The 133273-nt window shown below is 40.1% G+C and overlaps 10 protein-coding genes across 12 annotated transcripts; 4 read left to right on the top strand and 6 right to left on the bottom strand.

Annotated features, from left to right (window-relative positions):
• Positions 1–56091: 56091 nt before the first annotated feature.
• grcc10 (gene rich cluster, C10 gene) lies at positions 56092–58095 on the bottom strand. Its single transcript, XM_070849249.1, has 4 exons — positions 58032–58095; positions 57157–57210; positions 56887–57063; positions 56092–56540 (listed from the first exon to the last, which is right to left on the bottom strand). Exons 2-4 carry the CDS (start codon positions 57206–57208, stop codon positions 56401–56403), a joined length of 369 nt encoding a protein of 122 aa, XP_070705350.1. The 5' UTR covers positions 57209–57210; positions 58032–58095; the 3' UTR covers positions 56092–56400.
• Positions 58096–58161: 66 nt separating this feature from the next.
• Positions 58162–60341, top strand: saysd1 (SAYSVFN motif domain containing 1). The gene is made up of 2 exons (XM_070849248.1): positions 58162–58564; positions 59545–60341. Exons 1-2 carry the CDS (start codon positions 58355–58357, stop codon positions 59866–59868), a joined length of 534 nt encoding a protein of 177 aa, XP_070705349.1. The 5' UTR covers positions 58162–58354; the 3' UTR covers positions 59869–60341.
• Positions 60342–60828: 487 nt separating this feature from the next.
• bpnt1 (bisphosphate nucleotidase 1) lies at positions 60829–65065 on the top strand. Its single transcript, XM_070848897.1, has 9 exons — positions 60829–60965; positions 61434–61555; positions 61689–61793; positions 61936–62043; positions 62184–62232; positions 63913–64004; positions 64087–64284; positions 64606–64711; positions 64865–65065. The coding sequence occupies exons 2-9, from the start codon at positions 61436–61438 to the stop codon at positions 65014–65016; spliced, it is 930 nt and encodes a 309-aa protein (XP_070704998.1). The 5' UTR covers positions 60829–60965; positions 61434–61435; the 3' UTR covers positions 65017–65065.
• A 1933-nt stretch (positions 65066–66998) lies between these two features.
• LOC139217554 (serine/threonine-protein phosphatase PP1-beta catalytic subunit-like) lies at positions 66999–72210 on the bottom strand. Its single transcript, XM_070848896.1, has 8 exons — positions 72145–72210; positions 70013–70144; positions 69437–69667; positions 69145–69249; positions 68625–68696; positions 68223–68374; positions 67382–67516; positions 66999–67293 (listed from the first exon to the last, which is right to left on the bottom strand). Exons 1-8 carry the CDS (start codon positions 72194–72196, stop codon positions 67189–67191), a joined length of 984 nt encoding a protein of 327 aa, XP_070704997.1. The 5' UTR covers positions 72197–72210; the 3' UTR covers positions 66999–67188.
• An 834-nt stretch (positions 72211–73044) lies between these two features.
• On the bottom strand, positions 73045–87019 carry LOC139217804 (phospholipase B1, membrane-associated-like). Its single transcript, XM_070849261.1, has 42 exons — positions 86910–87019; positions 86603–86656; positions 86449–86509; positions 86306–86340; positions 85440–85524; positions 85284–85335; positions 85022–85102; positions 84489–84554; positions 84325–84386; positions 84138–84213; positions 83938–84045; positions 82997–83071; positions 82802–82873; positions 82540–82614; positions 82381–82441; positions 82133–82191; positions 81317–81390; positions 81172–81215; positions 80935–81043; positions 80575–80626; positions 80308–80388; positions 80154–80219; positions 79962–80062; positions 79688–79769; positions 79506–79610; positions 79039–79134; positions 78884–78955; positions 78662–78739; positions 78207–78267; positions 77922–77980; positions 77471–77538; positions 77333–77376; positions 76650–76749; positions 76500–76551; positions 76338–76418; positions 76174–76239; positions 75953–76047; positions 74899–74980; positions 74704–74808; positions 74518–74613; positions 74335–74409; positions 73045–73865 (listed from the first exon to the last, which is right to left on the bottom strand). Exons 1-42 carry the CDS (start codon positions 86971–86973, stop codon positions 73605–73607), a joined length of 3291 nt encoding a protein of 1096 aa, XP_070705362.1. The 5' UTR covers positions 86974–87019; the 3' UTR covers positions 73045–73604.
• Positions 87020–91887: 4868 nt separating this feature from the next.
• LOC139217946 (protein yippee-like 5) lies at positions 91888–94756 on the top strand. 2 transcript variants are annotated; one of them, XR_011585638.1, is made up of 4 exons: positions 91888–92083; positions 93091–93236; positions 93541–93857; positions 94024–94756. XR_011585638.1 is itself a non-coding variant. In XM_070849453.1 (3 exons), the coding sequence occupies exons 2-3, from the start codon at positions 93096–93098 to the stop codon at positions 93760–93762; spliced, it is 363 nt and encodes a 120-aa protein (XP_070705554.1). In that variant the 5' UTR covers positions 91888–92083; positions 93091–93095; the 3' UTR covers positions 93763–94756. The 2 variants fall into 2 exon arrangements, 1 of the variants encoding a protein (XP_070705554.1); XM_070849453.1 differs by having other exon boundaries at positions 93541–94756.
• Positions 94757–96184: 1428 nt separating this feature from the next.
• Positions 96185–102188, top strand: slc35a1 (solute carrier family 35 member A1). Its single transcript, XM_070849189.1, has 8 exons — positions 96185–96348; positions 96634–96814; positions 97403–97562; positions 98794–98946; positions 99097–99163; positions 99326–99502; positions 99593–99727; positions 100524–102188. The coding sequence occupies exons 1-8, from the start codon at positions 96339–96341 to the stop codon at positions 100655–100657; spliced, it is 1017 nt and encodes a 338-aa protein (XP_070705290.1). The 5' UTR covers positions 96185–96338; the 3' UTR covers positions 100658–102188.
• On the bottom strand, positions 102142–110885 carry rars2 (arginyl-tRNA synthetase 2, mitochondrial). Its single transcript, XM_070849188.1, has 20 exons — positions 110775–110885; positions 110458–110531; positions 110251–110353; positions 109616–109699; positions 109421–109521; positions 109273–109328; positions 108932–109015; positions 108740–108816; positions 107562–107720; positions 107301–107407; positions 106827–106922; positions 106447–106507; positions 105943–106019; positions 105200–105324; positions 104579–104646; positions 104348–104457; positions 103542–103637; positions 103318–103392; positions 103127–103190; positions 102142–102306 (listed from the first exon to the last, which is right to left on the bottom strand). The coding sequence occupies exons 1-20, from the start codon at positions 110808–110810 to the stop codon at positions 102220–102222; spliced, it is 1740 nt and encodes a 579-aa protein (XP_070705289.1). The 5' UTR covers positions 110811–110885; the 3' UTR covers positions 102142–102219.
• A 783-nt stretch (positions 110886–111668) lies between these two features.
• Positions 111669–115458, bottom strand: akirin2 (akirin 2). Its single transcript, XM_070849572.1, has 5 exons — positions 114954–115458; positions 114231–114365; positions 113218–113367; positions 113048–113119; positions 111669–112288 (listed from the first exon to the last, which is right to left on the bottom strand). The coding sequence occupies exons 1-5, from the start codon at positions 115123–115125 to the stop codon at positions 112278–112280; spliced, it is 540 nt and encodes a 179-aa protein (XP_070705673.1). The 5' UTR covers positions 115126–115458; the 3' UTR covers positions 111669–112277.
• A 2034-nt stretch (positions 115459–117492) lies between these two features.
• On the bottom strand, positions 117493–121474 carry cnr1 (cannabinoid receptor 1). Of its 2 annotated transcripts, none has more exons than XM_070849270.1 (2): positions 121285–121474; positions 117493–120565 (listed from the first exon to the last, which is right to left on the bottom strand). In XM_070849270.1, the coding sequence occupies exon 2, from the start codon at positions 120518–120520 to the stop codon at positions 119111–119113; it is 1410 nt and encodes a 469-aa protein (XP_070705371.1). In that variant the 5' UTR covers positions 120521–120565; positions 121285–121474; the 3' UTR covers positions 117493–119110. The 2 variants fall into 2 exon arrangements, with proteins under 2 accessions (XP_070705371.1, XP_070705372.1); XM_070849271.1 differs by having other exon boundaries at positions 121290–121474.
• Positions 121475–133273: the final 11799 nt, after the last annotated feature.

Below are 133273 nucleotides of genomic sequence, written 5' to 3'. Positions count from 1 at the left end.
ACATTCAATTTGCATCTACTTGTGAGTGTCTTTAAATGTTAACCCTGTATGCAGATTTCAGCATAGTACATAAAGACACATATAATGGTTAACATTCCTGCAATAGAGAGACTAAACGTTATGACAGTATTACAGTACACATGGAAGATTAATGATTTTTCTTAATTACAAACCTCCTACGTTGACTTAACTTGTTAACCTCTCTAATTAAGTCAGAATAGTCGTTAACCTGCAGTACAAAAAAGACGAACATGACAGCAATCACCATACTGCATTTAATATAGTATGGAGGCACAGATATTCCTCAAGAGTGATATTTCTCCTTTAAGTTAGGTAGAAGTCCTTTCTCCTCTTCTACAGGAAAAGAGTTTGTACTTGAACTTGATGGCACACTATGTGTCAAATCTCATCTCATCTAAAAAGAAGTAGTTCTTCTTCTGCCTTTAAAACAGCTCTGAGGGTTTTTAAGCTCAATGAAAAGGAACTCAGTTCTAATATATAATTTGTCTTAGATTACTGATTATCTCCTTCAAGCAATGATGACTTGAATAAACTATTTGGATATTTTTTACACACAGCTGATCTGATTATTTTCTGTGAGGGTAGATGTCTGTGGAAGAGTTTCACTTTAATATGGGTGAATAAAGAGAATACTACACAGGAGGAAAAATACAAAAAGACAACAGGTATACACTTGTTATTAGTGAGATAGATTAGTGATGAGCATGGATGATAAATGTAGTTAATATTAGCATAGTTGAGATAGATTGCTGATAACAAAAAGGAACAGGCATGAGTTGACAAAAAGGTTATCAAAATAGATGTAGGAGATGGAGAGTCAGTTGCTAACGATGGCTGTTGCTCAAAACAGTGTGACTGTTTGAAGTAATATGTAAAGACTGAAACACAGCTCCAAAATACAGTAACTCTGATGATGGAGACTGGATGAAATTTGCTTATCATCTTGTTTCAACCAGATTACGCTTGTGTCAGAGTACAGACGCAAGGCTGCATCAAAATGCTTTTACTTTGTGACTTTTCAATAATCAACTTTGCTTTCAGCAAAACACCAGTGGAGCCCGCAAACACTGTATCAAACAGTAGACAGTCACAATCATTAGGCTATGTCTTTAACAGAAACACTCCAGTTTTCTTCAATTCATCTAATATGTTTCTTCATGGGAAGAAACCTATCCTACAGCAATCTTGTAAGTGGGGAGCTGATTCTCTCAACAAATTGAGCTAACTCCTCTGGAATCTATGATAAAAGTATTATTTCTCAAGCCCTACGGCGTTGTACCAGTTGTTATTAGCTATATACCTAATTATTTTGAGAAGTGCTGTGTGCATCACTGGGTGGTGAGCACAAAGAGCAACAATTTTGTTCAACTTCAAAGAGACTTCAAGATGAGAGAATTTAGTAGAGCTTTTAAATAAGGGGTTAAAAAGTTCAGCATAACCTCTTAAACCTTTTTGCTCTACCATTCTTGGGAAGGTATTTGACAGTGAATGCTGCGCAGGCTTCCACTTGTTTTTCTATATTATATTCATACTAGGCTGAAATATTACACACGTGGTGAGCTCATAGTTTATTATACCCAATAATATGTTAGAAATGCATACATTTGCACACCAAGGCAACCCCCTTCTGTTTATTCCTTTCATCATAATATAATGATAACGTCTTCTCAGGTTGTGTTGCTGTATTTGTTCTAACAAATGGGGTTACAACTCTCCAATTTCTCTCATTAATACTGTGGGCACTATAATCTGTGGAAAATGAACAGACTTGCTCTCAAACGTATCAAACTTTGAGGACACAGCATTTGTATGCAACACAGGAGTTTCATTATTAGTATCTGAGAGATACTGGGAGTCAATATGATCGGTTCTTTTTGTCCGCTGTTGGGAAAACCTTGTTGATAAGGTTCTGAAATTTAGAAGCTACTAATGAATAAGTGCACTGTTTGGAATGCTCTGTTTGAATACAAGCAAAATGTCCAAAATCTGTCCTAAATTTTTATTTCCAGATTTATTGAAGTTTGCACAACAGATGCTATATTTATTAGAATAACCACAGAAAATCCTTTTCTTAGCGTTGTCGACATATTCTTTAAAATTGGAAGTTAAGAGGTTTCCAATTTGAAACGCCAAAGACAGATTATTTCCAAAAGGAAAATGCACATTTTGAAATAAAAAATTTGATTATGTTGAACTTGTATAATCATGTGTAAATTGTTATCTAATTTATTTAAATCCTAACTTCATTCTACAGTTGCCAGTTTATTCTGTTATCCCATTAACGTTCATCCTTTATTCCATATCCCTGATCATTACAAATTTACTATCGTCCACCTTTTATTACTTTCCATTTTACTCCCTCTCTGACAAATGCACAAATCTTTACCACCAATCTTTACTTCTGTTCTTTTGCGGCCTATCAAGAAGATACTTAAAACAGAAGGAAACTTTTCAACAAAGTGTGTCAAAAGGAGCAGCGTTATTGAAAGCATCTGTCATCATGCTTAGCTTCCTGCATAACAATTACAGCCTGCATCTTGCTAGTATGTGATGAAAGCTGTAAGGTAAACAGGGAGACAGTGTTGAAGCGCCTTGAGTGTCTGCCATTCCCCTGTAATTAATTACTTTAAGTTCTCTGCAGCAGGAAACCCCAGTCTGGAACAGTGCACATCGTCTTACATAACATTTGGGATCTCTGATCTCACACACCATTCCAAAGGAGCCAGAAATAAAATGCACAGTTGTCATGGCAACCACTGCTGAAAAACCCAGGAACTGTAATAGGATTTTCAAGGTTGTTTGGGGTGGATCCCGGACTCAAAAAAAGGAGAAAAAAATTACACATACAGTCCATAATGTGATACAGATCCTTGAGCTTGATGTGCCATATGCTGTGTTTTGTTGCACCATTATAAATGGCGCTGCATTTTAAGATGAATGATGAATTTAAGAACCAGCTTGGAGACACCAAACTAACCCAGACTTAACTGCATATTTAATTATAGATATAAATATGTCTTGTAATATGGCTTTCAGAATTTAAATGTCTCTCACTCAAACATACATGACATTCCTTTGAAATGAAATTAACAAATTGAGCAGCAAAACACTTTTGAACCACAACACTTAAAATCCATCATCAGTGGGATTTGTTGTGCTGCAGGTTTTTAGCAGCAGCTTTCTTCGAACATCACTGAAATTCACTTTGAATTTCGGTTTAACTACAGTAGCATTAAATCCCACCATTATTCATTAGCAGGTCTAATCAGCAGGATTGTCATGTTCATGTTCACATTTCATTTTTGTCTTTATTTTAGCAGACGTTCATTTTTGGTTGATATTAAAACCCTGTGTGTGAGATGTCGCGCTTCATTGTAATAATCACTGTACAATGAATATAGTACCATCCTTCTGTGTTGCTCTCTTTAACTCATTTTCACCATCAGAGCTCTCTGTTGTCTCCCAAAGTCCCCTCTCATCACTATCGCTCAAATTCACCACATTAAAGCAGATGACATCGACCGGTTGCTTAGGCAACAAAATGTGTCAAATTAAAGCTAACATTAGTAATGAATGCACAAAGAGATCGTGTGCGCGTGTGTATACATACATATACATGCACTGCTAACGTGCAGTGATTTGGTCATCAAACAATGACTCTTGTGGGAACATACGAGGCTGCATGCACCAAAGCAACTGAGCACCTCTTTACATATTGTTCAAATGCAGATTCTCTTATACTGTAAGGTCCAAATCAGTTAAAAAACTGAGGATTGTATATGGCTGCCATGTATATATATATATATATATATATATATATATATATATATATATATATATATATATATATATATATATATATATATATATATATATATATATATATATATATATATATATATATATACATGGCAGCATTTTATATTATCTCATTTGATCAAGCTGTTTAATTTGATAATTGACAATAGAGTAAAATAGACATCAGCGTTAAAACCCTTCCCCACACAGAGGATGGTCTTAATATGTCTGAGAACATGCCCTTTTTCACGCCCCTTTTTAACCTGTTTTTAAATGTTAATGATGTTGGTAGTACTACATGTTACTGGGTTGCAGATGATTTGAAATTGGTGGTTCAAGCAACTCTTCACACAAGTCCTCTACAGCATGTTCATCTGAATGCCATGGCCCACTCAGTAATCCAACTGCCATGCCTGCTCATCTGTCTCCACTTGTTATTACTAATAGTTATTTCAGGAACATTTCCACACCATTCTCTGCCCCTTTAAACTTTAATCTTATCCTCACCGTCAAAAGTATCTTGCCCAGTCTCTGCTTAGGCTAAACTACATTGGCTTGGCTGACCCTACTGGCTTCATAGGCAGTTTCATCTGAGTAACAATTACTCATAGCTCCTGATTAGCAACCCTGCTGATATGAGAAACCTTTCCATACATTAATCATGTCCCTTGATCTGTGTTACCAAAAAAAAAAAAAAATGAATGAAAGACCAAGGAAACCTACAGTGTATTGTACTTCAACTCAATAATCCTGAAATAAATACACACATGTACACATTTTGGAAACTATCAGAGGTGATGGTGTGGTACGTTTTGAGGCCATGTGCACTATACTGTGAAAATGCTCATGTTATAGTGTCAATCTCCTTTTTATACCACTTGTAATCAGAAGAATTCAGCAATCATGTGTCACTGCATGGCAACATGGATATTATGGTATTTGAAGCACACATTCGGGAAACACAACATCTGTTTGCTGTCATGGAGTAGTGTCTGTGTCACTGTCAGCCTAATCTGCATTTTCTCTCTACAATCACCCCAGCTTTCTGATTACATACACTCTCTTGAGGTGGTTTGATTACCCCATAATCAGCTGTTTAGAGACTAATCTTTCAACCCAGATTGGTCTTTTTAGCCATCAACCAATTCATTTCAAGTACAGTCAATTTGACTTAAATCATTTTTCCAAAGAAGAAGAAAATAAACTACCAAGAAGATGCTAAAATGTCACTTTATGAATCAGTCATGAGAAGCGGTAGATTATGGCTGCAGTATAATTATCTACATTTTATCAATGCCCGTCCATGAGTTTTTTTCAGATGGGGGTTTACATGTTACATAAGTAACTTGGCCATCCATATCCCTGTATACATGATTCAACAGTATCCTGGTTTCTGATGATCTGTGCGCAGTTGAGTCTTGATTTCCCACATCTCAGCCACTATGCTCTTTACCAACAATCTGCTCACAGAAACCGGCATACTGTTGAATCATGTATACAGGGATATGAATGACCAGGTTTCTCATGTTTCAAGTAAACATCATAAAACAGCTAAGATCAAAACCAGGATATGGCTCAAAACATCAGTATCAAGGTTAAGGTTTGATTTTATGTGTGCATTTAAATGACAAATGACAAGTTTGTCTGTGTTGTCACAAGGTGAATGCAAGGGGCAAGGCGAAGGGAGCTAAATATAGCAGAAGGTAAGCACTCCCAATACATTTAGAGCAACCTTTGAGATTCTTCAGGCTTCAAGCTTTGTCAAAACTTCGCAAATTGACAGAAGCTTTTTCCCTGGCAACATCGGTAACAATTGTGAATAACTTTATCCTGCGGGAGCTATTTCATCCCCAAGGTGAACGTGAATGAGCCTGAGTTGTGCTGACAGCTCAAATGTAGTTTTAAATCTCGTCACTGGAAAACAAAAATGTGCACCAAAGGTTGTTTTAACTCAGATATCAAACATACTCATGTCAAGCCACTTTAAACCTTACTGAACACCATTCTTCATATTGAATGTTTCTGAAATGAAGTAGCCTCCAGCAGTTTTGCCATTGGGAGCAGGAGGCCAGTGACACCTGTCACCAATCCATAGTAAGGATATGAAGGTGATGCAGCCAAGTTATGGGAGTTCATATCACATAACAACTTAGTCTAGTATGATTATACAAACACATACTGACTGTCTGCCTGAGGAGGCTTGTGTCATCCAATATTTCCAACACACTGCTCTGCAACTTCTACTAATACATAGTGGCCAGTGCAGTGTTCTCTGTGCGGGGGAGGTGACATCAAGGCAGGGGATGCCGGCAGGCTCAACAAACAGGTCAAATAAAAGCTGTGTCATAGGGCTGAGTCTGGATACCCTGCAGGCAGTAGGCAGTAGTGGAGGATGAGTTCCTCAGCTCTATCTTGGACAATACCACCCACTCTCCCTACGATGAGCTGATGCAACTGTGGAGCACCTTTAGCCTCCAGCTCATCCGCCTAAGGTGAGCCATGGAGTGTTTCAAGAGCTTATTCGAACAGACTTCTGTGTGGCTGCTCAGTTCTTAAATCACAATCCAACAATAGTGTCAATCAGCAGGAGAGTGCTGAAGTCTGGTTGCCAGCAAAACTCCACGAACTTACCTCGATTGGACTAGTCTGAAAAATAGAGATTATGCCATGTAGGGCAGATGTGCAAAGGACAAGCACCTGTTTTGAATTTCTTAATGTCTTCTCTATCTGTCAGACAGTAGTTTTGAACATATTCCTGCACTGATTTTATCTATAAATCTGCAAGAACGCCAGTTCAAGCCCTGGAAAAATGAAAAAAAGTCGGGGCAGGAGGTGTAAGAGCATTTGCTGCTCCGTCATTACCACCATTGGGGGTGCCTTTGAGCAACCGCTTAACTGCTAAGTGGCCAACAGATTGCTGTATTTGGCAGCTTCCTGGTGTGAGTGTGTGAATGCAAAGCTGAATGTTTGTGGAAAAGAGCAGTTGTACCTGGATAAGTATAGCTGGAAAAACGCTACTCATCACATCTGAATCTACATGTGCATTTACTGACAGTACAGGCAAGCAAGTTTATTTCCGATCTAGGGTGAAGGCAACATTTCCGAAGATTACATTTACAGTTGAGAAGATTACATGAAGCCATAGAGTAAATGTCAATCAAAGTGTAAGTTCATATACTGTAGGCAAAAATGATTTCATGAAGATTTCACACACACAACCTTTTTATCACGGTTACAATCGATGCTGTAGGTCACATGCTCAATAAAACTGCTTTTAGTTGTCAGGATTGATTTTTATTTTGCTTCAGTCGGACAATAGGCTATAAAAATGCAAATACTCCCTCTTGGCTCATTAAGACCTCACATTGGAAGTCCATGAAACATTGATGAGAGCTTTCATGTACCACAGCTTATGCAACAGCCATTGTGGAGCGTGATCAACAGGCTTCTCTACCTTAAATTTGCTTCTGTCAGCACCTAATACAGCCAGTAAAACCTTTTTTTTTTGCCTCACAAAGATGCCACACACTGAGCAGTGAGAGATTAGGGCCAGTACGAATGAGAAAAAGAGAGAGAGAGAGAGGGGAAAGCCTCTCTGCTTGCTCTGCTCTCTGGGAAACCAGCGTGCTGCTGGCTGCTAAGTTAAAGCTCTGCTGCTATGCTACAGTCAGCGCCTGGCCAGCATTTCCCAAGATGGTTGCATAACTTGGAATAAATGAGGCCTTCCTCCTCCACACCGATGCACAGCTAGCTAATGCCACGGGGAAGAACAGAGCAACAGGCAGCCAAACTGTAGAGCATGAATCACACTTGAAAAATAACATCCTTGTGATAATATATCGATCACCGTTGAGCAAAAACATCCGTTCTTAATCAATCATCATTAAGGCTCTAAATGAAAGACTGACCTCAGATGTTTGGTGAGAAAAACAAGCCACCATCTACTTGGAAACCAATCAAATCAGGTTAGCTGCAGAGTTGTCAGACGATCCACATTAAATTGTCTAAATGTTTACAATGTTACTGGAGGGCCAAAACAAGCACAGAGCTGATATGAATATCATGAGCAGACACTGCCAGCACTTATCAACCTCAAACTCTCACTGTCTTGCGCTGTAGAACTCAGCAAAAGTAATTTTGTGTTGAACATGTGTTAAGGTTTGAAATGTAAAGAGCCAAAGCTGTCCCAGATAAAAAAGTGTTACCGCAAGTGTGGTGGAGAAGTGGAACACAGATGCAGTGTAGTATTAATATAGTTTCCTACCGTTACAAGCACAGAGTAACACTGCAGCTGGCCACACTCCATTTAAGCTCTTATTCAACTAATGCTGCCTAAACGCATGTTTCATAGCCTGTGATTTGGTGTCCCTGCTGCCATAAATGACACAATCAACAGAATATTACTGTATACCTGAGGTGTCCTGCCCACGGCTGGAGCAACCTGCCAATGAAAAATCACAGAAGCATTCGGCACCCCTTCTGTTTTTGATAAAATAGTAGTGCTCAGTGATTTTCTGTGCCCACTGGTTGCAAATCAGGGTCATGGGAGTCCAGAGACCATCCCAGCACACATTGGATCGTAGGCAGGCAGACACTTTTTGACAGGTTGCCTGTGCTTTGACTGCTGGAATAAGTGTTGTCAATTTTAGAGTCTTTAGACTGCGGGGGGATACTGCCTGTCTCAAAGACTGAATGGATTAAGCCTCTCAGACAAGTGGTGGCATACAGTATCTTCTAAACTAAAGCAGAAAATCAAGTCGCCTTTGATGTAATCAATATGACTTCTAGACATGAGAAGGAACTGAAGATCCCTACAGGAATCCCATACTGAGTGTGCTGACATGAGGGTCCTGGTTACGATCAGGTTGTTGCACATGTAAAACGCCATATCCTGCCTTTCTCTCAAGTTTTTTTTTTACTCTTTGCACAACTACTTTCACCATCTGTTTTTCGACAATGAAATGCAAAAGTCAGCAATAATTTGATTCATATTGTTATGTAGAAAATGGTTACAGCGAACCAAAGCATCTTACTGTTAATAAAGATATTCTCACACTAGCTGTACTGCAGATGCAGCAGAAAGGAGACCATCCTTCAGTAGTAACATGTTTTCGCTCATACACAAGGACAGCAGTGAACATTATATAAGTGGAAAGAGTGTTAGACCTTGCAACTGAGACAAAATCATATTCGGTTGGATGTAGCTTTGCAGCAGAGGCTGCATTTCACCTTTTGATATATCCGCCCACTCCCTCCCACTGCTGCTGCTCTCTCCTCAGCAGGCAGACACTAGCCAATGTAGTGATGCCACACGCCCTGGACACAGCCTCAGTCTCTTCTCTACGCCCTTCAGTGGAAGAAAACGCCAAATAGGGAGCTTATAGTCCATCACTGCTCACTGTGCAGCAGTCTGTAAAGCCTCCCACACTGCATTGATTTAACACAAAAGATAAAGTCTTAAAGCTATATTGTAACATGCGATTCCCTCGGGGTTTACATGTATTTCTGAATGCATGTATAGATCTGTGATGTACTCTACATGCAGTGTGTAAAAAGAAGAGCAAAATTATAAACGTTGGTCCAAAATAAGTCATAAGGACCTCATGGTGCACTGACAGCACCTGTGAGTTCAAGTGTAAATCTAACCAAGTGCAACACATCAAGGCAGACATGTAAAATGACCAGATTAACGACGGCCCTTTTGATCAAGTACTAATCCTAACCTTTCTCTAGTTTCAGGCAGTACACCAAAATATATCAATGCTGCTGATACAACATGGAAAAAATAAACTAAAACCTAGGTGTAGGAGGCTTAGGTTTGGCACCTTGCCTCCACTCATTCACGTCTTGCAGCAAATGTTGACACATCTCCATGGAAACTGCTCTAATGTACAGTGTGTAGCCATTACAGAAGTCTCACTTTGCAGAGACTGTGTGAGTTTGAATATGGAGACATTTGGAACATTTTGGCCTTCTTAGTTGAGTAAGATGTTAAAGGCTCTGCTTACAAAACATTTATCTCAGCACATTGTTCTGAAATATATGACCACACAGATAATAGTGCTTTATTCCACAGTTGTGTTATACCAAGGCTACCATAAATTGTAAGAGACAGTACAATTACTGACCAAGGTGCTTGTCTGGCATTCAAAACATTAAACTGCAGGGAGCAACAGCTGTTTGTGTTGTACACATTTATTTTGGTTAAAAATTGTAAAATTTAGTTGCTTTGCAATATTCCTGCATTACTTTTAAATCTGTAAAATGCATCTATACAATTTCTCATTGAAATAGTAACTACATTGAATATATTTCTGCATTATCCATCTGTGTCTAAACTCCCCGGCTTGCATAAAATGGTTATTGCTTTCCGGACGTTTTGGAAAATGTGCCATCTGTTGTGGTTAGAGACGCTGAATAGCTAAGATGTGGATATCAAGTGCAGGGAAGTTGAACTGTGGCAACAACAACACGGACAGAAAAAAAGCACAAACAGTCGAGCTCGATGTGTGCCAGACAAGACACATTAATACCTGAAGTCGGGAAACAGCGTTGCCTTTTGCATTACAGATTAAATGTGTTGTGTTTTAAAATGTGTAGAAGCTAATTAATACTACTGACTAATACAATTCGGACAGACTGACTGTAATAGTGTTTTCCAGATGCACTGGGTCACACATTATGCCATTAATATTTAGTTATTACATTTAAGGTGGTGTGACATCTTTCTGGGCTTGGACACAGAAAAGAAATGATAAAAAAACGCCTTGATAACTGCACTAACTGCAATATTAAAGCACAAGCCAGGCCTTCATCCTTATCGTGTTTTAACTGATGTTTAATTCAGAACGCCCGCATGGACCAGATACTTTGTCAAGCTTCATTACCGTAGTAGAAAAGCAATGCTCTTGCAGCATATCTCATACATACACCTTGACTGAGAAGTATCTGTCTAAGTAATATATAGTATGTGGAAAGGCATCAGCAGGGTCCAGCTTGCTCTGGCCTGCAGTGAGTACCTCTGCATGAAAAACACACTACACCCTGTGTGTCATACATTTGGCCTTTATAGCCACACACTAAGATGAGAGTGAAACAACTCCTGTAACTCCGTTTAACGCTGTAACACTTATTCCAGCAGCAAAATCACCACTGCCAATGATTGCCATAATATTGTAATATGCTGAAATGCTGTGACGCTCTTTTCTTATAATATTCATAGATGTTATTACAGGATATAACAACAGTAATTTTAAGGATCTAAATGTATTATTAGATGCCCACAAGACGACTTACAAAACAGCTGCTTAGTGGTTGTTTCTAATGAACCATATTTTTCTTCACAATGAGGAAGTTTTTCTCATTGGCCACAGGCTTTAGTTGCTAATGCATACAGCAAATACAAGTTTCATACAGCATTGTAAAGACATGTCCGAAATTAGTGCTGTGAGAGTAAAACAGAAACTATGTGTACACTGGAATTGGGTGTTTCCTTCTAACTGGAGCCAACCTTTTAATTATAAACTTAGAAAATATTATTAGATTGTTGGAATCAAAGTGTCCTCCGGGTGGTTTAACATTTGTCTGTGTGAGTATTTCCGTAATTAAAACACAGACCTATTTAAAGCTTTTGAGCTGCTGACCTTTGGCATCAACATTGCAATGAAACATTAAAATGCTTGCTAGAGAGATACAAAATAACTGCATAGCAGAACAGCTCCAGATGGGACGTGTCACATCAAGTAACAATGAGAAATAGCTATACTAAGTATCATAAATAAAACTATTAATTTAAAATGTTTATTCATTGAACACTCGTGCAGGGCTGCAACTAATGTAAATGCAAAAAATGTCTAACTGTTTTCATCAACAATTACTTTTTTTAAATTTCTCTTTTCTTTTTTTTCAATTAATTGATTAATCATTTGGTCTAAAAATATCCAAAATATAAAATGCTTATCTCAATATTACAGAGTCTGGTTCGTTTGTCTGATGAAAAGCCCTGTCCCCAGTGAAATTCAATTTACTATAATGCAAGATGAGGAAAAGCAGCAAAACCTCACATTTGATGAAGCCGGGTGATCAATATTTGGCATTTTTGCCTGAGAACATACTTAAACGATTAATTACATTTTGAAATAGTTGCAGATTAATTTTTCTATTTCTGCTCTACAACAACACTTATACCTTATTTTAGTGAGCAGCTGTTAAATACATTAACTAAAGTTCCAGGAGCTACATTTTCATAACTAAGCAGTATATACCTCCATGTTAAGGACAGACTACAGCCCCTCTTGGTGTGCAGGTCTAACACTTTGCCATTTTTGATCCGTGTCTAAATCACCCTCAGCTCATAAATGCATTCAGCCGTGTAGCTCATTATTTTTCATTTATTTTCATGTTGTCAGTCTGTGTTGACTGCAGCTGATGTGCCATAGAAAGCGCACATTTTAATGGCCTATTTGTTACACGCTCTTTTGCAAGGCTTCCAGGTAGTAGTAAAAGCGTGGCACTTTGAGGACAAAGATGGATGATGCAAATTGAAAAATGTTTTTCTTCTTTCCTCGCTGCCAACGCGTTCTGTCACGGTTCTGGAGAGGGCTTCCACGTGTGGGAATTCAGAGGTGCGCCACTCTCTTAATTAGGCTGTTTTGTCATGTACCGCTCCATCTGTCTTGAGCCTACTGCAGCAGAGAGAGACAGCGAGATGGAGAGAGAGAGACAGAGAAAGGATGTAGGGTGGGGTGGGGATCAACTCCTCCCCCAATACCTGTACAGCCTGCGACACATCATTAATGATGGCTGACTAAAAGTGAAGCACATGAGGGGGACAGGCCCTTCTCCTGGTGACTATGCTGAAGACAGACAGACAGACAGATAGATAGATCCTACATGTTGCTCAAGTAGAAGCTTGAAAAGAGACAACCGCCATCAGAGGAGTCTTACAGTAAGCTACATAAAGAGGGTAATGCTTGGCAGCAAGCCTAAACAGCAATGCTTGTTAAGGTTAACAAAAGAAAAGGAGGCTACTGAAATACATAATCACTTCCCAAAAGGAAAGCCTGCTTACAAGAGAGTAAGATCAGCATGTACAGCTACTGTTCTTATAACTTCCAGCACTTAAACTAGCACACACAGAGGGATGGATTGTTAGAAGGAAAATACTTTGTTGTGGTAGTGTGCACCTGTGAGGCTTGTAGCACTTCACATGTATCATCAATCAAAACAAAAGTGTATATCCAAAGTGTATAATGAGTGCTCTCACATGAAGGCGTAATTTAGTTAAAACACGTTGTTATTAGTGTAAATTATTCAGAATCAAGAATTACAGCCACGCCGACGAGGTCGCAGCAGGGTGGTGTTGAGATGTCGAGGCCAGGTCAAGCCTTTACCCTACCATCTCAAGAGATGGTAGGGTAAAGGCTTGTTGCTGTGGCAACCACCTATCTCTTGACACATGGATGAAGGGCTGCTTTGTGAAGCCACACAGAATGACAAAAAAAGAAGTATTTTAACATTATGACAAACAAGTTAATTTTTAAGCCTCATCATAAGTGTAATCTTAGACTTTTTCAAGAGTTTCAAGAGTAAACACTGCTTGGGGGAATGATGCATGTCACTCAGCGTTGTAAGATGAACCTTTGGTGTCAGCTGTGGTGTGAGAGTTGTCTTATTTTCAAATCTGTAACTGCATTTTTGGCTTTTCTATTTTTGCGGATTTGGTTCGCTAAGCACACCGAGAGAAAAAAGGAATTAACTTGGAGTGTAAGAAAAGGAGGAGGTCATGTTTTAATGTGTGACAATTGATGTGCTTGTTGAAATAGAAACGGATCTGCTCCTTGATTCTGATTGCTCTCCACACGAGTTGATGCACGTGTGTACTGTTTGCAGTATGGCGGTCTGGATCTAGCTCTCAAAGCCCAGCTTTGAATAAAAGAGTAGTGATTAAAAAATGATGTAATCACTGTGCCAAAATAATTTCATGCAAGGCAGATCTGGCTTACAAGAAGATGCACCATGAGAATGCAGATTTGGTGATTCGGTGTCTGCTGTTGTGATGCTTCAAAATCAGCTAATGCTAGCGCGTCCAATACAAATTAAGTGTGAAACAGCGAACATCCAACTTATGCATGGCCAGATAAAGTATTTGTATTTTTCTTTTCATTTATATTTTTTCCCAAAACCATTTACAAAACACTTATGATAGATGACTCTCATAGCTTGTTTTATGTTTCAGGTGGTTTTCTCATGATATTCTGGCAATAATGGAAAAAAAATAATAAATGGAATGAGGATTTTACAAGAACAATAATTGTAACCAACTTCAAAAAAAAAAAAAAAAGGTAAAAGACACACATAACGCACAGACATAAACACACAAACGCTTCAACAGACACAACACATTTGTTTGGTTGTTGTTGCCCCAACAGATGAGGTGAGGAAGCCAACATTTGAACAACCACATAGGTTAAAGCTCACCTGGATCACAGACTACAGAGCATGGCCCAGCGGGGACACCATCTGCTCCTAAAAACACATGTATTCAACCTCAGCATGTGGCCATCAGATCTTTCTAAGCACTGTGAAATCCAAACTGTATAGAGGTCACTGTGAAAGACACCAAACTTATCTCTACGAATATGAACTCTATATTCATTTGCCACCAGTAAGAACTTTTAACTCTTAATTTTGAATCTTCATCTTGAAGTGTAATGTGTAGAGATTAAGGTTAGGTTATTTGGTTATTTTTAGAGTACATTACTTTCGGTAGATACTTAGGCTTTCAATTAATTGTTTCATATTAACTGCGTTGAAACACGAGCTCAGCTGAACAACCAAACAGTGATACTTCTTTTCTTGTTTTTTTTTTTTTTTTTACAGTACTCTTTCCCTGCTATTGTCAGTTTCTCCAGTGGTTAGCAACATTGCGCACAGCCTGCCAGGAGAGAATTTCATTTATTGATTACCAGTGGCGTCTTAAGAAAGACCGGGGTATATATATATATATATATGCATTCTTAGTAAAAGGGCAGAGCTTGTGCAATGATTGATCTGAATAAAATACAGGCAAGAGTCCAGAGCAACTTCAAAGAGGTGACTGAGTTCATGTCTATCTATGATGCAGAGTGATTTGTGATGCAGTATCACCTGACAATGACACAGTATTGTGCTGTATTAGTCAGTAATTAACAGTTGTGAAACTCATTCGACAAACTAATCTAAAATATATGTCTGTATGATATCAACTCTCATTAAACCTAAAACACAAGAAAAAAGAAAGTCCTGCAATCCAAAGACGTCCATGTGGCAGCGTCTCAAGTTTCTGCGTTCAAGTTCAGCCTCAAGTCTTTTAAGACTTAACAGTATTTCTGGAAAATTTCACTGCAGATTAATTACATACTATTTAGTAATTAATGAGGGTTAATGAGGATTTAGAAGAACTTTAATTATAACTACAAGTTACAAACCCCAGTGCCCATCTCTCTGGTTATGTAAGTGATAACATTTTTATAGCTGAAGTCTCAACCTACCATTGGCAAGAGACAAAATACTGAAATAATAGAAAATCCCCTCTGGATTTTCTTCCTTTGACTACAGCAACACCTGCATGACTGTCAGCACGGTGCCTTTAAATCTCCAGTATTGCCCATTCCACTTAAAGAAGCAGACAGCTGTTAACCACCCCGAGAGGCCCCTTGTGAGACTTACTGCATTAGACAATTAGATGGTATGTGTTGATGTTTACCACCCACATGTAAAAGGCTATGGCAAATGAGTCATACTGTAACTATAGGGTACTTTACCTTACATATTTTAATAAAAATGTCTCCCTTGTGACAGACACTGAAGTAGGAAAAGATCTTAAAAGATCATCTGAAGCCCTATTCACTATTCAGTTTTCATGTAACTGATGTATTATCCCTCAACGTCTGTGTTTAAACAAACACATTAGCGCTCAAATTATTAGTTCATTGATTGATTAGACAGAAACAATCTGCAATTATTTTGATAATCAAATGATTGTAAGCCATTTTTTCAAGCAAAAACATCTTTGGGTTATAGATTGTTATTCAGATACAACAAAGCATTTTGATGTGCCACCCTAGGCTCTGGACAAGCCAAGGAACAAATTTCTGACATTTTATTGACAAAATGATTAATTTTCAATAATTAAAATGATTATTAGCAATGAAATTAGAATCACTTTTATCATATCACTTTTTTTTTTTTCAAATTGAAGCTTGTAAAAATACTACTCCCTCTATTATACATGACCTCCATAAAAATGAAGAGGAAGAAAAAGAAATTGCATGCCAAATACAAATAGTCACTGCTACTACTAAGGATATGATTAGTGAGTTACTTTACAAATAAGATTTACTGTACAAAGGATTTAAATTGCCAACAATATATGGACTGTATGGTCACAAATTCCTCAGTTCCCAGGTTTATGTTGGTCCTGTCCAAATAGGGCATTAGTTACAGAGCAGTATGAGACTTATTTCCAAAAGCTTACCCTGCAACAAGGTACTTAGCTACTGCTTCACTCCAGAGTCCTGAAAGCTGCTAAAAAGTGTTTGCTTTCCATGTATGGTGCTGGTTTGCACTCAATTTCCCAGGGAAACTACAACCAGGAAGGAAGCCTGAAGCTCATCTGCTCATTAGATTCAGTTACAGCTAATCAGTCAAAGGAGTATATAGTCTGCTGAACTGTGTTACATATTCTTATGACAACCTTAGAGTGAACAAATGTGAATTCCCATTTTTTAATGGATTCGATTTGTGTGTGTTTTTTCTGTTTGGTCTGAGATACGTCCAAAATGATGCAATAGAAAACTAATCTGGAGGTAGCACAACATCAATTATTTTGTTTTTACTTTGCACCCTGTTTTTCTAGTAAGCTTACAAAGAAAGCTTGTAGATTATTTATTAGCATTGTCTGTTTGTCATGAAAGTACTTCCAGTTGTGCCTGAAATAAAAGCAGTGGGAATGCTGCATATGTCACAAATGCAAAAAAAAAAAGAAAGAAGCTTTTCACAGTTTTCTTTTTTGCCAGTGCCGACTTTTCAAAGCTGTAACTCAAGAAAAAAGCATTCCTTTGTTAGAGAGCGCGAGGGAAGGGCTGTGGTGTCCCGATGTTGCATTACAGGTGATGACAATGTGTTGCTGCAAAGTGCAATGCTGAGATGTCGGGGAATCCCCAGAATATCCCCTGTGGTGCAGTGGAGTCAACAAGAGCAGATCCTTTAGGATCTGGGGCAATGTTTTATCAGCAGACTACTGTGTGTGGCAGGTTCTCTTAATGTCTTCTGTCCCTTCTCGCTCATGCTTGCTGATAATCTGCACTGTGCTAGCCAATAACAGAAGGCGCTTGATTGTGATATTTTAAGTTAAAGCACTTGTGCAAATTTGTTATTAATTTATGGATTCATTAGCAAGTATTTCCGCCATCACGCTCATTGTCTTGTAACACATGGGCAGTAAAAGTACGAACTGTTTACAACTATCCTAAAAATAGAGTGAAGGAGTTATAGTAGAGTAGGGTTTTTAACTTGTAAATGTGCAAAAAACACATCTAATTGTCTTTAATTAAAGCACATGGGGAAAAATGCACAAATCCCAAGACACTAACATTTAGCATATCAAATAAGCACCCTGACTATAAATGTATTCGTCTCCACCACAGTTATGTAAGGAAATGGTGAGTAAAAAGGATCTCCTAAAGGTGTCCTTACACTGTGTGAATTTGGGCCTTCCAGCCAAAAGATCACAATCACAACACAGTTTGCCGTGCAATGAACCTGTAAGATTTTTGTTATCATGTTGTTGTTGTGTATAGACGCCATAAATGAGAGTCAGTGTTCTTGTCCAGCAAGGTTAGTTGTTGAAAGGCACTGACAAAAGCCCCTCCAAATATAAGACCTCACATATATGTCACTAAAAGCAATTAATGTCCCTCATTTAGTTTGGTACTTTTGATATGATATTGCAATCAGCAGATGTGCAGATGTGAAATAACTCTCTATAGTGCACTAGTGGTCTCACAGTCCTAGTAAAATACATTGTATGATCACAGAAGATCACAAAAAAAGCATTATCCCACATAATCCTAGTGATATTGAGCCATGTACGTTTTGAGGTTTTCATCAGCCAGTGGTTGAATGTAATTTGTGTAGATCAAAGCATAAAAAAAGAATTTAAAATACAGTTTTTTGGAACTATTTCCCACTGTTGAAATAGATTGAAAAACAGTAACTGAAGAAGAATGTCGCCTGTCCACACAAAGATCATACCTGCAGCTGTGTAGTTATACGTGGAAAAAAAAAAATTAAATAAATGAATGAAATAAAAAAAGACAGAGAACCACAGGCTGTCAGAGACACAATAGTGTAGCAGCAGATCTTACACTGCCAATTCTCACAGCTCATTCTTCAGTTCATCTGTTCTGTTGCTGTCCCACTTTTGATTTGCACTGCAGGCTGTCTTCTTTCTGATGTCTTTTGACATTAAAATCTTGTCAAGTGCAGCTTTAAACTGTTTCTCAGGTGTCATGGCATTTTCTTGTTCAATTACAACTGAAAATTGTTTTAAATCCCCTGATATTACCTTGTCCCTACAGCGTCACATGCTGAGCTAAGTTAGCCGGAATCCCATGTTCTGTTGAATGATTAATTGACGGCATAGTGTGAGGTTAGGGCTAACTTAATTATAGAAGTAAACAAACAACCTGTAACCTCTTATGCATTATTGATACTGTGCATATCAAGCATTGAGAGGGAAAACACAGCTTCCTTATGTGGGGTATTATCCAGGTTTGTTTAGGGTTGAAGTGTTTATGTGTGTGCCACGCATTGATCTCACTGTAGGGAAAGTGATTTATCAGAATTGCTCAAGGATGCTGGACACTATGTGCATAAAGAATGAGGCAGCGCAGCCTTCATTTAATTTGGTAGATCGCCTCCTCCTGCCTTTAAGACTGTAAATACACTCACTCATTAACAGACAAGCGTCGCTAAGTGATTTCTCTCATGTCCTCCCCACTCAACTCTTTCTTTCATACACACATACACACAGAAGCACACACACCTATATGTATGTGTATATATATATATATATATATATATATATATATATATATACATATATATATACACATTAGCTTCCACTCTAGAGATGAGTGTATTTGCTACAATCCGTTAGTGATAAAGAGCTTTGGAAAAGAAAAACAGAACGTAGAGAAGAACAAGATGGCAGAAAAATGACTAAGACAGATGCCATGCAGTACCTGCAGTATGCAAATAGTCCTTCACAGGAAACTGAATGTAGAAATGAAAAAGTGTAACAGACTGAACAGAAAATACCAACAAATGCACTTGGTACTTATCAGTTTCTGTCATTTTTTCAACACAAAGCCATTAATGGTTTTATAATTGAGACACGTTAGTTCCCAGCAGTGTCAAATCCAGGTACCTCAAGAGTCAGAAAGATTGTCAAACTTTTCCTCCACAATTACGTCACTGGATAAACAACACCTTTGCAAATGGTGAGTTTAACGGCTACGACGTGTAAAATAAATTAAAAAAATCACACACTGCAATAATGGTACCAACTTGAATTTAGTCCAACTTTTTTTCCTTTCACTCCCATTTAATTAAGCTGCGAACTGAGTAGGATGTTGAACACATGTTTCAATGGTATTTAGCTTGTTTCAAGTCCACGACAATGATTCACAATAAGGTCTTTCTATGCGTGGGCCAGGACAGAAATTAAATTGAATAAGCAACATGTGCTGCCATTATTTATTTTCTCATCTGACACTGGATCTAGTAACACACAGTATGAGGTTGTACTAAAAACATCAGATTAAAAGATTCACATATCTTGTCATTAAATATTCTCCTCCACACAACTCAGTTTTCACTATTGAAATGTTGTGCTTATATTTCAAAACTGTGCTTTTCCACAATAAGCTGGACATTTCTCTCCAAGAGAGTTGGGACAGTTCCAGAGTCTTATTAATTTGTTCTTGTTTGGCTGTCTCTCAGTTAGCACACTATGGAGGCAGGCTGCTAATGAAATTAAAAGCAGGATGTGGAGATAATTACAGTTACAGGCAGATCAGCTGCTGTTCTGAATCCATTAACATGTCATTTGGCTGTGATGGTGACTTCTTGCACATTTTTCTCATGACAGATAATTAAGTTATCAGTGTGGCAGCCATATGTTATCCACCATGAGGATACTATAGGTGTTCTCACTTTACATAAAATGCTTTTTAACAATGATCCTGAGTCAATGTGCCCTTGGTAGTGACCCAATATAAACAAATAGTAATTCAGCTGAATATGATAGAACTATGTATCCTAAAACACTAGGGTTAAACAGTTTGCTGTGATGTGATGTTGTATCTTCCATAAAACTAAAAGAATAAATAGGCTTTAAAAAAAGAATTTTAATTTGTAAAGTGTTTAACAGACTTAAATACAAGATAAACTTTTTATATAATGTCGTGTATAATGTTTCATCTCAATATCTCGATATTCTCGATATCTATGTTAAATGTTATTTAAAGGAGTTAGACTAAGAAGAATGGCAGGAGAGGGAGTGAGTCATACCTTAGTGATATAACAAAATAGCAAAAAACCAATATATGTCATTTATTTAGTCACAGCTAGGAGTCTGAATGTAACAACTACAGCACACAGAGAGAAAAGCACTTTTGTGCTACGTGCTTTCTGCATACTTTAGAGACAGAACATGCATCCTGTGTTTTATCCTGCAGCATATCCAACAGACTCTTTAAAAAACAACAATGCGAGCCAAGACAGCAAATGACCTTTTGGTTATACAGCTTCCATTTGATTCCATTTAACTATACACTCCATTCTTGAACCACCCTCAAGGCTTCACAGCCTATTGATCTCACACAAAGGTTGAACTATAACTGTAACTGCGTGTAATTTCTCGCTGTACTTTTACTTTTTCTCTGCAGCCAATGAGAAAAAAAAAGAAAAGTTTGTAGCCTTCTTGGAAAAGGGATGTTTACTCAAGAGTAGGACTGCGATGCTCCTCCTGGTGTTTGGCGAGAAGCATAATGTATTCAGTATTCAAACACCCACAGTTGGAGTTCAAGGAACTTAGCCTTCACTGTGCCTTTTTTTTGAATACGTGTATAAGGGTATCCTTCAAAAAAATGCTAAGTGGTTGCCAGGCAACACCAGATATGTCAGTGGGAGACGGTTTGCAAGGCAGGGCTCACTTACAACACGATACTTACCCTAAGAGGAGAACCAATCACCCATAAATTGAGTGAAAGTTATAGAGAGATCAATGTAGCTCAAAGTGTGTTAGAGCAATACATTAACTGCACATTTTACAGCTTGCAAATACCAAATATATCCAGCTAGAGGAGCACATGTCCGAATCAGTCATCTTGACAGATTATCCTGTTTCTCTTGATAATTAAACCACAAGCTGCTCTGGTGTTCACTGAGCCGTGTGGCACATTAATGAGCCATAAGAACATGCTAAATGCGCCATAAAGGGTGACACAGACATTTATGATCAAAAGCACCTCACTTTACATCACATCTTCATTCATTCTCAAAACTGCCTTTAACTTTTGACATCCACATTTCATGCATGCTCTCCGTCCTGGTATTAGGATTTGTTAGAAGAACTAAGCATTACATCTTTTCCCCCCCTAAAACATCAAACAGCATCTCTTTCAGATTTAAAGTTTGGGATTTGATTGCCAGTACCTCAAAGGACAACCCCGTTGTGTGTGTGTCTTTTTGCACTTGCTGTTACTCTACAGGCCTTGTCTTCAGGATTTTGAAAGTACAAGCCTGTCACAGCACCCGCCCAGATAAAAACAAGTGCAATGACCTCGGTCAGCTGAGCAGCCCGTCTCTCTCTCCGAGTAGGGAAAAATAGACACTGTAGAAGCTCACAGACAGCAGCGATGGACACTGGGTTTGTGCACAGCACTATCCAAACACTGTAGATGTACTGTAATGCAGCTGTTTGCTAAGGTGACAGCGGTTGCTTTTTAAGGTGTTTCTGCTTTATTAGACAGTACAGTCAGGAGGAACAATTGAGAGAAGATGTGGAAAGCAATGACATGTAACTGCGTGTGTGGGCTTGGAGTATCAATATAGCAGAGTGCCTAAAAAAACCTGAAGTGTTTCCGCTTCTACTGTAAAAAAAAAAAAAAAAAAAAAAAAAGAAGTGCCTTCAGGCACTGTGTCATGTGAGACTTTTACCCCAGGCAGTAAATAAATCAAAACACACACACAGTGCTACAGACAGAGAATCACACACACATACAAACTGTACATACAACCACAGGTCTTGTGCGCTGAATCATTAATGCGAGAATACACAACTGCACACACTCATAGTGAAGGAAATGTCATCTTTCGAGGTGACATTCAGCCGTCTCATGACACCATTTCTACCATTTGAGAGGGAAGCTAAAAAAAAATCTACGCCCTTTACCCCAATTCCCCTGTCTATTCTGGCTTTTTAGCTGCTCAACCATGTCTATGTGACCACTGTCGCAACACAGCTAGAAAAGGCTCATCATTCAAGCAGAAGCGACTGTCAAAGCAGTTTATTATTTCTGTATTTAGCATGGTGATGTATTACCTTTTCAGTGGTTGTTTCTGATGGATCTCTGCTGTAATTAGCTACCTTACTCACCTCTATTGTGCAGATGTGACTTGACTATATTGTTTGTGACAAGCGCAGGACACTGTAGCTAAAGAGAGTGGAAGCAGGGAGGGAGAGGCTTTAACAGAATCTAGTCCTGGAGGAGCAATGTTCTGCCAGCATTTACGGAATTCTCAATGGTCTAATTCAGGTAGCTAGATTAGTTAATGTCCCTCTACGCTATCCATCTTTGAGTAACATTCAAGATTTAATTGCACCTCCAGTGTGTCATGGATGAATGCGATCCTTGTGTGAGCAATCAGCTAAACCTGTGTAAACATAATGTGACATAAATCCATCAGTGCAGTGTTTTGTGGCATCTTAAGAGCCATACTGGCAGTAGGAAGGTACCTTCATTTAAAATGTAACATGGGACACCTCACACTACCCGTCTGCAGTGTAGCTTCTCCAACTACGGTGGCAGTTTGCAATGGTTTTTGGCTTTGGTGTGTGAGGAAAATGAAAAATGAATGCATGACAGGCTCTACTTATAGTTCAGAAACCAGCACAGCTCCTCCTGACATGACAGTGTGACAGACTTTACTGCCATCACATTGACAATGGCTAAATTTTAAAAGTCTACTGGAGACTCAGAGGACAGAGCCATCAGCCATGCCTTTTCAACATCATAGCTAATCTGCTCCATCCCATCCTCTGTGCCATACACTGCTTAATGAGGCAGAAGCCACTTGAAATGCTTTTTTAGCAATGAAAATGCATGATGATAGCCAATCTAGGAGCCAAATCTACAGTAGATGTAGAATAGGAACGGCATCACTGACTCATCTCACAGTGTTTTTTCAGAGCTAATGGACAGCTGGCAGCAAGAGCCCATGTCGCACAGACAGGCCCAGAGCCAGTCCAGCCTCCCCCCAAGGTCACAGCCAGTCTCTCGCAGAGCACTGGCTCCAGGATGGTGGCAAAATGATGGCCCATCGTTACTCATCCAACACACAAGATGGCTGTCCTTTGTCAAAACGGTCTCTGTGAGGATTGAGCTATTTGCTTGTACACATTTTTTAATGGAAATGTTTCCATGAGCAAATCGAGTTGTTGTTTTGGGTTGGGCCCTTAGTTAGTGTCAGGGTCCACTTCTGGTGAAGGTGTCTAAATGTCAGGGCCTTTCACATTACAGAGTATGCACGGCTAAGCTGCGTCCTTCATAGTTAAAAAGCAAGTTGAACCTGAGGGTCATGGCTGGGGTTGAAACTATTATTTTCATTATGAATTAATGACTGAATTCTTTAGTCTCTGCAACATCAGAATATTTAATCTTCAGATGTTTTCACTTTACAGTGATTTAAAAAACAGCAAATCCTCACATTTGAGAAGCTGGAACAAGAGAAACGTTAATCCAAACTCCAATAATTTTCTGTCAATTGACTTAGGTCCACTTCACTTTTTACTGTAAGATGCGGTCAAAAGACAAACTTCTTTGTTTCAGTTTTTACACCACTTTTTTTTTCATTTTGATAAGCATGGAAAGATCTGTACATAAAAAGAGGCAGTGCTATTGTACAACTACCCTTAAAAAACATTAACTTTTACTTTACCTTAACCCAAACCAGTTTAGCAGCAACAAATATTAGATTTTTAACCCCGAGACAAGAAGTATATCTTATATTTAAAATGCTATGCTGATGACCAAAATCTTGCAAAGTTCTCCCCACGGCTGCTGGTGGCTCGACTGGTTGATCTTGGCAGGCCACCAGCTCATCATGTTACATTACAGTTCATTTCCTATTTCCTAATGATCAAAAACTATTCAGACTCAATTTGGTGACACATCTGTAGAACAAAAGGTGTGACAGCTGTGAGTGACTAATCATGAATCATCACTAATCATCCGTCATCACTGCTTGTTGATTTGAAATGTGTCCTGGGATTCTTGTCTACCCCAAGTTCACACACGTCAGCTCCCAGAGCATCATTGATTAAATTGGCAGAGCGAGAACATTTCTGTTGAATCATACTTGGCTAAATGCAGACCGCGAATCAGAGCAGTTCAAGCCCACAAGAGCACAAGTACAGACAAGAACCCAGATTGAGAACCGTCCTCGGAGAACAAAGCGCTTTTTCTGTTGTCATCCATTTCGGATTACAACACTCCATCTTCATGCTACCAAAAACGAGGCGGTCAGACCACCTTCATGCAGTTTAAAGGCACAAAAACTTTCAGTGTTGAAGACTTTATTGCTATAGCAACCAGTGGATTGAATTTGGCTCTGCCGGACTAAAAACAGAATGGAGAAGCACTTAATGCAACACTGTTACAGAAGCAGAGGCTTAGTCACCACCTCCCTCCCTACTGCACACACACATACACTGAGACAAACATAGTGGCCTGCATCTCAGCAGGCTATTGGAGTTCCCTCCGTAGCTGTGGGACGTCTGTGCGCATGAAGGGCCGAAGGAGAACGAGAGGAAGCAGAAGTGGGGGTGTTGCTAGTAGATATTTTGCATCCTCGAAGCAATAATGTTATGTGCAAAGATGAGGCATAACAGGTTTCGGCAACAACACCCCAGGGTGCATTTAAGAAAATGATATAATGAGAAAATCTTTTTTTAAACAGACTACTCAGTGACCCGGTGTATGGAGGCATGAAATTTGTTCAGCTTTTAGATGGAATGCATTTGAGACACTTACAGAGATTACATTTTTAAAAAGTTAAGATTATTTCTTCTGCAGTTCATTTCACACAGGCTGTAAAAGTGAGCAGCAGCTAGCCTGCAACCCTTTCGTTCTGATTGAGTCAAACGGTCCTGAGGGTCTCAGTGACAGAGACAGCAAGACCTGGCTGAGTGTTTTCTCTCCTGTCTCCCTGTATCTAGGCAACAGCAAACCACCACGATTATTACATCATCTGGCAGAGTGGGCCTCCCATGTATTAATATCAAAGCAACACTTAGCTGAGCTTAGTGAGCGGTGAGCAAGAGCAAAGGGTGCTTCACATGTAGAGAGGGAGGGATGTAGGACAAGACAGAGGGGTGTGTGTGTGTGTGTGTGTGTGTGTGTTTGGTCCATCCGCATCTTCATCCGAGGCATTTCACACAGAATCCCACATATACAATCCTTCTGCTTTGAATGCTAGAATCACCAGAACACCAAATGTGTATTAGTCCGCAGCTGAAAATAGTCCCCAAACATGCACTAGTGACTCCAGTTTGAGATACGTTTGCCATATATATATATATATATAATAACCAGTTGTTTAAAGGAATTACTTGCTTTTTTTAAACTGAATAATATATTGTGACCTGTTTTTAGAGATTCATGTCTTCAACAGGAACAGATGTGCCACAGACATTGTAGGAAGTCTTTAAGTTCTGAGAGATGGAAAGAAAAGTAAAGTATCTGTATTTAAGGTAATAATATTGCTGTTTCTGTATAAGGGCCCATTCTACTGAATTTTTACCATCTGAGGTTTTGTATATTCATATCTTAGTCTGACCTAGAAATGCAAAATACCAGCCTGTTTTACCCCAACATTCCTAAACAATATTCATGTAAAACAAAAAAAATGAACTGCATCCAATTATATGAGGAACCATCTTCAAAAAAGCAACATAAAGTGTTTAGGGGGCTGATTTTGTAGCAAAATTGTCTGCAAACAAAGAGGATGCCATACTCCCTCCTCCTACTTGCTTGCACCCACCAACCACACTGTATGAATAAAACATTTAATGCATCAAACAGGTAATAACTAATGCAGTTTGGCATGCCACCAAATGACTATTAGCTCTATTTACTGACTTCACTGCTCAATTTTTTAATTGTCTGTATGCCCATATGTGTATTTATTCTTTAACCCTGCATGTAGTTTTATCTGTGCCCCACTGAAACCGATAACACAGACGATCATCAGGTATTACAAACGTGCTTTTGAGCTGCTGTGAGTCATTCACCTCAACTGCCGCATCAGTGGAAAGATGGTCACAGTCTACGATTCATGTAATACTTGTATGTTTGTAGGGGATGTGTGCATGTGTGCATTTAACTGAACCCTGACTGTCTTCACTTTTAATAAGACAATTATTAATTATACAGATTTGTGCTGCCCTTTATTTCACAAAATGACCTTAATATATCTATGGCTGTTTACTGGATTATTGATAATTACCAACGGCTCAGTGGTTACATGTCCAAGCGCTGAAATTTGTAGCTTTAAAAGCTCAACTTCTGGCTTGTACTCTGTATTGGAGGAAATCTTCCTTAATTGGCTCATATACAGTATTGTTACCTTTATTTACTGCAGTTTTTCTGTACATTTTGTTAAGCTTCTCAGAGTGTCCCCAAACGTTGGAAAGCAATCCGACAGAAGAAAATGCAGTTATATCGTACAATTGTTCCCAGTTAATTGCTGGCTGGATTATATTACCTGCAGCTGTACTTTCCAGCTGGAGGAAGCGCTACTGTTATGAAATGTTGACAAGTCACAGGGAGGTGGACAGGGTGGGTAGCACAGTCCCACAAGTCCAGAGTCCCTTAGTTTAGGCAACAAAAGCACCTTTATTAACACTGTGAAAATATTGAGGTTTTGGTGACATGGTTAAATGTTTAAATAAAAGTAAAAATATCGTCTTGCCTCAAGTCACTTTGCTGTATTGATAAGTTCAGCAGCGATATTTTGTGACTTTACAGATGTGGAAAATTTGTTGATATTTCCTCATCATATATATAGAAAACTGGACAGGATTATGTTTCGCTTAGAAGCTATTGAAAATTTGTAGTATATTAATGTAATTTCTTAGAGACGGGGTTTCTCAATGTCCTCTCACCAAACTTAAACTGAGAAACAAATTAAATGACTCCTCATCTGAAGATTGATAAGTTGCAAGACCAAATGTACAAATGCCCTATTATATACTGTGTGCTGTGGCACAGCTGGTATTAGAGACTCCTACCTACTAATAGTTTCTACTCAAAGTTTTCTAAAGGTTGTAGAGGACTGAATGTCTCTTTCCTCACAAGGCTACACTGAGTAAATGTGGTTTTACAGTCATGATTCTTCCCAAAAATACAGCCAAGAAATTCACAACACCATTGAAAAGCTTTTCCTTTTCTGTCAAATGTTTTACTGCACAGCCCCAGACTGCAGAGGCTGAATTCTGCAGCCAGGTGACGGACAGTCTGTTACCTGTTTTTTTTTTTCCAGCTTGGTATGGCTGCTGGCTACATCTCAGTACTTCAAAACTGTATGAGTGAATCTACCTACAGATTCCCAGGCAGGAACCTGGAACCAGGTGCTTTTTCACTCATGACTTAAGCCTTGAAATTCCCCCCTTGTGGTGTTTGCACTGGTCGTTTAAATCAATTTCTTCTTCTTTTTTTCTCTTGTTGATTGTTTGTAATATCAATATGATTGATGAATTGATTTTACAACACTCAAGCCATCATATCCTTAAAGGCCAGAACTTTGCTCATACAGATATAAACACTGAGATCTTCAAAATATGTTTCAAGTCTCCATTTCCATTTAGTTTGAAGTTTTTATGAGCTTGACCTCTTTTATTTTCTTTCACTTTCTTCTTTGATTGCGACCATTTTGATGTCATGCCGAGGTGTCTTCATCAGCCCTGGGGTTTTTTGTTTTTTTTTTGGTGCACAGAAGCAGCAGTGTGGCTCTCGTGGTGCTCGAATGTGGTTTGTCAAACCAGTCTGACATTCAGCAGAAGCTGTCAGACACCAAGAGTACACTGCGGTGACAGAATATTTTAATAAAGGTGCTGTTGAGGGAGATTACACAGGCGCAAACTGGGTATTTCAAGCAGCAATATTTCTTATTATGCCCATCTGCAGTCACAATAGCAAGCTTTTGTCCTGGTTTCATAGCACCTTGGGTGGTAACGTTGCTGTTGTGAAGGGTTTTGTGTGGGGATAACAGCCCGAATGTACAACGGATCCAGAGGCAAATGTGATAGAACTAAAATCTAATTCGAACCCTTCAGGGCATTACGTGATTCATGTAAATGATTTTTTTCGCAAGTAAAAGATACTAACTATTTGGTAATGTTATTTTCTGTAAAAGTGTGCAGGGTAAACCCACAGGGCTGGTTTCTTTTTTTCATGCAAACAAAATTCAACAGCAGCTCATATGACAAATCCAGATAAGATTTTATTAGGATCACCTGCTCAGGCATTTTCATTTCCCCTTTACAAATAAATACTACCACAGAAACTGATCTTGAAATGTAGAGCACAAGGACCAATGGACAGCAAAAGTATCTGACATCGATACAGCATGTCTACACACACAGTACTTTAAACAGCCCGTATTTTGCTAAACTTCTCAATGTCTTTTCAGCCTAGATGTGCGTCCCTGTTGTGCCTACAGACTACCAAACTGAGAAAAGACCATCCTTCTCTCTTTCTCTTGCTCCATCTTTCAGTAAAAGTGTGTGAAAATGCTCCATTCAGATTTGGCTCCCTTTACGATGTTATAAGGTGATCTGTTGATCATTTGACCTCATCCAGCCCTCCAGCTGGCCGACTGTCCCCGCCCACTGAAAAACTCCTGAAACCACCATGCTGTCTGCCATTGTTTTTTCATTCCTAACGCCAGCTACCAGTAACAACAAGATGTCGATTGTGAGAGCAAAGCTCGCAGATAGTTTTGTTCCTTTAAAACGGAGCGAGGCTGAAAACAGCTGCAGCAGCCATGTCTGACGTGTAAAAAATAATATGCATTTTTAACATTAAACTATGTAAACCTGTTCTAGTAGGACCTACAAAAGCAATTATGAACTTGAAATTGAGCGGAATATGGGATCTTTAGTTGTGTTTCTAGAAGAGCAAATCATTACTGATAAAATGTGATAAAACGTGCAGCATCACCTGGAGTCTATCTATGCATGTTTTGTCTAAATTTGGTTGCAGTTGCTTGAAAGGGTCTCGGAGGTGAAAAGAATAAAAAAAAAAAAAAAGCCACATTTTTCTTTTCAGGTTTGTCATAACATGTTTGTGTCAGATTTTTATAAAAACTGGATTGAATTCATTTAAGTGGTGAAAAATATCTTTTCCAAGCACATACATAATTTGCTTGTATGCCTCTCTGCCCAGGAGTGAGCCTGGAGCGCTTCATAAATGAAAGGTAGGCACCAATCCAACTTTTCCGATTCCAATATCTCATGTCGGGGGTCTGCAGATTCGTTCCAATCCGACACCAGTGTTCTCTTTTCCCAAATTTAAAAATCTATATATCTTATTTAAATATCTTGAATGCACTGTTAAGTAACATATGGCCGGGGATTGCTGTGAGGTTAAGTCCATCAGTACCAGCAAAAATATCAATCCGTCATATAGGTTCACTGTATAGCATTACATCACAGTGTCAGCCTCCACACCTAAAACAACACGTTGCTCCTTTTGTGATCATTTCTAATCAAACGAAGACAGACAGACAGACAGACAGACCAAAACATGGTTCATTCTAGGATGCTGACTGTGTGACACTTCCTGACTTGACACAATACACTTGAGACCCTTGAATGGGACCAAAACACCTGTAGTGCCTTGATTCACAAGAGCAGAGAGCTTTGATTTTTGGTTTTAATGGGCTGACAGAATAATGGCTTGGAGAGGAGGTGCGTGCTTTTACTTGTCTCTCCCTCTTCTCAGCACACAGCATGACACACAGCGCACACGGGCCCCCTCTCTAAAGCGGTCAATCTAAAAGCCCCGTAGACGGGCAGAAACTCTCAATGACTAAATCTGATGCTGTTTCCTCAGCATTATGTGAGAATTGATGTTATTGTACCATCAGAGTTGCCCTCTGGTGGTGGCTTTCTTACCTTTTACAGGAAAAAGGCTTCAAGTCTGTGTCTTTTTCTGTCTGGCTCCACTGCAATATTAAAGCAGTCATTTCTGTGTTAAAGTCTGGTCACTGACATGTGAATGAAGATTGTTTTACAGTACGGTCCTAACCACTTAAAGGCACATGTCAACACTTTTCACCCCATGCGGACACCTTTGAGGAAACCAAGCCAAGCTCCAGAATTAGTTTTGAATTAAACTGTCACCACCAGCGGAGAGCCAGACTGTTTTGTCACTGTTTTCACCTCTGTGTGCCATAACACAGTACAGGCCACAATCTTTAAGCCTCTGGTGTTTCCGTGGTGACAAACAGATCTATCTAATCCCACACAATCAAAATGATTAGTGAGTGCTGAGGCTGTTAAAAGGCTTCAAAATAAACAGTGAGATTTCATTCATGGGCCAGCACATATTTGGGATCTTGGGAATTTTAATTTGGGCATTTCATAAAATACAGAGAAATGTTGTCATAGCAGCAACAATGACCATGGAAAGGCAACCAGAGTCTTGTATTTATCAAAATTGTTAAATTGAAAATTAACCAAACTTCTAAATTGATTCAAAAGTGATCTCAGGGCCGTCCATGAGAGGCTTGATGGATCTCTAGTGAGTGGGATATCCAGCGTTATTAATATTCCACTTCCGTGCCCAAGTTGTGCTTATGAGCCAAGGGTTTGCTGTTCAGGCCAAGCTGAGGGTGCTGAATGCCAGTAGCCTGCTAGAGTCAAATAAAAACCTCTTACATATGCTGTTTCCAAGTGGACAGAGCCTTCTGATTAGAGGCTAGTTAGGGCTTTGCCAAAGTGATTTGAAAGTTGAAAGATTGGTTGAAGAGTAGAAAGTCAGCTTTTGTTTGAAATGAAGTTGAAAACACTGTTTATGCAGGGCTGTTATTTAAGAAAATAATCATTTTGGAGGAAGTGATTGTCACGCCTGTTGTTTCTTCTCAACAAACACCTCCATCTCACAGGTATTTTGACCGGACACCTGCAAAGTGTTTTTCTGATGACAACTTTCTGTCTGTCCCCGTATGTGTGGTCACATGTTTATGTACAGGATACAGAAACACAGCATGTGAGCTTCCAGCTGGGTAAACCAGCTAAGCAGTGCGCCCTGCCATGCTCTGCCGGTGTATTATCCTGTATGTGGCGCTCAGGTTCCCCCCTGCTTGCTTGACTTGATGCTGGTTTAGCACATTAGTATTAGCACTCAGCATTCCCTGTGTGGACATGTACCACCTGGCAGGCGTCGCTGCCCTGCGTGAGTCAGAACACCCTAGCCATTAACGCACGGCAGGTACCATGGCACTGGCAAAGGACCGAGCCCATGTGGTCATGTTAACCTCAGTGTTCACTCACACGCACACACACAAATACACAGCTTCTCTACTGCCCCTACTCGTTGTGATCCCATAAGTACCCCCCAGAGTGTGCTACACTGAGATGACTGCTGCCACCCAGCTTCTCCACAGGCTAATGCTGCACACAGTATATACTATCATCAGCTATGGAGATGTTCACTATGGATGCCGACAGCAAGAACACACACACTGAAATCAATTTCACGCTTGATGGCATGCTGATTAAAACTACATAGGTCACTAAAGGTGATTCTGATCTTTTTCTGTGGTATGAATTTCAAATGTAAAATTAACATCCAAATCAAAAACATATTGCTTTGTGTATGCATTCTCTTGTTTTTATCTAATAGCTGCTTTTTTATATGTTTGAGGATGTTTGTGTATTGTGTAATACTGAGACTGTAAGTCCAAAATTTACCCAGATGCTCATCCACCTAAAACAATTTTTAACTACTACCACCCAAACTCTGTCAGTATCTGTAAGTATCCGAATAATCATTAAGACATTCAATTTGTTCGTGTGAATCTGTTATAATCAATATTTTTATAATGACAACGTGAAACAATGTGGCAACATGAAAGTGGTCGCTCATAGTGATGAACCTAAGGAGCAGTGTTACTTTAGCCTGCAGACACACTCAGCTTTATGGAGCTCTATAGCATCTTTCAGCGCATTGTTTAAAGTTCTTTCCCACTCTCACCACTCTCATAGGCTCGTTTTTTGGCACAGCAGGCACTTGCTTTCTGCAGAATTGCTCTCTTCACCCACTGTGTGCTACCTGCTCAGCACCAAACGACAGACAGAGGTAGTGAGCATTTAGAAGGTAAAAAATCAGATATTTCCCTCAGAAGTTGGTTGAGACCAAAAGCAGAGATTAAAGGCGAGTGAATGTTGGACTAGCGTTCACCAGGTGGACACAAACATGGCTCCAAATGAATGCTAATGTTGCTCCAGAACTACTAGATGTGTAAATAGGAAACTGTTCACATGTAGAGCTGAAACAATCACAGAAATCACCGGCTCCTACTTCCACTAAGTGAAAATCTTAAATTCCCTTCGTCCTCTGTGATATTTAAATGAATTGCTGTTTGAACAAGCACTTTCAGTAAGTAACCAATTAAAGGTTGAAACGTCTACACAGGGCACAGCTTAATTACCATACTCTTCAGACAAAAGCAGGCAGTAACACCCAAAAAATCTACCACATACGGTCAATGAAATCAAAGGGCGGCTCTACCCTTCAAACAGATGCAGGCTGCATATTGACAAGGCACAGCTTCAGGATTAGAAATCCTGTTGCTACAGGGATTGCCCTGGCCTTCATACAGCAGGGACTCTCTGTTCAGGTCTGCACTGCATCATTCTGCCAAGACAGAAAGATCCTTTTCGCAGCTATTTTCGACACGCTCCGTCCCCGTGGTGGCCTCTTTGTCTGGCCAGGAATCACTTGTCACCTTTGTCACCTTGTAAGCAAGAACCACAGAAGCCTGAGTTTCTGGCCTTACTGCCTGAAGGGGACACATAAGCAGTAACTACACACATGTGGCTCACAGAATGCTGCAGGATTTTTTTCAATGAGATTAAATTGCTCATGGTTTTTAGTCAACCATCGTTTTCTGCCTTCATGATATCATCACGTCTTTTCACCTTCTGTTTCTCCATCTCCCTCACCCTATCATTCTCTGTCAGTCTGACTCACTATCTCACGTACACAACATGCACACGCACGCACACGCACACACACACACACACTCTGTCAGTGACCACTCAGAGTATCATGCTCGCCTGATAATTCAGCCTTCGTAACTCACGATGACATACACGTACACACTTCGCTACAGCAGAGCTTCAGGATTAGCAGCTACTACTAGAATGACACACAAGGCGAGAGAGTACAACACACACGCACACACGCTAACGCACTGTACAATCACACTACTGGAGATACTGAGCTGCAACACACACTTTCACATTCACTGCCATAGAGCTTAATACTACCACAATAGCATAAGCATATCCGTCAGTGGCACGATTCGTGTCTGCGTGCCTGTTAACACACCGTTATATCCCACACACACACACACACACACACACACATGAACACCCTGGCCCAGTTCCCGCTTATGAAGCATCACTGTTTGGTAGAACGTACAGCAGAAGGGGGGGCGCTACAGTTCCCGAGTATCTCCATGGAAACAGGCTGTAGAGCAGCATATTCCACTCGGCGTACTGTCAGAGACTGAGGATGCATCCAGTCCTCATTAGGGAGGCCAAACCACACCACACGCCAGGCAGTTGATTCCATTATTAATTGCAGCAGATTTTTCACCCAAAAAAAGAAAAGCACACACACCTGGATGAGGGGTTTCCTCATGCTCAAAGCAGTCAATACACTCCAGCTAGCGTATTGGACTTCGACAAGAGATTCTCTCCTCAGGCTAATCAATGCAAATTGTATGATTTTCCTGGACACTAATGCAGTGTCATCCCTGCTCATCATCGATCTTCCTGCAAACCCCTCACGTTTTCCTCCTGGATTTTGTACAGTAACTGGCAGCTGACACAGAAAGTGGAAACCATTCCTGAGCCAAAACGGTTGATGACTCACTGATAAAAATACACAGAAGCAGTGGACTGAATTTAAATAAACTCACTGAATTTGTAAGAACTTGCTCTTGACGCTGGCTCCAAATCCCACCAAGCTAAAAGGTTGAGAGTGGGCCACAGTGGCTCTTGCTGCAGGTCATGCGCTAGAGGATGTAGTGCAGTGCAGAGAAGCTTTTCACTGAGGGGTGTTTCAAACTGAGAGAGCTCCCCATGAAATTACTGATGCAGAGAGAAATTCAAGGATAGCACCCACAGTATATAGTACCAAACATTCAAGCCATCTCTACTTTTCTGTCATACCAACATCATGTCACAGTCTCGTGTCCTCCAAAACGCTCAACCATATCCAACCTTATCTACAATCATCTACTTTGGTCAAATGTGAACGGATGAGAACATGTTTCCATGTTTTTAGTACAAAACAATATTGTATCAATCATGCTCTCTGCTGCCAATAACCAGTTCACTCCTCAGAGTGCTCTCTATATTCAAACTCATATTCACTCTTCCACTCTTTCATACACCCACACAGTTTCTCTCACTACCTAACATGGTATTGTAACCAAGCACCACTAGGAAGGATTAAAACTGGGAATCAGGATTCTGGTTATTTCCATCTGGCTTCTCTTCGGTTTTTGCCACAGGACCAAACATCAGGTGCACAGGAAACAATTAAGATAACAGAGCTGAGATGAAACTTTAATGATCCCTGTGGGGGGGTCTTGGGTCACTATAGCAGCAGAAGAATAAGGGTATACTGTAGACAAGAATACAACAAATGAAACAGGTTTTTCACTTTTCAGGCAAAAATGCCAAATATCCAGTGGTTTTAGCCACTCAAATGTGAGGAGCTGCTGCTCCTCTCAGATGTCAGTTTACAGTGAGGGTAAGCACATGTATATAATGTGCAAAAAGTGTGTATACAGAGAAGATATGCTTGTATACATTTCTAACTGTTGATATGATTATATATATATTAATTTGTCAATTTTAACTTTTGTATTATAGTTTGAGATCTATGTAGGTAAGCTGCTACAAGAAACCAAGTCCTGAATCATTAAAATGTAAGTTAATTACAAGATCTCAGGAGACTATCATTCCCTGAGGTGGTTGTCATCAACAGGCTGAGTTCTCATGGTTGTAGAAAAACAGCTACTGATTTATTTCCATCATTGAAGTCAAGTAAAGGTCTGGGGCAAAGTCAGTAAATTCTTTCATTATGCTTGCTAGTAATATGAGGTTCTGTGTTTAACATGCACCATCACATGAATTAAGGAGGAAGAAAATGGTACGACCAACTGAAAACCAACCTTCCTCAACAGAAAATAGGAGTAAGAAATCATTCCAGCAGTGTGTCGGTTTGACTTTCAGGTGATGTCTTGATCGTCCAGAACAGATGGACCACAGTAATGATTGTTTAACACAATGGATACAACAGAAAGCTATATTAAAGATGATTCTGTGGATTACCACTTTAAAAGCAACACAACTCACTGGTATTTCTACTGTTGTCCTGCTCTGCACCCTGCAATGAATCAGCTTGCCAGTTAATGGCTGGTTAATCATTCCATCCTGACCTCCAAACCCCCGCAGCAAAACAAAGAGAAAAGATGTCATCAACAGCCAGATGTACTGCAGATTTAATCCTAAAAACAAACACACACACACATACACACACACACACACACACAAGCACACTCTGAGAGTAAAATGAAGAGAGTATATAAACAAATTAGCAATTTTATAAGCCGTGTCAACTCATTGATTTGCCCGTTCCTGAAATAGGACACAAAAAGCAAACTGTGAATGTGACATCTAAAATCTCAAGCATGCAGAGGATATGTCATCAGTCTGTCATCAACAATGAAAGAGGATATAAAGCTGTAACAGTATTCGATGAGTCCCGTCTCTTGGTTGAACCATTCGTCTGTCCACCTTTTTGGTCCAGATCTCAACAACACCTGGCCAGATTCATATTCATGATCCTCATAAGACAACTCCAAATGATTTTGGTAACTGCATTACCGTTGTTCTAGCACCACCACCAGGTCAAAAGTTACCAACACGTATTTTACAAGACATTACGAAGTATCTTAAAATGTATTTGCTAAATTTCCTTTAAATTTAAAGATGACTCTCAACCTTTGTCACTGTCTTTCTGTGTGGAGTTTGCACGTTCTCCCCGCGTTTGCGTGGGTTTTCTCTCTGTACTTCGGCTCCCACAGTCCACACAGACATGCAGGTTAATTGATTACTCTAAATTGCTCGTAGATGAGATTGTGAGAGTGTCTTCTGCTATCCTGGGGCAAAAAATATCTTCAACAATAACAAATATAACAGCAAATAACTTCATTTTAGGGTATCTCATAATGTAAAACACAGATTATCATGGAATATAAGCGCATCCTTGCTCCCAAGGAGATAAACCCTTATCAAGATATTGACTAGATTGCTCTTATCTTGAATTACTCCGTTATTCTTTTTAATTTATTTTCAAAGTAATAGTTCGACATTTGGGAACATTAGCTTAGCTTAGCATGAAGATTGGAAACCAAGGGAAACAGCTAGCCTGGCAAGGGACCAGAATCCACTTACTTAGGAGTAACTGCTAAAGGTATAGTCTGCCACATAAACCCCCGTAAACCAACAAGTTGTAGTTTTTACATTTCGGTTTGTGCCCTAATGTTAAGTTAAGCTGACCGGCTGCCGGCTCTAGCTACGTATTTACCGTACAGAGAGGAGAGTGGTATCAACCTTCTCATCTAACCCCCCAGCAAGAAAGCAAATAAGCATATTTCTCAAAATATTGTACTTTAACTTGTAATTTAATCAACGTAGCAGTAATCCTCTTACAAATTCAGTGAGTCAGTGTCTTGTCCATTTCGCCTAACATTTCTGTATTGTTGTGTGTAATAAACATTGCAGCCTCTAGGGGGTGCTTTCGGGGCCTTCCACTCTTATTCTTCCTGGGAGCTGCAAGCTTTTTGTAGGGGACTTGCTAAATGAGGCGTTTCAGGATGCCAGTGTATCTGCTGGAGAATCAGAGCAGTAAAAAGCCGCCTGGGAGATCTCGAAGAGCTGATATTCTGCTCCTCAGAGATCCTCCTCTGCATCCTAATGCCACACATGACAAACGACCACCTTTGCCAGACACCTTGGTACACATGAAAGCAGCCACACAGCTGTCCGAGTGTGCCAGTATGTATGCACGTAGGTGAGCCTATAGCTCACTGTTAGTGAATTAGGAGATGGAGCTTGTTGCAAGCGCAAATGCGGTATGTACAAATGCTGTATGCTGTTTGCGTGTGTGCTTGCATGTGTCAGGCCACGAGGATTAATGCCTCCAGTGATAAAGAGTATCTGTCAGTCCTCTGCTGCATTTCGCAGGGCAGTTATTAAATAGCCTAGCATGCTATCTGATCTGTATGCAAACAGTAATGGGCTTGAATGTGCATACATTTTTTAGCCAAAACAGGTTTATGGTGGGGTTTTTTTCTGCTTTTTTTCAGGTCAAAACTAACACATTTGTGCTTTCCTGGGCAAACAAAAAGGAGCTAAACAGAGCGCAAGACACTGTTTCAACTTGCGCACACATATACACACACACATAGAAAAGCCCTGAAGCCCTGTCAAGAAGCAGAATGCAGGATTTGGAAATTGCTGCAGCACCAGCTAGTCTCCATCTCTTATTTTGGCATAAGGAAGGGTGTGTGTGCGTGTGTGTGGACGGTGAAAGTGATGAACCTTCTTTAGGTCACTTACAGGTTCAGGCTTTCAGACTTCAGTCCCAACATGTGATTGAGAGATTGAAGGATTTGAGAGGGATCGCAGCGATCAGCTGTTGGCCAGCAGGTTTCCAAAATCACAGAGTGATGGAGTAAGTCTCTCTCCCCCCCCCCCTCATGCCCCTGTTCCCATCTACCTGCTGTCGTTGTCCTTATCTCCTCCTTCGTTTCCTCTATCTCTCTTGAATTCCCTGTCTATGACAAATAAGGCATGAAGACAAGCATAATCTGTCAGAGGGGTTTTTTTTCCCTCTACAGCCAAGCAGAATCGCTAAAAATTATTACATAATGATTAACTACTGGTACCGTTGAAGATCTAAAGAAGATTAAAGAAGATATCTGTCGGTTATGTTGAAGCCAGAGGTTGTGCCGACGTTAGTCGCCGTGAGAAGATCGATGGAAAGCTGTTTTGCCACATTGTCAAGATGAAAATCCCCTTGTTACCCATCGAGAAGCCTGGTTGAGGAGCAATCCCTCCCACCCTGCTGGATTCTGTTACACACACATACATATGAACACACACACACACACCTGCACAGATCGCTGTGATTGAGGGGGAGAGGAGAAGCTTTTCCTCCAAAACTGAAGACCGTTGGATTTTGTCATATCCGACAAAAGAGATATATCTGTGAGCTTTTTTCAATTCCTATCCTTTGCAAGGAATATTGATTAGCTAATCTGCTGTGGCAACTTCTCATCTACCTGTTAAATTCAAACACACACACACACACACACACGCACACACAAGGCTGTAACAGTTCCACAGAAAATGTCTTGAGAAAAAAGCAAAGACTAAAAACATTTTTTCTGGATAAGTCTAGGTCTTACCTTGCAGCGAGTCTATGTTCCGGAGACATTGGAGCACATATGCGGCGCGTCTTCACATGATGACTGAGAAGCGGCGGACAGTCATGCAGAGGTGTTTCACATCTGAGAACAGGGGGGAAAACCAGGATTTCTCCTCTGTTTTTCTGCTCCTTTCTTGGTATTTTTTTCAAAGCCCTCAGTGGAATGGAGCACTGACAGAGGAGGAGGAGGAGGAGGAGGAGGAGGAGGAGGAGGAGGAGGAGGAGGAGGAGGAGAAGGAGGAGGAGGAGAAGGAAGAGGAGGAGGAGGAGGAGGAGGAGGAGGAGAGGGAAGGCTAAGGAGGGAGCAGTCTGCCGGGCTGGGCTGCTGTGGATCACCTGGAGCAGTGTTGGGCTCCGCATTTACTCCTCCACTGCAGCAGTGCGAGGCAGCGGCGCGAGCTGCATGTTGCTCCCACAGATCACCGCAAAACAAGGACACGGAGCCTCCATCTGCTGGATTCAGGATTCTGCAGCTCTGTAGCTCCACACGCTCCTATCCCCATCAGCATGCACGCTCATGCTGTCCCTCTTCCCCTCTGGGTTTCTATCTGCATCTCTGTCTCTCTGTGTGCCTTTGCCTCACACTCCTTTTCCCTCTCAGGGGGGTTAATAACGAGTCACAGACGTGTTCCCATGTTATTTGGCGCTTACTTTTCCTGGCCTGTGTCCCCGTAATGACTGGTGCATGTGGTCATACGTCTGGTGCTCTTGGTAATAAAACGTCAAGCTCAATAAAGCCTCAGCCAACCTCACGCTCTCCCTGCGATGACATCACTCCTCTGACTGAAAGGGAGGGAGTTGTTTCCTGGTCTTGTCAGGACCCTGCTGACGTCACCGCGATCAGACACGTTTCTCAGGCCATGTGAAGGTGTTTAAATGGCATACAGTCCATAAAGAAAGTTACACAAAGCTGAACAACAGGACGCACAGAGAGGCACGCCAAAGTAATGGTCAAAACCACATCAGAACCAAGCAAATGACATCACTAGACTTACAATATACATTTCCTGTCTTTCAGTGTCCCGAGGCTACCTTTTATCCAAACTACAACCGCAAATTCCACCATCCAACAGAGCACTTGATCTCCAAGTTCAACCGCCCTCACATTCCCCTCACGTCCTCCCTCCTTCACCAGCCTCTTCTGTCCTACAGCACAGCAGAGCAGAGCTTCTAAGGTTCAGAAACAATCTGAGAGAGGAATAGATACAGATTATGAAAGGATCATATTGATTTTAGGCCTAATGTAAGACTTGTTGGTATTCTGAGGGAGTAGAGGTGCTGCTCAAGAGAAATACGAGTGCTCCTTCACTAGATGAAAAAGACATATCAGCAGTAGCAGACACAGATAGAAAAAAAAAAAAAAAGGACTGCTTGAATAAGGACACACAGCTAGCACACACAGATTAAAGCCTTGTGTGTGTGTGTGTGTGCGCTCAGGCATAGATGCCTTGACAAGTAGAAGGAAAAAGTGTTTCTCCTGTTTTTCATACTTCCTCTGTGCAGGTGAATGTTTGGAAAGAGCCGAAGGTTTTCAGCCCACAATCCTCTCTCACCAGCTCTTAAAACGATTGTGATGGATGTGTGATACTTTGAGTTCTTGTGTGGTCTGCCCGAAGGAACAAACACTGTTTCCTTGAAAATCTGTTTTCTGGCATTTCAAACTAATGTCCCACATTCCACTATGTATGTCGTGAACAAGGCAGAGTTGTATAGTAAATATTGTTAGGTGTTTGTTATTTTGTCAACCTGTTCCTTTTAGCCAAAGCTTAAATCAAACCACATTTTGAAGTTTTGAAATAAGCTGCCTTCTTTGAGTCTGACACCAGACCTCAGCTCCCATTCTCTAGACTGCAAACCAAAATGAAAAAGATTATTTATAAATCCCAATGTCATTTTGTTAAAACATTGTGGACTCTAGATTAGCAAAAGTTATAGGGAAGCGCCTGGATGCAACAAAGTGAGAAATATGACTTAAATACATGGAGTGCAGCTCTTCAGATTATAGGTGATCCCACATGTTGAGCTTTTACCCTCAACAAGTCATTTTTGCTAATATAGGAGGTGGTACTGGACTGCAGTCATTAAGATAGTTTGAGTATAACCAGAAAAATATTATTATTTTAAACATTTCATGATACTGAGGAAATTTCCAACAGCTGAGAGACACAATACAACCTCTGCGCTCTGGTGATTCCTTTGCATTCAGTCCTAAAACATTAACCCTTTTCACCGCTGCTGACACAAACTGCAGAGCAGCATAAGAAAACCAACTCAATAGAAAATACGTTATTTCTGAGACAAGCTATTTTTCTAAAGTAACACAGCACACCGTCTGTAGTGGATTCTGAAAAAGCCAGTTTTTGAAATACACCAGTGGGTACGTCTTAGCAGCATTTTGTTATGTTTCCAAGCAAATAGTCCCACCTAGTGGCGTGGCACTGATCTGAAGTGCTTCAGGAAAGACTAACACGTTTGTGCTATAAGCCTGTTCTAGTTTAAAAACCATAGAAACAACATTTCAAATCCTCATCATGCCTGTTTTTAAGCTTAAGCTTTCACAAAAAGTCATAAGCAGCATCTCTGCTTCTGCTACTTCACCCGCTTGCTTTATATTCCTTAAAATGATCCAGTCGACACAGTCATTAACATTCTGCCTCAACCTTGAGAAAATGATGAGTAAGGTATGATCAAGAGCAAGTTCTGCGGATGGCTGATAAAGAAGAAAAAAAAAAAAAAACTCACACAATTCTTTAGGTTATGCACATCAAACAAGCAGAGATGTTCCCGTATCCACATTCACTTCATCCGGAGCCTTTGTGCTGACAAAGCCTGTAAAAGCACAGTAGGACCCTACACAAGCGTAACTCACAGATTATCTCTGATGTGTGGTTGGGCTGAAACGCCACCGTCAGCTGGTTTGTAATGCTTAAAAAGACATTTCCAGAACACATATAACACATGAATGGTCGTTGTTTGAGCACAGCAAATGCCAAATGTCAAATGTACAGTCTTTATCTAAGGGTGGCGCTGATGATTTAGAACATGATTTACACTGCAGCACCACAGACACAAGCTAACAATTGGTGTTGGGCTAAATGTGCAAGAGATATTTATGAGTAGAACAAAAAGGTGAAGCGTTGCTGTAAAAATAGTCAAACCTGACCTCAAAATGTTTGCTCATTGGTGAATTATACACCAACGAGTCATGGAAATCATGAGAACACCTCTGTGTTTGTTGTATTTATAACCACGTACATTAAGATAGACAAAATTAAAATTTAAGATACTCTTTCATGATTTTCGTCTTGGCCTTTGGCTTCAAAAGCATCACGGCGATAGTGATATTATTTGAGGTTTGTGCTGATGTGAGCCCGCATTTGATCATCTACAATGCCCAAAAAATGCCAAGAGAAAGGCAGCGGACCCCTGCAGTGTTTTTTCCTGGGATTGGTTCTCAGTGATCTGACCTCTGCTGAGAGAAGGAGCCGTGCAGAGTTTAACTAATTAGTGACTATCTCCTTTATGCTCCATGCCCACATTCTCCACACATCATAACAGTTAACACTTTGCTGTCTTTACCCGCCTGGTGTTCTGTCTTCACTCCTCTGTCAGATCACATGTGACATGAACTTACACAACACACTGAGAGGAAAGCAGGAGTTGATATTTGTCACCCTGCAGTTCTCCCCAAATCTACAGAGCATTTTAGCTTCTTACAGCTTGGCGTTTACAGCCTGCACACTTTACTGTTTTGGTTCCGACTCGCTGCTCTTATCAGCCACAACAGGCGGCGTTTTGCGGTGGAAAAAGCTGCACACTTCCTGCAGCAAACAGCAGGCAAAGTTAGCATCTAGCTGTTCAACACATAGAGGATAATTTAGCTACTAAAGAGCCAGATATTTCCCCGAGGAGTTGGTGGAGAGAAAAAAAGGAGCTAACAGGAGAGTAAATATTGGACTCATGCGGACAAAAACACTCAGAGACTCCAAAGGAAATGCTAATCCTTTTTCATGACTCCTACATGTGTAAATGGTTCTGGTCATGGGTGTCTGCTAACATGTTCGCCATATTATGAGGCGATAATATGTCAATGTTATGTTTATAGTGTGTTGTGTTGCCCCCTAGTGGCCAAAAACAATGAATGCAGCTTTAAGTTACAGTTTGAAACAAATATAAAGTTTATATGTACAAATGGGTTATATTATTTCCTAAAACAGCTGAGTATTGTAGTTTTTAGCAAAAAATTACTCAAAAAGAATTTAAAGGTGCATTTGTGGGAACTATTTTTAGCTGCAGTTTAAAACACTTTTGGTTGTTTGGTGACTTTATGGCTCCAGGATGGTGTATGCGGGATTGACTCAAACTACAGTAAGGTCAATTTGTTATATTATGACTTCGTTAGCTTGTAATACAGAACCAACCATCAAGTCGGTTTGAGGTTCAACTTCTTGTCTGGATAGATTCACGTGCCCTGGTGTTAAGATCTAAATCCTCAAATAAATCCTCATTCATTCATTTTTTTTTCTTCCCTCCAAGGTTCACGAGCACACTGGTTTACTTCACAAAACATCTGGATTTCATTACGAGTCAAAACTTAGATATGCTCAGCAGATTAAGTGGTTGTAATACTTGGTTTATTATGGTAAAATGTCCACTATATTACAGATTACCGGTGTTTATGGTAATGAGGGAACATGTCTTTCAGTGCAATGTTGATGCACCATTATGGACAAAAAGTGGAGGTCTATGGCACATAGCAGTAAAATGTATCAGGCTTTGGCTATAAAGTCAAAACTTACACTTAGGACTGGGTGACAAACTTCTTTAATGGCACCAAAGTGCCTTGATACGAGAGGGTATAGAATCCTGCCTTATCATTCGGTACCAAATTTTGATCCCTACTAAATCAACGTCAGCAAGCCAATTAGCATGCAGCATGTTTGTACCGAGATCTAATAAATGCTGGTGATAGTGTTACACCTGGCATGCAGTAAGAATATATGTTATTCAGATTGCCGCTGATCACTGGTCCGGCGTGCTGCTGATTCAGCGGAATATTTTTGATGCTTTGAATGTGTAAAAATGCAGAGGAGCTGAGAAACAGAATTAAATATTTGTACCATTATGTGTAATGTACTTTCCTTTTTGTTAAAATGGAATTTAGAAAATTAGTATTGAAAAAAGTATAATTCAGGTATGAAGTTGAGGTACAGGTGCTGAACATTTTCAAACAATACCCAGCCTTACATACACTATACACTGCCTACAACACCAACTACGCTGACATGGGGGGGCTAAATGTCCTGATCCTACATGTGAGAACTCATCGTTTGAAAAGAACACCACTAACACTGCCATGCCTTCAGGTGCCTGCTATTATACAGCCATTATAAGACATGTACCAAAAAAAAGCGTGAATGACATCTCCTCATTATGTTTGACTTAATCACCCCTCCCACCTCTTACCTGAGTCCTTCTCAAAGAAAAGACAGCAGTGAGTCTGTAGTAGCCATGGTAACACCTGTGACAGATGAAAAGATGGATGACAGATATAGTACAATACAGCTGAGTCACTCCAGGCGCACATACACACACATACACACACACACACACACACACACACACACACATTTAGACTGAATGGAGGGGAGCAGCACAATGGGAACATGTGGGCATTTACAGACAGAAGAACCTTGAGGGACAGGCTGTGGGTCCCCTCCATTCACAATAGCTTTTCACCAAAGTTAAAATAACCCCACCCACACCCACACCTTCCCCTTCCACCTCCAAACACATGTCCTCTAATTCTCACCCCCATGCATCAGTCAGAGCTACTGATTGATGGATGCAGGAAACACCCGTGACAAGCGAAACATTATTCAGCGGGCGACTCATTCATGCTCCGCAGAACTTCTGGCAGTTTCTGACATTCACACTTAATAAACTGGGATCAGGTGTGAAGCACCGGCCTCAGACCTCCATCAGCCCTCATGTGGGTGCACCTGGGGTGTCAGTCAGGAACAACAAGAGGCTCCGCTGCAGGCTCGGTCCATGCACAAACAACCACGGCGCGCATCCTCCTTTCCTACCTTTTTCAGCGCTGACATCTTCCTCCTCTGACAGGGTCACTTCTTCTTCGATAGTAAACGGGCGATAAAGGAGTGTGAGGCGATCACGTCCCCTGGCATCCCTGAAAACGTTCATTGCCTCGCTCGTTAGAAACCCCCGCGGCTGAGCGGCCGGACTTTCCCATCATGACGGCGGCTTGTGTGCGTTTTCTTGGCCAACGCGAGTCCCGATGCAGCGGCAGACTTCATCCTCTGGAGATGGGTTAAAATGCTCCGATGTTGTCGTGGTCACTGATAGCACAGCTCCTCGAGTGAAGGCGGCCAATATCAGACGCCATTTTCACAAAGTCTGCACCTACAGCAGCCTGCGTGCGCTGACAGAAGCCAACACAAACAGATGTAACCTTGCACGGAACTTCTCAACACCCCGACGCACAAACTTGGACGGAAAAAAAGTATTGAAAAGTAAAAGCAATCGTTTTAAGTGATGCTAGGGTACAGTAGATGCGCGACACCAAATTCCAAATGCACAAGTAAAGGACAGTTACGTGTAGTTTGATCACTGGTGAATGAGAGTGATAATACATGGAAGCAAAACAAGAAGTGCGTCACGTAGTTTGTGAAAGTTAGAAACCACATTTAGAAAATATGACATTGCTGCAGCTGCATTCAGAGCCACATATAAAAACTAAAGTTGAAAAACAGACCAAAGAAATAGAACCATAACATTAACACTTTGTAACCTTTAGCCTGTCAGTTTATTTTATTATTCAATATTGACAATAATAACTTTTCATTAACAAAGTTACAACATGGTTTACAGTAAAGGAATGATAAAGTAAGATACAACAATAAGAAGAAGTTTTAAGAAGGGATTTAAAGGTACAGTAGATCCTGACTTTGCTTGTGCAGCCTGATGATGAACAATGTACCCGTGAAGATGTAACTGAAATAACTGTGTTTAAAGGATGAGAATGAATGAGAAACAGAGACCAAAGTGGCCTTGACTCCTTCTCTACTTGATGACAGGCCAGCGTTGGGTCGACTGCTGTGCCACTAGGCAGCTCCTGCAGGGTTTGTTGTCAGGCAGAGGACAAGCTCAGCATATGTTTCCTCAAATTAATTCCCCATAACTGAAATCCACCTAAGCTGCAACTTTACAGCCAGTCTCCTCCTACACAGCCCTCTCCCAGCGGAGTAAGACATCAGCCCAGAGCTCAGAGGCTTCCTTCATTTTGCCCTATAAACATTCCTTATTCCTGAATTTCTGCCTATGAAACATAGTTCACAAAAAAAAGCAGAAGAGAGATAGTTTTGTTTTAAAAACCCTTAAACTTTGGAGACAATGCTTACGGTAATAACAGTGAGTGGGATTAGTGTGAAGAGAAGCGCGGCGTATAGGTCACTGAGAAATCATGTGGGTACAGTGCATAAAACAGCCAGAGGCTGAAAACTGCCTGCATCTCTTAACCTTTGCTCACACTGCGAGAGACAAATCGATCCCACGCAGTGCAAATCAATCTGCACTTAGAAAATGACTGAACGATAATAACACAACCTTGGCAACAACACATTTCGCATCTCTGCAAGATCTCGATGGTAAAAGAAGTCAAAAATCTGTGACACTGCAGCGTGTGTTGAAAAAAGTACACGTGTTTTGCATAAACGGGGAGAAGAAACTCCCCATAATGCAGTTATTGTGCATGAAGTCACATGAAGTTGTGATCCTGAAGTTCTTATCTACTGCCTGCAGTAATACAAAAAAAAGAAGCCAGTTACACAACTAGAGAATAATGTCAGAGTTAGGGAGAATGCTCACACTCACACCTTTTTGAAACCCCACTATTCATACTTAAACTAAGAAACTTCAAACGAAATGTTACGCATTAAACCAACTGTTAATCAGTTTGGGCACAAATTAAGAAATATTTCACAAAGGCCTTATTAGTTTTATTAACAAGATGAAATTAGATTTTGCTCTGTGAATTGCTCGATTGTCATTGTATTTCACAGAAACAATGAAAAAGAATAAACTAAAAAGTAAAGACTTCAGAGTAAATCCAAACATCAGACTTTCATTCTTCCTGTCGGTACAGTTTGTGGTCACTGGAGGGCGCCAGAGACAATCTCCTTCTCTGTGCTCTGTCCGTGGTGCTGAAACATTCAGCAGTAATCTGCACACTGATCACACACTGCTGGCTCTCTCCATGGTGCTGATGACTCTCTCTCTCTCTCCTTAATCTCAATATCTTTATATTATTTGTGCTGTGTTTCCTTGGCAGCAGTTTCCCCCAGTTAGTGCTCCACCACAGTACCACGCTCACCTTGTAGCACCTTGACTTACAGTGTGACGTGTGAAATGAACCAAAAGACAAACAAGGAAAAACTTGAGGAAGGTGTTAACTTTACATATTTCACTTAAGGTACATTTCATATGCGTTCCCTTTTTTATTTAGATACATTTAAAGCAGGGTCTGAGACCATTGTCACAGCTGACAGGTGGGCCTAAAGAGGTATACTTAAGTCAGCCTCAAGATTCATTTGAATGGTGACTTTATTCGGTTTATGGCACATATTGGCACCTAAGGCAGGTGTCTCCCTTTTGTGACTTTATAGGTTTAAAGCTGCTTGTTTAAAATTTCATCGTGAAACGTTATGATGCAGAATTAGAGAATAGATATGCTGATGCTCTTAAGCCTCTAAGGACAAACAATACAAGTGATCAGTGCACATATTTCCTCTCCATGCCTCTCCATAACCCAGTGACTTTACCTTTACCCAGTATTCAGTGACCGGAAATCCCAGTTCAGACTGAGCCTGTCAGTTCTGCTCACGTTGATTTAGCAAAGGTATGTGTGACGTCATCAAGGTGTGACCTGTTACCTGCGGTGCCTCCACACCTGCGTTTAAACATAATTAACCTCCAACCGGTGCAGCAGCTTCCCACTGCCAGCACAGCAAAGACTGCACATCATACAATATTCTGCATCGTGACTTTGGGTTCAGAAGAAACATGAACCATCGCTGTAAATAACGCCATTAAAACCACTCATGTCGAGTCAACGTGCAGCTGCTACGCAACCGCTTTGTTTCTGCCTCCTTCTCTGCTTTTTGTCGCATTGGATTTAAAGGCGAAGCAGAGTTGGATATTATTGGGAATTGGAGCCCAAGTTGGAGACGGTGGATGCCTTCCTACAGCTGTGCGCTGGATATGGGATATCGGGGAAACATGTATGTCAGTGACTCGAACAGCGTCCTCCGGTGAATTTGGGAGGCGGGACGCAGAAAGCCCAGACGGGGGGGAGGTCGAGACATCCGGAGAAGAAAGCCGCCGGACGGCCGGGGACCAAACTGGAGGGCGTCCAGCTGGCAGGCTGAGCAGGTAGGATGAATGAAACTAGCGGTGTGTGCACTGTCGCTGGCTGGATGCGACGTATGTCCCAGCCAAGATAGTTTCACTAAATAAAATCAACCGTCCCAATACGGATTGTTCTTTTTGGAAAAATAAAAAATAAAATACGTGATCCCAAACTTCATTCATCTACCGGACAATTTAATGTTGCATGGCTCCGTGAAAGCGGGACTATGCAGCACTGCATATTTTTAAGTCATTTTACAAAATTATAGAAAGGAGACGTTAATACGGCGTTCAATTCACCTGGAAACTCTCTGGTTTAATAGCAGTTTAGGTTCAGAGTTGGTTCTCGTGGTAATCTGATCCTACTGACTAAAATGATCTACCGAAGCTAGTAGTCAGCAATGTGACTGTTAAACTAATTGAATCCTTTTGAATTTAGAGCTTCGTAGGATATTGTTTGCATGCCGAATTTCTCTGGGGACACGAAAAACGTCAACCTAAGTAAGTAATATTGTTTGATTTGTGTGTCTATCTTTAATTGGCATGGCAACCTTAAATTGCGAGTTTATTTAATGGAGTTTGGTTAATTCTTCAGAGACTCGACCATGTGTTACACGATAGAACTCCAAAGCACTGCAGAGGAGCTTGTGTATGCGTTCTCAGAGAGGATGTTATCATTTTAACACATCTGAGGCTCTTCGTTGCACAGCACATGTTTATGTTACTTTTTGTCAAATGTTTTTAAAAGCTGCAATAATTGTCGGCTCATAATTCTTTAGGAGGCCTCATAATGATCAGACAGCTGTAGTCTGCAAAAACTGCAGGCAGGTGACGCACTTGACAGTCAGTGGTATGTTTACAAGCAACAAAAATCTTTTTAAAAAAAAGAACCTCACTGCCTTGTTGGACTCCACTATTACAAATAAAGACCAAAGACTCCTTCAGATATGGTGCACTCCTTTTATTCTGCTGATCAAGAGTTCAGCGATGAGTCACACTCATGTAAGATTTATATTTATTCCCTCTTGTCCAGACAGCAGTGGGCCTCACAGAGCAGAGGACGCAGCGAAGGGCACTGGGGTAGCCTATCCACACCTGCTGGATCATGGGTAACCATTCTGGCAGACAAGACAGCCATGGAACTACAGGTAAACATGTAGGCACACACCAAAAACATATTGGTCTCGTTTGAAGCTCTATGGGATAATGGTGGATTTTTTTTCTCTCTTATTTGGCTTTATTTCTTAATTTATTTATTAATCTTTTTATTTATTTAGCTCTGTTCAAAGTGTAGGTGATTTAGAGTATCGCTGTTTTTATGTTACTGCACTGCACATGGCCAGTTTTCTCACACAAGCTTGAACTCTTTTGCTCATTAAACTGTGACAAACTATTGTCCTCCAGGTTGCATGTGAAAATAAACTGGTTTTCACTCGGATGAAAGAAAATTGTCCTTTTAACTTTTTCCTTTGCGAGTAACAAGAGCCTTTTCTCAAAAGACGGGTTCTGCTTTGTGCTTGCTACGCTGCTGCATAGCTAAAGAATAAAAAAGCAGAATACATACAGAGACAATGAATAGAAAATGAGAACTTAAGAAGATTGTTGTGTGTAAACCAGTTTATTTTAGGCAGAATATCAGATTTGCTGGCTTTAGCACAGCTAAACACTGAGCGCTGTGATTTTTCACTAAATCCTCCTAATTCCAAAAAAATTAAAGACAGAGACCATTTATCATGTCCAAAGCATATTGATGTAGTGCAAAGGCATCACATAGCATATTCTGATCTGAAGTATGTAGCTAAAAGAGGAATAAGAGCTGGTATAAGAAAGCTGAAATGTCTAAATCACAAAGCAGGGCTGCTGTAAAGGTGAATATCACATTTCCACTGCTTTGCACTCTTTAAATGTTTCCTGTTTGTCTAAATTAAATTCTAGTGTCAGGTATTGTTTGATCACAGACACTTCTCTCGCACAAGGGATGTGATGAATCAGAACTTTGCAGCGAAACACAAACTGTTTCCCAGAGGAATCGATGAAAGTTGGATTCAGCAACATCGGATCAGACCTCTCTCATGCCTTCAGTGTCCGTCGTATCAAAGCCGGCGATCATTTGGCTCAACCGATGTGTGAAATTGCTCCGTACAGCCTCACAAGTCAGCTGAAGACATCCAGCCTGCCGCTCACTCACTTTAATTCTTACTTACAGCTGCTTGAAATGCTGCTCCTTGTTTCCCTCTCTTGGCTGTCAGAGTGCAGGAAGTAGGCTCAGGCTCGAGGATGAGAATAGCTCCCCTGCTGTAGCTGAGCAGACTACATCATGCTGCTGCCAGAGAAATGATGAGTCTGCAGAATCCTGCAGCACCACACAAGGACAAGGAGGGGATGCATAGAGAGATTCGAGTCGAAGGAAACGGAGAGCCGAGTGAAATCTGCATGAATTTATAGCAAATGTGCACCATAAACGACACACTATCAGAACCATACAGACATCACATACCTCAAATATTAGCTTTCAATCACAAGTGACACTTTGGACACTGTTTCATGATCCAGACACTCTGAAATCACTCAGAATTCATTGAAAAATTCATTGTTTTAGATGGCAGCAGTGATGATTGGTTTAATTGCCTTGTGGGTTTATCAGGGGTGATATCGCCTCTCTTCCTGGAAGCCACATGGGGGAACAGTGTGTGTGTGTTTGCCTGCCAAGACATTGGCAGGAGAGGCTTTTTGCTGCATCAGTCAGCCCAGGACACTAAATAAGGGAGCGGACACTGAGAGCATACATCTGCATCGAGGAAAAGGAGAGGGGGGCTTTGCATTCAGCACTTTTCAGCTTGTATCAGATGATTTTAAGGCTCAGAGCAGTTTTGTTTTTTACCTCTCTGATGTTCTCTTTCTGTTGCTCCCCCTCCATTTTGCAATTTATTTCCCCCTCTTAGCTTCTCCTTTAGATTTCTTCCACACGCCTCCGACCACGCCCTCAGAGGCAGAGCTGACTGCCATGGCCTTATCCCCTGCAGCCTCCTCTAATAAGGCACAGACGCCATCACCAGCCGGCAGCACCACCCCCTCCACCGCCTCTCCAATCGCAGACTGGACACAGAAACTGTCTGCTCCCACAGAATGGGCTGTGATAAGCGTAGACAGCATCACCTGCTCAGAGGCAAACGTGAGCGATGCAGCAGCGAGGCATGAGAAGGCAGCGGGCAGCCCGGCGTCCCTGCCTCCGTCCAGAGGATCGCCGTCAGAGCAGAGCTGGCAGGAGCAAGACAGCGGACTGGAGCCGCAGGCTGCAGCGGAGAGAGCCGGAGAGGAGATGACCCTGGTTTTACTCAGTCTGATGGAGCACTACAGGGCCTCACTAGGCCTGACCCCCAACACTGATGTTACCACAGGGGCAGTCGGTAAGGTCCTCTTCAATGTCAGTGGTTACTGAAATTAAAAATGAAAATAAAGTCCAGGTGTTTTCTAGACCGAATGTTTAGAAATAAAGTAAATAAAGTTTAAAGGAATTGATAACTTGCTTAAAACAATAACTGTCATTCTTTGGATTTACTTAAATTCATCTAATTGCATTTTAGTAATATGACAAGGATGCCTTTTAAATAGTTTTGTGCAACTGTATTAATGCAGCATGTGGTTAAGGACAAGGCTGGAGGAAAAACTGTGAAAAGAAGTGATTTAGAATTTACTTGCAAGAGACAAATTAAGAGGAACAGAAACCTCTTAGGCAGAGAGATCCCGACTTTTAGTCACTAGTGTGGGTCAAGCTCCAAAACCACTGCATCCTACATTTCCCATAGTGCAACTTGATAGCTTCTTTTGTTGTACCACCGCTGCCCGGTAAAAGCCCATGTCTTTTCAACTCTATGCCACTTTTGATAATCCAGAATTTATGTTTAAAAAATAGTAACTTCAAGCCCAAACTGAGATAATGACTCATAGGTTATTTTTATCAGACTTAAAAAGAAGCTCCCCTCGAGCTACAGGAGAAATGATAGCTCTGAAATGAACACAAATAAAGTCTTTTCATGAAGTCAAGGCTGTTCTCACAGCAGACAGATCGACTTGAACACTGAAAATCATACCGATTATATCTTATGCATCATTTAATTTGTTGCCTATTGTATTTTCAGATTCATACATTCATTCTTCTATTCATTAATTTTATTTATCACATGTTAGATTTGTTCTGGAGCTAGGCATTAAAGAATTTCACTACACATGGTACTGGACTGTGTAAGTGACAATAAAACTTGATTTGATTATACCAATAATGGCCAAATTCAATTTAGTTAATGAAAGTACCAGGGCCCTGGTGTATAGCACACTGGCTTCCTGGGATGGATAAATGGACCAAAACCACCATTATTCGCTATTAAACATTTTATGAAAATGAGCCCGAGTAGATGACGAAGGACTTGCCTATCCTGCTTGCAGTTGTCAGGCTTTTAAATCTGTTTTCGTGCTTCTGTTTTGTTCGACTTGTCCGTCAGAGCTGCTCAGACGCTTGATAACACAGAAGGATGAGCTGGTTGAGGAGGTGAACACACTGAGGGAGACACTGAGGGTGAGTTTGACCTGCAGGTCCCATGACACCCTTAGGCCCTAAAAATGTCCTGAACTTCACAAACATTTATTTGTGCTACAGAGAATTTAAAGGACAGTTGCAAATAACCTTTTAATGTTTGAAAATGCTAAAAAATCTTGAAAAAGAATTTTTTTCATTTTAGTCATAACTATTTGTCATGTGACATCACTGTAGCATATATATTAGAATAGCTGAAAACGTTCATCACATCAATTCATTGTTTGTGCCTTAAAGTACTGAATTTATATAAATATTTACACCATACAAGATCAGAGGCACCAGTAATATCCAGGGAGAAAATTACATGTTTGCTTTTGTCCTCCATGACAGACTGAGAGGTTGGAGTGGCATCAGTTCCAGTGTGACCTGCAGGTGGCAGTGTCTGTGGCCGACCGGCTGCGGGCGGAGTCGGAGCAGGCTCTGGGTTTGCTCCAGGAGAGCCACAGGGCCGTGGAGGAGCAGCTGGCTCAGGCTCTTGGTGCACAGCAAGAGAAGGACCAAGAGCTGGACAGTCTGAGGGCCCAGCACAGAGACGTCTGCTGCAAACTGACCGAACTCACCCTGCAGCAGCAGCAGGAGAGGGCCGAGCTGGCTGCTCTGAGAGTCAGGGTGAAAGACGTGACAGATTGTGATAAACACGCAGAGAGACGGGACTCTGAGGAGGTGCAGGAGGAGGAAATACAGAAAGATGTGGAGGAAAAACCCAGGGAAGATGAAGCAGAGTCTGAAGCTGACAAGCAAACGGAGGAGAATGAAACCAATGAAGAGGCTGATGCTAAAGTCGTGGACCCTAATCCTGAGGAGGCTAATGGATCGGGGTTGATGCAGCTAACAGGGAAAGGGGTGGCGGAGGGATACCTTCGCAGTTTGGCTGCCCTGGAGAAGAAGAAAGATGAGGGGTGGAGGCAGAGAGATCCCAGGAAGATTGCAATGCTGTCTGAAAGATCTTGGTGAGTCTACATGAACACTCACAACATGCTCGGCCCTTTTCAATAGAAGACCGTTTAATAAAACATGCAAAACAAATGTCTTTTAGGAGCCTCTCCCGTCTTCCACTCCCAGCTGACCCCTCCAGTGAAAATGGGACCCCAAAAAACACAAGCACAACATTGCCACTATGCAAGGTAGAGACAACACTTGTTAGATTGACATGAAAATGTTCAGAACCTACCATGATTATATAGATGAATGTCTAACTTTTCCAGAAGGAAGAGCCACCAAAACGGAGAAGGATGGACCGCGTTTTACAGCGGCAGGACAGCTGGTCCAGCTTTTATACAGGTGGGCTTAAAGCAGAAGTTCTGAACCGCCTTTATGTTCTCATAGACGGCTCAGTATGTATCCAGCTGTGTGACTGTGGCTGCATTTGTGTCCTGCAGGAAAACAGGATGAGGACCAAAGCTCAGATTCCATCAAGTAAGTAACTATTCGGTCCCTTTCATAGTTGACACTGACTCCCTGGAGAGGCATGATGAATGGTGACACCTTTTCCTGCCATCCCAGACCTCAGGATGGTTTCAGCGCTCTGCTGAGGCGTCACGGTGGCTCCAGAAGAAACTCCCTGCTGCGCTGGTGTCAGAGTCGTACCCATGGCTACAAGGTTAGAGAGGGGAAGTTGGTCTCAATCTATAAAATCAAGAGCAATTCTGGGTGGGCAACAAACATGTTTTTTTACTAGTTACATCTTGTTTTCATCAAGTATGTCTTGTGGCAGAATATTGAGATCACAAACTTCAGCAGCAGCTGGGAGGACGGCTTGGCGTTCTGTGCCATTTATCACACGTATTTACCGACTCACGTCCCGTATGACACCCTCAACCCAGCAGACAAGGTAAAACTGTTGCTGTTGATTCAGTTGATTAGCACTGGGAATAGTGTCAGTACATGTGATGGACAGTTTGCTGGATTGTTTGATTCTCCCACAAGAATCCATGAGTGAAAGGTACGCCTGTAAAAATGTGTGCAGAATGAGGTTAAACCTGCTTCTGAGTCTGACTCCAGTGTTTTAACAGAAGGAAAATCTGGACCTCGCTTTTAAGACGGGAGAGAGCGTGGGAATCACAGCCACGCTGGTGAGATATTTTGCACAGTACACTTTTGATGTTTGGTGCAGATCTTTACTAACTGTGTTTGTAAAGGCACTTAAAGCTCATCTTTACGTGTTTACTGTGTGACAGGCGGCGGAGGAGATGCTAAAGGCAGACGGGCCGGACTGGCAGAAGGTCCTGAGTTATGTCGAAAGCATTTTCCGTCACTTTGAGATGTGAAGTCGGTGTCTGTCGTCTTGCTCTTCTGCCTGGTTCTTTTCCATCGCTGCGACAGGAGCTGGAGGACTGACTATTCACCATCAGAGGGATTTCTACTCATAATGAACTTGTCAGCCAGGTTTTAAAACACGTCTGCAATATTAGACTTTATGACGTGGTTTTTATGTATCTATACAATGTCCCTCACATACAGGTGATTGTTTGCTGGCACCCAGATGGAGGAATCTAAACCCTGGAGTATTTTTAATTTTTTTTTTTTTTTTAAATAACTGTTCAGACCAAACTAGCTGATGGGTGATGATGCAAATGACACGGAATGAATTGGCACACAATCAAGGTCCAGAATATAAACACCCTCAACAATCACTTTCACATTTGTTACTGGGTGCTGGGTGCACAGGTTTTGCACTGTTTGCCTTTTTAAAAACATCATGAGCACTTTATGATTGATGAAAAGTTATTTTAAAGCAGATCACTTAAGTTTTTATTCATCTTGACTAATGGTTATATTTATCATGAATCTCTCCTCCCATTATATAGTGTCATTATGTCTGCATGCACCCAAACCTAAAACAAAAGAAAGGGGCAGACATGAACACAGACTTTATGTTAACCTTATGAGACAGTCTGTCAATGGAAAGTTGCCTTTGAGGAAATGTGTATATATGTAAATGTGTGTAAGCGCTTCAGTATTTTTAAAAGAAACATGGTAAACATATGAAGATGTTGTTGCCAAAGCCTTATTACAATAATAAAGTTATGTATATGGAAGTTCTTCCTACATTTTCTCCATTAATACCACACAGGGATTCACAGAAAACATTTTAATTTTAATATATAACAAAAGAATTACATCTGACAGCATATAAAAATGGTATTGATAGAAATGTTTGAGGTTCAATAACATAAGAAAATGGTCATGGTGGAACATGTAACAAATAAATACTGAAACACTTAAAAAGCAATAATTTAACTAGTCTTTGCAAGGATACTTTACATGAAACCATAATGTAGATAAGGCATGACTTTAATTTGTTGTAACAACTTTTTCTAATGAAAAGTAGATGATAGACAAAATCTTGGAATTACAGTTTAGTTCATCCAAGTTGATCCAAAGCACGAGATGAAAGTAACCTTGCAGTTGGCCCATGAATGTAAATAATTCCTATGAAGCTGGAATGGCGCCTCCTATAGGTGGTGTTGATAGTGGTGGCAGAAGGAGAGACTTCAGTTTAACTGACATGGCTGCAATTTCAGGGTCCTGGGTTTCATACATCTTCACCAATCTGGCAAATTTTAGGACACCTGAAAGTGAAGCAAAGCCAAGATCAATGTGACAAAATATGTCCTCTTCCCTGAAGGACATGCAGTCTCTATGTGGGGTTGACTTTTGTCACTATCTGATGACAATCATGCAAAAAAAGACAGAAATACTAGTAATGCGTTATTTCACTCAAAGTTGTCCTTATCATACTGTATATTAAGATAAACAAATCCCAGATAATATCAAGTTTCAGATCATTTAAAGTCCAGAAAGCTGTCAACTGCATCCTCTGTATCTGTGCTAAAAGGTCCCTTCTGCAGACACGGCAGCATCTAACCAGAACTTCCAGGTGTTTTCTAGACCTAAACTATGTCATGTTATGCTTACCCTCTCCTTCATTGTTGAAGCCGTAGGCTTTGATCACCTCTTGCTGAATCTGGGTGGCCACCGGCAGCACAAGCTGCAGCATCTTGCCCATGTCGTTGCAGGCACTCTCTCTGGCCTCCTCCATCCTGGCAGCGTTTTCTGGTACTGAGAAGGCCTGGATCACCTCACTAAGCACCACTGTGAAGGAAACCAGCACTACATCAGCAGCTGCTCTGATTCTACAGCATGTTTTTTTTTTTTACAGTTTAACTTCCACTCGGTTCTTCTCACCTCTGGTCTGCTCAACAGTGAGGGTGGGCTGCTGTGCTGGAGCTGAGGCCATGTCTGGAGAGAGAAAAGAGAACAGCCTGTACTCAGATATGTCCAGTGGTGACAGGAGACAAAGAAACTGGACGGCTTTAAAGAGGTCAGCGAGTTGAAGTAATTGTAACACTGATATCTCTCTCTCTGGGTTCTCTGGGGAGATTAAGTAACTTAAATAGGGCTGAAATGATTGGTCAGCAGACAGAAAAATAATTATTTTCAATCAGTCATTTTTCAAGCAAAACCGTCAAGCATGAATATGAATACTGAATATATTTGGGTTTTGGTTTGTTCAGGAAAGAAACAAATTGAACACCTCATCTTAGGCTCTGAGGAACTGTTTTAAGCATTTTTTTTTAGAATTTTACAAAGCATTTTGTACATTCAGTGACTAATTAATAATAAAATCAGCAGTTTCGTGTGATAGTTAGTGTCTTGTTTAGCTGTTTTAAATACAAGAGGGTTTATCTTGATTTGATGAAGTCCAGCCAGATAGCTACCAGTACATGTCTGTATCTAAACACAATGCTGTAGCTGCACGACAAGAAGTAAACCGACACCGAGCTGCTGTATCATGACGCTCTCTCTAATGTTTAACTCTCACTAAAGTCACTAACATTAACTACTTCACTACGATAACCCACATAAAGAAATCTTAGCTTAAGTTAGACGTCGATTCAATGTCTGAACCATCGACCGTTTACTTCCTCTCTGTCGATAGCTTAGAAGCTAACGTAAGCTAACGTTAGCTTAACATTAGGTTATGAACAGAAGCAACAACTAAAATATATATTCAGGAAAGAATTAGCCTCTTAATAAAGTGTAGAGGTTTGGAAACTCACCACTTGTGGAAACAACCTAGCTTAGCTGGTAGCAGACCTGTGAAAATTTGCCAGAAAACGGCAGCTTTTGCGACAGTTGAAGGCTTTTTGCGACACGACTTCCTCCTTTCAGATAGTCGCAGATGTGACAGGTAAACAAACTCTTTGCTAAGCTAGTAGCATGGTCAAAACTCTCCAAAATGATAGATAAAGTGAACGATAGTCAGTGTAATTGTTTTGGCTGTTGTAGAAAGCTTCACTGAAGCAAAGTAAGTAAGCTCTGTGCTAGCAGCTATTTTTGCCACGTACACCTAACAAAGTTGGTGTAAAGGAAGTGGCGGAGCATGGCGATGGAGCAGAAGCTGGCAGAGTTCAGAGCCAGACGACAGGCTGGAAAAGCTGTGAAAAATGATGAGGGTGCTGGTCCGCAGTGCAAAGCGCCGTCAGCAGAGGACACAGCTGCTCAGACTGATGCGACACCAGCAGCTGTCAGCCAACAGACAGAGGAGAAGACGGGAGATAGTAAAGATTCAACCCAGAGCCCTCAGAGGAAGGTGAGACATCAGGCATTTAACTCTTTTTGTTTGTGAGCAGCCGCTGTGACAGCTGGGTGTCTGTTTAATCTATGAATCAGTTAGATAAAGGATAACTACGGTATCTTTAAGTCTGGGCTATTGGAGCAGAAATGGTAGAAAAGTCCCCAAAGTGCTTGTTATTGCCACTGAAAGGCTCAGATTGTTATTCGAAGTGTCTGATAACATTAAGGAAAAGATCCTTACAGAGATAGACCTGTAAGATCTGTTTTGTTTAACCAGAAAACAGCCATTATATCGCTTTCTGTAAAGCCACCATACTTCATTGACAAAAACAGTCATTTTACCTTGCAGATCATGGGAGGTGCTGGTCTAGTTTCTTGTGACTTTGGTGTTTTAAAACGTTAGTTAAGATCCAAACAATCTCTCACCAAAGCCAAATAATAATACAGTCAAAGTAACCAATCAAGGCAACAGTAGACCAGCAACTCCCACATTAAGTTTAAAATAAAAATGAAATAATGTTTTTGTGAATGAAGTCTGGTGGCCTTTAAGAGAGCGATATAATGGCTGTTTCAAATAAAACAAAAAAGGATCTCACAGGTTTATGACCTCCTGTTCAAATTCTGAAACTTTTTGTGCCCGCCATTCACTTTGAACCCCAAATATGTAAAAAATGTAATGATTAAATACAGTAATTAAATGTTCACAACTCACTTATGTTATCTCTTGGATTTAGTGTAACACTTGTCCATAAGACATTAAAGGATAGACAGAAAGCATGTAACTAAGGCTACACCTCAATCCTATTATAATTACTTAGAATCACTTACATTAACAGTAATATAACACTTGAACATCCTCACATTTTAGAAGCTGTGGTAGTCTGTGCATTGTGCTTGTTGAATAATGATTAATTGATCACTGACCAGCTATAAGAAGTATACATGTGATGCTGAATCATAGTGAACCTCAGTGAATGTTGTGTGTCTCCTCTGCAGGACCGTGGTGACTGGCTGCTGGACAGCGCTCTGGGAAGGTGGCTGGCTTCGAGACAGTTAGTTTTGTCAAACCTCACTTTGCTTAAAGTGCTGCTGTGGCTGGTGCTGCTCGGTCTGTTCGTTGAACTGGAGTTTGGCCTGCCTTTCTTCCTCATCTCCCTCTTCTACTGGCTCTATGAAGGACTCCGCAGCCCAGCTGCCCGCCAGCCTGGAGAACTGAGTGCTTATTCTGTCTTCAATCCAGACTGTCAGCCTCTTCTGGGCTCTCTCACTGCAGAGCAGCTCGAGGGAGAGATGGGTTACAGACCTCTGGCTAACAGATGAATCGCTTGAGATTTGGACATTAATAACTCATAAGTAGATTTTTTTGTCTTTTCCAAAAAACGTTAATTCCATTCAGGAATATGCAAGGATGTAAAATAGTGATTTTGGTTCATTATTTCTGTATAACACATTACATTGAGATTGGTCTACTTACAACTTTATTCTTCCTTCTGTTTACTAAATTACTGGTCATTACTTAAAATTGTGGAAGGGGGATATGCCACATCAAATAATTGTCCCCAAAGTGTACACATTTGGTGGCAACATTTTCTTAACACGGGATTATAGACTTTAACATCTCTTTCACTCTTTCAGTTTCCATTTCCTGTACTGATTTTCTACATGGGTGGGAATCATATTTAGGAGTGAAATGGGGAAAAACACAGGAAAAAACTGCTTTTAATTTATATGAGAAAAAAAGACTTTATTTAAATAAATGGAGTCCTAAGTTTAATAAAGAATTCTAAAGCGTCGAGCAGTCTTGCATCTTGTCTTCGGTATCACACATCACAAAGCTGTGAAACACAGAAAGAGATGCATTGCACTTTCTTTTGTTTGTTTTTTTCTTTGTTACATTTTATTTTCTATTAAATTTATCATGAACAAAATAATGTTTGATTTAATAATCAAGAAAAAGTGAGAGGACATTGTCTTCTTTTTTTCCTCAAATGAAACCGGCGGGCGTTTTGACCCATCTTACAACTTTTTGCACAGAGAGATTATTTTATAGACAAAGCGAGAGGCTTCACTCATGTCTATTTCCGCATTTGGTTAAAGGCCTCTACACCCGTCAAAGGCAGATTGGATCGTCTCTGTGCATAAACTGTTTTCAGCGAGGACCAAAAAGTCTGGCACACCTTCGGTGTTTTCAGGTCTCTTTTATATTCAACTCGGTTTTGCGTCCTCGTTATGCGCGTTAACTTATCGATGTCATGACATGTTATCTCTGTAAGAGCGATAGCTCTCTATTTGCCTCTCAGGTGGCAGGTAACTATCTTGACAATTAATTTCGGCTCTTTAGGTCAAAGGTCTTCCGCTTCCTACTTCTCCCAAATTCAAGTTACCGAAGCCGTGAAAGCTTCTCTGTGTTTCCACCAGTGAGTATTAACCCCACATCACCACTATTACTGCACATGTACTTTAGATTTCTGGATTCATATCTGTGATTCAGCTAGCTGCAAGCAGTACCATGTTAGCCACTTAGCCGGAAATGCATAGGTTTGATTGCTTTTTCTGACTCTTTACAAGCTTCTTTTAGTTACCTAGCTGACCCAATTGTCATTAAAAAAAATTAAAATTAGAAAATAATAGTAAATGCAAATCTCATTGTGTGGCCATCTGCTATTACTGTCTATGAAATATTCATAGAAGAGGAGATTTAGTGAAGCAGACAACTTAGAAAATTATTTTTAACTTTTTAAAGAAACCGCAAGACCTGCAGACCAATGTTTGAGGATGTCTTCATCTCAGCTTCATCTTTAGCTCCAGAGGCTGCAGATTTAGGTATTGCTCATGATTTTTAATGTGTCCATTTTTAAAGACACGCTGTCTCTTGTGTCCATCAGTCATGTCAGGAAGTCCTGCTGTGGTTATGCGGCTGGTGGCCTCGGCCTACACTGTGGCTGAAAAGGCTGGGGCCATTGTGAGGAAGGTCCTTCACAGTGGAGAACTTGGCATTGTGGAAAAGGTGGGACAAATTTAATTTTGGTATTTAAAATGCAAAAACCTTGTCCCAAATGAACACATTAAACATACAAATACTGAGATTTAAGGCAATAGACTGAGATGAATGACTGTTTTAACCATGAACCCCTGCACAGACTGGAGCCAACGATCTGCAGACGCTGGCAGACAGACTGGCACAGCAGAGCATTTGTGCGTCACTGTCCAGGCATTTCCCCAAAATCACCATCATTGGAGAGGAGGCGAGTACATGAAAGACTTGATTTGTGTTGGTAGAATGAGGTCTTTAGACACCGTTGCCCTCTACAAGATTATTCCAGTGTTGAGCTTTATAGAAAGACTTTGAAAGGCTGTTGATCATTTTGTGTTGTTGTTGTTTATTAGGAGCTTCCAGATGAGGAGATAAGTGAAGATCTCATTGAGAGCGGCCACTCAGAGGAAATCTTTCACAAGACGTGTCCAGCAGAATATAGCGGGCTGAAAGAGGAGGAGGTAATTGGATTGTAATTGATAAAAAGAGGCACAGAAAAGCTATATCAATTCATGATGGTACTGTGGTGTTGAGCGACCCGACAGTGTTTACTGTCACTGTGTGCACGTGCTTCCTCTAAGTGTTTCTCTCTGAATCTCAGCTCGTTGTGTGGGTTGATCCCCTCGACGGCACAAAGGAATACACTGAAGGTAGGAATATGAATATGCTTCTCCTCCACATGTGTGTGGGTGTGTGTGTTAAATGGTGTGCACTACAAACGCTTTTGCCTTCGATGTGGGCTGTGAGCTATCAGATTCTTGATCAAGGAACTCACTGAACAAACACATTTATCACCAAAGTGACTCCACCTGCTTTTGTTGAAGGCTTTGCATGTTGTTGCTGATGAGTCAAGCAGCTGCATTTTATACTAACTGGAGACGGTGGAGTGAGCCCTGGCCAATACATGAATATAGTGCATTGCAGTAATGCAGCCCAGAATAAATGTAAGCATGTCCATCTGTTTGTAGATCAGCAGATGATAGAAATGACCTGATTTTAGAGGGAAGTTTGAGATGGTAAAACATGACTGAACAACAGTTTTTTACTTGGCCATCAAAACAGAGATTGGAATCAAACATTATCACAAGATTCCCTAGCAGCCTGTCTGACTAATGACCTCTGACATGTCCTCATTGAATTTGAGGAGATTTTGTGACATCCAGGATTTGATATTGAGGCAAGTAGTGAGGTTAGCTTGGCTGCCAGACTAAGTAGGTTTAAAGGCAAATATAGATTGGCCAAGTGGGAGCATGTATATGGAAAACAGAAGGGGGCCAAGACCTAAACCTTGGGGGACACCTCAACACATAGTACAGTTACCCAGAGCAACGGAAAAAGTTCCGTCGGCAAGATAAGTGCTGAAAGCCGAGCCTTTGATGCCAAATGAAAGCACAGCATCAGCATCAAGTAGATACTATCTGAATGAAAGTGTTTTGCCATTAAAATGTGTAATACCAGTTTTTAGTGCAAAAACAATCCCTCACCAAGTTACCTGACATAAAAACGATCACAGTGAGTTCAATGCAATGTGGGGAAGATTCTGAATTTGTGAAAGCACCATCAAAAAAGTGTGACTGGTCCATCCATCTCAGTGATTGGCACTGATTAACAATAGTGGTTAAACCTTTTACTTAAACAACACCTGCTCCTGAAAGACATTTTTACAGGCAGCTGCTAATCAAGCAGAAACCAGTATTTTCTGTGGCCACTGTAGATCATGATACATTATGTGATTCTGTTCATTATTACCTTATATTAAGAGGTTTTGCTAAATTTTGACAGGTTATTTCTCTAACTGGAAGTGAACATAACCACGGTGGCTCCATAGTCTTTACTTGAAATCTTTTGTTTTGATTTTATTTAGTTCTTCTTTCATATTTGCATGTAAAATGCTTTCTGTGCATCACTTTGTTGGCCTGCTTTCTGGCTCTTGCCACTCTGAGCCTCACTATCACTTGTACCTTTCTCTTTTCCGTCTTGGTGTACCCCTGCTTCTGCTTTCCACCTGTGTCACCCTCCCTCTGTCTGCTGACGCCAGCGTCGAAGTGTCTCCGTCACCAACCTGAGGCCCAGACACCGCACAAAGGGCCACATGCCTCTCAGCCTCACAGCACCGCTCTCCGTATGGGAAGGCAACAGCAGGAAAACTGATAGAAAGATTTAATTCTCAATAACATACTGTCCGTTTGTTTCTGTCCAAAGTGTAAATGCTGTAATGACACTTACATGTAACTGGCCACATCAGAAATATTTGCACGTGAGATAAAGTGCAGTAAAGCTGATGGCTTTAAGTGGACACCCTCTAACATCCTGCTGCTGTCTGATTGCAGGGCTCCTGGATAACGTGACGGTGCTCATCGGTATTGCATACGGAGGCAGAGCTATCGCTGGTGTCATCAACCAGCCTTTCTACAACTACCAGGTACAGACAGCACTAAATAATGTCGTAGCGATGCCGTAAAAGCCGCCACTCCAGTTAAATCAAGCTTTTTTTTTCACATCAGCTTGGAGCAGGAGCAGCTTTAGGAAGAACCATATGGGGAATGCCGGGATTGGGCACATTTGGATTTCAGCTGCTGGAAGTTCCAGGTGATAGACGTATTGTCACCACCACACGTTCCCATAGCAACAAGCTGGTAACGGACTGCGTAGACGCCATGGAGCCTCATGAAGTCGTAAGAGTGGGTGGCGCTGGAAACAAGGTGAGAAGGATTTAGAGTCAGCAACACACTGAGATTGTTAAAATGTGATTTTACCTCTCGTGTACAGTCCTCTCCATCCAGGGACGACTTGTAGCAAGCCTAGTCGTGGTTTCTGAAGTTTAAAAAAAGAAGCTAATTTTGAGATGAAACGTGAACTTTTACTTCACCAAACATCTGCAGCTGAAATGTTTAGGTCCTGTGTTTTGTGGCGTGAAGTATTTTTTACTTGTCTTGTGTCTGCAAACGTAGGAACCTGGATCATCAGTCAAAGAGCCTGTTGATGTGTGAAGATAGTTTGTTTATTGGATCATCTCCCTGCAGATAATCCAGCTTGTTGAAGGAAAAGCTTCTGCGTATGTCTTCGCCAGTCCAGGGTGCAAAAAGTGGGACACCTGCGCTCCTGAAGCCATCCTGCACGCTGTTGGAGGTAAACACTCTGTAGCTGCAGAGGATGTTTGGAGAATTAAAATGGGAAAAATGTGTCTCCATTTGCAGACTCTAAAAATTTAAGCTTTACATTTTGTAAAATTTCACACTAGTCTCTGAATCAATGTCTAAAATGTATTTTTTGTTTTTGCAGGTAAACTGACTGACATGCATGGAAATGCATACCGTTATGATGCTAATGTGAAGCACATGAATTCTGCTGGTGTTCTTGCTACACTACGCAACCACGAGTACTATGTCAGCAGAGTACCACAGTCAGTGCTGCAAGCCCTCAAATCAGACTAAGGTTTGTCTTCATCAGACATCACACTAAAGTCCGTCTGTGGTTCAGCACTTGAAATCCACATGGGGACGAGTTCCTGGAAACACATGCAGGAACTCTCTGTGGGGAAAATGTCATACAATCTATTTTACACTTTCAAAAATAATTATGATTTCAAAGTGCCCATTAACACAGTGTGCTACCATGATTTTTGCCGGGTCACTTAACACTTAATCAACCAGAAACAGAGAGCAGGTTCAACAGCACTTCCATTTATTTCACTCGTTTGAAACTCGTTACAAATCTCAAAACATCTGAACATACTGTTTCCAACTTGAAGACCAACAGATTTACAAGGCAACAGGCAAGATTTAAATAAATAAAAATACATCGGTTAAATGTTCATTAGTGAGTTGGAAATGATTTACTTCTTTCAGTAACCACTAAGTGGGAACAACAAACAAACTGCCATCATCTTGACTTGAAGATTCTGACCTCTTTACTGTGTCATGCAATCTCTGGAAGTGCAACATCAACTGCAGTGAAGAAACAGCTTTTTCAGCTCGGACTTTAAAAACTTTAAAAAAATGAATATACTGATAAGAATGTTATTAATCCTGTACCATACGTCAGCTTCTGCTGTGTTCTTCACATTTCTTAGAAATACCCTCTCAAACTAGCATATCCTTCTCTACTTTTCTACACACTTACTGTACTTAGCAAACTAAAGGACACAAACTCGAAGTGCTCACTGATGTTTGGTTCCCACATTTTCCACATACACTAAATTTACATCAAAACTGAAAATGAAGCCTTTATGCTATTGCATTAATTACTGGAAATTCTGGTCTTAAACAACCTCAAACACTCCTTCAGTGATGAGGGATAAAAAGGTTAGTGTTGGATGTGAGGAAGATGCTGGAAACACTCATCTAATGTTGCAGAGCTTCTGCTGTGTATGAATGCCCTGGTAAATGTACAGCTTAGGTTGGCTGCAGCCTTTTTTCAAAGAGGCTCTAGTAGCCTTTACAAAGGTGTATGCTTGCATTAAGCTTTTAGCAATATTCACTGCACTTACAGTAACAAAATCTCAGGATTTTATTGATACCTCCACAGGGAGAAAAAAATTCTTGAAGAGTTGGACAAGAAAGCATCTTCTTGTCCAACATCAAGTCCATTTCCCAAAACATTGCGAGTCAGATGAGAGAGTCAGTTCTTCATGTCTGTCTGTTAAATATGGCACTACAGCTAGCATCCATCTAACTTAGCTTAGCATAAAGACTAATAAAAACAGGTAACTTGGATGTGTTCAAAGCTACAAAATCCACCTGCCAGAACTTTTAATGCTCATGAATTAACACATTGTCTTGTTTGTTTAATCCGTAAGAAAAACAAGCGTTTTACAGAGGTTATGTGCCTGATTATTTCTTGGTTGGGACCAGTAACCTCCTGGAGTCTCCCCACTAGTTGCCAGGCAAGGGTCAGAATAAATAAACAAGATACAACGGTGGATTGTGTTAACCTTGGACAGAAAACTCAGCTCCAGTCTTTGTGCTAAGCTAAGCTAGCCATCTGCTGGTGGTAGTTTCATCTTTGACAGACATAACATATAATCTTCTCATGCAAGTCTTTGCAAGAACACAAATAAGCATATTTCCTAAAATGTCAAAGTGTTCCTTTAAGCAGTGCACTACTTGACCCAATATGGAAAGGGGCAATGGCAGTAATTAGGTTGATCACATGAACATTAGAGAAATGAAGGTGAGACAAGAGACAACTGACTCAGTTGTCTGGGAGAATTCATGGATTTTACATTGGCTATGGCAGAGAACCCGTCTCAATCTCACAAGCGTGCATGCGTTCACAAAATCACTATGGATATTGTTTAATCTGAAGGCAGAGAAGCGTCTTATCTTAACATCTTGCCCATTCCACAAGAGGTTGATTTTAATATTGCTGAATGGACTGAATAGTATAAGTGAGGGCTGTTAATACCATGGCATCAAAGAAAATGGAAAAAAATACCATTCACATGTTCATAAAAATACCCACAGAACAAGCAAAAAACACTCCTGGAGTTTCTGTTTACACATGAACAAGCTGACTGAGACAGGGCTGGAGTGTTTGAGGCAGCCTGCAGGGAAGTGGGCCAGAGACCAGCCTGGGGGAGGAGCGGGACAGTCAGAGCCAGCCGCTCACCTCTTTTTCGGTGCCTGAGTGGTGCGAGGCGGGGTGACAGGGCGTCCTGAATTCACCCCTCCGTACTGGTACTTTGCTTTTTTTTCCGACGGCTTCAGGATCTGAAAGAAAGGGTGACGGTAGTCATAAATACACTAAGAGCAAATAAATCAGGGTACAACAAAGTACAACAAACACAGAGTTCTGTACCTGAAAGGAGCACATGAGGGACTCGTCCACACTCATCATGCCGCCCGCGTTGTCAAACTCCCCGCAGTAGTTGGGGGCAGAGAACAGCGTCACAAGCTGTCGTTTGGCAAAGAACTCATAGCCGTCCTCGACAACCTGAAAGGTAGCAGGAGTAGAGCTGAAACTATCAGTCCATGACTGACTCAACTTTGATTATTGCTTAATCGTTCACAGTGTTTTGTTTGTTTTTCCAAGTAAAATTTCAAAACAATATCACCGGTTCTGGCTGAATATAATAGAGTTTTTGACTATTAGTCAAACAAAAGCAATTTAAATATGTCAATTTGGTGTCTGAAAATTTCAATGGGACATTCTTCACTTTTTTTGACATTTTACAGATTAAAGGGTTCATCAAAAATACTGACAGGGTAATAATTTTTATTTTAATGGTTTATTTCAATTTACAAGAACTCCAAGCAAGAATGTACTTCAAGTATATGTTGCTGATGTGTGACAAAGACACTACTGGAGAATAGAGCTGCTCTTTAAATTAACAGATTACTGCCTTCACTTTTATGCTGTAATAATCAAAACTATAAAGGAGTTACAAATTCTATTACAAAATCTATTCACATGAAATTAGTTTGTCTGTTGTGAAATATGTTACACTGAACTCAGTAATATTCATAATTTGTTTTCTTCTATATCTGCTGAAATGTTACATTTTTAACATTGTCTTCACAGCCCTGTGAAATTGTAAAATACAGTTGTTTCAATTTATTTGCCTTAATAAAGTACAGTTTAATTCTCCATGGTAATATCTCTAAAGTAGCCCTTATTTACAAAGCAGCATAAGTGTCACCTGATGTGCTCGGCAGATGAGATCCAGGTCGTGACGGTTGAGGAACTTGCTGACCACGTCGGCCCCAAAGGTGAAGGAAACTCCCCGATCATTCTCCCCCCAGCCCTGGACGTCTTTGTCTGGGTCTGACCACAGCAGGTCACAAAGCAAGCCTGGCTCAAAAAAAAAAATTAGCAACAGTAAAGCCGTGGCACCGTGGTACATTACATTTTTACAATTGGCACTAATTATAATCAGTTGAGGAAGAATCAGTAATATATTATAATCAAGCAGTGAATAAATAGAAATATAAACATCTACCACTTTCTGCAGACAGCTTGTGAAAGATGCAATCAGCTGATCAAGAAAGATTTTGTCTCCTTTTAATTCAGTAGCACAAACACATGATGTGGGAGAACAGACCTGTGTCTGGGACATCGGTGGGTCTCATAATGCGACGAATTTGTTCCATGGACTGTAGATCAGGTGAGAGCCCTGAGATGAACACATGATGGTATTACTGATTGTGAACACAGGCTACAGCAAATCCCATGAGAATCAGGATGGACACGTAAAAAAAGTGGACTCCTAAAGTGAAATGATAATGTTTTGATGTACAGTAATGCACTGATGGAGCGGACGTGTGATAAAAATGCCCTGAATTGATTGAAAAGTGCATTTTCAATAGCACCATAATCTAATGAATGACTTAGCACCTATAGTTACTTCATATATGTTTAACTAATCATGTGATTTAACAGAAATATAGAAAACTGACTAAAGATTATGTTCTAATGATTCCCTTTAAAATATTACTCCATGCAATAGTGTTATTATATAAATTATTTCTTTTGAAATTTCAGCTATTTTAACCCATGTACAGGCACACTTTTATCACACAATTATCCACATTATTCAGTGGTGATTTACTGGCTTCACGAACCTCCATGGCAGCAGAAAATCTTCTCATCAATGATTGCAGCAATGGGCAGACAATTAAAACAATCAGTGAAGGTCTTCCAGAGCTTTATGTTGAACCTGCGCTTGCCTGAGAAAAAGAAAGAAAGAACAAATGTAAGAGAAGCTCTCAACTAAATAATACTGTAGTTTTACATTCAGATTTGTTATTTCTGTCATCTTGAATTCCTTTATGAAAACTTTAGTTGGATCTCTTGATTAGGAGTGAGAGGAGCATTCATGAGAATGATTTTTTTTTTTTTGGTTTTCCAACTTACACTCGTCATAGAAGCCGTAGATGCGATTGATGGAGGCACACTCGTGGTTCCCCCTGAGCAAGAAGAAGTTTTCTGGGTATTTGATCTTGTAGGCGAGCAGCAGGCAGATGGTCTCCAGCGACTGCTTCCCTCTGTCCACGTAGTCCCCCAGGAAGAGATAGTTGGCCTCTGGAGGGAAGCCGCCATACTCGAATAGCCTCAGCAAGTCTGTGTACTGTCCATGGATATCACCTGGAAGAATATGTTCTCGTTTTTCAATTAACATCACAATCTCAATTTATCATGTGAAATGAATGAAAAGATTATATAGAGTTGGATTAAATACATAATATCCTTATAATTGCTTTGTAATGAGAGCTCTGGTAAAAATTCATGACCTCTTAGTCATATTTCCATAAATGCGAGTGCATATGGTGTCTTTTGCTCCATAATTGCATTGTAAAATACTTAAGATTAACCATTTGGTGGAATTATGCTTTCTAAACATCATCAGTAAGAAACCATATTCACTTGATGGCTCAACGTTGCGTCTAGCCAAAAGAAGAAAGAGCGACTGTTGGTAGACACTGTCCTCACCACAGATTTTGAGAGGAGCCTCCAGTTCTAGCAGGATCGGCTGACTGAGGAAAATCTCTCTGGACTTGATGCAGAGCCCCCGCACCTCAGCCTCTGACATCTGTACAACTTTCCCTGGACGACATCCTCGCACTGGAAGTCAAGAGCACAAACGGTTAACATGAGCTGATCCTTAAACAGGGCTGAGACAACAGACATTAGGACAATTAAGCATTAAGTAACCCGATACAATGATCAGAACTAATATGCATCAATTCAACATAATTACAATGGGTAGATTAGCTACATTGTTGCCAAGACATACGTTCAGTGATAATCTACTGTTAGTCCTTGTTTTGAACTGCCTACCGAATACTCTGAGAGTGATAGCATGTTTTAATCATGTGTATCTCTTTCTGCAGTGCGGTTAGCTACCCTTTTGTTAACATTTGCATCACAGTGTGCCATCAAAGAAAGCTGGCCATTGCATTTGCTTCGCTACTGGCCAGACAAACCATTTACTCCAGTAAACATGGGTTGTTATGAACTGGCAAGTGTGGGAATGAACAGCTTGTTGGCTCAGCTTGAAGTGAGAGTGAGTGAGTGAGTGAGGGCGGTGTGAGGTCTGGGAGGGCAGCTTCGTGTGTAGAGAATAAACAACATGCTTGTTTGGTAATGTCTGAGCTTTTGCTAAAGCTGCCTGTTGGTGGGTTAAGGATCTTTTTCTCACACAGCAGTGCAGTACCTCCATGACCTTTGGCACATGTCTGAGTAGCATATAAACAAAAGCATGAACAATCAAGAGGAAAATGAAAATTGAATACACAGACTCATAATAATAAAAAAATACAGATACATTTAATACATAATAAGATAACTGAATTGGTCTGTAATTCAAAACTAAAGGGTTAGTTAGTTCCTCAGTTATTTGGGGCTTGATTTCACCAACCTAGACTTTCATTACATTTTAATCAATGTATTGTGTTTTGTGGGCTTAATATCTGTTTAGTGCCAAAACTGGACTGATGTCTAAAAATTTGCTGAATGGGTCACGTTTCATATGAAACATACATATGCGGCATCATCACCCTTTAGTTGAGGAACAGTTTCTATGCATGAGCCATTAGACTCATTAACAGATGCAATCCATTACCTCTGCCCCCACCATAACCCACCCCTACCACACAGAAGTACCCTTTGCACACACACACGTGCAATAACAGCCCTGCAGCACGTGCAATAACAACAATCTTTCCATGCAATAAAGGCACATTTCTCCCTGAGCAAATGAAACTTTCCTTTTGCAATACATCTCATATTTGAATACATGCTATACTGCATATACTGCGTTGAATTGTATCTAGTTTGCTTTTTTTATTTTGTGTGTGTAATACTATTGATTTATACTCTTTTCTTTTTCTATTCATCTATACACGTTTAGTCTTAAAACAGCGTTGAGGGTGAAAGAGCAAAGTAAGATTTTGTCATTGTACAGTGAAACTTATTATCTGCGCATATGGCGACAAAACGATGGGAGTATCATTAATGAATGTGAAAGAGCGACGTTCTGCAGGCTCCAATGGTTTCCTACATCAGGGGGGTGTGTCCGGGGAGGCAACCCTCTGACTAGCTACCTGTGTTGCCAACGAGAACAGTGAACGTTACTTAGCAACCACAACATTCCACGGTTCCCTCTCGTTCCATCGTATTCCGTGCCCTAACCCCTAACCCTAACCCCTAACCATACCCTAACCCGGCTAGGTCACTCAGCTAGTTTTAGCTGGTATTACGTTCAGTTACACTACTAGTTGTTAACAATTAGCTCTCTATCTGGCAGTAGCAAGCTGAATATTACGCCTCTCTCCCATTTCACGCAAGACTAGCGTTAACTAGCAGTCCAACATTAGCGAATAGGTAGCTAGTAGAGGCTGTGACATCACTATAACGTTCACATTAATAGTGGAACGGAGAGCTTTTAACGTAACGGTTAGCTTACGGGTGGCTGATGAACAGGACAGGTAGCAGAGGATGCTAGAGGCTAAAATGATTTTTTAAACATGTTGTGAAGTTACTGGTTACAAACAAGGACATACAATTTAGTAATTTTGTTGATAAAGGACACAGAAAGACAAAATATCGCAGCGCTACCCTACCTTCCAGTAACCGAGAGATGATGCTGTCAACGTTCAGTTCGCTTTCCGCCATGTTTCTGCTGCTCACTCAGGCAGCGCAGCGGGCACAAACTGCCCTGGTTGATGACTGGTAGGCTCACAGCAGCACGAGCCTTCCCAGGTAAGCACACAAACGATGCTATGGGTCAAACACTAGCAGCACAGGTGTAAACACAAGCGCTGAGGAAATTTACTCAAGCTCTGCACTTTTTTAATACGGAGGTAATTTGGAGTGCCTCCATTTCATGTGTACTTAGTTTTTAAACGGCAGACATTGACTCCGGACCCAGCAGTCTCCCTCCCCAGGGTGGGCGGCAGGAGGGCGGGCATCTCGTCCTCAGGGGCTCTCGTTCAACCGCTGGAGGCTAATTTAGGGACCATCAATAAATTACTGTTTGATTAACACAATTTTCAATACCGTCGATGCTGACTTGACAACATTAGCAAATTTATGATATATGATTTAAAAAGTATACCAAATTGGTTTTATGTAGCACACTTATCTTGATAGCTAACGCGTAGTTTATTTTAAATAATTATTCAAAAACTATATATAATGGAATTTTATGAGATAGCTTTTATGTAATATGACACAGTGACACCAAACTAAACTTTACAGGACATATAGGACACACCTATTCAGATCAAATTTAATAATAATTATCATAATTTAATGATTAATAATAATCATTAACAATAAATCAATACAAACGTGTATTACCACACAGGGCACACCTCTTTATATTGGATTATAGTGCTGTTCAAATTTCTATGCATGCTATTTTTTTTTTCAATCGTCTCCATATAATGTGACACAGTGATTCCACATCAATACCAAAATGTGTCACTATACAGGACAAATAGGTTTTCAGTCTAGACCAAAGTTCATGACTCAGGTATTATGGTGATTTTATTTTATCAATAAATAAAAACAAGTAAAGAGAAATGTACAAAACTTGTGGATTCAACAAATTCAGTTGGTCACACAAGGAATACTTCACAATTTCTGTGCAGTACAAAAATTACAAATATTTTACAAACTTGTAGTACCACTATAAAGTACTTTGATACCAATATTTAATTGCATTATCCTCAATAACGTGAACAGACTGCTAGTACTACCACTGAGAATCTACAGCCCGGTCTGCAGCTTTCAGCTCATTGTTCCAGTTCGTTGGTCCTAGACATAGATGATTTTGTCAAGAGTTGAGTTTTAGTAGCTCACGCTGACACCCCTCACATAAAACGTTGAACAGCAGCTCCCACAACACAACTTTAGACAAGCTCACTACCTGCTAGTTCAGGTTAGTTCACCACCTGCCTCAAGTGATACAGCAGAGAGCTCCAGTAAACCAAGCAGCTGTGGCCAAAACATGTTTGATGCTGCCTTAAGGCTTAAATATACTGTTAAGAACGAACACAACTTGATAAGATCTACTGCATTAGAAAACAGTTCCTTTCATTTCTACTGCTCTCCCATCCTTGTTTTTCTGACGCTGACTGCAGGAGAGAATAAACCAGGCAATAGTAATGCCACCCATTAAACTGACGATTCCCACAATCACTGGCACCCACACAGGCATGGAGGAGGAACACTTCTGCACAGGGATGGAGCTGCTGGTGTACGTCATGGTGGTGGTGGTGGTGGTCATCACTGGTGGACTTGGCAGGCTGTTGATCTTGGTGAAGATAAAGGGATTGGCCTAAAGGACACATAAAATAGTTCAGAGCACAAATTTAAGAAACTTAAAAAAAAATGTGAAAGAATATTTCAGAGAATGCAGCCAAATATACTACAGATCAGCTGCTCAATATCAAACAAATAAGACATGAAATATTTGAATTTGAATACAGAAAAAAGCTAAAAAGGGCTGTATAAATTGAAGCATGACACAGGATACACTAAAACTTGAAATAACCTATTACCATAACTGTCATATTACATATTTCATAATATTTGAGCTCAATTTTAAAAACTCATTGAATTATTTTATCAAGTTTATTTGATACAGTTTATGTCTGTATTTTGTCATATAATTATTTTGTCATGTCATTTATTTTGTATGTAACACGTTTGGTGACAATTAGTTACATTTAACTGTAACTGCTGAACAAATAGAATTAGTTTGGTGACCAATATTAAAATGAGCTGTGAGCACATATTCCACATACCTCGGAGGGGCAGTGAATCTTGGAGCGGTCATATGTGAAGTTGTTGTAGGCCTGTTTTCTGCCTACAGGCTGCAACTGTTAGACAGAGGCAGAGTTAGACAGAGAAATACCATAACACAAAAAACCACTTGAAAACACAGTGTTATTGTGCTGCAGTGTGGTCCATTACTGCTCCATGCTCACCATGTTATTCCACAGGCCAATGGCCATCTCAGCATGCGTTCGCTCACTGATGTGGAAACAGTCCAAAGAGAAGAAACTCGGGTCAGCCTCACCCGCCTGGTGAAAAGATAACATTTTCAGCATGGTGACATTTCATTATGTGTGTGAATGTCTCTTTAGATGCATTTGTATGTCTCTGTAACTTACTCCAATATAAGGGATGAAGGAATTGTGTAAAAAGGGTTGAAGGACAACAGCAAAGTCTTCTTTTCCATCATAGCGATCTCCAGAAATAAGGTGTTCGATCTCAGCCTTGACAAAAAAAAGAAAAACAGAGGAATGACAAAGTGAACCCGATTTTTGGAAAATATTAAAATGTTCAGGAGAGTTCTGTGTTTTTACCTGATACTCATGATTGATTCGTTTTATCTCTTCAAGCTCTGGGGAGTTTTCAGCTGGGTTGATAACACAGGGACATCTGGTCCTATTAAAAACAGATTTATTCTCCTTTTGCAAAGATGAGGAAGTAGCTAATTAAAGAATCAGTGCTTTCCCATGCCAAAATGCTTGCATTTTAAATAAAATCCTTGGCTGGTGAAGTGAAAATAGATGCCTTTAGATTTTTTATGCAATATAATGATACATCTAAGATATGAAGATACTGAGAGCTCTACAGAAATATGGCTCAATAATATAATCTGTTGCAGTTTATAAACTTTTTTCAATTTGAAATACTTGTCTTTTAAATCGCGCATCTGCTTAAGATGAAGAGAAAGTGCTTCATAAATAACCTTCGTCTTGACTAGATTTTAATCTTTATGGAGAATCTGCACCTCTTGAATGAACAATCTTAATTCCTACAGGCCTAAACCTACATTTACTTTTTTTGGCCACTTGGGGGCAGTGTAAACTTTAGCTTTAAACAGTACTGACGTATCACCTTTTAGTTGATTTTGTAAACCTGTTGGCTAGCAGCTGGTTATGTACACATGTAATTATCATTCCTTTGTAATCCTGCTTCTGTCCACCGACAAATGTAAATCCCACATTTACTCTAATTTTGCCTCTGCTTTGGTCTCAACCAACTCCTGATCTTTGGATCTTTGGATCTTTGGATCTTTGTCTGCAAAATGCTCCACTATGTTCACCTGCTCAGGTGGTGTACAGTGCATTTCTTTTTCACTAAAAACGTCTGCCTGCTGCGGCTTAAAAGAACACTGAGAGTGAGTTTAGTTGAAAAACTAAAACAACGACGATAAAATGGTCTGTAGAGCTCAGGGGAACTGCAGAGTCTGGTGATAATTCCCTGCAGGTTCAACACTATAGCTTTTATGTTACACATAGTCATGTGATTCTCAATATGAAAATGGTGCAGGTGCCTAAAAGTCTAATGTTCTATATGTATGTTAAGGTGATGAAAGAGACAGAGGAACAGGCTGGAAACAGCAAAACTAACCTCTGCAAGAGGGAACAGCCAATCGTGTTTCTCCTAACTCTTTTCAACGGATCTATCTGCAAGAGCTCCACGACATTAACCAACAGCCTTGGTACCTAAAGACAGAGAGAGAGAGAGGGAGGGAGGGAGAGAGAGGAGGAGGGGGGAGGCAGAAAATTTATGACCCACTTGTACTCACGAGGACAGGAGATGACAATAATTTAAAGCTTTTAATATCTCACCTCTTTGTAAAGCATGTCCAAACTGAGCATAAGATTGTGGCTATAGTTCTTGGGCGACAGATTATTCTGCAGAGATATGTAAAGCATGTTTTTTATTGCACCTCCATAACATACAGAAATACACATTCATGTACATACAGACATGAATTTTAAGGAACACTCACTTGGTCTATGCAGTAATTGCAAAGATCATTTACTCCCACGAATATTGTGGCAAGTTTCCAGTCCTTTTCAAAATTCACCTCCTATGTAGAAGGAGTATAGAGCATAAGCATGGAAAAGAGAGAGACTATTAGAGCCATTACTAAGTGTTGGGGAAGTCTTACCTTATGTTCTCTCATGGCCTTGATGAGAGCTTGGACTTGTACTGGGATCTCTCTGTAACAGAACAATACAAGCAGTGGCCGTTAGACAGATGACAATGGGTTGTTCAAAAGTTTCACTCAGGTAGTGGACCCAAAAGAAAATGCACATACGAGGTCTTAGCACCAGCTACAGCCATGTTGAAGCCCTTCTGGAATGAGCTCTGGCCCCTGGAGAAGCCTTTTATAGAGGGGTTGAACTTCTTCAAGATGTCTGAGAAGAGACAGAGGAAAAGGCATCCAGTACCAGCTGAGAGGTAGCGCACAGCTGGTTTCTGATGCTTGAGCAGCTGGGTAAAAGAATTTCCCCTCCACTACATTACACCTCTTGAACCAATGACCAGTAAAGCCTGCGGTCAAGCAAGAGCATTTTGGTATTACTTATCTTAACCCCCTGCTTGTTCGAGTGTGGAACACTGGAAAAATTTGTCATAAATGATCGCTCAGATAAACCTCATTAATTCTATGTGAACATGAGTGGGTTGCAGGCAAGTGTCATTTATAAAAACGTCAACAAAGAGTGGAAACAAGTCCTGATGTCACAAATCAGCAGCCAAAAAACAGAAGACATTTAGCAGTGTCAGTGCTCACATTAGTGCCACTTAAGAATGGTGTGGCTCTCTAAAGTGGATATTGCAGGAGGCCCATCGTGTAGAAATTACCCCACTTCAAAATGCCTGATAGATTTCCAGTATTAAAAAGCACTGCTTCTATGCAGATTACAAACACATACAGCCAGCAGGAGACTGTTGATTTGATGTACTAACATAGACTATTTTTTTGTGGGATAAACTCACTTGGTATTGTTGTGACAGTCTTCAGATTGTTATCCCCTCCAATACTGCAAGAAAAAGCCAACAAACATCAGCATGGTTTGTAAAACGTGAATGTAATGTAAACCTCACTATCATTGCAACACAGGAGGCATGCTGTACCTCCATGACACTCCTTTATACTCTTTATTTAGGTCAAACAGGTTCTTTGCTTTGGCACCAGTGCCGACCTGTGAAGAGAGAACAAAACCAGCCGTGAGTACACAGACAAATGAAGTGAGAATGCTGCAGATGACAGTGAGATGCTGACAAAGGTAAGTATTACATCAAAGACTTAACACCAGAGCATAAAAGAGGTGATCACCAGTGGTACAAGTTATCTCGCTGATAACAAATTGATTAAAGAGTTCATAGTTCAAATAGCTGATGCCAACAGGTTCACGGTTGCTGCCAAATGTTGAATGTTTCCCTTCAGCACACACACACACACACACACACACACACACACTCACAGTTGTCATTGTCTATTGCTGCATACGTTCAGAAAAAGATGTGTGATTTCCTAATCTGTGTCCTGATGATGAACTGGATTTCACTGTGTTGCGACACTAACCGTCGAAGAGTCTCCCAGTGCTGCAACCACCTTGATGTCCGCCGGTCTCAGCTTGTGGACTAGACATAGAAAAAGAGATTCAATCAACTGGCATCAAGATAAACAATAAGCATCATCCCTATAAGAGGTATACTTCATCCCTTATATTCTCAATGTATTGTATTCTCAGCTGTATTGGCATATGGCGGTGTATGTGCTTCCGCTTCAGTTAACTACAGATAAAACAGGACATCAAATCTCATATCGACTGTCTGCTGATAAATCAGAGATGAGTGTCTGTCTCACCTGAAGTTGGCACAGTGTCAGATGGAGCAAGGTCCACACAGGAAAAGTCACTTCCCCAGTTCTGGGGGAAAGAAACAAAATGTGTAAAATGATTTAATCCTGAAATGTTGATTGTTCATGTTTTATGTCAGTCTTCACATACATCATCATTATTCGCCTTTATGTTCACCTTTGAAGATGCATCAATATTGTCATGTCTCTTAAAAATAATTGACTGTGTCTATTTAATGGCACAAAATGGAGGAAAATTGCCTTAATAAGATCCCAAAGCCCAGAGGTGATGTATTTATAATGCTTATTTTGTACAAGCAAAACTCCTAAACCCAAAGATGTTTAATTTCACACCTAAAAAGCTGAAATCAGATCAAATTAGTTGATGATTTATTGTCTTATCAATTAATCAACTAATAGTTTCGACACTATTTGATCTGTTGTTAAATGTTATCTTCACTTACTGTGATAGGTCCAGGCGTCGGAGAAGGACCAGCATATTTGTAATTGCTGTTGTTATAGGTCCGGATGAATGGTGAAGTCTGTAGGCAAAGGAAAGTCATTTACATAACATAATCGCAGTCAGTGGCTTTGCCGCTTCAAAATATAGAAAATGATATTGGATTAACAAAAACCTAATTTACCAGAATTTATAGAACTGACTTTCTACACCCACAGTCTCCTACCTTGGTTGGACATTTCAGGTCAGTGTCTGCAGTAAAATCTTGCCTGACAGTCTTATTCCCCAAAGGTTCCAGCTGGGAAAACAAAAGCCAGAGTGATTGCTCAGTCTCATTCAGAACTTTTCCTGTAAAAGCTTCTTCGTGTCTGTGATAGTTACCATGTTATTCCAGAGGGAGCGAGCCATCAGCGTCTGGGCCTTCTGGCTGAGGTGGAAGCAGTCAGCGCTGAAGAAGGAGCGATCAGGACGGCCATCCTGTGGAAAAGGTAAATGCCAATGGTGCACGCTACAAGAGAAGTTAACTACTAAAAGACATTTGCTAAAAAGGGGAGAAGGAAAATTGTAGTTTATCTGAGCCTGGACGACTGAATGGGAACCACAGCACAACTTTTGAAGCGTGTGTCCTAAAATCTCATAATAGCTTATATGCAAGTCTGTAACTACATGGCTACAATGGTGGAAAAAAAAGTAATAGTTCCAAATTTTTAGGAATCGCATTCTTGCCTGGCTCTGTTCAAAGGCAACAAAACCTGCCTACCAGCACCTCTAAATCTCATCTCTGACGGTCCAAACTCCCAATGACATCTGTGTAGTCCACATGTGAGAGACAGAGCTTTGGTACTGACCGGCAGTTTGGGGACGATGACATTTCTGAAGAAAGGCTGGATGACCACAGTGAAGTCTGAACGAGTATCATATTGGCCCGACTCCACAATATCATGCAGTGAGCGCTTAAAGAGAGAAAGAGAAGGTGTCTTTGCCTGAGGATCAACTGGAACTTTAATGACCACACTGTGGTTTTTCTTACCTGATAGCCTTGATTGATGTCCTCCACCATTTGAAGAGCTTTAGAGTTGGTCTTAGGCAATATAACACAAGGACACAGAATACTGGCAAAAGAGAGACAACAAGGTGTGATATCACTATTTACGATTATTTATTCAATTATATTTTGGGGAAGATGGAGTCATGATGGCAGTCTATGAGCTGGAATCAGACCCACTTCACTAGACTGTTAACTTTTTGAAAAGTTCAATATCTCAATGAGAGTGTTAGCAGGCAGAGAGAAATGGGATACTCACTTTACCAGCCAAGTTGGACATTTAAGTGAAGTGTCCATGTGCATTTCTCTCAGTGGGGTGATATGGAGAGGCTCTATTAAGTTCACCAGAGCCCGAGGCACCTGACAGAGACGAGCCGTGTTAATGCTAACAATCGAGTGGACCAACATTTATCTGAGAATGTAGCAGCGCGTCTTAAGCTGTTGATTTTACCTCTTTGTGTAGGTAATCCAGGCTGCCACGAACATTACGAACAAAATTATCTACAGAATAGAGCAGCTGGAAAGGAAATGGAATCAGTCTCAGGTTGTGTCTTTAAAGTTTGGGCCGTCTGAGAGATGAATTATAACTCCACATCAGTACTTACAGAGTTGTAGCAGTGGTCACAGATGTCATTCCCACCAATAAAAATGGAGATCACCTTCCAATCTGATTCAAAATTGATTCTCTGTACAAGAAATAAAAATATGTGGGAATAATGTGAATAATGTGTAGTGGTGCTAAAAGGGATGTGTAAGACATATAAAAAGCTGAAATGTCTCCACTATTGTTAACTGTCCAGAGCAGATCTAACTATGCAAGTGTGAAGGGATCTTATAATAAGTGAAGGATAAATATTAATTTATACACTCACAGAGTCATTCTTCATCCTCGCCACCAGGGCTTCCACCTGCGGTAGCAAGTCCCTTGAAACACAAACAGTACAGACAGTTAGTCACATCAACTTTAAGATAAAGTCATCCAAATTCTTGTTGATCATTGTTTTTCACTGAGCTGCATTTAACAGTATAAGGAATATGTGTTTTCCCTTTGACATCATGCAATCTAAAATTATAAACTACTCAACTGACTATAACTTATACATTAAATGGATTCATGTCGGACTGCTAACAGCTGTGATGCATTCTAAGTTTAAATCAGTATAATTCTTACTGTTTATGTGCGGGTATAAACTGGTGAGAGGCTGCTGACAAATGCCTCTAGTAAGACTCACTTGCTCTTGGCTCCAGCTACAGCCTGGTTGAGGAAAGCCTGAGGAGTGTGCTGCTTGCCCATACCAACAGAGTAGCCCGTCAGATTGGGGTTAAAATGTTTTAATATGTCTATTATAATAGAGGAAAAAAGTGAAATAAAAGATTTCAGTGTAAACAGTGGCAAACATTTCTAAGAGCAGCAAAATCTGACTTCAACATGTTGTTTGAACTGTATAAACATAATCAGGAAGACTCACTGGGCAGCGTGGTGACACTTGTGAGGTTTTCATCTCCACCAATACTGCAAAAAACACATAATAAAATGATAACTTTTATTATCTGTATAACAACAGTGTTGTTGTTGCTGTCGTGCGGTAGTTCTACTGAACAGTCTTGACCTACCTCCAGGATAAACCTCTGTACTGACGCAGGACGTCCAGGATGTTGTGAGGGCTGGAGGCAACGCCGTTCCCTGCCTGACCGTCAGAAGAGCACAGTGTTTCAGTTACGCAATGAAAAAATTCTTAATATTTGTATGACCTTCCCCCAAATAAACAGCAGTTTACTGTCACACCATTCACAGTACTTTGCCATCTTTCCATTCTCTAATCTAATTCTCTGATATAAGTCCATTTACCAAGGCCCTAAGATCTTTGGACTGTTGACAGTGAAGGTGAACGCTTAAATCAACTGATATGTAATTGTCTCCATTATTGATTAATCCACTGATCAGCTTTTCAGTCTATGGAATAAAGCCTTGTCTTGATAAATCTAACAAATTGCAGTAATTGAACATTTAAATTTCCTCTGGCAGCATCTGATTGTGTTCAGAAATAAATTTTAATGTTTAGGACCATTCATACATATCATCTATTATATTAAAGATCCGTCTGTTGTATCTTTGCAATACTATCTGCTGTTCTTTTCAGACGTTTTGTATAAATATATCCAATGTACAGTTAATATCCAAAAACAATCCTTCACCTTACTGTACATACAATGATATTATCAATTAATATAAGCTACTAATGCACAGTATTCTTCAGGTCACTGTCACTGTACAGCATATATTTATATATTAGACTTAAAGATTATGGTCCAACTTGCAGGATGTATTCTATATTTTTATTTTGTGATTTGATATATTAGATTATATGACCTATCTGTCTTTGTTTTTCTGTCTACTTCAGGGAATGAAGTCAGGAATAAACGACTCACTGTCAGAGAGTCTCCCACAGCAGCCACCACTTTGATGTCCGCAGGCCTGAGTTCATGGACTGAAAAAATACAGAAGACATCTCAGAGTGGTCAGGATAAGGGTAAAGACTCTAAAGTTGATTTATTAGATGGCACACGACTTTGAGAGATACTTTACAGTAATATATAAAACCTATAGTACATGTCATTATAAAAGCAGAATCTGGCCTTTTCTGTCAACTAAAAGTAACTGGGAAATGCCATCTTACCTGAGGTGGGTGTGGAGGGTGAGGGGTTGAGGTCCTCGCAGGGCATCTCTGTGCCTGTAAACTGACCGGACACACAGAACACATACACTGTCAGAACCAAATAGGAGGCGCACAACACTTCCACTACCTCCATTTGGCTCAACACCAGACATTACTCACTGGGTGAAGGAGGGGAGAGGCATCGCCGTGGTGATCCGAAGGAGAGTTTCCCTCCGTCCTCAGGAAGGGTCGGTCCTTGGAGAGGGAGGCAGGCAGCCGGGGAGAGGAGAAGGAATAAGAAAACAGAGGTGGTTTGGGAAAGAAGAAGGGTAGAATATTAGTACGATGCACTGAAACCTATTTTCAAGTACAGTTCGTCTAATGGCACACTTTAAATCCTGTTTTAACTGCGTGTGTGTGAGTTTTTAGCACAGTTACTCACCTCAGTTGGACATGGAAATGTGATGATCTCTCCATTGTCTTCTGTGCCATGTTGGCCACTTGTGGGCTGCAGCTGAAAGACAAAAAAGTCGTTGTATCCATGTTTTCAACACAGAACAAAGACTCTGTGTGTCTGTGTGTCTGTGTGTCTGTCTGTATGAGAGAAAGGACTTGCTGAGGTTGCTTTAGGTCTCACCAGGTTTGTCCACATCTGCACCATCAGTTTATCAGTTTGCTGCGACGCTTGTGACTCAGAGAGAGGCTTCCCGCTCTGTTAAAATAAGGACATCAACAACAAAGTACAGTTCAGAGCAAGAAACGCAGTCAACAATGAAATGGAGTGAAAAGAAAACCTGGTCTGCTAATAGAGGTCTTAACATTTTAAGAGAAATAACATGTAAATCTGAACAGGTACTGGGCTGATTTTTATATCCAAAAATTGTCCAGATAGGTACCATGAGGAGATCTTACCTTCAAAACTACCTTTTGATGTGTTAAGCATGGACGTTTTAGATGCTATCTTTCTAACATTATATTTTAGTGATTTTAGAATTTTAGAAGGAGAATTTATCCAATGTTCAGATTTCCGTCATGTATGTAAATTAGCACATATTCAATCAGACAATGCCTCATTTGCATATTTAAACATCACATTTCATAAAACTTGTAATCCAAAACAATAATTGTTCTAATGTAAGTAGTTAACAGGGGAAATTTCAGGGTGATATCTATTAGTTAATATTTTGACCATGTTCACCTGTAGTGTCTTTGCCGTAAATGATAAAAATGTATGGTGGCTGAATTCCATTTGGCCTCTTCAGTTTCATGGTTCTGATATTGTAAATGTTAAATCATTGTCACACTGCGATGGCTTATGGTGACACTTGAATAGAACAGATCCATCGATATCATCATCGTTAACACGTGGGTTCTTCCTGCAGTGTCAAGTCAATACATGGCTGTGAAAAAGGCCTATTCAAGAAGTGATCAGTCTGGCTATAAGCGTTTCAAAATATTTGGTATTTGAGATCTGTCTCCTAATAAACATAAATAAAAGAGGCCAAGGGACTAATGAGGCAAACTGTGTAACCAGGACCAGGAACACGGTGTAGTGTATAGTCTCAGCCTGTGACTCACAGCAACAGATGAAAGGCCTGTGATGAGCGGTGAGTCCTGCACAATGACAGTGAAGTCCTCTCTGTCACTGTACCAGTGCTTCTTCACCATTAGCTCATTCAATGACTCCTGAGCGGTGGAAAACAATTGAGAAGAAATTTTCACAGCAGCTAAAGCATCCAAATATCTAACAGATATTTTGGTGTAAATAATGGACAAACCTGCAGAGCGTGACTCAGCATGGCCCTCTGAAGTCTGACCTCTCCCTCGCTGTTTGTTTCCACGCATCGGCACATCCTGTCAGTAAAGCAGATTTACTTATCAAACTTAATATGTGTTTTACTGTGTGGGAAAAAGGTCTTGATATGAAGCACGCATTTTTTAGTGACTTATTACATATCAACTCACTTATTATGGAAACTGTCACGCTCTCCATCCCACAATGCAACACTGACAATGGTCCGCTTCAGCTGCAACGCAGTGAAGTGATGCAAAATGGAAAATGTGCAAATACTGGCAATACAGTAACATAGTGGCTGAATGAAAAAAACAGTAAATAATCTAAAATATACCTGAGACTGCAGCAACTGCAGAGCAGCATCCACCTCTTCAACCACTGATCTGATAACAGACTGAACCTGCACACAAACACTGGAGCCTCAGACTAAAACAACATTTTTCTCATCTCTCAAATGCCACTGTTTTCTTAGTTGTTGTTGTGAGGTACTACAGGTGCTCACAGCGACAGCTCTGTCTCAACACCTGTGATTATCTTTAACAGTTCACTGATAGGTAATAAACTGCACACATATATATCAGTTATAAGGACAAATTTTTTCCATTAATCATTTCACTGCCTTTGCACAGTTGTTTCCGCTCCTAGAAGATGTTGGTCATTAGAGACAACATACTGAAGATATCAAAGACAGATGCACTTCACCAGCTTGTATCAAAGAAAGTTTGAAGATGCTGATAGTAATAAAGTTAACTTTATTACATTGGAGCAACAACGTTTAAAGACACAGAGGAACAAGGGATTCTGTTTCTAGGCTTTAATGTTTCCTTAACAATGATGTCATCATTATGAAGGTGATTTGCCGTTTACCTGCTGCTGCTCACAAGCACAGAGCTGATCCACCTGAACAAAGAGAAGGAGCAGCTTCCAATCTCTGTCCACATCAATGACCTATAGGAGGAAAGGTGCACTCAGAGAGTTTTATTCCACTCAGAGAGCATAAGAGGTACGTTTTATTTATTCTTTCAGTTATTCTTCCCCTCACTCTCAAACAAGTTACATGTCCTGGTCTCATTGTGGAATTCTGAAATGATAAATAATCCTTTAAGATGTGAGACACTGGAGCAGCTACCTGATTGTTTTGGAGGTAGAGGGACACTTCCTTTGCCTGCTCCACCACTGTGCTACAAAGCAAATGCAACAAGGGGAAAATAACATCAGCAATCAGTGGAAGCAGCCGGAGTTATTGCTAGCGTGTTTCTAATGTGCCAGAAAGTGCTGTCTGTACCTGTGCTGGACAAACTGAGGGGCGTGCAAGCTCGTTTCAGCAGAGACAGGACTGATCAGTGTGGGACTGAACAGGGTCATCAGCTCTGACAGAGGGATACCAGCACAAGTTTAACACAGAGACATAGAGCTTCTTTTCCCCTGCGACTTGTAGGTGTAACCACAGGAGATAGATTACTTGAATAATAGTGAAATCACAGAGAATCAATAGGCAACAATCATTTTTAAGTAAAAAATAAAATACTAATATAATAATAATAGATTATCGTGAATAATCAGCTCATTATAACACACTGTGTTGCTTGATCACACACAAGTTGGATTTGACCATGAAAATAGTGTCGTTTGTGAGCTTCATAATAATTCAGAATACTTGTCCCTTACATACAGGCTGAAATAATTCATCATAAGGCTTCACGGTGAGTCTATGAATTCAACTAATTTCGCAATGAAATACAGTAAATGTCTCCATTCTGATCAAACTAATTATTACTGAAAACATTGCAGTGTTTCAAAGTGGGTGCTAATCCTGGATCTTCTAATCAGAAGAAAATAAATGTTAAAACACACTTTGATCGGCAGCTGTGGCCTTCCTGCTTTATCTCCTGCTTTATCTCTGAAGTACTTTTTTAGTCTGTGCACCGGCCGGGTGTATTAGGGTTCACTGTTTGAAAATATCAGGTCAGTGAAGATATCAGTGTAGTTAAGATAACGCACAGTAGTGTAATAGAAGCTCATATCGACCTCTTTAGATGAATTGCACCGTGCATTTAGACTGTAGGCAGTGATTATCGGCAGTAATTAACTTTTCGATTAATTATGTATGAGTGAATTAGTAAACACTACAAACAACTAAATAAATCTTACCAGTAAGTCTTGACAACACTGTGGACAGCTCAGTGCTGCGGGTCAGAAAATAAAAGACCACAGTGTGATTACGTCTCTACGCTGCTGAATTTTAGGCTTTGCACTGCAAACATGACCTCATGGTTGAAGCAACCTGCGCTCACCTGTGTGTGTGAAGTCCAATGGAGGAAAGCACAGCCACATCCGAGGGCTTAACACTGTTAACTTGAGAGAAGAGAATAGCCATTTAAACCAGTTGAACCTCAAGCCGTTCGTGTAAGTCGGGCTGTTATAAACGTATAACAGTCTCTGACTTACCATTTCTAGGGGGTGGCTGAGAGGGGTACATCTGAGAGCAAGGCAGTCCAGTTACTGAAATCAAGAATAGATGACAACATGTTATGAACAGCATAAGTATATAATATAGTGGATCAAATATCAGTTTTAACAACTGAAGAGCCATGCACATTTTTTTATCCATACCTTTTTGTTGTCATTTTTTTCAAAAGAACTAATAAATAACTATTATAAATAATATAACTTTTATTCATGAAAATAATTGAATCAGATTAAAAAGAAAAGAAAAACTCCTGCATAAACAACATGAGCATTAAATTAAGCAAACCGTGGAAAGCTGTTGCCCTCGTGAGGCCCAGGACCGTGATCAGAACCAGCTGTGGAAGCATCATCTCTCCGATCTCCTCTCAGATTTTGTCCTCGTGGGTCTTTTCTGCAGCCGTCTTTCTCTGTCGTTATCAGTTATATCTGGCCAGTAAACTATACATGTCATAAATATGCACAGAGAGGAGGGACTGGCCCACTTGTCCAAAGGACATGGCCATAAGGTTTTATAATGACACAATAGCACTGATAATGAAGCGTTTATTGTAATAATTAGTGAAAGTGAACTTCAGGGTGTTGATGTGGTTCTATTGTTCTATCTACGTGTTGCTAAATTACCTTTCACTTTAAACTTTATTGTTCATTGGATTACAATAAATATAGCAGTCACAATGAAGACCTTCAGAGTTGCAAAGGGAAGTAACCCCAAGGCTCTAGCATTTCTCGGATGAAAGATTTACAAACATTATCAGTTCTGCAGTTAGATAAGAGGAGGTGAAGGTCTTTCTCCACATGCTATATAAAACACTATTCACACTATTAATCTGTTTTGTAGTTCTGATAAAAATCTGCACATCTGTTTCTCGTCTTCTGTGTCAACGCTGTATAACTATGCTGATGATCTGAATCTTTTTTTTGTAAATCAAGAGGCCGTGCTTCTTGTTAATGATTTGTGCTCAACATCTCACCATATTGAAGGTGGTCAGATGATTGCTTTAAAACGTAAGTCTCAGCCTGATTATTTCTGCTTGTACAAGCTCGATGCACATTGCACACATCCTCTCTCACATCTGTATAGTCAATATGAAGTGACAGCCAGCCGCCAGTTAGCTTAGCTTAGCTCAAAGACTGGAAACAGGGGGAAATAGCTAGCCTGGCTCTGCTCAAAGCTAGCTAAGTCTGCAGACTAGCATATTTCATGGATGCCATCTGATCACAAACTGAAGTGTGGAAACATCAAGTTGGTTAATGACTTCCTGGAGTCTTAGATCAGCTAAGTCTTTCCTCTATTTATCTTAAACCTAATATGTAATTGCTTGGCATGCTGACCTGACCTCTCCTCTACGACAATATAATGTCCAGAATCATGCCACTCTGTTAGACTGTGTCAATGGTCACAACAGATGTGTGGTGTGACAGAGCAAAGCACCATGGGGGAAAAGATCATCTCCATTATTAGCACAAATAGTTGTGGCAATCTCTTTTTTATTGAGGAAAAACAACAGTTTTCCCACAGGGAGTTACATATATTTGGAATAAATGTGTCTGCAAACACTTTGATTTTTGAAGAAAGGGGTCTGACAGGACCAGTGACAGGATTAGAAACAAGGTTAGTGGAAACAAGGTTAATGAGTAAATTTCAAAGCAAGGTGATAAGTTGAGTTGTTTGTATGATGCTACAACTCCCTACTAAACCTCCTTGGAGACTTTTTTGTCCCATAATTCAATGGAACATCTGTGTGTATATATATATATATATATATATATATATATATATATATATATATATATATATATATATATATATATATATATATATGTATATATCTGCTTAATTAGAAACAGTGGAGATGCTTCTTAAATCTTGCAGTGTGTGAGGGTGATGTTCTCACTTAATATCTTTACTTTGTCACCACGACAACAGAGCCAGAGAAATACATTGGGTTTTTTTTTTTTACACAACAGTGATGTTCAGTGATGTAACGCCTGACTATCTCTTATCTTTCTTTTGATTGGGGGGGTGTAGAGTGGCCAGAAGGAAGGGCAAAGAAGTTAAGAAAACAACTTACCAGAATTTTTACTGCTGTTGTCCTTGGGTCATGAACTACAGGCATTAGGACAGTTGTACACAGACCCATAGAAACACACACATACACATTTAAAGAACTCAGCTGAGGTTCGGCCTGTACTGAAAACTGTTAAGTGATGATCTGTCCGTTGTGTTCTTGTTGCAGATCTTGAATGCTGTAGAACTATGAGTGCTATCACATGAATCATGATTATCATAATCCAGATATGAGGTCAAACTGCCTTTACAGTCTGTTATCTTCCCTCAAGGACATTAACTCTGCATGAACCCCCTGCTGAAGCATGGCTGTTATCTCCTCAATCTATGCTAATCTTTGAACAGGCTTATTTGGGCTGAACGGTTTGTCCTGTAGCTACACTTCTGCATATACAAAAACACCAAGACACACCAAGTCATCCTCACACTCTATATAATTAAAAACCAATTAGCCTAACTTCAGCTGGTTAAAGCACTGTCTTCTTTCTTTATCACAAGAAAAGGTGCAACAGACAGGATTTCATTAAAGATCTTAAAACATCTGGCCACAAACCTGACACAAAGAAGAAGGTGTTTCAGGAAAGCTCCGGTAGCTGGAAAAGAAATTAATCCAGTGAGGAGAAGCTGCATGAGAAAAGTGCACAGTTAGGTTCAGGATCAGGGTTAAGGGTTAAGGTTAGTGGGTGTACATCCTAGACAACTTCAGTACAAGAAGAGAGGTAGTTACACAGCTTCAGAGAGTTTGGAATGACTGTACAAAATACCATTACTGGACTAATGTGGTGGTTTTACCTCACTACATGCATTTGATTTGAACACTTATAAAGTGCAACATGGGGTGTAATAGTAGTGTAGTTTTTTTTTTTGTGCATCATCGTCTGCACTTGTCAATATGATTCAAAATTCCACAGTTTACTTTCCTTTTTGTTTCCATTTCAGTGAATTTCTGCTACTTTCCTCCCTATTATTATATTCATGTAAATATGGCAGACGAGGGTAAATCCTTGTAGCTGACTGGCTATTCCTGCTCAGAGCATAAAACTGATTAATCATGTGATCACTTAGTTTAGCACTTCTGTTACATTGTGTTACAGTGTTAGCAGATTTTCCACTTACAGTAAATTTGGTGGAGTTACCCTTTAAAAGTAACTCCTAAATTGGTAACTAAATTCTTAAGTGGAATTCTTGGATGTTTGATAGATTTGGGCTCCGGGTTAAAATGGCTACTGAGAGGTGTGAATGAGATGCTTTTTGTACTAAATGTGAGATGAGATGAGAATATAGAGGTTTATGGGGGACTGGAGAAGGAGGTCAAGACTTTGGCCTCCGCATGGAAATGTGAAGAATCAGTAGGGGGATTTGAGTTCTTCTGAAAAACAGAAGTATTAAAGAGTTTGTGCAGCTTTCTGTAAAGATTGACAGTGATTTTCTCAGTCAGTTTTGTTAAGCTCTGTTTATCAAAGTGAAGTATCAAGGGAGGAAATGGAAGAAACAAGTAGAAAGGGTTTAGAGAGACAGAGCTGCTTTCATATCCCACCAACTGGAGTGGCAGACCACCAGATGGATGTTACAAACACGATTTGGCACCAGGTGCAGTCAGGTGGAGAGATCTCTGCGTGGTATTTTGGGATACTGTTTAATGCCTTTGGTTCACTGTCACATAACTTAAGGTGGGAAGATTTAAGGTTTTTGAACAATCTGGAGGAGATATAGAGAGAAATGCCCTGGAGGGATTAAAGTGCACAAGGCATACAGTATGAAAGTTTACAGAGTTGGACAGTGAGTGTGTTTGGATTAAAATGGCTTGTTGTCAAGCCTCTTGGACTTTCTATTATACCTGTGTTTTTTATTTAGATGTGTGCCATAAATCACCAGGTAAATGTCCACTGTCTGTTACTTAATTTGATGATTTTTTTATGGTACATGTTGATAAGTAGTTGGCTGAGGGTGCAGCCTGTGGCAGGCTTGATCAGTGCTTAATTGGTCTATAATGCAGTCTAGATCACTGCATGCACTTTCTCCTGCTTTTTTTTCTCTTCCTCCCAACAGAATTTAGAGACATCACAATGGCTGTAATGCATGTACCTTTCTGCAATATCAAATGAATTAAACACAGATTATTAATGTTATATTAACATCTGACAAAAGAGGGAATCATCTGAAAGGATAAAGCCTTGTTGTATACTTTCCTACTGACAACTAATGCCATGAAAAAGTGGTTCCTACAAAAGATGTTAATCTTTAAAACTATTCACAACTGTAGTTTCACTTAAAAAGGCTCATTTCTTTAAATGGTTAGGCACTGTTATCTGTTATGCAATATCAAACAGAAAAAATTTACATTTATTTGGGACATTAATGGCCTACTGTGTGTTTTAAAAACTTTTGGATACAAGGGAGCTCTATGGCACAGATGAATAAGATGCAATCAGTCTTTGGCTACACAGAAAAAGGAGGATCGATTTATTGTTAGTTTAGTCTTTTTATGGGATTTATTGACAATAAGAAAAAACAGACTATAACCAGACTTGTCCTTTAATGTATGTGAGTAGACACCGGAGGGAAAATAAGATCTTAAACGTTCTTTTCTCATCTTTATCTAAATCCTTCACAGGTCAATTCAATTCATCATCAATTCACTAATCCACTCAGTATCAGTGCTGCTTTCAGTGGAGTCCTGACTGCATATGTTTAAAAAACAATAATAGATAAGGTATCTTCTAATTAAATTAACAATACAGATACATATTTGATGAGCGGTAACCATCCTGGAAAGTTACAGTCCATCATTTGTGGATTATTACACAAATATTTTCTAAAAAAAATTAGCAACATCAAGTTTTCTGGTTCAACTCCCTCCTGAGTGTACTGGGTGCTCTGCTGCCTCCTGGTGGTCACTGTTCAGAGCTGCATTAAGCTTCCAGAGATATACGGGATACACTGGGGAGACTGGACATTCGAAATAAAAGCATAGACTTCATAATTAAAATAAAAGTATAGTTACAGGCATGTAGGTGTGGACTCTAGCCTTGCTACAGTATCTACTACAAGTTTAAGATAGTTAACATTTTCATTATGATCATTATTATTAGGTTGTTACGACTTAAAACGGGCTCGATTTCATAAATGCTAATAGCGGAGATTTACTTTGAAAGTTTAGAGCGGAAGCTGTCGTTCTCTGAGTCGCTAGCTTGACTGAAACAAACGCCATTGTAACTGTGTGGTTGCATCAACTGCTCTTCTGTTGTTGTTGTCAAACTCGACTCAGAGGAAAATAGAGCTTCTGTGTTATCGGCCGAGAATAAAGACATACCGGTGACAAAGGACACCTCGACGAGAGAAACCTCTCCGTTTCCTCTACCAACAGTTATCCCGCTAGCTAACGTTACGAGGTGAGACATTTGGCTTAACCGTTGTTTGGCCTATTATTAACCAACGGTATCCTCTTTGACATTTACCTCTGATGGTTTTTTTTTGTCTGACTGGCTATTAAGCAGACTGTAGTGTTGTTCTCATCTCATAACACTTCCAGCTTTTGCTAGTTTCTGATGGGACGTTAATCCACGGTGACATTTTTCTTGCCTTTTGCTTAACCTTGTTATGATGCCTTCAAGTGAGTCGTAGAAATCCCGGTATTCCAGCGTGAAAGTCCTAAGAAATACCAAAGTGTTTGGTTAGTGGATAAATGTGGTCCGACGTACATTTTTGATCAGTTAAACAATGTAACTAATTAAAACATTACTTCCAGTAATGATTAATTGTTGTTACAAAGAATGCATAATAATTATAACATATTACTTTAACTAGAACATTTTGAAATGGTCTCATTCATTTTTTCCATTAGGACCCAGTCCTTAAATGTGTCACCTTGTAGAGATATGATATGATATGATATGATATGATATGATATGATATGTGTCATAGAAAAAAAGTAGGCAAAATGGATAAAATCGTCTGTTCCAGTATGTGATGTAATTGTATGTTGCCATATTGATATATATATTGGGATGTTATAAACCAATTCAGATTCTGTTAATGGAAGAGATAGCATATTAGGTACATGACAAATCGAGGTTCATTATTAAAGTCCTGCTAATTGATCTGAACAAACAAAAAGCACACATATTAAAGGGAGAGCTAGTATGGTAAATACAAAAAAATGAGTTCAGTGAGAGCTACCACAGTGACAATGATACAGCAAAGTTTCTGTCTTACAGTCCAATTGCTAACTTGTGCAAAGAAAATATAATGTTCCCTTGTTCTTTACTTGCTTGCGTCATTATTTTGCTCATTTCCTAGAGCTGTGTGGGTGTACCTTCAGTTGCTATAGAAATGTGTGTCACATCATCTAACACGGCTGCTTTCTGTGCATGTGTTTGTTTTAACCTACTGGCGGTAGACAAAATGGGGAGGATCTTCTTGGATCACATTGGTGGGACTCGCCTCTTTTCCTGCGCCAACTGTGACACCATCCTGACCAATCGAGCTGAACTAATTTCCACACGCTTCACAGGAGCCACTGGCCGAGCTTTCCTGTTCAACAAGGTACCTGCACACCGCGTCCTTCCCCTGGCTCATGGACAGAGTCTCAGAATGATAAAGGAAACCCCAGGAGTCAGATCATCATTTCCACTGTAGTTCTTTGTGTTAACACTCTGATATATGTAGAGTACAGATACATATATGTACAGATACATACACTACTCACAAAAAGTCTGGTCCACACCTTTCAGACTGAAATGTTTTCTAAAATGTCTTGACTTTACGAGCTGAAATTTGTTAAAAAAACCCTAAAAACTCTGCAGCTAATTGTTAGCGTGACAGACATGTGATTGCTGCCCTCCACCAGGTTGTGAATCTGCAACACAGCGAGGTGCAAGACAGAGTCATGCTGACAGGGAGACACATGGTGCGGGACGTCAGCTGCAAGAACTGCAACAGCAAGCTGGGCTGGATGTACGAGTTTGCCACGGAGGAAAGCCAGCGCTACAAGGAGGGCCGTGTGATCCTAGAGAGGGCGCTGGTGAGGGAGAGCGAAGGCTTCGAGCACGTTCCCTCGGACAACTCCTGAGTTCACGTCAGTCGCCGTTACAACACTCTACCCGTGCATCCTACAGCTTTCCCTCCAGCAGCGGCGCATGGACTTGCATGGACTGTGTGCCATTTGTGAGTAGAGCTACACCTGAATAATACCACAGGCTGGGTCTTTGCAGGGAGTTTAAACTAGAAGTGGGGGACATTTTCCCATAACTTTAAACATCTAAGAATTTCTTCTACGATGTGTAATAACACCAGTGCTTCTCTGCTGCTCCCCATTTCAAATCGCCTCCAGTTTCAACATGTACCCGTCAGGCTGTGATGTTCCTAAAGTGTGTCGGTGTGGTGGGATTTGGCTGCTGTCAGAGGGAGAGGATTCACTCCTGCTGCCCTACAAGAGGCTCAGACAGATTGTTATGTAGAGGTTTGAATCGCCATTAACGGCACTGGTAAATTCTCCTCACAGAAGATTGGACCAGTTAAAACGGATGATTCTGCTTTAGTGAAATAAAATCTGTTTCCATGAGAGTTAGACATAAGCAGTATGCTCCAGTACGGTCCTTTCTGACAAGTGTTCAACTCAACACTACGCCAGACATTCTTTATTTTAAATTAGCATTTACTTTAATATTACCACAGTTTTCAAAATTTGAAATTGCAAAAAACCCTGTAATATTAATGTTTATCATCTTGATCTTTTTCTTAATGTTATTATGGACAAGGAATCAGTTTTGACCTACAAAGAGTTCAGATATTCCCACTTCATTTTACGTTATGATAAATGATGATAAAGTTGATCAGAGCAGCTTTAACACTGAAGGACAAAAGGCAACTTTTGCATTTCAGTACAATCCTGCTGCAGACATTCGAGCCACTTGATTTACTGATCTTAACTACATGTGCTGTTCATTTTCAGCTGTTAAATTTAACAGTTACACATTTATTCAAATATTTAAATTGACTGGTGGCAATGGTCAAATTATTAGAATGAAACATAGAACATGTTTATTTGTTTTTTGTCAAAAATAAATACAATATTTCTTCACTGAATCTGTTTTCTTGTTTGTGTCCATATTCAGATTTGAATATTATGTCCTGCCTGAGCTACTACCAAATGTTATTTTTAATTCATTACTCCACTCATTAGTTGATTTTTTGTGCGTGTCTAAGTAATTTAAGTTCTGTTAATTATGCACAGTGTTAATGGCCTATAATGTGTTTTTATCAATAACTCAATGACATGCAAGTCACTGTTAGTGACCCTTTTTCAACTAAAGTTTTTGTGCAAATCACAGTTGCTACTCATACCCTTTGTTCCCTTACTGCCCTCTTTGTCCCACTCTCCAAACTTTTATTGATTTATATGTATATTTTTATTTTGATGGACAGGGACAGTAATAGACAGAGATATGATCAGATGTACAGGTAGACATCTGGATAGACAGGCGCACAGGCAGGAAGATGGAGCAGAAAAAAAACAAAACAAATGAAGTCAGACAGGGAGAAAATGAAAGTGGGTGAAGATAGATAAACAAAATAATGGAAGAGATGGGAGAAATGATGGCTGCGGTAAAAACAAAATGGATAAATAAAAAAAAACTTGATAGAATAACACAAAAAAAAGATAATAGCAACAATAGTTGCAGATTAATAATTGGAGTACAAAAATACTGATGCGATATTAATTTTAAAATAAAATATGATTTGTGATATAAAGACAATAATTAATCATAAATACATGTCTGTAATTGGCAGGGGGTTGATGTGAAATGGACCATGGGATATGGAGTTATTTGGTGAGTGAAGCTAATTTAAGGTATGGCTGCTTTTATTTGTGTATGTGTGCAGTGTTGGTAACCTTGTATATCAAGGAGGTTCAAAATAATAAATATTTGTGTAGCCTAATGTTTTATGGACTTGAGTAAATGTTTTGAGACTGAATGATGACAATTATTGTCATGAAAATAGTTAAATACTTAACTACCATGTAAATATTTGACAGAAATGGCATCTATTGACATCCTAAAATCTAAATATAAAAGCTAGACAGTGTCAGATTAAACAATCGAGCAACGTAATGTGATACATACAATTTCCGCCTTACTTAAAATGTTTTTCTTTTCTTTGCATTCGATACTGTTTGAAATATTTTCTCCAGCTCATATGTGAAGGAGCAAAAATGCATAAACACGCATAAAGCTGTACTACAGCACAAAGAACTGCCATAAAAATGACTGATTAATAAAGATGTTTAATCAACTCTTCTCTGACTCTGACGCATTTAAATTGTCTGAAAAAGCAAAAAAGAAAAAGAAAACCTCGCAGTTTAAAGCATGAATGTATGCGGAGAACGTCAGCGTGTATTTGTCGACGGACTGTCTAGGTTTTAAAATCAAACGCACCCTTAGTCAAATCGACTCGCGCTGCATTCTGGGAAATGTAGGAGAATGATTCCAGGCAGGAAAGGCTAGACCAGACTAATTTCTCGTGCTGCTGGCTGGGCAGCATTCCTCACTTCACGCTGGATACGTCTGCTTGTTTTAATGGCATGTAACGTGAGCAGGACTATTGACTTCCTTGCTACCCGGACGGATACGAACCAAAGCAACGATGGCCGGCGGTGAGTTTAACCACGGGACATTAGCTAGCATGACAGGCTAATGTTAGCTTCTTTTCGTACCAACTGTATAGTCAGATTCAAGGAGCTGAAAACTAAACTGAGGCCAATTGAATAGCTTCTTCCCACTAATGGTGTGCCAGCTGTACTGTCGTTACCGAAGCGACCAGACGTGCTGTGCCTGTTGCACAACAAATAAAGTGTTTCTCGTGTATTACACCTAACGCTGGACATGGGAGGTGGCCGTCAGCTACATTAACTTCACATTTTCACCCCGTCTCTCCTCAGAAAATGTGAGTGTGATCTTCAAGCTGTACTGCCTGACAGTGATGACACTGGTGGCAGCCACATACACAGTGGCTCTGCGCTACACAAGGACCATCTCGTCAGGAGATCTGTACTTCTCCACGACTGCAGTGTGCATCGCTGAGGTCATTAAATTAATACTGAGTCTGGGGATGCTGACAAAGTAAGTGTTTGCCACTGTTACATCGCTGACCAGCTGACCACAAGCTATCATGGGCATTTTCATAGTTATCATGAGTTAGAAACTCCCATGTAGGTGATTCCAAGATAGTGGGTACACATAGTGATTTACAGGTGTCTGATCAGCCTACAGGTAGAGGGATGTAAACCACAGGGGCCGATTAATGATATGATATCATATATTCTGTGTGTGTGTGTGTTGGAGCAGCAATTTATCTCCCAGTTATTTCTTGGTTAATCGTTAATTGTTTGCCATATATATTGCTTAATGCTTAAACTAAAGCCCAAGGTGAAATCTTCAAAGCATTCACCTGGTCTGCTCAACAGTCCCAAAGATAAACTCAAAGACATTCCTTTCTTTCTGTGGTTTACAACCCTTCTCTGTTTGTGTTCCTGTTGCACTACATTTTAACACATCACAAATAAACATGATGTCTTTAAACAGTTAGTGGATTATCACAATGCTAGATGATTATTTCAGCTCTAGCCGGTGACCACAGGAGTGTAACTGGTTATTAAGTGATAGATGTAAAGTCAAGCAAAACGTTTTGTTTTATGTCTCCTCTCTCAGAGAAACAGGAAGTCCCATCAGATTGAAGAACGCCATAGTGGAACATGTGTTCTGCAGCCCAAAAGAACTGCTGAAGCTGAGCGTGCCCTCGGTGGTGTATGCAGTTCAGAATAACATGGCCTTTCTGGCTTTGAGTAACCTCGATGCAGCAGTGTATCAGGTATGAACTGAATCCTGTTTTTTCTGATGTTTAAATGAGTGTACTGTGAACACAATTGCAGGGCGTGGATTGTTGGGGAACTTGTAATGTGTGTGTTGCACCCACTGACATTACAATGGAGATTGTAGAGAGCTTCCACAGCTGCATCAGTGATACAAAGAAACGCAAGAGCTGCAACTCAATCTTCATATCTTCATTATAAGTTCAACTACTTATTTTCTCGATGAATCGCTTAGTCAGAAATGATTGGTCTTCAGATGCCTTGTATGTCAAACACATTCAGTTTATATTGATATAAAACAGAAAAAAGGGGCAAATCCTCACATTGGAGAAGATGAAACCAGAGAATGTTTGCTTGAAAAAATAACTTAAAAACCAGTCAATTATCAAAATAGTTGTTGATTAATCGGCTTTTAGAACAGTTGTTTCCTTTGTGAAAATGAAACGGTGTAGAGAATATTATCATTTTATCAGTCACTATGTCAAATAAAGCACATTGGCACTATCTTTGCCAAATAATGTTATGTTGAGAGCTACGCAAATATTGAAAGAAAATAATAAGAGGTTAATATCGTGTTCGTGTTGATGTCATTTTACTGATGGATGAAGTGTAGGCTGGCAGTCAGCCTAATCTAATATAACTCCACAGCTGAGGTGTTACTCTACAGCCTTTACAGTGGACCACTCTACTGTTGTGATATTTGTTTCTCCTGTAGGCGACAGCAAACACCTATGCTCATAATTGACTAATATGTTGAATATTGTTTTTATTAATCATTGAAGCCTTTTAGCCTATGAAATGTTAAAAATTGAGAGAAATTTTAAGTTCCTGGATCCCAAGGCTACATGTTTGAATTTCTTGATTTGTCCAATCAATAGACCAAAACTGAGTATATATACAAAAACTTGACATTTGAAAAGCTGGAAACAAAAAATGTTTGGCTTCTTTGCATGAGAAATTGCTTTCTTATCAATATAGTTATACATACATATATTTATTTATTTATTAGTTTCATCACTCATAGACACATAATATCTGGGCACACAAGCTGATGCCTGCAGCCCACTTTGGCACTTAAAAATATTAAACATAGATTAAGTAAGCAAGTAGTGTCCCACAATCAGTGTGAAGCAGGGTGTTGCTTAACAGAAAATGCTCAGTGCACCGTCCCTTTTTAAATGGGATAATAAATCAGTAGATATGACGTCTAACTTGTGTTTTCCCGTGTAGGTGACTTATCAGCTGAAGATCCCGTGCACGGCCTTGTGCACAGTCCTCATGCTCAACCGCTCTCTCAGCCGGCTGCAGTGGTTCTCCGTCTTCATGCTGTGTGGGGGCGTAACACTCGTCCAATGGAGGCCAGCAGAGGCCACCAAAGTTCAGGTGGGAGTGGCTCAAGTTACAATTTAAATGGTGACTCGTTTATAATCCATGTGACTCACACCATGACGGATTCAGCTTACCTGTATGTCGTCAAACTAATGGTGCCATTTCCCGTTTGTCTGGTGGCTCATGTCATTTATTCTTTTCTAGATTGAGCAAAATCCTTTTGTTGGGTTCATGGCCATCGCCATCGCTGTCCTTTGTTCTGGATTTGCAGGTAAAATGAGCACAGGATTCTGTGAAAAACACTGGTAGTTTTTGTGATTTATTTTTAGCGCAAACACATAATGTGCACCCAAACTGATACCAGCTGCACATCATACAATATTTGTGAATATTTACTTGCAATTAACACTTCTATGTCTACTTTCTGATGAAGGTGTGTACTTTGAGAAGGTACTGAAGAGCTCAGACACGTCTCTGTGGGTGAGAAACATCCAGATGTACCTCTCCGGCATTTTGGTCACCCTGATTGGTGTTTACATGAACGATGGCGAGATGGTCCTGGAAAAAGGGTTCTTCTTTGGTTACACGCCCTGGGTGTGCTTCGTAATATGTAAGTACGACTAAACCCGAGGATGTTTTCTATACGAGTCCACTTTTCCTCACAGTGTAGTTTAACTGACACTGATGTTTGCGCTTCCAGTCTTGGCCAGTGTTGGTGGCCTGTACACGTCGGTGGTGGTGAAGTACACAGACAACATCATGAAGGGCTTCTCTGCTGCAGCCGCCATCGTTCTCTCCACTGTGGCGTCTGTCTTGTTGTTTGGACTACAGATAAGTAAGTTAGTTGCTCATAACCACATTGTTGGTATGCTGATGAATGACGAGCAGATTTTTATAGTTTTTCCATTTAGCATAGTAGTAACTAGCAAGTAGCAAAAAGTAGAAAGTAACTGAAGTGTTCTTACTAATGTTTCTGCGAATGTCTGTATAATTTGGTGTTTATTATAGTGAAAATTGAACAATGTGATTTCACAATCTTCACAAGCCAGAAGTGATAGACTATTGTTGGTTAATCACAGTGTAGTCCCGGCCTAAAGCATACCCTGCTTTATCGTCTATTTTCCTCCAAATGGAACCAAAATGAACATCATGCTATATTGAAGAAGACTTGAAAATAGCGACTGAGAGCATAAACTCATGAAAATGTATAGTGAGGTAACAAATCAAGTGAGAAGTAAGCTCATTTTCCCATAGACTCCCATTCATTCGGACTTATTTTTGCAAACTGCAGAGCTGCCCCCTGGTGGCCGTTAAAAAGAATGCAGGTTTAAAGCACCTTGTCATTAGCTTCACTTTTCAGAACCGAAAACTGCATCCACTTCTTTCATACAGTCTATGATTTAAATATTTAAGTAATTTTACTTGTTACAAAATCACATTCCTGTTTCTGAGAAATTTCCTTACAGACATTTCAGACCTTAAAAAATGTGTTCTCCCATTAATTTCCTGCTTTAAATCTTTCAAAGCATATTAAGAAACAAATCCAGACTGTAGATTATTCTTTATAAAATATTTTTAGGCCAAAAATGTATAGAAATGTCTAATTTTACTTTTCTTCCCCTCTTGTGCAGCACTCTCGTTTGCATCTGGAGCCCTCCTAGTGTGCGTTTCCATCTACCTGTACGGACTTCCAAAGCAAGACACATCCAGGCTGAGCCGGCAAGACACAGACATCGAGTCCAAACAGAAACTGATCACTGTGTGAGTCCCCACCCTGCAGCAGAGGAGTCTCCCTATCTGGTGACCAGGTCTCTGTTGGGCTCAGCTTTTTCATGGACCTAAAGGGCTCCTGCACTGGGGAGATTTGGGGGGGGGGGCACCTGTATCTTTCAAGTGAACACTGAGTTGATTTGGCTCTGTGATTAGTTCATCACATAGACAGCTTTTGTTTCACTTTAATGGAGGTCTGCTCCCTCAGTCCAGCCTACCTCCACACACATGGGACTGGTGACAATACTATGAATATCCAGATAATTTGAAAAGGTCGTATTTTACTTTTAACTTTCAATTGATTCAAAGGTTTTTAAAGTGGCTCATATAACAAGCTGCTTTTCAACTTTGTAAATAACTCAAATCAATCAGTGAAGTCTTTGAACTTTCTTAGTCTTATTTTGATGCCTCCATATATCCGTTATAGGGGGCGTATAAATATCACAACTCCTCATCGTGGAGGTTTTTTTGCTCAATCTTTTATTAGTCTGTTTTACACTGTGCAATGTGAGTCTTATGTCCATATCACACAGTGCTGATTCTGAATGTGCCCAACTCACAGGAAAACATACTTGAAAGAAGGATGACAGACTGCATGTGTGATTATGTGTTTATAATATCATCTCTCCAGTGTATTGTTATCTTTCGTATCACATCTGTGTCGCCTTTTGTTTTGAAGCTTTTATTAAAACTGACTAGAAATGTGGGAAAACCAACAGTATTTCTAATCCTATTAATGTACCTTTTAATTAATCATTCGCTTCAGGGATAATGCCGGAGTAACGCAAATCATCTAAGTACGTCTGTTAAAAGTGCCATTGACAGGCTCAGATTGTTATTCTATGTGTATGACAACATAATGAAAGGATCCCTACAGACAAAGACCTGTAAGATCCTTTTTGTTTAACCAGAAATAAACTAATCGAGGCAGCAGACCAGCAACCCCTCTGTTCTGGGAGGTTACAGCGAATGTTTTTGTCAATGGAGTCTGGCACCTTTTCAGAGAGAGCTATTAATGTGTAAGGAACAATTTAAACGGTGTATTTAATTTAATCATAAGTTAAACCAACAGTTTTTTTTACTTATTTGAAGAAACTAATGCTAATAAATTAATCCTGCAGTAATTCCCACCCTTGTGAACATTATAATCGTTTTTTTACTGCTTTAGAGGCGTTGATTCAATTTTATGGTCATTTTGGCTGTTTGTGGTGCTGCTTACACTTACAAGTGTTTCAATTACTTTATCCGCCCCATTTCCATCAACGAGAGTAGGTTAATTAAAATATTTTACAGATATTTTGTCTTCCCCTTGTTAAGAGCAAGTTAGTTACTCCATAATTTTTCAGTAAATTAGTTAAATGGTTTTGTTGTACTGAGAAAACCCTTCAGCTGAGCTGAAGTGACTCACTGAGTAGTAACTTACTTTGAGATGCTAGTAGAAAATACTTCTTTTGGATGAAACAATTCAATTGAGGAAGATTGTTGAAAATATATAGCTTTTAATTTACAATAAAAAATTAACTAAAGCAGTGTGGTACCTTCAGTAATTAAATAATTTCACATTTTATCAACCGGTGTGATGCCCAGGATCTTCATCCCGTTGGCCAGGACTGAGCGGGCTCCGCTGAACAGTCGTAACCTTGCCTGTTGAGATTTAGCAAATGACATAACACTTTTTAAAATAATGTAAATACATACTGAGTTTTTGCATGTAAGAGCATTTTCTGAAAACAGCTCACAGTTCAGTTCAGACAATTACTGATGTTAGCTAAACCTAGAGAGTAGAATTTATCATCTGTGTTCAGACTTTGTTTTTGTATATTTCTGTACTATGACACAGGCGTTGGGCTGAATGATTAATTTTATATTTAAATCAGGATCTGAAAAACAAGCCATTTTAATAGCATTATTAGAAATGTTATGCAAATTGTTATTATTGTCAGTGCAAAGCTACGGTCTGTCACTGCACATTTAAAGCAAGAAACTCCTGATCCAATTTGCTTGATGGCAATTATCTACATGTACAGCAATTAAAATGTCTTGCTTTTATAGTACACAGACCACCAAAACAGACTGGAGTTCAATTAATATAATACAACAACACATTTGAATTTCCAGTTTCTTGCCTTTTGCAGAGGACAGAACAATTACTATTGTATTAAACTGTGTCTGTCTGCGTGTATGCTGTAGGTTACTCTATCAGAAAAAGCTCCCTTTGGAGGAGGAACACTCTTCCCTAATTGTGTGCCACAAAATAATCTCTCAGTGTCTCATAATGCGACCCAAACCTGTGCCAGAAAATGTTCACTGCAGAGGCTGAAAGGGGCAACCAATTACGAGATAGTTTAGTTTAATTGTGGTAATTACTCTAATGTCTTTAGGGTTTTAAGGATTTTCTAGTCCTATAAGGTGCATTTAAAGGGAAAATCTGCATAAATATGTACAGAAGGGATTTTCTGTCTACCTGCGCAACATCCTGTGAGCTTCCTTTTACTGGCAGCTCTCTGTGTGCTGAGGCAATGAGATGGCTAGGAGAGATAAGAGAGGAGAAGCATGAATATGCCATTGAAACTGTTTTTACACCACCTGTAATGAACCAGGTAAACAATGAGCAGTAAAAGTTCCCGGTACAGTGACTAACATCCTGTTCCTTACCACAGCTTCAGTAAAAAGTTGACGAGGTGTTTGGGTTGTAGATCCTGGGCCGACTGGTACAATACTTCATCGTAGCTGCAAACAAAGAGCAGAATGAGTGTTCTGTTAAATGGGGAGCAAATATTGATACGGCACGGGCAGATTGTGACATCTTCTTGCATAGTCTCATATTTGACAACTTGCAGAGAACCTCTGGAGGATGGAGGGAAAAATGGTTTGCTTACCGAAGGAGGTGCTGCAGGATGGCGATACTCGTCTGTTCAAACAGAAGCGATGGCTCAAACACGGCTGCCTCTACACCTTCATGCCTCCGTATTAAACTGCAGTAGAACAACATAGTCAGATAAACTGGAACATATTTTTGCACAGATCGAGGGCTGTTGATTTTGTCCTTGGTCCCTTATGTGAATGAACAGGAGGAATGACCACAGCAAGCAAAACCTGTTTCAACGTACATATTTGCAACTGACTATAGTTTTCGGGCAGATTCAAAATACTGTGAACCTATCCACCTATCCCTCTAAAAAGGGTCATTAGTACTTTTACTTTTGAAATTTAACTACATTTTTTAGATAACTGGTGCATTTTCACTAAAGTACAATTCTGACACCTCACTGTTAAATTTGAATTAATAGCAATGTGACAACGTATTAACACATAAAGCAAAGTATGACAGAATTCACAGCTGGTGAATGCTGGGATGATGATATTTTGTGTTTAATGTACACTGCCTTTCATATTTGTATTTGATTATTTTAACCCAAACCATGATATTTTCCTAAACCTAACCAAGTGTCTAAACCTAACCAAACTGCAGCTGAAAACTAATAATAAAGTAAAACTGAAACAAATATATTAATGTTATTTACAGTTGGTCTGACACAGGAATTATACCATTCAGCCACCACACCCACATCAACCCCTATAGGACTTTATCATTCATTGTGCTGTGTGTCTGCACCACGTGTAAATAAAGGAAGGTGTAAAGGAAATAGAGGTTTGATATTTTCAGCTGCCGATGAATACAGACCTGCAGAGTCGTGCATGTGTGTACTGGAGGAAAACGCCTGTGTCTCCCTGAGCCTGCAGCATCCTGTCCCAGTCAAAGTTATAGTCTGACTGCAGTGGACCTTTGAAGTCCTGAATCAAAGTCAGTGGAAAATATTATTTGAAAGATAGAGTAAAATAGAGCATTGTGCAGACAGATCAAGAAATCAAACAGGTAATAGTTGACTTCAGTTGACTAGTTCAAACCAGCTACCTGGATTATTAGTGCACTGATTCCCACTTTCTCTGCTGTGTCCTCAGGATCGTCCATTTCCTTTGTTGCTGTGCAGAGAGCGATGATTATTCCCCACATGAGGCAGTTTTCTTAGCACCATCATATATATTTACTTTTCTAAAGAGACTGAAATGGGTTTCTTCCCTTACTATGACAACCACAGTAGTTTGTTGATTAATATCCTGGCTGAAGGAATTAATTACTGTGGCACTGCCAACATTATCCTGATATATAGGAAAAATGAATTATCTTTAGTTACTCTGTGGTTCAGACTATTAGCAGTATCCACAATGAAGTGCAGGTGTTGTGTTTGTCCACAAGACGGACTGTGTGTCCCAATTCCATTAAACAGACAAACTGAACACAGTATGGACTACATCCAAAGAGCTGCACTGGATCATCCTGTTGTGAGATGCAGTCAGATAATCTCAAAGGTCCATTTCAATACCGTGATATTTACTAGCCAGGCCAGTTGTTTGAGCACAATATTGATTGTGTTGGGAAATTAAAATAGTAGGACACATGCAAATGTACTTTTGACACAGAGCCATGTGTGCTCTGTGTTCCAAACATAAGTGCTTAAAGTGTGACAGGCGTTACTTTTTGACTGGTTCATGTTGTGTAGCATCCTGGTTCGAGCTTCATCCAGCACGTCCTCCAAAAACACCACCTCACCGCTCCGGGTCTTCATGCCCCGCACCAGGCCGAAGGGCACATGCTGACACCTGCAACAAGTAGCAGAAGAAATGTATTCAAGTATCAAACATGGCTCTTTTCAGTGATATATTATTGATTATTGTTACTGATGCATTAATGTATAAGCAGCGATTTAATGTTAGAATTGGTGGAGGTGGAGCTAATTTAAAGTATTTCGCACACTGTTGAATATTTTGATATATACCAATTGATGACATTTTATAAGTTTAATGAATGTTTTGAAATGTTTATCTTTACCGTAACTAGTAACTACAGCTGTCAGATAGAAATAATGGATTAAAAAGTATATTTTCCCTCTGAAACGCAGTAGAGTAGAGCCATACAGCAGCATAAAATGCGTACAAAACATAAAGTAAATGTATAGAAAATACTCAAATACAAAATGGAGTGATTTCAGCGCTGCCTGCAACACCTCACAAGAAAGACTAAAGGTTAAAATACTCTTGTCAGCAAGGCTTTCCAAATAACACCACACGTTTCACGTAATCCCATCTTTAAGATAATGTGTCTGACCATCAGAGTGTGAAAAGCTGTAATTAACAGCTACCACTAACTAATATCAAACAGCTTCTATTAAGCCCATCTATGTTATGTGTGTGGTTGTGTTCAGGTATTTTTCCTGCTACCTGTCAGCCCAGGAATGCCCCATAGTGAGCAGGATATGGAACAACTGGTGGAAGTGATTCGCTTGACTTTTATCTGTCTTAAAAGGAAAAACAAATGCAACAAACCGATCAATATGCAACAGTTAAGGGCATGGGTAGAGTGTAACAGCAATTAATTTGCCACTTACACTCTCAGTAGTTTCATCTAAAAAAAAATATCAGACAATGGTGAAAACAGTCCATCACAGTTTTTGAGTTGTTTGTTCCGACCGACAGTCCAAAACCAAAAGATATTCGGTTTAACTATCATATAAAACAAAGAAAAGCAGCAAATCTTCACGGTTTAGAGCACGAAACGTAGGAATGTGCCGCTTTATACTTAAATGTGCTATTTCTGTCTTTTACCAGTGAAGCTCATGTTGTAGATAAATGTGTCTTGTATATGTGGAGTTACACCGACTGTTCTTTAAAGGACAGCAATGAAACAGGTTAAAAAGTAAATGCAGAGTGCTCCGGTTTCCTTACCACGTAAATCATCTCATCAAAGCTGTACTTTTCTTTTCGGTCAATAGCTGCAGCAAGATCTCTGAAATGCAGAAATAAGATAACTTTGTCATGGCTTATTTATTTATTATTCACCCGATAATGAATATATCTGTCCTTTAAAAAATATATAAATATATATAATATATAAATATCTCCAGGTGGGCAGACGGCTGCAGGGTCTATCCATGATTTTTTTTTTAACAAGTAAAATTCCTTTTCATGAATGTGTTTTTTTCTCCCTCAGGATTGGAACCTGTGGTCCGCTTCAGTATTTCCTCCAGGCCACGACAGCATGGTTGGAAAATTCAATATTTTAAATAGTTTTTGTATTTCCACTGATCATTTCTACTAGCGCTGACCTGGTGATGTAGAGAGTTGTGCCATCACTGCGGAGCAACGTGCAGACGCTGCTCATGTCTCCAGCAGGGGAGAGGTCCACTACACCCGTTCCTTTCCTAGAGATACAACAACGTCCATCAAATCCATGTGAGTTCAGAATCGACTGTCATTAATGTAACGATACATTAATATCAACTTGCAGTGAAAGAGCATTGTTTTTACAACAAGAAAAGCTAGACGAACAAATCCCAGCCACCAGATAATACAAATTACTGACGCCTATGAATGATTAACACACACACAAAATCAAGCATTAATATATATATATATATAAGTTAATATAGTCCTATTATTTGAGCAGTTGCATCAGTGGCAACCCAATAAATATACCAACTGAGACCAACTGGCCTCCTTACACATGTTTACTTTCTGTCTGTTGTGCCAGTTAGTGAAAAAAAGCCATCACACATACTGTCACACACACTGACACGTACTCCGAGGTTTTCAACAGGCCTCTGCTCTGCAACTGCTGCACCACCTCCTGGGCTTGATCTTGGTGAAAGGACTCCCCAGAATAAATATCAAAGTGGACCCCTAACCGCTGAAAAGATGTGAAATGTCAAAGTTACCAATCATTCATTCAAAGAGTTGACTGAATTTATTCTACTGATATGCTCTGTTCTCCCGTCACAAGTTCATATTGCAGGGTTTAGGTGTGAGTTGGTCACGCTGGTATTGAGTCCTGCTGGTTGCACCTTGTAAACATGTTGATACTCGGCCACCGTGATCTCTCTGAACTGTCGCCATAACGACACAGCCTCGCTCTCATGCTGCTCCAGCTGTCTAAAGAAGACTCTGGCGGCCTGCCTCACGTCCTCATTTTGCTCTGCTTCCTTGTTCACTTGCACGTAAACCTGCAAGACAAAAACACCAAATACTGCCAAACCGCTGTGCTAATGTTGAAGAAAGGCCTTTTGAGCAGCATTTACACCTGATGTTTTAGGAGGCCAGCACGTGATTAATGGCCACACAGGACAAATGCACACATAACACAAAATAATCCTAAAACCCATCATTTATTTATTAAACATTAACATGCCAGAAAGCCTCCTCATCAGGAGAGAGACAGAGAGAGAGATTTGGCATTTGTTTGACACAGTAACCGAGTAGTGCGTTTTAACCACAGACTGTATAGTAGAAGTGGACGTAGCTTCTGGGTCTGAAAAGTGAAGCCAGTGTGGAAGTGCCTTGAACCTGCATTCTTTCTAATTGCCAGCAAGGGCGGCTTTGCTGGCTCCAAATAGAAGTCTAATTGTATGAAAGTCTATAAGAAAATGAGCCTACTTCTCATTTATTACCTCAATAAACACTTTGCTAATGAGTTTATGGTTTCAGTCGCTAGTTTCAAGTCCTCTTCAGTGCAGCATGATGTTCAGTTTGGAAATGATTGTCCAATGTGGAGTAAAATATGCGATAGAACTGGGTGTGCTTTAGGGTGGGACTACCTTGTGACTAACCAATCAGAGGCAGATTTCATGGAATCAACATCACTTCTGGTTCCAGAGAAACCAAGATGGTGACGCCCATAAAGCCAAAGTCCACAAACCAATGAGTGATGTCACGGTGGCTACGCCCACTTCTTATATATGTTTTATGATTATAATGCAGGCTGCTGAAAGTGTTCAGGACTGCGGATGATTCAATTATAATGCATACATTTCATGTCATGTTCAGGGGCCATACAACATATTTCTGAGCGCCACTTTTGCCCACTGCCACACTTTGAAAGTCAAATTCAGCAAACGATTAACGCTTCCTACAAAACACACACTCATTCAACTTGCCAAACAGGTCTAAATAATTGATATATGCTATTTGTGCTCTCTGTCATTAGAGTGTGAATATCCAGCTTTATCCAAACATGCAAACTCACCTCAAACAAATGTTGTAAAGGATTCTGTTTCAGTTTCTCCGGACACCCAAACTGGCAAAACCCTGTTCCCAGCAGACCTGAAATCCAAGAAGGAAAACTAGTTTTGACAGTAAAAATCATTCATAGAGTCACATTTGGGACATTATGAGACCCAAGGACACCTGTTCAATATTTTCCACATTATTTACTCACCAAACTGCATGCCCCAGTCTCCGAGGTAGTTCATTCGAATAACATTGTTTCCAAGGGACTGCTTTAAGTTAGCGATGAAGTTACCTGGAGACGGAGATTATATTTTTTTTTGTCCAGCTGACCGGTTTTACTATCGATTCAACATGTAAGTTTAAAGTTTCCCCAACCAATACACAACCAAGAAATGTTAGAAAAACATTTCTGTGCTTTATTTTCTAATCATTTATCGGCTGGAATGATGTCATATCGGCCTGGCAGATTCACCGGTCTTACATGCATAGTAATCAATGTAACTATTTTGGCACCAATAAGGGAATAAATTAACTTCAGTCAAAACTCACCAATAATTGTAGATCTCAAGTGTCCAGCGTGGAATTTTTTGGCAATATTTGGAGAGCTGCAACATAAAAACACAGTAATTCTGTCTGATGACAATCGATAAGGGGAAATGCATGTAGTGTTCAAGAACACATTTCATGTCAAGCATACCTATATTCAACTAATGTTGTTCCTCTCTTGAGTGTATTGAAAAGTTCACTATCTAACCCGAATTTCTCATCCTCCCCTTTTCCAAATGGCTCCAACATTTTCTAAAACAGATGGCACAGATCAGATTGTGATCACAGTAGAGACAGGGAAGACGGTTAATTTAACCTCAGCGGAAAAGAAAAAAAACAGACAAACCTCAACAAAAAGTCTGCGATTAACTGTAAAGTTGATCACTCCACATCCAGCAGATATGTCTTCCACCACACTGTCCTGCTTCAACTGAAAAACACAAAGTCAGTTTCAAGAGAAACACAAGGCCCCAGGTTTATTCTAAGCAGAAAAGACTTAGAGTGCACAAAAAGACATAAGAATACTCCAACACTAGTTAATTGTTGTGATTTTGAACTCAGTGTTCTCTACGTTGCTTTTAAGCATGTATAAGATGTATGGTGGAGTATTCAGAGCTACGTAAGAGAACCTTAAAGAAAATTATTAAAAAGTATTATGAATGTAAATGCAGTAATTTAAGGACAGATCTACGGTGGCATAATTGTCGTCCTTGTTCAGCTTTCTAACTGACCTGCAGCAAAAGCATGTGCAAGTGTTTTTTGTATCCTCTTATTTTTCTGATGTTTTCTGGTAATAAGCTGACCCTGAAACACATTGTGTGCCCGTGCCACAGAAAAACATCACTTTTTGTCTTTACTCAGAAGTAAAAACTTGTGCTTCATCCGCTGGTGTGTGCCCTTAATATATTATATCATGAAAATACAGTTTAATTGTGAGATGACAGCAGCACTGCGACAGTCTTCATCCTAGATGCATCTCACCCGCGTGGCCAAGTCTTCTGTCTGCAGCTGAATGTCACCACCGGATGGTAAAACTCCACTGACTCGTAACGAGCTGATTGACAGTTTGAAGTCTGGACTCTGTCTGAGGGTACAAGTTCAGGGAGCTTTAAACAAAGCAGCAGGCAGAGCCTCTGCCTCAGACAGAGAACTAACAGAATTAATGTCAAACACGAAAGCACACTTAACTGTTTCTTAAAAACTGGGACTGCTGACAGAGCTGGTTTGAAGGCATCCTCAGACTGCTGCAGTGTCCTACCCAGCTACACATCAGACCACATGGAGACACAAGACATCAATAAACACCAGAAAGCTCATAGAGCATAGGCTAACATGTGCAACCACTGATGTGTTACAATACTTAATGCATGGGGGTGTTGTAGTACATAAACATTCATGTGTTCAGTCCTGCCTCCCTCTTGTTTTCACTTGCTCCAGGGTCAAGGCATGCTGCTAAGCTAGCATTAGCACATAAAGTCAACTTTCATGGCTTTCATCTTCATTACCTTTGCTGCAATCCTCCCTCTAAAGAAACAAGCCATGTTCCTTAAACGTGCAAACGCAACATAAATACTGATTTGTGGCAAAAATGAGCTCCAAACAAACGCTGTATGATCTGTTCACATTGACACAGCTGCAACACTTCCTCCTTGGCCACACCGCTTCCTCTCCGCTCGTCCAATCACAGGCTTCGTTCACTTTACTACGTCACAGCTACAAAAGGTTTGTTCGATTATTCTCACCGGCGCTCCCGGCGGTAGTATCGCCTGTCCGGTCACTTTATCACCTAGAAGCCGCATTTCAAATGTTAGATATTTTCCTATTGCATGAAATATTCCAGACTAAGTAAGTATCATCAGAAAACATCCCTAGTTATTATTTATTGGGGCCTAACAACTTAATCTCATCGGGACTGTTAGAGTGGTTTGAGCTAACCTATAGGCGTTTCCATGGCAACATGGGCACAAATCAACTGTCATCAAATTCCAAATCTTATGTTACTAGATTCTGATTGGATGAAGGAAATAGGTGCGTTCCATTCCAGATTGTTACATCATTTAACACCAAATTTTTAATGTAGGCTGCAAAGTACAAACTTCATCCTATTGGTTATTTTCATAATATTGACTGCAACAATAATCCAGACCAACCGTTTTATAGTTGTACTTCCAGGCTTCTAAAAGCCCGAGTCGTTATCCGTACTTTAAATACTTTTAGACACCCAAAATATTACATTGGCTAAAGTTGATCAATGTTAAGAAAACTAACCAATGTGCACCTTCACTGCACTGAGGTGGCAGATATGAAACGGTTCTGTGATCCCTTCAAAATATAGTGACATTTTTCTCAAATTGAAAAATCATGAAACCCAAACATTTGTGTAAAACACTTTATTCGTGAATTCGTTGAATCAAAGCCCCTTTATACCTACAGCAAATAAAATTATGAAATTTTGATACAATGAACAAAAGTCAAGCAAAAGATAAAAAAAAAAAAAAAATACAGTGTATACAAATGTAATCGCAGTATAACAATGCTGGAAAAAAAAAAAAAGCCAAGGTGCCTGTTCCTGGAGTCCAGTCTGAAGACGGCCTTGGTCTGTCCACTTGTAAAGTCCAATCCCTTTTTCAAAATGTACATATAGAAGATGCACAACTAATGTCGTCTGTGAAATAACTAAATTTGACGAAAATAAAGTTAAAAAAAGGCCAAGTGTGTGGTGGCAGTCAGCCTTTTTATGAAGGCGTCGGAACAAAGCCAAATAAATATTGACACGGCAGTTAAGAGGCCACTGGTAGAGTCACAGGGAGTCCTTGAAACAGGCTGGCAGCAGGAAGCCCTCCCAACTCTGGTAGACACAGCACGCGGGGATGCCACTAACTGATGCCTGAGGCAGTGAGTCCACATAGAGGCGATATGGCACAGCTAGGAGAAAAGTCCAACTAGACCCACAGAGTCCCTGGAGTGGTTTGCAGCAGATAGTATTTGTAAATATCAGAAGACGACACTCAGGAAACATCTGTGGAGGAAAAACACGGCGACGAGAGCATGAGTAACGCATTTCATGTCAGCAGATGGCTTTAGAGATCATCACTGTTACTGGTACAGGACTGTAGGCTGGCCCTCTGGCAGTCAGGAGGCACGTGCACTCTTACATGGTGTCTCCACCTGCGTTCCTTCTGGGCTATTGTACCCTGAAGTGGTGCGATAGTTTTAATAATCACCAGTCTGTCCCTGTGCACCATAACCCAAATGAAATCTTAAGAAAAACTCAATCTAACCTGATTAACACAACAAGTGGGTTTAAAGTTTGATGACAGTTGGACGATCAGGATTCATGACAGCGGAGAGAGACCAATACAGGTTATATAACTGGACTATAAACCCTAGAAGAAAGTTTTCATTAACGCTGTCCTGGCGGCTTAACTTGAGTTGGACACGCTACCTTAAGCTGATTGTGGGGCATTATGACTATGACTCAGGCATTGAAATCACGGTCTTCTTACAGTATACTGCTAAATGTGGAATTAAATTCCACAAAATTCAGAACTGGTAATTAAAGCTCATCTCTACTCTATGACTGAAGTTAATCATAAAATGTTGCCTCAGGCTTTTTAGTCAGCAGATACTATGAAAATGTGGTTCTCTAAAACTTTGAAATGAATTTTTTAACACGCTTACAAACTGTTCTGATAACTGAGGAGACAAACCCACACAAGGAAATTTTGTGGAGACCATTAATGATCTACAAGTGTCTGGCAATAATAAATATACTCACAGCTAGCAGGCTGCTCTCCAAACCGTCGCATCAGTTGATCATGCGTGAACTTGACGAACGCATCGTATTGCTCTGTTGGAAGAACAACTATGAATGAGCACTCTGTATGGATTACTCACTACAAATGGTTTTCTATATCAATTTTTTTTTTTTCTTTTTTAAAATCATACCTGCAAGCTTTGTCGTCAGTATCTCGTCATACTCCTCACGGATTTTGTCTTCTCGCTCTTTCAGTAGTCTCTCACAGATCATCCCAACCTGTCTGAGGGAAAATAAAGGCTGCTCCTTCCTGGTGGGAGACGAGGCACCCGAGGACGTACCTGTTAGCAGAAGTGATATTGCACAATCAATGCAAGACGGATGATATTAAACATGGCTACTTCAGTCAGTCTAACATTATAGAGCTTCAATAGCATATAAATGGTCGACAAAGGTGGATTGTGCATTAGTGCCGTTCGCATTTCCTGTCCAACTCCAAGTAAGAGCATCAGTCCATTTTACTTTATCCACAGAGGATTTGATTAAAAAGAAAAAACACTCCATAATAACAGAAAGAGCAGGATGAGAGGTGCTTTCCATCTCTCCTTGTTTACCTCTCTGGGTAAGGTCAGCTAAGGCTATGGGATTTGTGAGCAATTTTAAAAGGTTAAAAAAAAAAAACATCCCAACTTCTAGATGGCAAAGTGGAAGGATGTGTCACTCATTAGTAACTATTAAGTGTGCCAAATCAAATTACCCTCAGACAGAAAATGGTTGACAAGAAGGCAACGTGTGACTGAATTATAAAATGGTGACAAACAAAATGCCCATTCAGGTTAATATCAGGTTTATAACATGATTTGTGGTCATCCTAAACAAAAGCCGAGCCAAAAAGTCATTAAAAACTTGAGAGCTGGTCACAAAAATGATGACTGCTGCTTTAAATTATGAGCACAATTAAGAGGTAGATGGATTTGGGAAAACTAGCCAATATCCCCATTATATTATATTTATATTTACAGTTTATATTTATATGTTTTATATTCTATTCTATCCTCTCCTTTTTCACTCTTTGGCATTCGGTGCGGATGGCAAAGCAAGATTTTCATTGTACAGGGAAACTTGTTTCTACACTGTATACATGACAATAAACACTTTGAATCTCTTGAATCTTTGAATCTTATGACGGTCTGTTGGTGGTTACCTGGTAGGGCAGATCCACTGTGAATGTTCTGCAGGTCCAGAGGACAGCAGCTGTCTGCCTGCTGGAAAGCACTGTCCAGGTGTCGTCTTTTCTGCAGCCGCTTGTACTCCTGTTTGATGTTGTGCAGAATTTGTTCTGAAACAGAGAGAAAAATTGCCCCATGTTTAGGTGACATCTACACACACATATCCTGCACTTGTTTTTGGAAAAATTCAGATTTTTTAAATTCTATGCGGCCTTGCTGATGCATCCAGATGCATAGTGGCTTTAAGCACATTTAAAGAGACAGTGCAAATCTCTGAATCACCATGTCACTGAACAATAAATACTGCAGGCAACACAACACCCATCCATTAATTACACAACATTTGCACAGACACAGAGGAAATGCTTCATGTTGTGCCCACACTTTACTTCCCCATACCACTTCAAGCTCAGACACTCGTTAATTCATAGAATCAGTGCCGAATGTACAACGGGACAATAGAGATTCACATCATATAGTCTACAATGTGTTTTTACCAACATGCAGCATAAACAACGACAACACTCATTTAACTTGACAAACTGCGTATGGAATTCGTTTAAGCCACACGACAGCCAGCCGTACACACTGGGCGAGTGCTAAAGGGGCAAATGCTAAAGTAGTTAATTTTACACTTAGGAGTCGTTTTTTAACACTAAAGGTGAGTTGACATTTAAATATAAAACGTGAACTCCTACCTGTGGTCAGTCTGGACGACACTTCCCCAAACGGCGAGGGCTCCATACGCAAATACTTCTGAGGTGAAGACACCGGAGACATGATCGGGGCGCATCTCCTTCTTTTGGGGGAAGCCTGACTCATTAGCGGATCAAAGTCCAGAGTCCTTTTCATAGTAGCCCCACAAGCCATCACGCCTCAGCAGGTCTATCAATCTAAAATTTAAATCCCAAAATACCCCGTTGTCTGGGAGAGTCGCTGACCTGGGCCCCGCTAATGCTAGCTTACGTTAGCTAGGTCAAACGGCAATAGCGATTCCGGGCTGCAGAGAAATCCGCAATATTTTCGCTTCTCGTTGCCTTCTGCTGATAAATCTCAGAGAGTTTAAGTTCCCGAATATATCTACAACTAATCTGCATGAAATAAACTACGTTACACTTTGTATAAAACCAGATGACTACAGATTATAGCGGCACTAAATCCAAATGCTCAAAACCACCACAGCTCAGACTAGCTTATCTTTTATTCCGTCCTCTTTGATCGTTTGTGAGCATGCGCAAGGAACGTGCTCATGTTGGTACTTGTAGTTTTTATTCCTCGCTTCGCCTGTTATTCTAACTGGCGTGAATACTACATTTCCCTTAAGCCTTCAAAGTGTCCTTTTTTCAAAATTGTTTTGTTTGCTAACAATCTCGTAAACCACGGCGAAGTTTCAGTTTCATTTAAAACATTTACATAAAAACAGAAACTGAAAAAAAGTTGCTTTTTTGAAAATACGTGTTGATACAAAAGCGCTCTACAGCATGCTCACGTTTATTTTACACAACTGCTTCACTACATGAGCATCAGGCATTTTAGAGGATTTACTTGAAATGATGATTTCAGGAAACATTTTTGTCATATAAAAGTGCATATAAGTTAAACGAAAACCCAGGCCCAGCTTTATGGAAATACAACTTCAAAGAAGAATTAATCCAATGTTTAGGCATTACTGTTATTTCTCAGCCATATTTAAAGTTAAGGATTAAGTACCACTGTGAATAGTCTTGAATTAAATTTCTGGTTCAGACCTGTACAGTATAAGGCAATGAAATGCAGTTTGGCATCTAACCAGAAGTGCAATTAGTAGTAAGTGCAAAAGAGTATGTACAGAATATACAGATCTGTAAAATCTGTTTTTGGATCATTTTCAGATTTTTAAGATAGGCATTAACTAAATTGAACCAAAGATAAATAGTTCTGCAATGAGGTGATCAGGTTTAAGTATGAAGTATGATGACCATAAGAAATGACTTCATGGACATACACTCAAAGCTTGTTCTGGCTGCAAATCTCTCTGGCTGGCATGTAGACACACAAGTCTGACACATTTCCCTTCTCGACCACCCCTTCACAAACACACACACACACACACACACACACACACACACACACACACACACACACACACACACACTGTGGACTGTAAAATGGACAAGGATGTGTGAGCCACTGGTTATTTCAACACTTGTTTTCCTGCAAAAAAAAAAAACCCAAAACATTTTACATCCATGATAATTTAGGACTTCACTAGACTTTGCACTTCTGTGTCATCATCCTGCAGTCGGCCTAATAAACTGGAAAGTTTACCAAATCTATTGGACAATTTGAACAATATGGGTTAAGTAATGAGTTCATGCCTTGTGGTGCCAATTCTTCGACGTCTTGGTCCCAACAAGATTATTTTCTCCATCAAATCATCTGCTAATTGTTGTCTCAGCTACTCGTTTAGTATAAAAATGTCAGAAACCGGTGAATCATAAATTCCTAAAGTTCAGTGTAATAACTAACTATTGTTTGTGTAGTTTGACCAACAGTCAAAAAGAGTTTCAGCTCATCATCACACAAGACAAAGAAAAGTAGCAAATAATGCTCACAAGTGAGACCTAGAACATAATCTTTGGTCATTTTTGTTTGAAAAATGGTCGAAACACTTTTTTCTGTCAATCAACAAATAAATAAATCAACTAACTGTACTGGCTCTAGTCTAGTGTTGTATTCAACCTTAATTCCAGCCTTTCACACATGCTTAAGTAAATCAGCCTTCTGGCTTTTCGGAGATTGGAGTATTTGGTGGATAAATGAACAAAATCCTGCTGACATCTGTGCGAGCAGATGTTGCTATTTCCCTGTCCTTCTAAGCCGAGAGATGAGAAGAACAGAGCAGCTGTTGCTGTCAGAGGATGTCGTGGCAGCCATTTTATTACAATTTGTCACTTATAGGAAGTAACCACAGTAATAGAGTAACTAAGAGAGCCGAAATGAATGGGTAGAGACGCCCTCGTTCCTCAGAAAAGTTGCCAATGTTGACAATGGGAGATCTTCCACAAGGGGGCGCTATAACATCACTGATGGATTTGGGCTGCTTTCGGCTCAGACTCTGGCTTCCTCTCGGAGTCTGTGTTCCTCTTGAGCCAGTGATTGTTGGATTAATGAAGCAAAAATGTGCTGTGACCTCCTGTTTCCCATCATCAAACAATCACTCAAATAACTGCAGGCGAAAATGACAACCAGCTGCGACTTTATTCAAAAGTTTGAAAACAGCGATACTAAAAACACTTGACTGATTGTGATTTTTAAGTCATAGATTCCTCATTATGTCACCACTGCACAGAAGCCACTTGACAGTTGACATTTTGATCTTCAATACTCAATAATACAAGAGGCAGCAAAGCATACTGATAAACAGCTTTCTGGATAACTTTACACCAAGATAAATGTCTACAGAACAATTGTGCTGTGAGATTTCTAGATTAAAATTACTACATCATCTATTAAATCACATCTTCTCAGATTCTTTTGCAAGGTCTGTCGTCCAGTCTCCACACAATGCGTACACACAGACTTCCATTCAGGTAACCAGGTCTGACCCTTGCTTCTTTGTTGAGATAAGTAAAATTAACAGCAGACATATTTTTATTTAGAGTTACGCCAAAGGTACTTCACTAGGCCTGTGCATGGGTTGCTTTTATTTTCCGAAATAATGCCCCGCTGCAACAGTAGCACTAAAACAACTCACTGCAATGACCAAAAGGCTTGGGGTTGGAAATATATCACCAAGTCACAAGGTATCACACACACACAAGGCTGAATCCAGTAAAATCGTACATTTGATGAAAGCAGCTATAGTCAGAGACCACATCAGTTTGTTACAGTAGTGACCAGCACACTGCGTCCAAGTTCACTTTTGATTTGCCCAAGCTTTGTCCAAAAGCTTGTTGATGTTGTTGCTGAATTAGTCGATCTGAACACTTTATTTTGCAAGGAAACACTGTACAGTTGTTAGGTATACATCTGAACAAAGACACGTTATTCTAAAGGTCTAACAGCTAGCGAGTAAAGAAATGGACAACAGGGACGATCGTCACTCTGCCGCAGAATTTCAGATTTGACAAACCAATCTATTCATTACCTCCATCCAGTTAATTTGTGATGGTGGCGTTTTTTTTTTTTTTTTTCATCTTGGTCATGAATCACCTCTCATTTCTCAAAATCTCATCACACATTTGCCACTCACTGAGTGTTGTCAGAAGAAGTACAAAAGGGACATTTTAATGACAAATTTGGGAAATAAACAATCAGAGTCATTTGAACTTTTATTTTTATATATATATATGTATATATATATATATATATGTATCATGTCCTCATAGAAATGTCTGTATGCAACATGTACATGAAGCCTGTAGAAAGTCAAGGTGCGAAGATGTGTTTTTATTTATGGTGCAAGACACATGTTAAAGTCTAAATGACACTGTAAAACATCTCGAATTAAAAATGTCAGTAGCCCCTTATCCCATAAATGAAGATATATTGTTTTTCAAAACCTGAATTCACAGTACAAAAATATAATATGCCTTTCACTAACTGGATATCATGAAGTCTATGGTAAACAGCAGACTTATGATAGTCTTTGATAATCCTTTCAGAGTGTGAGTCCTTTCTATGAACTTGCAATACCGTTTGGCACTTTGGCACACCATGTACTCATACACTAACATAAAATAATGCAACCACTAAAGCGTCTATGTGAGGATGTATTTCAATGCTTTCTCAGGAATATCTAACTTCTGCTTTATTGTGTTGAATGGCGTTGTTTGGAGAAGATGACATTTACACAGTTCCCCTTGACAGCCAATTAGACAGCCTCTGCAGAAGTTTCAGTTGACACAGACATTGTTACTTTGGCTATTTTCACAGTGGTCTTCACGCAGCTCTCTGCAGCCCTGTTGGCAGAAATGTTGGCATTTCTGTTCTGGCAGTCTGACTCGAGGCTATTGTCCAACTGCTGGGCACTGCCCCTGCAGGCACTGCAGGAGCTGAGGAAGGCATGCCGCAGGTCCTTGCTCCTCAAGGCATAGATGATTGGGTTGACAGTGGAGTTGAGAAGGCAGAGCATGCTGCAGAATGCAAATACTGTCTTGATGTCATCGTCCATCTTCCAGAAGAGGTCATAGACCATGATGGCGAGCAATGGGCCCCAGCAGATGACCAGCACCACTAGGATAAGCACCAGTGTCTTGGCCAGACGGATGTCCATGCGTGCCTGCTCAGGCCGTGTGGTCTGCACTTTAGTCCCATCTGCTGAGTAAACAACAAGGCTCTTCTGGGAGGTGCGGCTCAGCATTCGCACAGCGTGGTGGTGCGCTTTCCACAGGATGTATATGTAGGCGTAGATAATGAAAAGAACCAGCACACTGGTGACACCGATCCAGAACAACAGGTAGTTCTCATCAATCAGAGGGAATATGTCTGAGCAAACAGAATTGAGGCGTTTACAGTTCCAACCCAGCAGAGGTAGCACTGCGATGACGATGGAGATGGTCCACATCATACAGAAGGCAATGACAGCCTTGGTCCGTGTCACAATGCGCCTGTAAGCGAGAGGCCGGTGTATGGAGATGTAGCGGTCAATAGCAGTGAGGAAAAGGCTCCCAACAGATGCCGTGAACGACGCTGTGACTCCACCCAGCTTGAAGAGAAAAACGTTGGGGCTGTCCTTCCTGTGGAAAACATGGAAGTCCAGAAAGCTGTAGACAAATATGACACTTCCCAGGAGGTCAGCCACAGCCAAACTGCCAATGAAGTGGTAGGACGGCCGGCAGCGGAGGGTGCGGGACTGCAAGATGACGCAGAGCACCACCAGATTCTCCAGCACCGTAAAGGTACCCAGAGTCAGAGACATCACAGCCACAGCCAGCTGCTGGCTGGGGGTCAGGATCATGAAACACTCCATGTCCATAAAGTTCTCCCCACATTGTATATTATTAGTCTCATCTCTGAATGTGCTCCTGTTGCCAAACAAGTCTGTGGCATTGGTGGGGTAGAAGGGGATGCCCTTGAGGATGAGCTCCTCGTCTGGAGGTACTTTGTCTGGGAAGGAGTTGCTGCGGAAAGCAGATAAGGGCTTCTGCAGAGAGAAACCCGCCTTGAAGTCTGCATCATTGATGGGGTCATCGTAGTTAGCATCGTTGGAGCCCAGATACTGTAAGCCAGATGTAATAGTCCGGAAGGTGGTGTCCGCCACACCATCCAGCACAGATTTCATGGCTGTGTCTGAGGGTAATACTGCAGTCTAAGACACCTGGACAACCTACAAATTGACGACAAACATTTCAGACATGTTTGAAAAACCTAATAAAAAAATCTATCTATCTACAGCAGAGCAATGTTTGATATAAAAATGCCTTAAAAGTGGGATATTTTTCCACATTATGCAAATATTAATATTTCTCATTCAAAATTTTTGGAAACATTTTGAATCTTTAATAGTGCCACTGTAACATAAACCACATCTAGTCTCTGAAAGCTGGTGTACAGAAAACATACTTATAAAAACATGAGGCTGAAAATAAAAAAATTTAAATTAAAAAAACGCCTCTTTTTTCTCTGACGTGCAGTAGCAGACAAACAATATAGCTCCTCTATAGCACCTATACCTGTACAGACCAGAACACTATTGTAAAACAGACACAGAAGCTGATTATCTCTATGTAAAACAACATAGAGGCTGTGCAGGCTCAAATTCAGTGGTATAGTTTACTGTATTAGTAAACAGCAGGATGATTGCTATCAAATAATTTGGAATTAGAATTGCAGAGTTCTTTTTGTGTTAGTGCAGGGAATCTAGATTTATTATCAATCTGGCGCAAGAAGCGCAGATGAATTCAGGAATCCGCGCAATAAAAGCAAAAAAACACATACTTTCATGCTGGGACAAACACCACAAAGCATTTAAAGTACTAATACAAGCAGGAAAACAGCATTAATAGCCGCGATTAAGCGTTTAAAAGCGTAAAAGTGCTCCTTTACCTTACATAATTTTTCCAAGTGCGCAGAATCGCCCTTTATCACCGCGCGTTAATCCAAGTCAGAGGCACATCATCCAACCAACACAGATCTTATATAAAAGGAAAAGACAACCAGCATGCATGGGTTAGGATGAAACCACCAGCATTATTGTAATTATTAGTTTCTTTTCCAAATTCTACATGTGACACAAGTTTTGGTTTTTTAAAAATTTTCAGGTGTCTTGTCGCTCTTGGAGTGCGCTCCTGCTGTGTGGATGCTGACTGCTGCTGCTGCTGCCGCCGCTGCTGCTGACTCCAGCGTCTCTCCAAGCTTGTTCTCTGTGTCTTCACACTTATGAAGCGTCGCCCCTTCAAGCTCTGTCACGTGTTTCCATATAGCTCTAACTGCCCAACCCGTGAATCTGTTAGGAGCGTGCATAGGAATAAGGGAGACGACGGCAGCGGTGGTGCTGCTGGTGGTGGTGGAGGCTTATAAAAAAAAGATCTGATTTGAATTCCCAAAGCTCCTCTGAGGAGACTGCGCGCTCGGACAAAGAACCAGCATCAACACAAGTCTAGATTATGAACATGAGTGTCTTATCTTCCTAATTCATGAGGTAATTGTGAACACAGCTTCTACTTTGCGCAGGAACAATAAACTGCATTTCTCCTTTAAAATCCCCACATGAAGATAACTTTCTAATAGCATTGTCTTGGCTTTCCTTTCGTTTTCGCCTTCAGAGGCAGATGGAGGTTGCAGACTTCATTGACAGTCAGCGCATGTCTGTTTATTGTGTGAATAATTAACCAAAGTTGAGGATCTCAAAGAATAGACAGCAGACTTAATCATTTTGATGTTGGCTGAGCTGAACCCAGTCACTTTCACGCATTTCCCCTCTTTATTAATAGCTGTTTTTACTTTGAACCTGTCAAGCTGTTTACTTGATATTTCCTGCTCCAACGCCAACTATTTTCAGGGCTTAAAAGAGAGTCATTGTTTGGATGGAAATGCAACGAAAATACTTAATTGGGGGCTCTCATCAGGATTAGCCAGCTATTTATCAGCAACATTCAATCAGATTACACACCATCACTCATCAGATCCTGCTATGAATCACCATAGCAAAGATACAGCCTTTGTTTGGCCTTAATAAAAACAGATCCAATTCACTGATTATGAATGATCTAATTTGCATTCACTCATTTAGTCATCTTACACAACAGCAGAATGGGTGGCTGCATTGTTGCAGATAAAATGAGAAATAGATGCATTAACGTCCCATTTTGCAGCCACAGATTGCCTCTGCAGACAGACCGTGAAAACCTTGTGCCACCTCGGGACTGAAATGAGGATATGGCTCCATCATCATCACAGGTGTAATTATTAATATCACTCAGCCAAGGCTTCCGTCTCTGTGTGAAGTGAACGAAATGAGAATGAATTTAGTAGATATTTATGGTCAGAAAATGGCAGAAATGTCCAAGAAACAGATCTCTGAGAGTTTCAGGCTAATATTCATGTGCATTTATTTGTCTTTTTTGGCTAAATTGACTTAGTGTAAACAGCTGAGTTAGTTAAAAATCATCTCTGAGCCAATTCTTAAAAATCTTTAAGCAAACTGAGAAAGAGCACATTATTTACAGTTATGATCTGCTGGACTAGACAGAGATAAAAGCTGAGCTCTGCACACTGATTCAAACCTGAGAGCAGGCCAAAATAAAAGCCCTCTTCCTTGCTGATAACTGATTGGCTCCAGCGGGGTAACTGGCAGATAAATGCCTTGTTCTAGGAAGCATCAAACGACTGAGAGGAGAGAAACACCAGTTTACTTCTTCTGCTTGGTGTGTCTCGGATTGTACAGGAGCTTGAAGTAATGAACCTCTAGTATCCAGTTAGCCTGGATACTGGAAAACCCTTAGATGCACTTTGACTATTAGAGAGTATCTGTGTGTGATGTTTCAGTGCCTTCTATATAACGCTCTGATCTTGTGCTCTAGTTCACATTCTCATTGTTTGTACCTTCAACATTTCATAAGCCAAACAACTGTGTATCTTTGATTTCCGCTAAATCTGTTGAGGGTGTTTTTCCAAACAAATTCATCTGATGGATTTCTCTGTGTATTATGCATGAGTGTCATCGTAAAAATCGCAGGATTATAGAAAAATATGCTTTTTATGGAGGGACTGACGCTGAAATTTGTTGTTTGTTGACCTTGAAGCTCAGGGATCAGCAAATGTTTACAATTCATCCTGAAGAAGATACAAATGTGTGCATCAGATTTTGTGCCATTTCGTTGAGTAGATGATAAGGGACAGTGGGTTAACACTTTGGGAGCACTGAATGAAAGGGGATCACTACACTTATTAGACAGCATCATCTGGGGACCATGAATATCTGTACAATATGTCATTTACAATCCATCCAGTAGTTGTTAAGATAATTCAGTCTGGGCTAAATTGGTGGACCGACCGACTGACCATCTACCACTGCTATCCCTGAATACAACCCAGAAATGGAAGGTACAACAGCACCAGCAGATCTCGTACCGGCTATATATATATATATATATATATATATTTCAAATGTAAATTTCACTTAAGCTTGATTGTTATTGACAGGATGCTGCAATACATGCTGGTTTTACACTGATTGATGCTGGTTCTTACATCTACAGATAATTTCTGTAGAGCGTACTTAGTGTAAGTATTCACATCCATATGATTGAAATCTGGCAGAAACTTAAAATGTACTTCAATGAAAATGACGTCTCTGAAGCCTGGATACATACTATCCTCCCCGTTGCCCATGTGCAGTAAGTAATTGTTTGTCTCTTATGTCTGCTTAGACATAGAACAGCCATAAATCTAACTCACATCTTCTATAAAACAGCTTCAAGTGTGGTGTCAGTCTTACTCTACACATAAAAAAATGATATGACAAATACTAAATGTTCCAGCAAAAATGTTGAATACAATTTGAATTTCATCAGCTTATTATTCTGAACCCAGCCACTGAGACTTTGTTATATCCACCACACAGAGCAGTTAGACTTTAGGCAGAAGGGTTGTTTGCCAAACTGACTGGTGTACTGTGACAGTTTTCTGACTTGGTTGGCATGTTAACCTGTGAGTGAGCAATGAGTGATGGCTCAAGCAAAGCTCACGGCCATCTGCGATTGAGTTGTGGTACATAACATTTTGTCCTCCAGTGACTCACTTTGAGTCCATGGATCAGAATAAAGAGCTCAGGGGGAACAAAAAAAAACTGCCGTCAGGAAGTATTATGTGATCTCTATTCCAGCTGACTAACTGATTGCTATTCAGTGGTAAATGTCAGGCTCCTCAGTTTACACTTTATTTCCATTTGAGCATATCAATATGCAATGATAGAAAATTACTTCCGTAATCAAGAAAAGTTCATTTCTGAACACATCATCAGCATTAATGTGATATGTCAACATTAAGGTGCAAGAGCCATTACACCAGCTGTTTCTAAGTTCCAACATTGCTTAATTATGAAATACATTTACTAAGTGAATATTAACGCATTATTAAATTGAAATGGGTTGCAACCTGCAAACTACCTCTTTTGTAGAAGTTACTGAATTACTGAATATGTAGGCTCAGTATAGTGTATATAGTATATACACCATATATAGTATACCTTTTTCGCAGCTGGCTGAACTGGCTACCTTACAGTATCAATGTTAGCTCGCTATAGTTCTTATAAAGGTTATCTGTCACTAAATATTTACACACAGTCAGGTGTAACTTTTGCCTTGCTAACTGAACATGAAAACTGAGAGAATTAGTGGTAGCTTGTTACATGACTCGTTTAGCTTGAAGAGTTAAAGAGGTGGTGTGGATTATGGTTCTCACATCTGAAATGAAACCTGATCAAAATGCTGTTTAATGGTTAATGGTTTAATGGTTTCTGGGATGGTGAGCTTCCCAGCAGTGCGGATTTTCAGAAGTGTGTGTGTATGCGTTTGTGTGTGTGTGTGTGTGTAATATATGATATATGATCTGAGTTGGCGATCTTTGAATCCTGCACTTGCTGCTTCAGGCTACAGCAGACAGTAACATTACACATGGCACAAGGAGGCGGTGAACCATTGCCTCCATGTGCCATAATACCTGCAGGGATACCACACAAACAATCAAATAGATCAAAAACCATAGGTCGTATCACTGGACAGATTCCTCCGTGAGCATCGGAAGAGTTTGTTGAAGGTGTAGATGTGTAATTTGTGTGGATAGAGTCAAAGATGACGAAAATATCACAGGTCCCAAATGTGTTTGATCAAACGTTTGAGGCAAAATAACATTAGAGTGAAAGAGACAGGGATCTTTCGTTTGCTTTGAGGCTGAAAAAGCTGTGAGTATGATTGCTTCCATAGTTACATGTCTATGACCGGCACACATTTTGTTGAATAAATCATGCATGTGAAATGAAAACTGTGGCAGTGGGAGTGAGTTTAACACGGGATTTTTAGACAATTTTAAAACTCCTCTGCACTGATGATGTCACCCACTCTCGCTCTGAAAAATCCTCCCCACACACACTAATGAAAACATTTTTAAATTTTAGATCTCCACAAATTTTGCGTTATTTTCTGCAATTGCGTGAAAACAGTCGAGCCGATCTCTGAGAAAATACATAGCACACCATTTCCAATCAAGCCGCAACGTTAGATGCATTTTTTGTGACAAGTTCTTCTGCAAAAAATATACAGAAGAAGAATAAAGAAAATAGTTATGATGGATAATAATACCTTATTGCCTGTTGTCCTATTATGCAAAGCATCGCGGCACTGAAGTGGGCCTGCACACCACAGTTAAAAGTTCAGATTGACCAAAAGGTGTCGGTCAGTTAGATTAGAATAACTGTATAGTTCACATTTATTCCAGACTGCATTAATACCACTAACTCTTACGAACTTTGAAACACAAGTTTTTCCATGTGAATGAAGCAAAGTTAGATATTGGCAGCTAAGTTATGTACACATCCCAAAAGTGTGTTCAGCCCAGACACACAGCAAATTTTTGTCTTGCCCTACTCGAACGAACATAGTTGTGAAAGTGTTTTAAGGAGTACTTAGCAACCCACAAATATTCATCCATAACAGCCGATGGGAGTGCTCCTTCTAGAAAGTATGCCATTAAAGCTACCTGTGCTAATGGTTGCGCTTAATACTGAGGAAGGCAGCTAACACTGGTGCTAACTGGGTCCGTAGTGAAGTACAACCAACAGCTTACTTACGATGTTATGTTATGCTATGGTTTTGCGCACTTTTCCCAAGCCCTCCTCTTTTTTGTTCACTCTCTGTATAGTAAAGATGTTGAATCATAGATTCAACAAGTTGCGACAATATTTTTGTCCTCCATATCTGATTCTCAGTGATAGGCTTTTACGACACGTGTCGTACCAGTTTTCTGAAGTTGAGACTTTTGCGAATATTCCCAGCAGGAATATTTTCATCTTTGCATTGACTTTGCATGTAATTGTACCACGTGAAAAATTTGCTTTGCTTTTGGTCTGAATATACCTTTAAACTGTTACATTTTGGAAGTTTTGTTGCTATAGTGAATTTATTTTTACTTGGCTAATCAGATTTTCTCAGTGAGTACTAATGAAAGACTTCACACACAAACTTAGTGAAGGATTTACAAATAGCTAGTGGAACCAAATTCATGAGCGCGACAGGTTAGGCCCATGAAGTGCCAAGTGCTTCCTTGCCTTCCATGGTTCATATTACAGTGATGCTGAATGAGAGGCAGATAGGAGTTCACTCAGGCCTCATAATCCATTCTGGACCAGTCTTACATTCTGCCTCTTTCTTGCAGGCTGTGCCACACTCAAGGCTTTTTCAGGAAGGAGCTTTGGCAGAATCCGAGCCAAAATTCCCCCTATACCTCACTAGCGCATCACTAATAACCTCATCAATATGACAGGCCAACTAAAGCTGAATAAACAAAATCTTGGATTCCAGCATTCGTCTAAGCTTTGATTCCCACTGGTATTCCCCTGATCTGAATCTTGAAATCGCTGCTGTCATTGAGAAACATGAGAGTTCAGTTGCTCATGCTTTTACTAAATAGACCAAACCGGTGATTAAGGTTATCACATGGCCTGTGCATGAGTCAACTCCATCTGAAAATAGGCCACATGTGTAAGCAGATACTTTTGTCTTTTTGCCAGTAAGCAGTTCCACTAACTTAGAGCTCATTTTTCACATGTGGCACTTGCTCATAATTCTGTGTGTAATGCTGAGAAAACTGGAGAGACGAATGAGTCTTTCTCTGGTGCCTCCATAAATAGACACGATCTAGCTATTAAGTTTGTGTGTTGATGTTTGCAGCTGCAGCGTCGGTTCATGACAAATTACAGCTTCTACGACGACCCCACTGAACTTTTACTCAAAATGCTAAATAATAATCAGCAATTGTGATGAATAGATTTGATTAGTTTGAAAACAAGAGTTAAGGGTTATCAGTCGATGAATCTAATCTGTATCTATTGTGGCAGGAGAAGAGGCGTCACCACACTCTGTATCAAATTATTGGTGAGGAATGTTTCCATTGTTAGCCCTTCCACCTTGAAAGCCTCTGTAATTTCAGAGGGACACCCCATATTGAAACACTGTCAGCCAAACACTGGGTTTGTTTATGCTTTTATTGATTCCATGTTTTGTGTTCAAAGACACTTTTACATGTATAAATCACACGGCTTGAAAAAATGAAGCAAAAACAGACAGTAAATAACAAAAAGGCTGATAACACAGGTAACACAACATCATTTAATGACTAATAAAGATGAGGCGGTTTGATCAGTGCGCGCTACTGTCCTCCCACATGTTTCTCTTGGTATAGGTAGACATGTTAAATTGACTGTACTGTTACTATCCTGCAAATTGTATGTTTCTATTGTACACTAAAATTGTTCTCTGTCTTAAAATAGTTAAGCACATTGACATATAATTTTGGTAATTAAAACTGCCTTATTAGCCACATCTGCAACGTCGGTCCACTACTTTTGGCTGAAATATGTCAACATGGATGGATTGCCATTAAACCATTCATGTTATTTATGGTTCCCAGAGGATGAATCTTACTCACCTTTTTGATCCCCTGACTTTTCCAACTTGCAATCTTTCCAATATTTTGGTTTATGAACAAAAGCCTCTAAATGTCAGCATGCTCATGTTAGTATTTATCATGACATGCCTGCTAGCATAGTTCTAGACTTCTGTGTCTTCTCTTGGTCTCATTGCATGTACAAATGTTCTGTTTTTCTCTGTTTGTAGCAGGTCATACTATCTTGGCAGATGAGTATGTTTGTTTGAATGCAAGTATAATGACAGTAAATCTAACTTAGGTTGCACTGATCTGTCCTGCTCTTTTCTAGCATGTGGCTTGCAATCAAAATTCATCCCCCAACAACATACAGTGCATGCCAGGAAATATATCTGTCTGCAGAAGTGTGTGTACCTGTGTAGATGTATGTTCATGTGATCAATATGTCCAGTTTGTCAGTATACAATATATACTGTGTATGTTGTTTTATTTGTCCTAAAAGTAATAAGTAAAAGTGGATGTTGGGAGAAAGGCATCATGGTGGTGAAATAGGAGACAAAATGCACTGCAAGCTGAAAAAAATGAAAATCATCATTTGTTTATCACCCTCTCCCTGCTAAACTTATACGAAATGCATTAAAGGCGGGATGTCTCACATGGATGAGCACCACAGCCCTCCGCTGCTGCATGTGGACTGATGATACTGCATTTGCAAGAGTCCTCATACACATTTTATGAATCACAAGTCAGAACGACTAATGTTGGTGAGCGTGCTGCGCCCTAAGCTGAAAATCAGGAGACACAAAAAAAAGGTTCATACCAACTTCATCTTATCACATACAGGCCTCCAGCTACTGACTGTACACTGACTGTAATCCTAATGAAAGAGGCAAACTATGAAGGCACAGAAGACTGTAGTACTTTAGTGAACTGTTTTTAACTGCAAGCTTAAGGAGAAGTATTTATCCTGTGAGCTGACCTGTCAGAATTACATCAAGTCTAAGCTGCCAATTAATTTTCACAGTTTTAAAGGAATAGCTGTATTCAACATATAGTGCGACGCAGTCGTTCTGAGGTCCTCTTAGTAGCTGTTCTGGAGCTTTCAATCATATCATGTGATCTTCATCAGATGATGGAGTTTGTTTATGCTTTCAAGCCAAGCTGGACAAAGAATCCTTAAAGTAGTCAGAATTTTTTTATTTTTTATTTGAACATCTACCTTTTCATGACGACTGAGCAAACTACCATTGCTGATGAAGACCATGTGTTATGATCGAAAGCTCCGGCTACTAAATGGACATCGAGGTGAGATTGTTTTTAACAAGGACTGTTTCCGAGGTCAACAAAGATGATCTTTGAAAATAAGATTTGTCAATCTTGTTTCATCAGCTAATTAAAGCTGTGCTCTGAAAGATCCTGCTGAGAGGATCATTTATCATGACAAAAAATAGACGTAGTTCTGCATTTGGAGATTAGAGTGTGCAGGTCTGGTTGCTTTGATGCCTGCTCATGTCCTCTTCAGCATCTGATTCATTAGCATCTGATTGTAGTGTGTGCTTGTGTTTTATGTTCCTTCTCGTTTTGTTCGTTTATTTGTCATGTGAGACATTCCTGATACAAGCGTGGATATGGAGGATTAATGACAGGTGGCCTCTCTGCTGTTTGCAGATATTTTCTCCTCCTGGTTTCACCAGGCTGTAATCCTCACTGTGTACTGAAGCAGTCTGCATTTCAACTTGACACAGATCAAATGAGGATCACCACCTCTGAGGCGGTCTGCACAATCCTCCCAGAACAAAGAGGCCCGTCCCGTCCACGTTGCGGTGCTATTCTTCAGACAGCTTAAGAAACACAGAGAGACTGGCTGCCTGTCATGCAGGCTTTGTGTCAGACTGTGGTGGTGGGCAGATATGAGCAGGGCAGCTGGTGAGGATGCCCGCTGGGCGCCTCCTGTTTCGAGGTGCTCCAAGTAAGACTGACGGGGAGGACACCCGAGGCTGACCAGGACGCACTGGATGATCACGTATCCCATCTGGACTGGGAATGCCTGAGGCTCCAACTCATTAAAACTTACTAGTCACAGTGATAGCTGAATTTAAATTAGATATTTTTTTTAAAAAGTATCACATTTAATGAAAGAAGACAAAATTAATCAGTAATCAGTGATAAACAAATCTTATGCTCGGAGACATCTGTGAGACATCTGGGAATGTTTGTTGTGTTAAACAAAACAGCAATATTTATGATATCTGGATCTAATAGACACAAATTATTTTCACAGTCTTACTCTGTGTAAACGCTGTGTCTTCACAGATGATGACAAATTACCCCTGAGATCATGATTTGGTCGCTATGGCCGTTTAATGGTGGGCAAAACACAAAGACATCTGAATGAAATAATGGCCAAATATCCGCAGCTCTTCCTCCCGAGGCAACTTTAAGAAAGTGATGACAATATTGATAGTGGTAATATTAAATCCAGCAACTTTAATATGAAATTATATCACCTCTCTGAGATTTTTCGCTGCAGGATATTATTGGACTAAAGAAAGCATAAAAAATTCTCTGAGTTAATTTAATCTGTTTTGAATGTTTTAGAAATGTTCAAAATCGTCAAAATCACAATAGGAACCAGTTTATTGGACAGATTCACTGCCCTCAGTGTATTGTACTTAGACAGAGAATAGACAGCAAAAAATCAAGGGCAATAAAGCTGAACAAAGTTAAACATAAATAAATATAAATTATGGTCAAGTAATATGGTCTATATGTAATGTCAGGTATACTCTAGTCGCCTCTTTACAGGCCGCAGTATATGAGATGTGAGATCAATTCACCCCACTGATGTTTATTTTAATGAAATTCAAAACTGGAGAGTGGAGATCCAAAGAAATATGTGAGGCTAAAGTTGGAGCTAGTGTGTATAAAATGATTCACAGACCAGCAGAACTCTTTCAATTCAGTGGGCTGGTGCAGCCATAAAGACATGGATCCCCGAGCTTAAATTATCGTCGGGTTTCCATTCACATGAAGCGTCCACTGAAGCTTCTGCTCCTCCGAAGAGACAAAAAATGACGGTAGACAAAAACATCAGATTGAGTGGGGCGTTGAGAAGACTGTAACATTCTTCAAATTAATACATGAGACAAACGTAAAAGCCACATTTCCACCATGTTTTCCACACAGTTTTTCACAGTTTGAAGTTAGAATGGCACCCGTCAGCACTTTATCTAAACAAACAGACTCCTAATAATTTCATAATGGTAGTGAATAGAAATGCATGCATTAATTTTCTTTTTTTTTGCAGTTTTCCCTCAACATTTGTTTACAATACATTTGGAATGAAACTAAGCAACAGTAAACATCATGAAGCTTCACTAAAAGGGGAGAGTGGGGGCTTCCATGAGCGATGGGGTCCTACACGAGTGCACATTTCTGCCAACATTAGACCAGCTTTGTTTATTTCACCTGGGAGATTTCTGTGTTTGTTATGTTCTGTGTTTGTTATATTCTGTATGTGTCTGGTAGGAAAAGATGATGTGGTCATTTGCATATGTCAATCAAATCAGACACACCCACACAGGTTTTGGAGCATTAAACTATTAATAATTAATACAATGTTTTATTTTTCTGGACATAAACTTTGATTGCTGCATATTTAGTCATGAATGTTTCATTTCACAGCAAGTAATAAATATGTTTCAGATAATAAAGATGATTTTGGCATAATGGGGGAATATCAAGATTTACACTTTAATAATAATGCATTTCTTACATGAGGTAATATTTCCACGAGGAAAAGAACTACAGCTGCAAGGTGAATTATAAACTGGGAAATCACCCTGAGAGAATTGTCAGAAAATTCAATATGAAATCATGATGTTTATTGTACAACAAGTAAGTATAATTTACAATTTACTTCACATTTTAAGACATATTGGTCTGGAAATTTACTACTGATCATAAACGCTGAAAACCTTTTTTTTTTTTTATTGTGTAACTGAGGGAAAATGTACTTGTGTACCTGCCAAACTCAATGCTTTCACGCTGACCTACTGTATGCACCTACCTGCCTGGCTGTGAAGTGCAAACATCCCATCTCTCTCCACTGAACTGGCACGACAGCCTTAGATATACTGTTGGCATGACAACCAGTGAGGATTGAAATGACTACTCACATGACACAGCCAAGGTTGAGCACAGACAAAGCAAGAGAACATAATCAGTTTTTTCCACAGGGAAAGACTTCACAACAGTTAGCGTTGCACCAAAAAAAGGGGCCAGTAACAAGATGTTCTGTGCCAATTATCCAGGGACATCCAGTAGGTGCAAGGATGCCTCCTCTGCTGCACAACAGAGCTGAAGTGGGTGTATATTCCAGCCAAGCACATCGTGATCCGACAAGTGTTACCGAGCTACGCACAAATGGTGCATTACAGCTCCTTGAGGAAAGGTGAGGAGACAAAGAACAAAAGAAAAATGAGTAGGAAACCGTAAACATCTGTTATCTGAACCAAGGTTAGGCTTGGGTGTCATGGCAACCTGGTCCCTTTGAATGAGATGTTGATGTTGCTGCATCATGAAGGCTGAATAGCAGGCCTCTGAGTGTCAGCAGACATTCACACTAGTGTCCAGCACCCGTCCTCTGACACCTCAGCAGAGGACACACAACCTTTACTTACACAGCATAGTTTTCTGGAAGGTGTAACACCCAACGAGATGTTCAATATATATTAACGGGAGGGGGTAAAGTACTAGTTGTCTCTGCAACTAGTCCAATAATTCCTGACTCTGGATGGCTCCGACATTTTCCCGCTTATACCATGGTCACTTAACAGAGGAAAGAAATGAAGACCATTAATTTATATTTTCATTTAACCACGTTAACTCCTGAGTATTTGACTAATACCTGGAACAATCATTACCATCCCAT

The sequence above is a fragment of the Pempheris klunzingeri genome, chromosome 18 (assembly GCF_042242105.1).
Source record: "Pempheris klunzingeri isolate RE-2024b chromosome 18, fPemKlu1.hap1, whole genome shotgun sequence".
Classification (NCBI taxonomy): Eukaryota; Metazoa; Chordata; class Actinopteri; order Acropomatiformes; family Pempheridae; genus Pempheris; species Pempheris klunzingeri.
The sequence above is the reverse complement of the archived record's forward strand: the minus strand, read 5'-3'. Positions and strand labels throughout refer to the sequence as shown.

What these genes read in the sequence shown, in the direction of transcription:
- LOC139217946 (XM_070849453.1), top strand. Translation starts at nt 93,096, where the DNA reads ATGGGGAGGATCTTCTTGGATCACATTGGTGGGACTCGCCTCTTTTCC. An exon ending in GAGCTTTCCTGTTCAACAAG is followed by an intron (nt 93,237 to 93,540) that starts GTACCTGCACAC and finishes GCCCTCCACCAG; the next exon opens with GTTGTGAATCTGCAACACAG.
- slc35a1 (XM_070849189.1), top strand. An exon ending in AGTCTGGGGATGCTGACAAA is followed by an intron (nt 96,815 to 97,402) that starts GTAAGTGTTTGC and finishes CTCCTCTCTCAG; the next exon opens with AGAAACAGGAAGTCCCATCA. An exon ending in CTGGGTGTGCTTCGTAATAT is followed by an intron (nt 99,503 to 99,592) that starts GTAAGTACGACT and finishes TTGCGCTTCCAG; the next exon opens with TCTTGGCCAGTGTTGGTGGC.
- rars2 (XM_070849188.1), bottom strand. Translation starts at nt 110,810, where the DNA reads ATGGCTTGTTTCTTTAGAGGGAGGATTGCAGCAAAG. An exon ending in ACAACATTAGTTGAATATAG is followed by an intron (nt 109,329 to 109,420) that starts GTATGCTTGACA and finishes TTTATGTTGCAG; the next exon opens with CTCTCCAAATATTGCCAAAA. An exon ending in TCAGTGCACTAATAATCCAG is followed by an intron (nt 104,458 to 104,578) that starts GTAGCTGGTTTG and finishes ACTTTGATTCAG; the next exon opens with GACTTCAAAGGTCCACTGCA.
- bpnt1 (XM_070848897.1), top strand. Translation starts at nt 61,436, where the DNA reads ATGTCAGGAAGTCCTGCTGTGGTTATGCGGCTGGTGGCCTCGGCCTAC. An exon ending in CACAAAGGAATACACTGAAG is followed by an intron (nt 62,233 to 63,912) that starts GTAGGAATATGA and finishes GTCTGATTGCAG; the next exon opens with GGCTCCTGGATAACGTGACG. An exon ending in TGGGTGGCGCTGGAAACAAG is followed by an intron (nt 64,285 to 64,605) that starts GTGAGAAGGATT and finishes ATCTCCCTGCAG; the next exon opens with ATAATCCAGCTTGTTGAAGG.
- cnr1 (XM_070849270.1), bottom strand. Translation starts at nt 120,520, where the DNA reads ATGAAATCTGTGCTGGATGGTGTGGCGGACACCACCTTCCGGACTATT.
- LOC139217554 (XM_070848896.1), bottom strand. Translation starts at nt 72,196, where the DNA reads ATGGCGGAAAGCGAACTGAACGTTGACAGCATCATCTCTCGGTTACTG. An exon ending in CATCTCTCGGTTACTGGAAG is followed by an intron (nt 70,145 to 72,144) that starts GTAGGGTAGCGC and finishes CTTGACTTCCAG; the next exon opens with TGCGAGGATGTCGTCCAGGG. An exon ending in CCCTCATGTGCTCCTTTCAG is followed by an intron (nt 67,294 to 67,381) that starts GTACAGAACTCT and finishes CCTTTCTTTCAG; the next exon opens with ATCCTGAAGCCGTCGGAAAA.
- saysd1 (XM_070849248.1), top strand. Translation starts at nt 58,355, where the DNA reads ATGGCGATGGAGCAGAAGCTGGCAGAGTTCAGAGCCAGACGACAGGCT. An exon ending in CCCAGAGCCCTCAGAGGAAG is followed by an intron (nt 58,565 to 59,544) that starts GTGAGACATCAG and finishes TCTCCTCTGCAG; the next exon opens with GACCGTGGTGACTGGCTGCT.
- akirin2 (XM_070849572.1), bottom strand. Translation starts at nt 115,125, where the DNA reads ATGGCTTGTGGGGCTACTATGAAAAGGACTCTGGACTTTGATCCGCTA. An exon ending in GTCGTCCAGACTGACCACAG is followed by an intron (nt 114,366 to 114,953) that starts GTAGGAGTTCAC and finishes TCTCTGTTTCAG; the next exon opens with AACAAATTCTGCACAACATC. An exon ending in CAGTGGATCTGCCCTACCAG is followed by an intron (nt 113,368 to 114,230) that starts GTAACCACCAAC and finishes TTCTGCTAACAG; the next exon opens with GTACGTCCTCGGGTGCCTCG.
- LOC139217804 (XM_070849261.1), bottom strand. Translation starts at nt 86,973, where the DNA reads ATGATGCTTCCACAGCTGGTTCTGATCACGGTCCTGGGCCTCACGAGG. An exon ending in TGCTGAGTCACGCTCTGCAG is followed by an intron (nt 84,046 to 84,137) that starts GTTTGTCCATTA and finishes TCCACCGCTCAG; the next exon opens with GAGTCATTGAATGAGCTAAT. An exon ending in TGACACTGTGCCAACTTCAG is followed by an intron (nt 77,981 to 78,206) that starts GTGAGACAGACA and finishes TTCTATGTCTAG; the next exon opens with TCCACAAGCTGAGACCGGCG.
- grcc10 (XM_070849249.1), bottom strand. Translation starts at nt 57,208, where the DNA reads ATGGCCTCAGCTCCAGCACAGCAGCCCACCCTCACTGTTGAGCAGACC. An exon ending in CACTGTTGAGCAGACCAGAG is followed by an intron (nt 57,064 to 57,156) that starts GTGAGAAGAACC and finishes TTTCCTTCACAG; the next exon opens with TGGTGCTTAGTGAGGTGATC. An exon ending in CTTCAACAATGAAGGAGAGG is followed by an intron (nt 56,541 to 56,886) that starts GTAAGCATAACA and finishes CTTCACTTTCAG; the next exon opens with GTGTCCTAAAATTTGCCAGA.